The sequence below is a fragment of the Rhododendron vialii genome, chromosome 1a (assembly GCF_030253575.1).
Source record: "Rhododendron vialii isolate Sample 1 chromosome 1a, ASM3025357v1".
Lineage (NCBI taxonomy): Eukaryota > Viridiplantae > Streptophyta > Magnoliopsida > Ericales > Ericaceae > Rhododendron > Rhododendron vialii.
The window spans coordinates 35177840-35322018 of record NC_080557.1 but is presented as its reverse complement, the minus strand read 5'-3'; the positions used below and the strand labels follow the sequence as shown (position 1 = coordinate 35322018).

The window sequence follows — 144179 nt, the reverse complement described above, 5'->3', positions numbered from 1 at the left end:
CTAGATAATCAATACAGTTTGGCTATAGATGGTTAGTTCAAGTTATTATGTTGCTTGCGTGGCATTCAAGGTCGAGTTCGTGATTTTGCAACGTTGGTCTTTCCTTTCAAGAATTACCATCTACGTTTCAACAGTCAAGCACCAGTGGGCAAATTCAAACTTAAAACTACAAAAAGGGATTTTGGAAAGTTACCTTTGTCTAGTTGCTTGAAATGTGGGTCTCGGGATCTCTCAAGACGAGCTTGGAGTCGTACTCTGTCTGCTGTGGCCTGTACGCTGCAAAACCCGACGGCACAAACAAGTGTGGTGTGGGTGGCATGTATCCCTCTGCTGTAAAAGGAGCCTGGGTCAGCCCCTCCGCCTCCGTCACCGCCGTCACTCTCAGCCCGTGCACCCTAACTCCGGCTCTCTCCTCGGCCCCCAACCCTCTCAAAATCTCCTCCTCAATGGCTCCCTCCCTTTCGGCCCTCGCTGCAGCCTCTGAAGCTGCTATCACTCTCTCACACTCCTCCCGGGCCTCTAAAACAGCAGCCCCAATTGTGGGGTTGTCCTCTAATAGTTGAGCAAGTTGCTCGTCGCTCAGAAGCTCGGCAACATCTTGTTTTGTGATCGGCCTGTGACCCGACGATGTGGCCGCCGGCTGGAAGAGTACATCCTCCTCTCTGTACGCGAAGGGGATCCCCGTACTCTCTACATCCTCGGATGCCACACCCTTGCCTCTCGCCGGATCCCTCGGCGGAGACCCACTCGGCCCCGTGCCATCACCACCAGCACCACTGCTACCGGCATCTCCAAAGCCGCTACCAATCACCACCGAGCCTTCCACAGCCATCCTCGGGTCCAAGGGCCGAACAACAGACCATGTCGTCTCAGTCCCCTCCGTCGCGCGATGATTTGACTCCGTCGCGCAATGATCGCCTTCGCCACCAACCTCCTTTTCACGGCCTTGATCTTCATCGCCGCCGCTTGTGGTCACTGCACCAGTATCTACGGCCCTCTCCGCCTGCGCTTGATCTCCTGTGTCGACCTCCATGGGTCCTCCCTCGTCCACCGGACGATCAACCCCTTCTTCTCCATCGCCACCATTGTTGTGATCCGCCATGGGTGCGTGTTTGCGCGTGGGTTTATCAGTTTTGGTGAAGAAATCAAAGGATTTGAGTTGGGGTTTGGAGAGTTTGAGAGTGGTGAGGAGTTGTGAGATTTCGAAATCACCGGGAACTGTTTCTGTAACGTCCCCAGGAAGTTTGAAAGCGTGGAACAGGTTGGGCCGGGTCTGGGCTCTTTCCAGACCAAAGTCCTAACACGGGACCGTCGCGCGACGGAATGGCTCTATCACGCGATGGTTCAAGTGGGCCTTAGGCCCAATCCAGCTTCTGGACAGGCCCAATCATGCTCATCCATCCTTTAAAAGCCTATGGGTCCTCACTTAGGCATCACAACAATTTTGAGGGTTATTGTGAGTTAATGTCTTTTAAACCCAAAGCGCATTTATATCCCCAGCAGTGGTCCGCCCGCGCTAAAATCAGTGACGATCTATCCGTCCAATTTCAAAATCAGCGACGATCCATCTGTCTGATTATCAATCAGCGACGATCCATCCGTTCGATTATCAATCAACGACGATTTATCAGTCCAATTTCAAAATCAGCGACGATCCATCCGTCCGATTATCAATCAGCGACGATCCATCCGTCCGATTATCAATCAACAACGATCTATCCGTCCAATTTCAAAATCAGCGACGATCCATCCGTCCGATTATCAATCAACGATGATCTATCTGTCCAATTCAAAATCAGCGACGATTTATCCGTCCGATTATCAATCAATGATGATCTATCCGTCCAATTTCAAAATCAACGACGATCTATCCGTCCAATTTCAAAATCAGCGACGATCTATCCGTCCGATTATCAATCAACAACGATCCATCCGTCCAATTTCAAAATCAGCGACGATCTATCCGTCCAATTATCAATCACCGACAATCCATCCGTCTGATTATCAAAATCACCGACGATCCATCCGTCCGATTATCAATCAATGACGATTTATCCGTCCGATTATGAATCAGTGACGATCCATCCGTCCGATCTATTTATTCCCCAGGAGAATTACTTCAAACGGTTGATCAGCTCTCTGATCCATCGGTGCACGGTATTTTTATATATTTGTTTGCATTTTCCATTTTATCGGCTTTTGGGTAAATTGGAGGGGTGTCTAGAAATCTTTGACGTTACCCGTACCAGCCAATGGTGCTTCGCGTGCCGTCAAAGAAGGACTACTGCAGACACCCCAATCTGGTTTCCCAATTGATTTACTTTCTTTTCGGTTTCTTATTTCCCCGATGATGAATCAGGTCAAAACAGTATTGAGTGTGAAATGGTTTGAGCTCGAAGTAGGCTAAGGTCCATCTTGAACCCTAAAACCCTAAGTCAGATCCTTGACCACAGGGGTCAACCGTCGCGAGACCCATTGATTCCCTCGCGCGATGCTCTGCTTGCCAGGTGTTGGTCAAAGTCAAACCTTGACTGTTGACCATCACGTGGGTGGGTACAACCGTCTCGCGACGAACCCAGTCCCTCGTGCGATGGTTAACTCTAGTCATTTTCACCTTTTTCCAGCTGGATTTTGTGATGATCAGTGGGGTACTGACCTGGGAACCCCGTTTTCGTGGGCTGAACAGCGTTTGCAGGTGCATGGGTTGCACCACCCTCACAACCACTCCCATCACCTTGTTGGCCACCTCCTCCACCAAGGAGGGCTGGCCAGCCTTGTTGGCTAGTCACTAGGCCAAGTCTTTCATCCACCAAGCACTCTCTCATCTCCTATATATACCCCTTATTGATCATCTTTCAAAGGGTTACCAAAAAAATCAAGAAGGAAGACAACACTACTTTCAAATACACCACCTACTTCCTAACTAAAGTCATCTCCATACACTCATCTACCAAGCCGTACCACCTAGTTCAATCCATTTCCGTAGCATACAAGCAAAGGTATAGCTCATTTACTTTTTACTGTTTTGATCCCTAAGGGGGGCTAGCAGAGTCAAGGCTGGTAATCAATACTAGTTCTGGCTCTAAAGTCAGCAGAGTTACAAGAATCGTATACCAATCCTCCTACGCACGATGGACTCACTCAATCGCGCGATGCTTCTAGCAATCGCGCGACAGTCCTCGCGGGGATAGGATTTTGGCTGATGTCTGTTTAGTTATAGTATAGAAGTTGTGTTAAAGCATGATTAGAATTAACCCCCCAGTTTTGCATGTTAAAAATCCGTGGCTTGGCTTAATTTGTTTAGTTAGTTACTGTGGAATGCCCCTGGGTTGCTCTTGAACATGTCTCAGAGCCCAGGCATGCAAAGCAATTCCTGGAAGTCCAGTCATGACACTCGCGCAATGAATTGACTCCATCGCGCGATGGTCTATCTGTTTCCAGAAGTTGCCCTTACATGGGCAGCTTGGTCCATGGCCATTATTTGATGCCCCCACTGTTTAAGGGCTTGCACTTATCTCCTATCCATCCTGTTTGTAATAATTATTTCCTTTCAGTATATATAATCTGCTTGGTTTGAATCCTGGGTGTGCACTGGTCCTTCCAGAGCCCAAAAGGAGATGAGATTCAACCTGTTTGTAGGGATACAACCATCGCGCGATGGTGTGAGTTAGTCGCGCGACAGTGTACGAGTTGGCTGTTGCTTGTGCCTAATTCATGCCAACGCTCTATTTTGATGCCCGATAATGGTGTTGGGTTTTATGTCGTTTATCTTTCAAGCATGCCATCCATTTATTTTGTCTTTAATCACATCCTGCAAATATGTTACAGCTTTAATCCCCATTAAAACTGTTCCCCCGCCCTAATTGGCTAAAAATTGTTCAATAAAAGAAGAATCGCAAACTTTTCCACAAAATGCTTAAGTAAAGACCAATCTCTGGATTGGGCGAGAGGGGTGCCTTAAAACCCTTCCACTCTCGTAACCTGGCTTCCGAACCCAGATATGGTTATGACGGATTGGTTCTTTAACTTTTTCAAATCAAAATTAGCGCAGCAAGTGCTTCGAAATACGGTTCTTTGGGTGTCGGACCTTCAAAACCCAAGTGGCGACTTTGTATTTTGCAAGCGCTTGATGTCCAGCTAAAAAGCGCTCCCTCAATTTTGGGCTCGCGTTTTTTGGAATCCGAAAATTCCAAAGGGCATGCTGCCCACAGATACATATATTCTTTAGTATATGCATTAAAATACTTAGTTTTATAAGTATTATACCGTCATTTAAAATTTATGAACCACATATATCCATTAGCCTCTTTTCTACTAAGTTTACTCATGAAGTATGGGATTTTTTTTTATCCGGTTTCAAAATATGGTTAATCTACTGTTTTCCTGTTTCTAGTACTTTAATTATGCTTAATTCAATCGCCAGATAAAAGGCAAATTAAAGTACTATTTTACGTTTATTTTTTTTTCAATTTCATTTGACAGGATATTTTCAAGTCCACTATCACTAATATTGCGCGAATTCCTGCTTTCTTTAAAATGCTTGAGATTGAGTGTCACATGACATTGTGTGACTTGGGAATTCAAAAGTAAGCAAATCACAAATTTGAATATCCCATGATTTGTCAAAGTGTACGAATTTTCAATGAAAGAATCACGACGAATATATCATACTAGTTGAATGAGTGTGTACATTGGATGTAAGAAAATCAATTACTTCCCTAAGTCAAATTATTCGCGTATAGAGAGTGTCACACATGCTTTTAGATCACGCTTTCCCTTGGCCACATACAAATAATGTAAAATATGTATATGTATCCATACATTATATAAATAGTGTTGTATTACTACAAATTATAAATGCTCTCATGACGGCCGGCTCTCTCAATCTTTCTCAAAATTGACACTTTTGCACTTCACACACGCACAAACACTTGCACACACTCGGTGAATTTGTGATTTAGACAATATATTGTACTATTGCATGGATGATGCTAGCAGGTTTCCCAAAGTATAAATGGCAAGCCATGTATTACTCTTTAATTCCTACCTTTATCAGCTTTTGTTTGGTAGTATATAGTTGTGTTAATGCTTGAATTACCAGTGAGATTTACAAATAACATTTTTTTTTAAAATTTAATAGTGACAAGATATTGTTAAGTTTCTATGATTGGTCTAATTGAATATGCATCTGTTGAAACTATCGCTGGTTTGTTGGAGAAGATCATATGATACAATAAGGGCCGGCATAATGTGAGGGTTTAAAGCGAAATTTTAAAGTGGGCCCCTTTCACTATTACAAGAAAAATTACTTTTGGTGATAAAACAATTTCATCGCTAAAGAATCAAATTTGGTATTGTATACTTATAGTTGGTTGTATCTTATATATAGCATTGTGTTGTGTGTGCGTGTATGGAGAAAAAATGTGAGAGAGGTGAGAGTTGTTGGTTTAATTTAATTTTTCACATTAATATATTTGATTAGAGTTGTCAACTGAAATATTATTTACCACATAAAAGTGCCATTCATGGTGGGCAAGTTATTATTGTTGGAAATATCTGAGATTAGTTAGTTGATAACTAATTTGACTTAGTCTGCTACTTTTCCTCCTAAAAATTAGAATACTATCGGTACTGCCTATATCTAAAGGTTTTATCAGTTGGCAAAAAACAGAGATATACTTGGCTTCCTATTTATTCTCCATGTTATTAGCATGAACGTGGAGTTCATAACAAACTCTGATAGATATCTAATCTTTATAAATAAGTTATTGATTTTCCTTCAAAACTACTACACTCCTGGAAAAACTACTTCTCCACTCAGTTTTGGTTTACACGGTAAACAATAAAATTCTTCCCTTCTCTTCTTCCAATCAGTGTACTCTTTCACAAATATAAAAGCTTCTCCTATTTCTTTTACTTCATACATTCATGGATTATTTTGAGTGTCGGGAAACTACATGGTTCGTGAGTTCAATTCGCTGCACCAAAGAAAACTTGAAGGTCGTTGTATTTTGGGGACATAACTTGTAGTTGGTTGTATCTTATATATAGCATTGTGTTTTATGTGTGTGTATGGAGAAAAGGTGTGAGAGAGGTGAGAGCAAATAGGGAGTGAAGAGGGAACCCTCGGGGTTTCTCCCAACTCTATTATGTGTGCATGTATGATTGAGATTGAGTGCTTTCTAATTTTGCTTCTGGATGGTGAATGAACAGTGTTTTGTGCTTGAATGAAGGACACCGACAATGTCACGATTGAAATTTCAAGTGCCATGACATTGCTCATGTCGTGGTAATCTCTTCTACCTTTCATGTAGTGTACGTAGGACCTAAAAGAAAAACTCCACTTGTCATGCCGGCCGGCATGGTGATGTCATATAGAAAACTACTCCGTATTAATTGCTCCTCCTTTTATGTTCGATGTCATGCAAGTGTGTGACTTCCACACCAATGTGTGATAGAGAAGCACTACATAATCACTCAATATCCATATAGTTTGTGTCATGACAACATTGTTGTCCCCTCTTGCATTAGGAAACATCCTTGTATCTCCTGTTGTGGATATAGTTTGTTTGGGCCTAGGAGGTTGCATTTATTTTTAAAGCACCGTAGCGTAGCACCCTAGCTTTTGGTCTTTTTGGCACTGACCAACCAATTTAGGGCTAAGTTTATCTTGTCTTAAATATCTAGAGAAGTGCTTGTCTACAATATTTGGCTAAAGATAATATTGTGCATAGTGCCCGTTTGATTCAACATCTTATTTGTTTATGTAACTAAAATTTGGTTGAATCTAAATTCAATTGTGTCAAGATTCAATAAATGCTTAACTCTCATCACACTAGCAATTGTTTAATTGAACGACTCTAGCAACGTTATATGAAATTTTGTTACATAGTACGTTATTATTTTTTACTTGGGGATACTTTTTTAAGAGGCCACCTATCATCCCAAGTGTTATTAGTGATAAATATTCATCAATGCCAATTCAAATAAAATATAAATGTAAAATTTTAAATTAGAAACAACATGTTGTGTTGAAGAGAGAAATTACATCACGTTTGGATGACAAGTAAGGCCATTGAGATGGAGAATATGAAGAAATGGCAAATAAGTGAACTAGAGTATTAATTACTAGAAAAAATCTAGGTAATACAGCCCATTTGGTTTTTGTTGATCTCTTGCCAATACTTGGGTCTCGGGTAGTCTTAGGTTTTTAATTATTCCTTCGGTTGCCCTTGTTCCTTTTAATCTTTGTACTCCCTCCGTCCCTTTTTTAGAGTCCAGTATTCCATTTTGGGCTGTCCCTTAATAAGTGTCCATTTTGTAAAGTTAGTGGGTAAAAGTTGGTGTATTGTCTATTTTATCCCTAAAAGTAGATTTCTTTTTAAAAAGTAAGTGAGTAAAAGTGTAATGATGATGGGTAAGTAGGGAAAGTGGAGGAAAAAGTTGATGTGAAAGGTATAATGATGATGTCTTTTTAATAAGTTGGAATTACGAAATAGGACACTTAAAAAGGGACGGAGGGAGTACTTTTTTAGAGATTAATAAAATTTCTTTTGCTTATCAAAAAAAAAAAAAAAACGAAAGAAAAAATCCAGGTATCCAAGAGCCTTTTATAAAAAGGAGAGTTTTGGTGTGCTGTCTTTCAATTTTGGACCAATATATCCTTTAATTTAGCCCATTTTATGGATTGCCCGGGGCATGCAAATCCCATTTTTCTCGATTAAGTCCCCTGTGTGTTGTTGGGCACAGGGTCTGTCCGGGAGTAGTTCCGTCATTTTGCTCCTGCCTGCATCCGTGTGCAGTTGTCGCCATTTAGTGTTCCCACAGGATTCGTGATGAATTTGGTGCATCAATTTTCGTCTGGCTTCTTTATTACATGTTGTACTCATCTCCCCTCACAACACCTTTCTCTCGCCTCCCTCTTTCCCCTTTTTCTGTTCACTCCCTCTCTGCCCCTTCGGTCCACCACCACTGCACCACACCACCACACCACACCGCCTCTCTTTTCCATCAACGACATCACCATCAGGTCTCTCTCTCTTCCACCGTTTTGCTTTTTTTTTTTTGGGGTGGGTTTTTCTTTCCAGGTTCCGTCGATTTGTTGATGTTTTTGTTCACCCATTTGCTTGGTGCATTGCCACCGTTTCAGTGGATCTTTATTATTTGTTTTGGTTTGGCCGGTGTGTGTAATCTATGTATGTCAAGCTATGTTGGGGTTTTGGGTTTCACCTGTGCATTGCTTCATCCGTCAATATATCGAAATATGATCACCCCAAGCGTAGGGTAAATACGTCATTTGAAGTATAATAATCTGGAAGACCGGGATCGTACCCAAGGGAATAATTAATATGGCTTGGATGTATTTGTAGATGTAAGCAAGGTTTTCGGCCTTTAGATAGCCAACTTTGTTTTACTTTATGCGGTGGAAATTAAAAGGCTAAATTAAATGGCAAATTAACTAGAATAAAAGGCAGGTTAGGTCTAGGAGATCCTAACACTCACGACTCAAGTCAAATCACTCTTCTCATCCTATACCTTGGTTCGATTACCAAGCTAGCTCTAGAATTCATTTGGCAAACACCTCGAGCGATAGAGCTCCAAGCATCATGTGTGGCAAGTAGGGTTGCTTTTACCTACACATGATCAAGGAGGTTAACACCTTAGCAATTTGACAAACAAATCCGAACTACACATCAATTTTCGAACCAAAGATTCAAATTTTATGATGAGAAAAACAAATTTAACTCAAGTCATGAGGTGCTAATCACCTAAGACCTAACCTTGAAAAACTACTCACTCATATCTAGAGAGATAAAAGCAAGCAAAAATCTAGCTAACATATTGAATCAACAAAACTTGAAATAAACTAGAGATTATGATAGATCGAAAGCGTAGCTACAACTTTAATGAAGGTGAAAATAGCAAAACAAAATTACTTGAGGTACAAAATTGAAGTTTAAGTGCTGAAAAATGAAGAACACTAAGAACAATTCAAAAAGTGATTCAAAATCTATCTTAGATCTAGATAATGCAATACAATCTACTTCTTTTAGATTTGGTGACATCACACCATTTATACAAGCCCTATTCGCGTACGGAATATTCCCAAAGATGCTCTAAAAATCCTCTCTGAAGGCCTTCGGTACTGATACCTAAGAAAATGTGGTACTGGTACCAAATCTCTTAGCTGCTGTCGCAAACCATGTTGTACCGATACCAAGGATGGTAGGGTACCAGTACCGAACCTCTTAGGGGCTTCATTCTTGATTCTCTCGATACTGATAGATGATCTTTGGTGGTACCGGTACCGAACCCTTTATGTCCAGCACTTGACTCTTGATCCTTGTCTTCCCTTTTGTGAGCCGTCGGGTCACCTCCGGGTCTTTGATTCTTTGTTTTTTTATCATTTTTGAGTCCTTGAATGTCTTTAATACAGGCTTAACAACTCCTTTATTGAGTGATTTCCTACAAAAATAAGACTAAAGTACCCTACGTGCAAAAGTAAGTTAAAACAACTAAATTAACGACATAATTAAAATAAACTAAAGACTTAGCGCACCCTATTTGGCAATATCGGGTGCTTATCATGCATGTGAACCTATGTTAGGATTTTGAGTTTGGCCATCGATTTGTTAGTCATTTGCTCATAAGAGTTGTGGGTTTTGGGTTTGGTCGTCGATTTGCTGATTAGTGTGTTTAACATTGATTATTTCACTTTTGGTCTTCTGCTCATAATGGTGGTATGTCCGAACGCACTGAGAAGACCCCATCTTTTTGGCCATAATATATAAATTTAGAGTTGGTATGGTTAATTGGAAAGTCGGAATGAAGTTTGAGGTTCAGCAGATATAACAATGGTCTATGAGTTCTTTTTTTTTCCCCGCCAAAAACCGAACATAAAGACATGTGCGTTGGTGTTGAATGGTGTTGGAGCCCAGTTTAGGTAATTGATGAGCAATAATAACATTAAGATTTGTTTAGATGCCATTTGGCTTTGTGGATTCTGGTTTAGGTTGGTGCGCATCTGGTTATGTCATTTCCCTTGCCTGTTTGTCTATATATGTTTATTATATCGTAAATTTGACTATGGGTACAATATAGATGGCCAAGGTCTTACTTTTCTCGTTAATGATTGTCTTTGTCTTGATGCTAGAATGGTTGTGCATGCACTGTTTGTTCGATGGAACATAATTAGGCACGATTCTAATGGGTCCGCAAGGGCAGGAGTTTACTATTTGGAAACTGCTCAAGGCAACAGGGTGGTTTGTGCTATTGCTATTCCTTATGAGGGAAACCGCATGACATATAGGCCTTTCGACAGTTTCCTTGAGGATTACAGCGCTATGTTACCTTCAGGCCGTGCTTTGGAATGAAATTTTAGATTCTAGTTGGTTGCAAGGTTGGATGGCATTGTATATTATTCTTTCCTCTAGTACAGTGAAGAAGATGCATGTACAACTCCTCTTGTTTTATCCAAAGATTTGTGAAATCTGCATTCTATTTATTTTTCACTTTTTAGATGCAAGTTCTTTTGGGTGTTCCTTTGTTACTGCCATTGGTTTGTTGGATATTATTATATCTTTGGGACTGGTTGTGTAGGTATCGGTAGCTATTGGCATTTTACTTGTGTCGATCTTGCTGATATTGCTCAGGTTTGGCCTTTGGTTGTTCTCTATGCCAGATATCTTGGGTTCGCTTTTGTTGCCTAATTTGTCATAATCTTGGTATTACTTGCAGCGATTGCCACTAGAACCGCCCCAATGTATATTATATCAAAACACTGGATTTTAGTTGCTTCTGCGCTTTTTCAAGACCAACACCTTTTGCTGATTTTCAAGACTTTCTTGCATTTTCTTTGTTTCCTGCAGTTCATGAGGCTAGGTAACAATTCCTTCATTGCCTCCTTACTTTGTTTCTTCCTCCACTTTCAATAGTCATTATTCATGGTTTTTGTCTGCCTATAGCTTGGTCATCTAGTTTCAATTGGGAAAAATGGATTTCCAGATCTACTTGTTGCCCTAGAACGGGTAATCCTATAAACCACAAATTCTTGCAGCAATTTATGAATAGTTTCTTTATACATGCAAATCTATTGCATTCGTATCTGTAAATGTTCTATGCACGCTCAGTTACAAAACCAATTTTTGCGAATGAATTAGTTAATCATAAAAAAGCATACATACAATTTATTCGAACTCCTTTTGTGAATCCATTCAATATAGTTTTCGTCTATCTTGAGAAATTAATCTTATTCTTTCCCATGCCCTTCATTTTTCTTCATAAATTTTGGCCAACCCAAATCTTGCCCTAACGTGAGTTTTCTCGAAATTAGTGGTTTTAATTCATATTCTATTTTTTTTACCTATAAATTACTCATGATTCATACATTAGTAGTTTGCTACTGAATTGAATAAAATTTTCAATACAGATGTAACCTCGTTTTGTACTCCGTCGTTCCATTTTGTTTACATGTCAAAACAAATTTGATAGGTGCATTTTGGAAAACAAGTTGCATGCAGAAATGGTTGTCAATGTTCCATTCAAATGCTGGGCTCCTATGCATAACTCATGGCCAGATTCCGAGACACCAACTCTCTTCCGTTTAGAAACTACTAACGGCCAACACATAATTGCTGCAATGGCAATCCGCACTCAAGGAGATCAATTCGTTTACCAGCAACGCGATGGTTTTGTACGACAATATCGAAATATACTACGATTGGGCCATGTTTATGTGTGGAATTCTAGCTTTGAGTTGCATGGATGGTTAGACAATATCATCTACCATTCATTTGTCCGGCACAACACTGAAGGTGTCATAAGATTAACAGATATTATTTGATTTAGTACATCACAATATTAAGTATATAACCATCCACTTTTTCGACAATTGCTTTCATTAAAAATTTTGCATTTTTACTTCACATTAACTCCTGCAAAATTAAATCATATGTACCAACAACTGCTGGCATGTGAAGAAAATTTCACTCTTTGGCGTTACTAAGGTCTAATGTTCTCCTTTCCTTGCTACTTTTCCTTAGATTCTATTTTACTCACATCTTCACAAAGTATTATTTTTGCCATTTTCCTCTTACCATCAGAGGTTGCCGCGCTTGCTCCGTCAATACTTCAGTGCTGATGGCCTAAGCACTTGGATTTTGCTAAAGCATGGTTCACAAGCTTGGCCAGTAGAAGTTGTTAACCACGAGTTTCGTAATGGTTGGGACATTTTTCGTTCAGCACATGGTCTTGGAATAAACTATAAGCTTATTTTAGCTTGTGAGCGTAGATGGATTTTTAACACTATCATGTTTGATAGACATGATAAGGAACTTGTCTTTGAATGGTCTCATCCAAATGATTACTGGCAAGATATGCATCTTGCTGCAGGTAAATGTGGCTGCCTTTTAAGTAGTAACAATTAAACATCAAGAAATATTTTCCTTCTGCTTTCATTTAACCATTCTACGCATCACAATATAACATTAATGCCTCTCAATTGTTGGTTGCTTTATTATAGTTAATTTAGAGACTGCTTGTTTGCCTTCTACAATCATGGCTCAACCAACTGTGCTGAAATTTGGTTATTTCCTTCTGCGGCCTATGGAACTAAAGAATGTATAGCAATCTATTCTCTATATTAAGATTTATCTTCTTCAATTCCTCTTTAATTTGGAAGACACATCAACTTATAGCCAGTAATGTTATGCAAAAATTTGAAACTCAACTTCAACATACTTTCAGTGTACTTCTACTTTAAGAAATGGTGATTAAAATGGCTAATCGTACCTAGGCTATACCAATCCAAGACCTCCAGCTAGTGCCATGCCATTTAACAAGTTCGTAGCTACCCTTGATCTGGAACCTTTTGATTACTTAGTGACTACCATGCTACCAACAACACACTTTACAGTCATTGTCTTCCATGCACACAATGATAGTGAAAGGCTTTAGAAAGGCAAATAACTACTTTCCTTGATGTGGTGAAGATATACTCTCAGCTTCCATTCCTCTTGTTCAAAAGCTGATTACTAACTCCATAGTTCTTGAAAAACAGAACTTCTGCATTCCTCTTATTGAAAAGCAGAATTGTTACAACTTTGATGTTATATGAGTAGATTTCGCATGGTGTTATTTTTCTTTCTTTCATCTATCCTTTTTGCAAATTTGCTGGTCCTAAGAATCTTTTTAATTCAAAATCAAACCTCCTTTTCCATTTTTTCCAAATATGCCTATTACACAAACCAAATTGTGAATTCAACTCATGCTCAATAAAAATTCAGTTCCAAGAAAAATACACTATAGAAAATAAGCTCGTGATTGATCAGAATCAAAGTTAAACTCTCCATACGTACTTCAGTTTCCATTCTCAAATAGTAAATGCTACATTTTTTCAATACAAAGTAGTAACTGAATCACTAAACCAACGATGAAGATCATAAAGTTGAATCTCCATCAGCTGTTACTATTTCACTGCATTTATGTCTTCTTGATTTCTGGTCTGCTGTTGCAACCCAAAAAAAAAAACAACCACCTCAGCCTTGAAAACGTCAAAACAATTCCTACAACGAGCAAAAAATACCCTCTTCAATGGGCATGATCCTCGTGCCTAGCACGAGGCCGGACCTAGTACCATAGAAATGTAACGCATTTTTGGTATATGTTCAGCATTTTTTTATTAGTTACACAGAAGTGTCACATTACTGACCACCCAAATGGTTGTCCTGATTTCTCAAAATACGATTAGGATTTTTAACAAAACCTTAATTTTATCATGTTTTACATCAACAATATAATTGTTTCCTCTTATCTTCATGGTTAATTTGTTGTGATTGGAAATTTCTCACAAACAATTTCTAAGAAATTCCAAAGTTACGCAGAAAACTTAGTAGTTAAAGACAATGTTTGGTTATTGAACATTGTCGGCATATAATGAAAATAAATATTAGAAAAGTGTGATCCATTATTAAAACATTGAACATGTTTTTCTGGCCTCAGAATCTGGCTCTAGTTATTCTTCCTCGTACATTTTGAAATTCTCAATACGTATATCAAAATGAAATTGTCACAATGGTTGATGTGGTTAGGTTTTTTAAATCATTGGTACGACTCACGGTATACATGTTTTGACTACTCATAGCATACATTACTTCGTAAGATATCATATCAAAAGATTTTGCGACAAAAATCTAGGTCAAATGACTTAAAATGTGATACTCTCAGTCCAATCTTATATCGTACGTACTTAATTCATTTTGTGGAGTTTAGAACTTTCTAATTTTGTTAGTGTCAATATTCATCTTTCTTTTTTCGGTCCTACTAACGGGTGCTAGTATGCATCCCTTAAGAAAATAATAAAATATTTTCTCTCCTACTTCGTATTAATGTTTCACTCGAGTAAGTATGTGACCTTATTTCTGCAGACTCATCAATCCTTTGCAGACCATGTCTCTCTTTTCATTTGAATGACAATTTTGACCTTTCTCTCTCCTCAATCCCCATTTGAGAAAAGAACTCTGTCCCTCCATTCTCTCTCATCTTTGTCATCTGTTACCAATCTCTTTCAAAAACCCAACCCACACGACCCTCACCTTACCAATTTTATAACCACGGTGACCACCAATTAGAACCAGCCATACGAAATGGCCAATCTCGTGGTCATAATGAGAGAATTTTCCGGCAAGTTGTGGAGCAGGGATGAGGCTCTACTTTTGAATATGTGGGTAAGCAACAAGTAGTCACCGACTCACAGGGACACCCACAAGCCAAACTAAATACAAAAAATTGATTACAAATTTGCGCTTCTCTATGTTTTCAAAAATTGATTAGATGCCAAATGGCCCTATCGTAGAGATTCGTTCGGTACTCTACATAGTTTATCTCAAAACAATATTCCTTTGAGTTAATGTTTCTTTTTCTGTTATCGGCTAGAATGTTTCTTTTGAAGCAGTTAAATTGAATTTTGTGGATCCAACTTTTAGATATGTTTGTTTTCTAGCGTATAATGGTGTTTTTGTGTTTTAAAAGATTTAATATATATATATATATATATATATATATAAGGGGGCGGAAGCACAGACACAGTAGGGGAACATGGGTATTATCAGAGTAGGGGAGAGATACAGAGTGGGAGGTGATCCTAAAGGAGGAGGTGACTGAGATATTTATAGAAAAAGTGACTGAAGAAATCAATCAGTTAATCAACAATAGTAAAAGCAAAAGTTGAAGTTGAATGATACGTTTAATTGAAAAGGAATCAATTATGAATAGTTAAATCCGTGGGTGAATAGTACCATGAACAGTAATGAATAGTAATTCGGATGAATAGTGCAATTATATGATAGCTCTATAGTTGAGTATAGAATAACTTAATACGAACAAAAGTAAGCAAAAGTAAGAACAAAAGTAATTACTGGAACTGTAATTCAATTGCTGAATTAAAACAGTACATGAATGGTTTACCGGTTTTACAAAGGAAGCTGGAGTAGATTGATACTCAGCGATTAACTAGGATAGAAGAGTATATTCAGAACTCTAATAACTTTGTAGAAGAGTATCTAAAATATCTCTGAGTTAACTCTTGAGAGCAAGTATGCAATTAACTCTGTAATTGCCTCTAATTCTCTGCCCTTACTCTTGGATCTTTTTATAGACTAAGGTCCTGAGTATTACAAATAATTCAATCACGTGACTTTTCCCCTTTCGGTGGAGAAATAATGACTAAAGTGACTGACTAGTCCTGCTTTCGGTGCAGGTGGGACCAAAAGTAGAAATAATTGGTGACTGTTGCTGCTTTCGGTGCAGGCGGCCAAAAGCAATAATTGACTGCTGACTGTTGGGCCAAAAGTGATAATTGGTTGTTGACTAGGACTCTATCATGTTGTCCAAATTCTGCAATTCTTCACTTGGAAGATTATCCCAATAATCTTGCCCGTTGTCTTCATTCATTTCTAGGCAATCCGGGCTGGATGCTTGGTCATCTTCGGATAGGGGATTCATGTTATGATCCCAGTAGAACTTGTAGTCTTTGACTAAGTTTTGGAATTTTGTATAAAAAATAAATGGCACGTCTTGAAGAGGATCAGTGGACTTGATTTTTTGAACAAGATCTTCACAAATTAAGTGATACTTTCCTTCTTGGAAATAATCCTCATTTCCAAGATTACTTGCAAATGACTTTGCCCTGTGATGTCTAATATGTGCTCTAATGGGTGCAGAACAAGGCCATGGGCATTCATCTTCAATAAGATCAATAGGTGTATGTATTCTGCTAAAGGGCCAATTAGTAGAGAGATACATGATATGTTGTTTGTGCTAGTATCACATTCCCTGTGTTTGTCCATTCGGGCATTTTACTAGAGATTAGAACCTGGCATTTCATTGCCCTATGTTTATTGAAAACATTGTTGACACATATGGCTAACTTTCTAGTGACTCGGTCAGTTTGGTCTGGATCGGTAAAAATGAGTTGCTTAAGAAAACCATGGTCTAATAGGGTCATTGGGCTGATTTGAATGTTTTGGCCTTTGTATGGAAGGACAAGGTCTTGGAAGTGTTGCATATGGATGCAGGCTTGGGGAATGCTGAATATTAACTGGCAAGGACAATCATACCTTTCTAAAGGTATTTCTAAACATAGAGGATTAGTTTTTGAGCAGGTGACTCGGTCTTGGTTTTCATTATAGTGAGTTTCCCAAGTAATTGATAACCCTGGGGTTGGTTGACTGGCTAGGTTAGCAAGAGTTGTGAATAGAAATTCTTGAAAATGGTGACCATCTTGTCTGGCTAGATGTTGAATGTGGCTGGCTACATCTAATGGTAGTGACTTGGGGAGTAGGGATAGGGATTGAGGTAAAGCTAGGGTTTTGAAAGCTTTTTCTTGAAAAGTTTCAAATACACTTACGCTTTCACCATCATCCAGTAGGGATGACTGCACATGTACACCTTTACTACCATCCAGTGGGGATGATAGTTTTTTCACTTCTTTTACCAGTGGGATAAAAGAGGTCTTTTTGGCTTCAAGTGACTGATTCTTCAATGCAGTGATTTCTGCTTTAAGCTGATTATTTTCAGTTGACTGCTGGTAATACCTGCAGTTTAAATCAAAGTATTTGCAAGCCATTGATTCACAATGCTTACAAGAAGGGAGGTTAGTAGATGAACTAGTGCTGACTAAAGATGGGTTAATTGAAACTCCACCAAGAGAACTAGGGAAAACAACTCCACTAGTTTGCTGATTAAAATAAATACTTAAACAATTTAAGCTGTCTAATAATCTACGGTGATCCCCTCTCGTATTCCAGAGATTATCCAGAAGACATTGTTGGGTTTTATCCATGCTTTCTAAGTAATTTAGCTTCCTAAATTTTGTGCTGGCTCCTTCAGGGAAAACTGGCAGAAGGATTTTTCCAAAGGGAATTGTTTTCTGTTGACTTTGAGCCATCTGTAAAATAATCAAATGAATCATTAGTAGGATAAATAGAGCAATTTTGCAATTGACTTAATTTATTTTTGTCTGGTGTTGATAAAAATTCAAAAGTGACTAGTTGATCGCAAGACATGATGTTGTTACTAGTGACTGTGAATGGATAGAGTAAATAAATGAAGGGCATTCCTAAAATTACCTTGTCAGTTAAATTTTTGACTAAAACAAAAGAGGTTTTGAAATCAATTTTATTTTGGCAAATATTTACTTCAGGCAATTTGTATTTAATTATCATTTTACTTCCATTTGCAGAACTTAATCGTTCAGTTGTTTCTTGATAATATTTAACAGGTATCAAACTTTCCTGAATACAATTTAAATCTGCTCCTGTATCGATGAGAGCAGTAACCTGTGTTTTATAATCACCTATTGTCAATTTAATACGGGCATGCCATTTCTGTATGTTTATTTGATTGATTATACTTAATCTGTGACTATTATGGTTACTGTTGGGTTGGTCAATATCTTGATCACTGTTTGGGTGGTCAATATCTTTTTCTTGGCTGGGATTTTGAGTATCATCTTCGAAGGTTTCTTCAGAAGATGAACTGTCTTTCTTTTTTCTGAGGAATTTGTTAGTCAATGCTAATTTGGGAAGTTGGTTTTTAATCTTCGTAATTTCTATTTTAATAAAATTTATTACATACTCTAAATCATGTAAAGTGACTTCTTTATTGATTTTATTAAAACGTTCTATAGTAGCATTGAGGCTTACTGTTGGTTTATTGTACTGGGGTTGTTTCCCTTGTTGTAACAAGAGTTGTTTTAGTTTTTTAATATATTGTTGTTTTAATTCTGGATCATCTATTCGGCTGATTAGATCAATCAATAATTCTTCTTCTGGTAATTCTTTAGTAAGTACATTTAATTTCTTACAACAATTATCAGTACAACCAATTTTAATTTGATCTTCATTTGAACTTTCACTAAGGGAATGGTAATCAGAGGATGTAGTAATATCTTCTTCATCATCAGAATTGTTTAGATTTGCAATTCTGAAAATCTCCAAGATATGCTGTTTATCAGTATCAGATATATTTAGTTGACTGATTTTGGCTTGGACTTTACATTCAGTTTTGTAATGTCCCTTTTTACCACAGTTATAACACGTAATGTTTCTCTTGTCATCGTGTTTCTTTTTATTCTTTTGATTTTTGGGTTTTTCGTAATATTTTTCTTTGGATAATTTGGGTTTACTATTTTTTGAGTATCGATAATTCTTACTATTGTAGGTTGGTTTAGTATGGTGTTTGGGTTTCCTTCGTGATGGTGCTACAGGTGGTAGACCATACTGTTCACAAAAGTTTCCTAACTCATACTTGGCTTTATTTTTATCTTTCTGGGCTTGTTTACTAATTTTCATGTCAATGCACATTCTTAGACCTTCTTTTTGAATGGTACTAATAATGTTACCATACGTTAATTTATCATATTCAATGACTCATGTTGGTTGACTAAGAACATCCTAATTTTGTGAGCAAATAAATTAGGAAGTCCATTAATAAACTTTTCTTTCCAAAATGATTTTGTACAATCATCTCTGAGCATGACTCTAGATGTAAAAATATCTTTGTACCACCTAAAATCACTTAATGTTGGACAATGCAAATTGCTTAGTTGATCATGTATCCTAGAAGTAATGTTACTGGGTTGTCCAATAAAATGTTTAATGATGGTATAAATTAAAGTATTGACTCCATCTGGTGTTCCCATTCCAATTTCATTGTCAAAAATTGGGAGACCATTTTCATCTAATTGGACAGCATGTTTAACCTCTTCTCGTGACTCATGGGTGAAATATTTATCCCACCTTGCTTTTAACATTCCAGTGAAACCAGAAGTTAGCAGATCAACTATTTGTAGTTGATTAAGATCTGTATTTCCTAAGTAGCTGTTAGCAGCCATTGACATGTGATTTAATTTTTCTAATATTTGGTGTTCACTCAAGCCATCAATATTCCATTCATATAATTTATTAGAAGAAACAAAAAATTGATTGGATAGATTATTTTCTTCATATTGTAAATCAGGAGGGGTTGGTCTAGAATACCAATTTTTGGTAGGAGTGGTAGGGTTGGTTGAGGGATTGATAAGACGGTTAATTCCTTGACTGGAGAATTGGTTTTGGAGTTGTGTGATTTCTTCATCAGAAGAAGTTTGTTCTTTTTGACTAGAAGTACTTGTGTCACAATTTTTTGTGATCGTAGAAACTTGAGGTGATTCTTGTTCAGATTTAATGGTTAATTTTGTTAGTATGTCATCAATCATTTGAATATTTTGATTTTGATTCTGGTTGATGTTAATTTTTTCTCTTTCCTGGAAGACGTATAAGGGGTGCCCCCTTTTGGTATCAGAGCCAAGTAGGAAATTGTTGAAGGATTAAACACTGAGTAAATTGTAAGTTGATTTGTTCCTCCTGATCTTTCATTTAGTTATTTATTCCTGCTGAATTTTCAATTAGTAGATTAATTCTAGTTATCTTCGGTCGAGCACCTTGTACTGACCACCCACTTTAAACCACCCTGTAGTAATCTGTAAAAGTCCCCGTGAGTAAGTCCCAGGTGGGCAGTTAGGGGTTGGGAAAAAACTTAGGGTATGCGTTCAGTAGGCTATGGGTATGTGTTTAGTAGGGTATGTCTTTATCAGGATAATTTAGGATTAAAACACTAAAAGAGAAGACTTTAGGAGTAAATTACTAAAAGAAGAATCCCTAGGAATAAACACAATGAACAAATTATTTAAGTGTAGTTCTTCAGCCAGTTCTTCAATGGTTAATTTATCTGATTTGTCGGACATAGTCAACCAAAAGGAACATGAATATCAGGATCTAGATACATGATTAACTAATTGGAATATTCCCAAAATCCCAGTAAAAGAAGCTTACGAATTTAGCTCACAAGATAGTAAACCTAGTTACTCTACACAGTCAATTCTACTTGTTTTACATAAAAATTTTGAAATTAATTTTGATAAATTATACAAAGAATTTAAGTCAAAGAAGAATAAACAAAAAAGAAAAGACTATGCTAAAAAATACTCACAACCTAGACAAGCAAAAATAATTACTCAATGGGAAGATTTCATGACAGATACAAAAACTGAAATCTACTTTTTTAATTACTTAGAAAATTTTTATAAAAAAGTCAATACTATTACAAAAACAAGATGGAGAAAATCAGATAACACCATTACAAACTCTAGTCATCCTCCCTTAGAACCCATTATTATTGATTACAAAAATACATCTATTACTGCATCTCCATTCAAATTACCCAGTGAAAGAATAGAATGCAAACAAATTGTTGAACAAATTAATTACACCAATCAATGTCTAAAAATCATAGGTAACTAATTAGATAAAATGGAAATAAAAATTGATGAAAGATCTTTTTGCAGTTTCCCATCCTCTAGTAAACAAATAGAAGCACCCCTTATACGTCTTCCAGAAAAGAGAGAAAAAATTAACATCAACCAGAATCAGAATCAAAATATTCAAATGATTGATGACATACTAACAAAATTAACCATTAAATCTGAACAAAAATCACCTCAAGTTTCTACGATCACAAAAAATTGTGACACAAGTACTTCTAGTCAAATAGAACAAATTTCTTCTGATGAAGAAATCACACAACTACAAAAACAATTCTCTGGTCAAGGAATTAACCGTCTTATCAATCCCTCAACAAACCCTACCACTCTTACCAAAAATTGGTATTCCAGACCAACCCCTCCTCACCTACAATATGAAGAAAATAATTTGGCCAATCAATTTTCTGTTTCTTCTAATAAGTTATATGAATGGAATATTGATGGCTTGAGTGAACACCAAATACTAGAAAAATTAAACCACATGTCAATGGCAGCTAATAGTTACTTAAGTAATACGGACCTTAATCAACCACAAATAGTTGAATTATTAACTTCTGGTTTCACTGGAATGTTAAAAGCATGGTGAGATAAGTATCTCACCTGTGAGTCACGAGATGAAGTTAAACATGCTATTCAATTAGATGAAAATGGTCTCCCAATTTTTGACAATGAAATTGGAATGGGAACACCAGATGGAGTCAATACTTTAATTTATACCATCATTAAACATTTTATTGGACAACCCAGTAACATTACTTCTAGGATACATGATCAACTAAGCAATTTGCATTGTCCAACATTAAGTGATTTTAGGTGGTACAAAGATGTTTTTACATCTAGAGTCATGCTCAGAGATGATTGTACAAAATCATTTTGGAAAGAAAAGTTTATTAATGGACTTCCTAATTTATTTGCTCACAAAATTAGGGATGTTCTTAATCAACCAACAGGAGTCATTGAATATGATAAATTAACGTATGGTGACATTATTAGTACCATTCAAAAAGAAGGTCTAAGAATGTGCATTGACATGAAAATTAGTAAACAAATCCAGAAAGATAAAAATAAAGCCAAGTATGAGTTAGGAAACTTTTGTGAACAGTATGGTCTACCACCTGTAGCACCATCACGAAGGAAACCCAAACACCATACTAAACCAACCTACAATAGTAAGAATTATCGATACTCAAAAAATAGTAAACCCAAATTATCCAAAGAAAAATATTACGAAAAATCCAAAAATCAAAAGAATAAAAAGAAAGACAGTTCATCTTCTAAAGAAAACTTCGAAGATGATAATCAAGACCAAAATCCTAGCCAAAATCGAGATATTGACAACCCAAATAGTGATCAAGATATTGACCATCCAAACATTAACCAAAATAGTCACAGATTAAATATAATCAATCAAATAAACATACAGAAATGGCATGCCCGTATTAAATTAATAATAGGCGATTATAAATTACAGGTCACTGCTCTCATTGATACAGGAGCAGATTTAAATTGTATTCAAGAAAGCATGGTACCTGTTAAATATTTTCAAGAAACAACTGAAAGATTAAGTTCTGCAAATGGAAGTAAAATGATAATTAAATACAAATTACCCGAAGTAAATATTTGCCAAAATAAAATTAGTTTCAAAACCTCTTTTGTTTTAGTCAAAAATTTAACTGACAAGGTAATTTTAGGAATGTCCTTCATTTATTTACTCTATCCATTCACAGTCACTAGTAACAACATTATGTCTTGCGATCAACTAGTCACTTTTGAATTTTTATCAACACTAGACAAAAATGAATTAAGTCAATTGCAAAATTGCTCTATTTATCCTACTAATGATTCATTTGATTATTTTACAGATGGCTCAAAGTCAACAGAAAACAATTCCCTTTGGAAAAATCCTTCTGCCAGTATTCCCTGAAGGAGCCAGCACAAAATTTAGGAAGCTAAATTACTTAGAAAGCATGGATGAAACCCAACAATGTCTTCTGGATAATCTCTGGAATACGAGAGGGGATCACCGTAGATTATTAGACAGCTTAAATTGTTTAAGTATTTATTTTAATCAGCAAACTAGTGGAGTTGTTTTCCCTAGTTCACTTGGTGGAGTTTCAATTAACCCATCTTTAGTCAGCACTAGTTCATCTACTAACCTCCCTTCTTGTAAGCATTGTGAATCAATGGCTTGCAAATACTTTGATTTAAACTGCAGGTATTACCAGCAGTCAACTGAAAATAATTAGCTTAAAGCAGAAATCACTGCATTGAAGAATCAGTCACTTGAAGCCAAAAAGACCTCTTTTATCCCACTGGTAAAAGAAGTGAAAAAACTATCATCCCCACTGGATGGTAGTAAAGGTGTACATGTGCAGTCATCCCTACTGGATGATGGTGAAAGCGTAAGTGTATTTGAAACTTTTCAAGAAAAAGCTTTCAAAACCCTAGCTTTACCTCAATCTCTATCCCTACTCCCCAAGTCACTACCATTAGATGTAGCCAGCCACATTCAACATCTAGCCAGACAAGATGGTCACCATTTTCAAGAATTTCTATTCACAACTCTTGCTAACCTAGCCAGTCAACCAACCCCAGGGTTATCAATTACTTGGGAAACTCACTATAATGAAAACCAAGACCGAGTCACCTGCTCAAAAACTAATCCTCTATGTTTAGAAATACCTTTAGAAAGGTATGATTGTCCTTGCCAGTTAATATTCAGCATTCCCCAAGCCTGCATCCATATGCAACACTTCCAAGACCTTGTCCTTCCATACAAAGGCCAAAACATTCAAATCAGCCCAATGACCCTATTAGACCATGGTTTTCTTAAGCAACTCATTTTTACCGATCCAGACCAAACTGACCGAATCACTAGAAAGTTAGCCATATGTGTCAACAATGTTTTCAATAAACATAGGGCAATGAAATGCCAGGTTCTAATCTCTAGTAAAATGCCCGAATGGACAAACACAGGGAATGTGATACTAGCACAACATATCATGTATCTCTCTACTAATTGGCCCTTTAGCAGAATACATACACCTATTGATCTTATTGAAGATGAATGCCCATGGCCTTGTTCTGCACCCATTAGAGCACAGATCAGACATCACAGGGCAAAGTCAATTGCAAGTAATCTTGGAAATGAGGATTATTTCCAAGAAGGAAAGTGTCACTTAATTTGTGAAGATCTTATTCAAAAAATCAAGTCCACTGATCCTCTTCAAGACGTGCCATTTATTTTTTATACAAAATTCCAAAACTTAGTCAAAGACTACAAGTTCTACTGGGATCATAACATGAATCCCTTATCCGAAGATGACCAAGCATCCAGCCCGGATTGCTTAGAAATGAATGAAGACAACGGGCAAGATTATTGAGATAATCTTCCAAGTGAAGAATTGCAGAATTTGGACAACATGATGGAGTCCTAGTCAACAACCAATTATCACTTTTGGCCCAACAGTCACCAGTCAATTATTGCTTTTGGCCGCCTGCACCGAAAGCAGCAACAGTCATCAATTATTTCTACTTTCGGTCTATTTCTACTTTTGGTCCTACCAGCACCGAAAGCAGAGCCAGCTATCTACTTTAGTCATCATTTCTCCACCGAAAGGGAAAAAGTCACGAGATTGAATTATTTGTAATACTCAAGACCTTAGTCTATAAAAGGATCCAAGAGTAATGTAGTAAGCAAGGCAGAGAATTAGAGACAATTACAGAGTTAATTGCATACTTGCTCTCAAGAGTTAACTCAGAGATATTTTAGATACTCTTCTACAAAGTTATTAGAGTTCTGAATATACTCTTCTATCCCAGTTAATCGCTGAGTATCAATCTACTCCAGCTTCCTTTGTAAAACCGGTAAACCATTCATGTACTGTTTTAATTCAGCAATTGAATTACAGTTCCAGTAATTACTTCTGTTCTTACTTTTGCTCAACTTTTGCTTACTTTTGTTCGTATTAAGTTATTCTATACTCAACTATAGAGCTATCATATAATTGCACTATTCATCCGAATTACTATTCATTACTGTTCATGGTACTATTCACCCACGGATTTAACTATTCATAATTGATTCCTTTTTAATTAAACGTATCATTCAACTTCAACTTTTGCTTTTACTATTGTTGATTAACTGATTGATTTCTTCAGTCACTTTTCTATAAATATCTCAGTCACCTCCTCCATTTGGATCACCTCCCACTCTGTATCTCTCCCCTACTCTGATAATACCCATGTTCTCCTACTGTGTCTGTGCTTCCGCCCCGTTTTGGTATATATATATATATAGTTTGCATTCTTGGTAAACTTATGGAGTAAGTCTGAAACTTATTTTAATATTTTTTATTTTTAATAATTTTTTGTTTTAACTTTTCATCGTAATTTTTGGAATTAATCGTTCGTCTAGACAAGATGAATTGAAAATGTATAAAAATATAGTTTGATATTGTAAAAATTCAAATAAAACAACTGTTTGATACTACTTTTTTGTTTTTAGTAATTTTTTTTATTTTTGTCATAATTTTGTAATTTTTAGATTCTTCTCATTAAGATGGATGAGTAATTTAAAAAATATAACGTGAATTTAACAAAAATTATAAAAAAAAAGAAGAACAAAACACTCAAAATAAATAAAAAAATAAGTTTACAAAGAATGAGAGATGTTGGCTGGAGAATCGGAGGTGAACGGGCGAAAGAGAAGAAGATTAAAAGAGTTGACTCGGTGCTGACTCGTGTATGGAGAAGAAGAGATGGGTTTTATCACAGAGAAAAATGAGCAAGTGAGACAAGAGTACGCCAGTGAAATAAGAGTCATAAGACATGTGCATTGACACCTACACATAATGAAAATGATACACCCATCGAGGCTCTCCCACCGCACCGCCCACCGCACGCATGCACGCCTGGCCCATTCCAGCCACTGGACGGCCGATTCGAGCCGTCCAAAAATTCAAAAAAAAAAACTGAGTGGGCTTGCGCGAAAATCAACGGCATCCGACTTGTATAGGTGCTCGATTCGAACTTCTATTTTTAACGTCTTAGATCATTTGATTTTTGGAAATTCGGATCGAGGACCTACATACGTCGGATGCCGTTGATTCTCGCGTAGGCCCACTCGGTTTTTTTTATAGAATTTTTGGACGGCTCGGATCGGCTGTCCGGTGACCGGAGTGGACCCGGTGGGCGGTGCGGTGGGGGAGCCGCGATTGGTGTACCATCTTCCTACACATAAAGGCTACAATGGACCTATACTAAACGGGTACCATGGTGCACCGTTTAGCTTTTGCGTACTACTCTCTTCGTTCGGATTTAATAATTTTTTTTAGAGTTCGTGTTATTTTTCAATCGATTATATCTTTCAATTTATAATATTTTATGTAATTTCGAAAACATTGTATTATAGAACTAATCGAGATTTATCAAACAAGATCTATATTCGATATGAAATTCATTAGGAATTCAAAGATATAATCCGTTTTTTAGCCGGTTAGAATATAATTAGAAACAATTCATACGGATAGAGTATTTTTTAAACTTTACTCATTCTACAGCAACTTTTTACGCAATATCCTTTAACTTACGTAGAAATTCATTTAACTTGCGTAGAATTTCTTACCTCACATTCGCGACAAAACTAAGAATTTCTTAGGTTTTTTGGCAGATCTCAACCAATAGCTCGGTGACGATATTGTGGATCATGACCTATTCAAAAGTTAAAATGACCTAATAAATATTCTCGAGAAGATTGTGATAAATACTTCTTATTCAGATTTTCCGTTTGACCAAAAAAAAAATACTTCTTATTCTGTCAGTTTTTACTAGTATTTTTTTTTTCTTTTTTCATTTCACTGGGTGACGAATGATGTCATTTTAGTGGTACAAATGGGTGGAAAATAAAAATGCCATTTGAACATGTCTTTCTTTTTATCAGGATGTCCAGTCAGCTTGACAAAATATATTTATTTGTAAAGAAGTTTGAATACAGGTGTGATATATTTTTAAACTCGGATTAGTAAAAAAGTACTGATTAGAGATATCACAAATGAGAAGAACTAGTTGCCCTCCATTATTTTTGTATTAATTGTCCATATTGAAATTTTTTGTCGTTGCTGTCTTTTTTGTATTCATGACTTCTATATGCTCCTAAATATTGTTGTATATTACTCAATTAACTTTTAGCATCCATTTTTCAAATTAAAAGAATTGATATTCACATTCCTTTTTTTGTTATCCACACTTCCTTTTTTGTTTTTTAGTGTTGAAAGTATATGTATTTTTTTAGTGTGGATAACAAAAAAGGGAGTATGAATATCAATTCAAATTAATAAATAGTATATCAGTTTTCATGGTAGATTAGTAAGTTAAATTGCAGGCTCATATTAAAGATATGGAACTAAATCTAAGAAGAAACAACATCTATTTCCATGACTGTTATGCTATTAAAGAATTTGCAAGTATAAAGGTATGGAATAAAAAATAGTTTTTAATTATTTTGAGCAATAAATTTAATAAGATAAGAGATACTATACGCATAAATAAAATATTACAAAATAAATGTATGCACGAAATGTACATACAATCAAAAAAGTCCAAGGAAATTTTTTGGGAATTGATTTTGGCACTCCCCAAATTGATAACCACTCTCCCTCGTAGAATGCCAAAATCAATCGGGAGAGCGGTTATTAATTTGAGAAGTGTCAAAATCACTCCCTAATTTTTTATACAGTTGTTAGTTGGAACCAAGAAATCGTACAATTTGCACCAAATTAGGCCCACTTTGAAGTAGGGGTGGGTGCACGTTGGGCTTCGATACGGGCCGGATTAGATTACATACGAGTAATGAGAAGTACTTTATGTGTGAAGCTCATGCAATTGGTAAATGTGCTTAATCTGATATTTCCGAATACAACCACATTTTACGTTCCGCTAAGATTCTTATTATTCTTAAGTACTTATTTTTCGTTTTACGAGATAGATTATTTTTTTACAATACATCATTTTTAATTCAAAAAAAAAGTACTTATTTGAAAAATAAGTACTTATTTTAGTTAATGGAAAACAGAGAATTTTTTCTACTTTTCAAGTCCATCCAATTAATAACTCCGTTTTTTTTTATTTTACTTTAAGGCTCCGTTTGCATCGAAGTAAAATTATTTACATGTAGAAGGATTTCTGTGAAAAAGAAAGTTTCCGTTTCTATTTTACGGTGTTTGGTTGGTAATTGAAAAAAATTCTTGGCAACAAAACATTTGTATGGTGTTCAATATCAACTAAGTTAACCTTCAGGCATGATCTTGTTTTCAATTATCAACCAAACAATTTACTTGCAATTTAGGCATCCAAACGCTGGAAAATGAGTATTTTCTACGGTCAAACAAATAGGGCCTAAGAGTTAAAGATGCCAGAGGTCCATAAAGTATCTACATTTTTTTTTTGTCGCGTCAGTCCCAATGTACAAAATTTGTCATTTTTATTGTCTTTAAGTATTTGATTTTGGGAATTGATTTCTACACTCCCTTTTTTGATATCCACACTTCTTTTGTCTTTTAGCAAAAAAAAAAAAAATACATACACTTTCAACACTAAAATCCAAAAAAATGAGTATAGTTATGAAAAAATAGAGTGTAGAAATCAATTCCCTTGATTTTTATCTATGCATTCTAATTGCCACCGTACCGTCCAAATGATAGATTGTCATTAAGAACAAATGGCACATTACATAATTTAATACTCAACTAAAGGGTAATTATGGAAAGAAAGTGGAAGTCGTGTATCTTTGTGACTTGTAGTGATTTATAATTCAATGAAACAGTAATAAACAATCCCTGATATTAAGCTAATTACAATTTTTAGTACTTTATAGTTGTACATGAGCGAAGCATTTAAATAGTCCATACCCTTTCTATTTCTACGTACCCATCCCATGAATTTTTTTTTTCATTTTTTACCGGAAAAGAATTCGAAATTTTATTAACTTGCATGGTGAAAGGCCTGAGAATCTTCAAGGGCTAGGTTGGACAGCCAGCGGGGTAAATTAATTTCCCCGGCCTCCAAACTTTCCTTCCTATCTACTAAGAACTGCAGGGAATGTTTTGCCACAACATTGGCAACGTACCCTATTGCAATCACACCTTACAAAGGAAAAAATGCCAGATGAAAATTGAGACAGATCGAAGATGGATCCAATACAAAATATATAATCGAGTCGCGGTCAGCATAAGTCTTATCCCAGTTGATTGCTTGAACTACTTGTTTTGTGTCACCTTCCGTGATAATTTGTGAGAGATTCCCTTCCAAATTAAAGCCGTTGCCAATGCGAACTGAAAGCCCATGACTTCGATAAGACGTGGGGAAAATGATCTTGGGATTGGAGGGCACCACGTGGTGCCTGAGCAGCGCATCTGGGCCGTCCATTTAGGTTTTGGATGGCTTGGATTTCCATTCCTTTATTTCAATCTGGACAGTCCAACACATTTTTGGACGGCCTGGATGCACAGCACCCAAAAATTTATCATGGATTGATTGCAAGGCAAGCCCAACCATGCCCATGCCGCCAGTCCCATACTGCTAGTTAAGAGCACCATCGGCATTAATCTTGATAATCCCAATTGGAGGGGGCTGCCACCAATTGGGAATTTTTTGTTCTCTCTTTTTCCATTGCTAAAGGACACAAAGGAAATTTTTTGCAAAGATAGAGTAGGGAAGCACGATCCTTTTTTTTTTTTTTTTGGTAATGCAGAGTATCACAAGCTAGGGCTGCCCAGTGAATCAATCGTACCGCCGAATCTGACCAATCCGTCCAAATCGATCCGTCCGTGAACCAAACCAAGGTATGTGACGGATGAATGCAGATGGAAAAAATAATAATCCACTGCGAGTAGATTGGATCACCCCAATCTGCCCAAAGTAAAAAATTAAAAAAAATGTGAGAAAGTTAAGCTCTTCACAATAAACTATTAGCCCCACCAAAATAATACTGGTAAATTCAACAGTACTCCATACACCATGCTACTTGTTATTGACATTGAAATTTCAACATTATGTCAATACAAAAAATTAATGGCTAGTCTTGGAGCAATACAGAGTGGTATGATGTTTTATTACTTTTTAAATTTTTAGTATTTATAAAAAATAAATTACAAGCTTAAATCTGTTCAAACCACATCCAAACTGATCTGACCGAACAACGCTCACGGACCGGTGGTGGATGAGGTAAGTATGAATGTGTGTGTTTTGCTCTATGATTTTTGGATTTCAAAGATCGAGCTTTAATTTTTAGAGCAGATATGAACGTGCTTTATTTGAAAAAATGTTACTTGAGTAATGTAACTAACATTTTTACAGATGCAAAATTTTGGAAGCTTTTTAGATTTTTTCGAAGTACTCAGGTTGTTTCAAATCCGCCCAAACCGACCAAGCCGAGCCACCTAAATTGCAAACCAAACCGCCTAGGAACCGAACCAATCCACCCAAAATCGTACAGCAATTAGGCCAGTTTGTGCTCACCTCGGACTATTTCCTACGGCCCCTCCCTTAGTCGTTTCATAAGCTTACGCGTGGGGGTGAGATTGCCCCAAGAGTTGTTGGCAAGAAGAATCAAACCTGAAATCTTCAGAAGGAACAAACCCCTAAATCTCAAGCCAATACCACTTGGCCAACCCCTTTGGGTTGGGGATGCACGATCTTACCGGCCCGAATAGATTCAATTCGAGTTGTCCATATTGAGATGAACAACCGGATGCCGTTCAACACCCCGCTCAACAAGGTGCTTGGCAGCATCCCGGGTCCCCGGCCCGAAGGATGATATCCACAATCAATTTATAATCAACCAACTCGAGAAATGAACCTGATACCCTATATCTACGGTCAATTTCTCAGATACGAGCTTCTACTTGACAAAAGTTGACAGATTCGATGCCTCCAAAAGCCAATCGAAACTGCTTAATTAATTCAGACGACTTTATAGTAGTGTTCATAAATCAACGTGGTTTTTTATTAGCTACAGGAATATATGCAACGACCTTTAGAATGAAATGAATGCCCCATGCAAAAGATCCTCTTGGCTTTTTCAGTCGGAGCTAGCCCTTCACGAAGAAGAGAATTATATTTTTTATCGGGAATGTTTTAAGCACCACAACTTTAACGGCCTTCTGGGCCGTTATCCCCACCTCTGAGGTGTTATTAACATATTTGGGGTCAGCCCATACCGAGTGTTGCTCCGATATTAATTGGGTTCTTCTCAAATGGGTGGTGGATTTGGGCCCTAAAGATTAGTCGAGGTAAGCTGGTTCGGACACCTGAAAGTTATTAGGGGAAAAAACACCACGAGATTAGAATTTAACGAACTTAATTTGACAAGATTTCTTTAATATTCAGGTACAAGATCTTGTAGTATTTTCCTTGTAGGTCATACAAGATCTTTTACCTGGAAACACAGGAAATTTTTAGGTCATACAAGAGAGAAAAGATACAAGTCTGCCTTTTATGACCTATATTTTGAACATATAGCTCAATCTATAGTATTCTGGATGTTACATACAATTACTGGACCATATCACACTCATTATTTGGTCATTGATGTCATGATTCATAGCTCAATCTATAGTATGAAAGAGCTTTGTATAAACGGCATTTTGGAATATGGGATAAGAAGAGAGCACTCTGTCACGCTAGATTAGTCCTTTTCATATTTGTTGTGGTTATGAGTGCTTAATTATGAGCAACTTTGATCATCTTTCCTTTCAAAAGACATGAACTTTAACAAAAACAGTTGCTAACATTAAATTGAATCTTAAAGTCACTGGAGTGTGCTAAAACATTACTCGAAAAGAACTAATTATGATCTCGGGCAACATTCATGCCTCTCGTAATTTGAAGACCAGTTTTTATTTTTCCTTTTTCTCTCTAATACAGTATCTAATTTCACGTTTCTGCCTGTTGTCATTCTTATATTTTGGAGGTCGATCTCCCTTATGTTTTCTGAAAGCCTTTTGCTAACCTGAAATACTAACATGTAGAAAACAACCACCTAAATTTCCCTTGTATTTCCTGGAACAAGCAGACTTTCCAGAAATCTGAGCCGACTACCTTTTTTAATGCAATGCACGTACTCTATATCAGCTTACGCGCACATCGGACTTTCATTGTCTTCATAGACTTTCACATAACATTGCATGCTACTCAAAAGTTGGAAAACCTTTCCTAATGTACACCAATATCCAAAATAAAAGCAGCCTTTTACTCCGTGATCACTTGCAAGCTTGGGGATCGAATTAAGGAGGGAAAAGGGGTTAATTAGGAATATTTATAACTACGCTAATGCTTTGGTGATCATGTCTGAGTACCACATTTTAAGTACAATTTTATGTGTCGATCACCACTGTATTGGTAGAATATGCCTCATTTATTATGTAGTGAAGTACATTCTACCAATACAATAATGACACCTCACACGATACGCAAAATGTGATACTCCAACATGGTCAACGTAGCATTGCTCTTATATCTATACATCAACATGACAAACAGGAAGTGCAACAAAAGGGACTTGACCCACAACCCCCTCCTTACTCAACCGAATCAAAACATCACATTTCACGTAAATCCCGTAACGCCCTGTAGTTATACCAGCAGCCTTCCACCTGATTTTCCCCAGCAAAACCAAACTCAACCCAACCACCCCGTACTCCTCATCCATCCCCAACCCATACGCCACCTCCGGAGCCACCGGCACCGCCCCGCCGCCACCGCCACAAACACCGCACCCGCCGCCCACAGCGCCACCCAGTACGGGTGCCATCTCCACCCTGGTATGCTTCTCGTGGAACAGGGGCGGCAAGGCCACCGGCTGCGTGATCATTTGGTTATGGTACGACACGTAGGCCGAGAGGCGGTCGTAGAGGATCGAGACGCGGTGGTTTGGGTTTGTGGTGATGATGGTGAATTGCATGGCGGCGGATACGGACGGTGGCGGGGCGGAGGTGTTGGTGGTGAGGTTGAGGACGGTGACGGAGGCGACGGTGAAGTAGGGTTTATGTGGGCGGTAGACTAGGTATAGTGTGAGGAGGGTGATGCCGGCTAGGAGGAGGAAGACGGCCAGGCAACAGCAGAGGGCGCGGCGGGGTTGTTTGGCGGCGTAGCGGTAATCGGTGGGGGGTTGGGTGGAGAGTTGGGTTGGGGATTTGGTGGGGGGTTGGGTTGCGGGTTTGGTGGGGGGTTTGTGGTTGCAGCTGCAGCTGGCCTGGCAGTTGCAGTTGTCGTGGATCATGTTGGTGGTATGTGAGAGTGACGGTGGTGGTGAGGTTCCTCCGGGTTTGGGTTCTTCTGCCATAGAGCAAGATTTTGAAGGGGGGGGTGGGGGGTGCGTGTGTGTGTGTGGCTAGAGAATAAGAAAAAGGAGCCGAATAAGAGCAAAATGTAAGGGACAGATGTGACGAAAGAGGGAGGAAAGTGGAAGTCGGAATATGTGACGAAATTAATGTTATGAATTTCCTTTATAAAATCAGAGAGAAAAAATCCCTTTAATGTTATTATTATAGTACTACAAAAATAGTTTCCAACAAAATGGTCTAAAAATTGTATTGTGTTGGGAGAGAAACTTATTCACGGCTTACGGGATTGGCCCTAGATCCACCAGGCGACCGCCTAGAGTCTCCTCTTTTGGTCCAAATAATTGAGCTTCCAAATAATTTATTATATTAAATATTTTCTAAGTGAATCAATTTACAACAATAATATTGTGTCATGGTGGTAAGCAGCTTGCTCAAGGAGCTTGGGATTGTGAGTTTGATTCCTGTCTCTTTCAGTTTTTTAACGCAAATTTTGATTCCGGTAAAAAACGGGGTTGGAAACGAAGTTTTAGGGTGTCAAACTCACGACCTGAGAATTCTAAAGAGAGTATAAACACTTTGCCACTAAACTACAAGACTAATTTGCTTCTTTTATCGAACAAATAATACTGTAATTATACTAAAAAATGAGAGGCCTCATTTTTATCTTACCTAGGTCCTCGTAAATTTTAGGGCCGGACCTGAGGGATCAGTCATAAACAAGTTTTGCAGCAGTAACCAATCGCAACCGTCCAAAAGTGTTCTGGACGGTCCGGATTTTATTTTATTTTATTTTCCGAAAAAGTTTCATTAACATCCGAACCATCCAAAACACTTTAGGGCGGTCGCGATTGACTCCGTACACAATTTTTTCTCGTGTTAAACTTTAAAACTAGTTAGCAGTAACCTATAAGCATTTTCAACCCATATCTATCTATTTCTTCAAAAGGTAACCTATAAGTAACCATGTTTCATTTTAATTCTTTGAACTAGAGATTGGAATTTGAGCAGCCAAATAGACTCCAACCATGTTTCATTTTAATTCTTCGAAATAGAGATTGGACTTTTGAGTCGCCAAATTAATATAACGCAAAAGTAAACTTTTTTTAATTTTCTTTTCAAATTGAGCCAGCAGTTGTTTATTGACCTTGATGCAACGGATTTACTGTCTTACCGTGTTCATATATTATTTGAGTCTCCAAAATATGAGAACTTTCATGGGTGGAGTATTTAATTAACTTTTGCGCTCAGTTTTTCAAATTTTTGTTGAAAAGTTCACTTAGAACTTCTAAATGCGGTGGAAAATGTTTGTTCGATTTATTTGATTGTGTTATTTATCTAAAGATTATGATTGATAATTGCCCCCTTCCCTCAATTTTTCGAGTTCGCCACTCTCAACAGCACCATTAAAGTTTTCAAAAAGGAACATGCAGCTAGGTATATCATGGGTCGAACTCTTATGCTCAAGATCGTGTGTCTAGTAGACTGGGTTGAATATGCTCCAAGTTTATGTGCCTAGCAGACTCACTCTTCATAGACAAACTTGGGATTTGCAAGCCTGTGTAATCCTCATAGACAAACTTGGGATTTGCAAGCCTGTGTAATTTGGGATTACCGTTACAACAACAATATCATAAGCTTGCCAGGTCGGAAAAGAGAAATCAGAGTTTGCCAAATGAAAATTGTTGTTCTCCATTCATTGAAATTGAAAACTCTGCCTAAAGCTTTCTACCGGATGACAAAGATGCTAGCAATCGAACGTCAAAAAAGACATTTGGTTTGTTTTCTCTCTCATTGTCTACGAGGCAGTGATCCTACACAACCCCACGCAGAACCACATCGTTGGAATCTGCCGAAAGCTGAAGAAAGGATTTCCAAAACAAAAGCTAGATTGAGAGTACCCTCTTTCACAAAGAGGTAGTATCCCAAATCAAGAAAATGCTTCTCACTTCTTGTCCTAAAATGAAGCTCGCCCAAATATACCACTCCTCACTCTGCTTCAGACAATCCTAGAGGTTTGAGTCAATTAAGGCAGCAGGACAATGGTAATGAAGGTCGAAATCTGCTAAGGATTGTGTAACAACTCACCTGCCAAATTAACTAGCCCCGCCAAATTAACTAGCCCTGAAAATGGATGGAGCTTAAGCCAATTAAGGCCAGGAGAGCATTGCCAGCATAAGGGACGAGACGAGAGGTGTACACCAAAGGCAGACCGATCGACCCAACCCAGAATCCAACTCGAGCTTCTTGACCAAAAAACCAGGAGAATAAAAACAAAAAAGGAAAAAGCCCACGACATAAACAAAGATTACATATGCTGATACAAACCATTTGGGTTTGGGGTCTGCAGACTGCAGAGCACCTCCAATGAACTACAAACGTATAAAATTAAAATAAGTACAATAACTTTCCTAACTAAGTGCACTAGGCTTAGTTCTCACACAACTAGTGAAACATGACAAACACACTACCTACCTCCTAACTGAATGCTAGACAAACATCCAGTACAACCCTATAACCTATGTCAAAACTTCCACTCCAAATGTCAGCACTTAACCACAATACACTCATTTTCTATTAACAACTAATGTTAGTGTACAACATATACATACCATACCCAGGGAAGATTTTGGCCATGTCTCATGGAATGAAGCAGTCAAGAATCAACAAAAACACGGGGGTGAGAGTCAGTGGATCAGGATTCAGGGTGTGGACTGTTCGTTTTGCACTTGACGAACAAACTGTCCTTTCACTCGTGGACGCTGTTCCGCAAGTCTTTTCCTGCTCTGGTACCGAACCTGCACACGGATATTCCCATTAACAAGTAGAACATCTCACTGCAGAAGTCGGCGTGTAATTTGGTGCTTATAAGGAAAAACAGAATCTACAGGAGGACCTGATGAACGGGCTTCAGGCCCTCCAATCACCTTGCTCACCCTCAAAACTTGGATGAAGTTGTGATTGCAGTTCTAAGCTGGCCAACTTCATTGATAGGGAGCAATTGACACTAAATAAAAGTGTTAGGCGTTGGACACGGCTCATCAGACACACCTCAACATGGGTAGCTCAAACATACCTCTAACAAGTTCTTTTTTTCCTTTTAATTTACGAAATTTCTTTCAAATATTGGACGAATTGAAATGTTTGGATATGCTCAAGAAATGCATATCCCATACACATGCAAGAAAGTTGAAACACATATGAGTTTTGACACTAGTTTGAAGAAAACTTTGGAGTGGCTGTAAGATAACACTAATTATACTTACACATCCTTCCTACAGGCATTCTAGTTTTAGCACCCTTAAATAGTATTTTAACAGAAAAAAATAAAATAAAGATATCTATTCTATCTTTTAAGGGAGAGCACCCTTTTGGTATGGACTCAAATTTGAGGCTGGCTCATATTTACACTACACCGAAACTGTCCTTCAACCGTCACAGTATTTCCATTGCAACATGTATTTCCCTCCGATCTCATGGTTCCTGATGTTCTCTATTGCACGAGCATTGCGTGAGCATAACCGCTAATAAACATAAAAGATGGGATAGTTTTCTCGTTACATTGCAAACACATGAAATGCGCATTTACTTGCTATCATGACCATGTCCCATGTCTCCATAAGAATGGCCATGGTGGATTGACACTAGTCAGCATGGTGGACCGACCAAAGGCTTTCATGCTTCTGGTTGGGGTAAACTTTGTAAGTAAGCTAATTCTTTTTTGTTTTTCCACAGCTTCATTCTTAATATATATGATTTTCTCTTTGCTTTGCAAAACCTCAGTCCCTTGCATTCAATGATGATACAATGAAGATGTGGATAGTGATTACAAGGATGATTTTGCTACACTCACATACCTTTTTGTCATAGCAACGATCTTTTCGTTTCAATCTGAATTTTAATAGAGCTGCTTCCCTTTGACTGGGGCAATGAGAATCTTTCCTTCCTAACCCAGTATCAATCACAATCTCAGATACCCTCGTTCTGACAAATGAAGCGGGTTGAATGGCATCACCATCACATCCATCGCACTTATTTTCAGAAGCACCACTCTCAAGCTTGTTACCATCACTACAGTCACATAAAGTACTAATACAACTCAGTCCAGGGGTGGCAGAACCATCTCTCAGCACAGATTCGAAATTGTTATCCTCCTCTCGTACAGTATTCCCAGTAGAATGGTTAGTAGTTTTCTCATATGGAATGTTACATTGGTCTGAATTATGAATTTCAGAACTGGAATGAGCTGAGGAACTCATCAGGAAGGGGGACTGCTCGCACTGGTCTTTGGCATTCCACAATGGAGGGAAATCTGACTGTGTGTACATGATAGGTGGAAATATCTGACCATAACCAGAAAAGAAGCTGTCAAATTTTACTCCAGGGACAGGAACATGCCCAAGCTGATGACCTACGAATGCAGTTTCAGAGTGTCCAGATTGACCAGAGAACAGGCTGGACATATTATTCTCCTGACTATCTGATACAGCACCATGTGGTTGGATACCAACTTTGTTCTGGGCGAAATGATTTAGTTCCTTGTAAAAACTAGATGCAGCCTCCTTCAGTTCAGAGCAATCACTGGGTGATGCTGGAAGAAGTGGTCTTGATGCCTTACCGTCATTATACCTGCAGCCATTAATTACACATCGTATAAGATATTATCTAATCCAAATTATTTAACTACAAGGCATAAAATTGCAATCAACGTCTGTTACATTGATCACTGTTTTAATTTATGAAAAGAAGAAACTATAAACAACTTACACATGATATAACCAACTAGCCTATGAATCCTATTTAAGAGGTCGTAGGTTCAAACCTCAAGGGATAGACCAAAGGTTAATGTTCCCTCCTCACTCCCCCTCGAGGCTACCCCAAGTGTCTAGGTCCAGTCAGAACACGCATACATACACCCAAATTTTTTTTGCATAAGCTATTTGCAGTCAAAAATTCTCCCCGTGACTTCCATTCATAGTCCATTGCCGAAAGAAGAGGAAAAAAAACCCAGAAATACTGAGATGCTTATATCTCTCCTCCAATCTTATTGGTAGTTGGTAGCATAACTTAACTAAGATTTTAACTATTGGGAAACTTCTTCGCTCAAAGTTGTTAGATATTATGATTTTAGCTATTGGGACACTTCTTAGCTCATGGTAGTTAGATATTAAGATTTTAGCTATTGGGAAACTTCTTAGCTCATGGGAGTTAGATATTCTCAAAATATTTTTGCTACCATATATCTTCATCAAATTCAAGCAAGCTTTATTTACTGTAAAACAAATGAATAAAGTTACAAAAAAGAAAATCATTTAGCTGTTTAGGCTAACAAAATAAATACTACGGTAAATCTCAAGTATGATTCTGTAAGGACCTTCTGGTTTGTACATACGAACAACAGTTTCAAATTCAAAAACCAACGAGCATTAAGAGGACTAGGGTTTATTCTTTGCTAACAGACTTTATATTGTGTTTCAGAGCTTCATATTTTCTCTTTTAAATAGGCATAAAACAAGAATAAAGGTGAACATACGACAACTGGCCAGTGCTCTACCACAACCAAAGCAAGAACTACACCACCTCAATTGCACCAGAAAAAATGCCAATACTAACAAAGCTACCAGCCACAAGTTATAGAGTTTTTCTTTTTGCAAGACAAAGTTGTCGATAAGTCTTCACTAGAGATGCCATTTAGCAAGCAAAGTCGATATCAAAAATTAGAAAATCCTCGTTATAAATAGAAGGCTATGAGACAACTTAAACTGGTTTCTTGTACTAAGGAAGCATTCTGAAATGCGTGACACCATAACCACATGTGGCCTTACTATTATTCGCTTCATTAGCATGTATTTTCAAAGAGATTAGGTTGGAAGCAGCAACTCACCATGAAAAGGCAGAGGCGTTAGAGTGGTTTAAAGTATGCCCTTCGTCGGTAGCTTCAGTTTTTGGGTAACTTTGATGAAATCTCCTTAAAGAAAGTTCCAAATCGGGAGCAAAACTGAACCTGCTCGTATTGTCATTGGCACTCAAGTTTCCATAAGTGTTCTCTGGGTGCTGTTCAAATTTGCCAATCAAGTCTAGGGCTCCAATTGAAGGTTCACTCATATTGGTAGCAAGGAAATGAACCTCAATGTTCTTACTAGCATGTCCTTCATTACTTTCTGGGTCAAAGTCTGCATCCCCAGTCATGGCTCTACCACAAACAAGGTCGTCCATGGACACAGTTGAACTATAGGGTTCGTTGCAGGAAGCACTTTCCAGTTCCATTCCAATTGATTTTCCTGTAACAAGTAGCTGGTCAAATACTCTATTTGATATTAAAAAAAAAAGAAGAGGAGAACAAAGTCTACTGCAATGGGAGGAACAAGAGGGACTATGGCATACTTCCGATTCCAGTCTTGGGTATAAGTGATTTCTCATCCAAAAGCATACGGTCTTCATGCTCTTCTGTATTGAACCTTTTATAGCTACTCCCCCATTTAAGATGCGATAAACCCTGCATATTTTGCATGTTTGCACTCTTGGCTTCCAAGCAAGGCGTACAAGAGCTCTGCACAAGAGGTGGCAAAAAATGCAGTTTCTATGATAGACTTCACTCATGAAGCCAACCTAAACTGGAAATATTTTTCCTTGCGGTATGAGTGGCTTCACACACACAACCCATCATAGCTCCTTTAAAGTACATACACATTACACACAAAACTTTTTCCTCTCATGGTAATTGTGCTATCTTTTAGCCAAATGAAATGAATAACTACATTAAATACCGTCCCTGACTTATTGCGTTGAACTGAGATAAACACTCCCAAGATCTCAACACAACAGAACTCAAGAATATGCCTAGAAACATAAATGGAAAGGTATTGCCGTTCATGTTTACTGGGTTGCTTTCAAGATGAAACCAAACTTACTTGTGCATCACTGCCTTTCTTGCCACAGTCCTTTTTTGGTGTAGAATCGAGAGAATCACTTGAGTGATTGCTCGCTGTGCTGTTTTCAGAAGTGACTTTGACTTTCTCTTGTTCAGACACAGCATTTACAGGAACATACCCTTTGGTCTGCTGCCATTTTTTCTAATAGAACAAGAGAACAGGTTTCAATTACACGCAAAAGCAGTAAATGTGATTGTGAGAGAGGAGGGGGAGGGGGGAGGGGAGTGTAAACTGAAGCATACAATTTGCCGTCTCCAAACATGCTGCCAAAGGTTCCTTAGTTCATTCTTCCTCAGAGGTTTAATAAGAAAGTCAGCAGCACCTTTTAACATGCATTTCAACACAACACTGACTGAATCCTGGGAGGACATCACTGCATCATCATCAGAAGGAATGTCAAGTTGTTTCAGCAGAATATGAAAACAACAAGTGAACCCACAAAAATCTTGTCAGAATGGCATACTTATCACAGGAATATTTTTGCAAGCGTCATGCTCTGTGATCAAGGTAAGAAGTGCATATCCAGATATCGATGGCAACTCCACTTCAGTTAATATAAGATCAATGTTGTTTGGTCCCTCCTTTAGTGTCTCCCAAGCCTTTAAGCCATCAGGAACAGCATCAACTGCTCAAGCAAACAAGGAAATTGTCTTCAGTTTCAGATTGACCCCACAAAGGAGAACGAGAACAGGAAACAAAAAGCGATACAAAAATTAATAAAGTACAAAGTTTCAATTCTTTGTTCCAAGTGCTTTTGTTAGTCACACAAGATACCTGGGATCGAATTGTGCTGTGATGAGGGTCTCACGGATCTATGGGTAATAGTGGCCATAAATCATGGCAAAATGCAAAATGTTCAAATACAAGGCCCAGGGCTACCATTGAGAAATCAAATCAAGGATATAAAGAAGCATAGCTTGGAAACTCTTTCATTTTGTAGAAAGCAATGAAACTATGTCGAAACAAAATTGCCTGATGACCACAGCTAAAAAATGGGCACTACATCGGCCATGCGCCATTTGTGCATGGCAAGTAAAATCTAAATTCTTACATAGGGGAAAAAAATTCCACTCAAGCATCAAGATCACTGTTGAGCGAGCAACAGCGGCTTCGTCACAGTATCCCCAATATCCCAGGGCTGCAAAGCTAAGGAAGGTTTGGCTGATTTACATGCCAAATTTTTAGTCAAACTAGCAAGTGCAGTGGTAGCACAACGCCACCATGTAACTTCCTGTGCAGTTGATTGTGTTCAAACCACACTAACTAAAACTAATACTCCTGACTTTTGCTGAGCAAAAAAAGAAAAAAGAGGTCAAAATAAAAGGCATTTGTTCAACATGTGCTTGTGGAGACATCCTCGGACATTAATTATTGGAAGATAGAAAAGTAATTAGAGAACATAAAACCATCAACCAAAGAATCAAATTAGGGGAGTCAACGCGGAATGGGAATTCATTTAGTAAAAGATTCAATAAAATTGATTTATCTTTGTACCATAGATATTACCATTGTCTGTCCCACTCCGCAAAACTCCAAACAACAGATTGGTTGTATCTGGACAATTATGAACAGGAATGGTTATTTTTCTGATCAATCTGGGACTATACTCCAATAACACATAGGATTCTTGAATCTCTGTCCTAGAAAGATTAGGGACGTTGGATAAGTGGATTCCTCAAATACAAGTTAGGTATAAGCGGTTCTCGTGAAACTAGAGTGGATGATGGATTATTGTTGGGATCCTTGTACAATAGCGACTCTTGAGATGAAAGGTTTCACATCACTCATATCAAAATGTGACTTCAAATCCCTCTGAGATAAAGCATGCAAACTCAATGTGGGAATCCATAGGTAAGTTATCAAATCTTCAGATCAGCAATTCCCATCAAATAATGATGAGAAATTTCTTTACTTGCAATTCACATTTATGAAAATTGAGCCTTATGAAAAGGTTTTTTTTTTTCATATACTAGAAGAAATCTCGGCGCTATCCTAACCCAACTCAACCCATTAAACTTATCAACAATCAGCTGAATCTGCCATCTCATTGCACTTGAGTGCAAGTGCACCTATGCAACAGCTAGGCCATCGAAGAAAACAAAATTCAATTAAAACAAAACAAAAAGGAGACAAAAAGGAAGTTATAAAAAAAAAAAGCACAACATAGAAGTGGAAGTCCAATCCTCCAGAACTAATCAGAACACCATTACATGAAGATGTACTTCACAAATAGCAACCCAAAGAACAACTTGTACAAAACCGAAGATAACAACCGAAAAGAATGTCAGGAACAGGTAAAACGTAAAGATGAGAGAGAGAGAGAGAGAGAGAGAGAGAGAGAGAGAGTGAGTTCCGACCTCTGTAACTGCATTTCCGAAGAAGAGCGGCGATAATCTGGCGGGTGGAATCGTCAGATTCGACCAACAAAACCCTCAGAAACCTCCGAGGAAGCACTAATGATGAACTCTCCTTCTCTCTCTCCTCCTCCACCTTCATCCCTCCTCCAATGCTCTCTCCACCTTCACCCATTTTCCATAACCCACAATCGTCCAGAAACCCACACAGCACACAAACGCGGCAGACGAATCAAGCAAACCCTAATCCGGTAATCTCAACAGGTTTCAGAGCACATGTAACAGCAGCATCAAACCCCCCTCCCAAACTTTCTGCTAAATATACTAGTAGTATCTTGTGAGGACAGCTATATCTTGGTGGAGGAGAATTACACGATCCAGATGATTGTAGGAGTATTTGATACCAGCAGCAAAAACCGCCTCAGTTGAGGAAGTCTGTTTCCGTTCCCAGCCGCAGAAAACGAGAGAAAATATCTCCAATAGTTCGAATGATTCTCTCTCTCTCTCTCTCTCTCTCTCAAAGTCTCTGCAGATAGTAAATAAATATACCGCTGATCAAAAGGTAGGAAGCCATTGGCTGGTCGTGGAGCCGAGGTGGCGCAACTCTCCTTCACGCATTTGGATTTTGTTTTCCTGGCATCGTGTGGTTGTGGTGGGTTGAGTCCACGCTGTGGGGTCGGAGGGAAGGACGCGTTGGCGGTTTCCCCACTAACTCTTCGAGATCTCATGGTCAGTAGGCTGACACGTGGAGGATCGCTTTCAGAGTCTTTTGATTAGCGGCTTTGAACCAAAGTGTCCTTTTCTTAGACTACACAAATCCGACGCTCCAACAAAAAAAAACGTATAAACACATAGATGCGCCGCTTCAAAATGAGAACAAACCCTCCAAAGGAAGACAAAACCCCCGAAGGAGAACAAACCCTTTAAAAAGAGGACATTTGAGCATCCGCACCAAGCTGGTTAAACCAGATCTTGTCGCTATTATAGCGAGAAAGTCATCCAAAACCAGTGAGCATCAGCCTCGCTGACAACTCGGGAAAAACTAAAGTAGCTACAGTTCCTCATTTATGTAAACGAGCACATGTTCATTCGGTAAGTATTACTTTATTATTATTCCGTAGCATCTCAACTTGCAGCCTGTTTGGTTGTACGTATACTACATGAAACATGAATAAAGAAGAATAAAGAATCAATATTTTAATGGGATAATTTTAATATAGAGAGCCTGATGTAATAGATATTTTAAAAATGAGTAACTAAAGTAATAAAGTAGCTTTTTAAGGTGTAATTTGATCCAAAATTTAAAGAGGCTTATGCGGATGCCTTTATTAAAACAAAGAACAAAATAAAGAAACACTCCCGAGACATCTACCGCCACTCCTTCGCAACCACATTGATAGACTCATAACCACCACCTCTGTTTCACAAAATAGGATAACATCGTTGGAAGGTGATCGCCCAACATACGCAGTAGACGGCGTCAGGTCACATCGTTAGTTTTGTATCAAATTTTTTTGAATCATTGGTTCGTCTGGACGAGAAGAATCGCGAAAAGGTAAAAAATTAAGACTTTCATCATCAAAATATTTAATTTGGGAATTATCCAATATAAAGCCCAAAAATACCTAGGGATGACAATCTTGACCGAATCAATAGGTACCTGAACCAAAAACGATATTTTTTCCCGAACCATTGTCGCTTGAAGGTGGCCAACTGCCCGACTAGTGACTTATAGAACATTGGGCTACATATTTTTTGTGTTCGCGAGTCTACTCAAAACCAAGATTCAACTAATTTGGGCTCGGATTGCCGAGCAAAAAAAAAAAAAATTTTAATTTGGGCTCGGATTGTTGATGAAACAAGTTCAATATTTGGATTGAAGCTCATTAATTTAAAGAGTTGAGTTCGAACAAGCCTTGCCAAATTGAGCCACAAGCATCTTGGAAGTGTCTCAGGATGGTACACCCGTAGTATTTTTAAGCAGAAAATCCTCCTTCTTCTTCTTTTTTCAAAATGACTGTATCCAAAGCAATACAAAAGCAATTAAAAGGCAAAAGTCTAGAAACTCTTCGGGAGAATTTTGTGCTATCACGCGATTGAAATTGCACAGCAAAAAGGTACATATATTTCTCTTCCGGAAAAGTTTTGCGTGTATTGAAATTGCAAAAAACAAAAGATTTGACCTCGTGTTTGTAGCATTAAAGGGCTAAAGTCACAATGTAACGCCCCGCCATTTTTTAGAAATAAACTCCAAAATATATTGTATTTCAAACACTTCTACGCCCCTATTCTCACCATAAATAAATTACATCACCAAAATAAATTAAAACTGCCAATTAAATAATCCTCTAAATACTCCAAAATTATCAACTCTTCCAAGGCTCTCCAAATAATCCTTACATGCTCCGATTCAACTTCCACTAATCCCGCTCCGCATCTAAAAAAGAAATTATCCGAGAAGTATACGATACAACAGAATAACAAAGCTAATATTCAAGTGAAATCAATAAACGATAATCATCAACCAAGTCGAAGTAACAATCACAAGGGACCCCATACCACGGAATCCTCAGTACATGATCAATGACCCTCCCTCAATACCTTTCTCACCAAGCCACCCTCAACCCATCCTGGATATTGGACAAATTATTGGCAGGGCCGGCTTATAGGATAGGCGAGAGAAGCAACCGCTTCTGGCCCCCGAATTTTGGTTGAAAATTGAGGCCCCACTATAATGTAACTTACATATTAATACCACGTGTGTGGTACCCGTCCGACACCCAAAAACTACTCCGGCGGAGCTATCAAAGTGGCTGGTTAGGGCCATGGCCACCCCTAGGGCCGACTTATAGGATAGGCAAGAGAAGCGACCGCTTCCGGCCCCCAAATTTTGGTTCAAAATTGAGGCCCCACTATAATGTAACTTACATATTAATATTAGAATGTTTTCAAATAAAAACATAATTGTGTCTTATTTTTTTCAAAAACTCTTGCAACCATATCTTTTTACATTTATATTGTCATAATTGTATCCTTTTAGCTTGATTTTTTTGTTATCTTTATACTTTTTTCATTTTTGTAAGAAATTCATGAATATGTAAGGGGCTTAATATAGGGAATTCACTTCAGGCCTCCAAAATAAATGAGTCGGCCCTAGCTATTGGTGAGTTTACTTGATCCCTGTACTAAATAGTTCTATAGTACTCAGCAACAACATCACAATCAATACCAATTATTCCACTTTCCAACAATATCTACAAGATTAAACAAATATCACGAGATAATCAAATAAGTACAAAAAGAAGAGTGAATAAAAAATTCCGGAAGTGGAAAGTATATTGTATACTCCTCGGATTATCTCAAATATACCTAGCCGTTACGTCTACGAATCAATGCCTTAAAACATTTTTCCACCTTCCGACTAAATACACCACTAGTCCACCAATTAATCCAAAACATCACTAGTTTATAAACTCTCAAGCTTTTTTATCTTCTCTCTCTAAGTTAACAATTGGAATGAGAAGTGAGGTGTGGTGAAATGGTGAAGGTTGGTATGGTATTTATAGGCATGAACTCCTCTCTCTCTCTTCCTCTCTCAATCGGCTATTCCCTCTCTCTTGTTCATTTAATTTCCTAGATTCATGGGATTTGGAAGTACATATAACTTAATGAAAAATTTATAAGAATCTATGGGAGAATCCTAGGGTTTAATGGCTAGTTCTTAGAGTTTTTATGCATGGATATCAAAATACAAGATTCATGTGAGAATCCAACTCTCCCATGATTTCCCTCTCATTCTCGGCACATACATACTAGCACACACTAGGTTTATTCTTTCTTAGTCTTAGATTGTAAAAACAAGAATCATATAGTACAACTAAATCTATGGCTATGTAATCATCAAGAAGTACAAGGAAGATTTATGAGCAAAATCTTGCAAATCAAAACTCTCCCCTTCTTTTTCTCTCTCTCGGCTCTATTCTCTCTCTCTCTTGCATCGATTTCCATATCTTAGGGGATTCTTAGTACATAAAAATCCTAGGGTTTTATTGCTATAGTTTCAGGATTTTAAGTCTAGAAGATCAAGAGTACAAAATTTGCAAAATCTACTCCTATCTCTCTTTCTCTCCGTATCTCTACATATATATACACATATCATAACTAGATTTCCTAGGATCATAGCTAGATTTGTAAGATTTCCTTAGGATTTTATAGACTTGAAGAATAAGAAAGAAGATCATGGAAGTACAAGCTCTCTTAGGTTTTAAATGAGGAGAAGGTAAATCTTTGCTAGGCTTCTAGGATTAATAGATGCGTGCATGTGTATATATAATTATACAATAGGATTTTAGTATTTTCATTTTAGTAACCAATCAATTCGTTTATAAAAAGAAAACAAAATTGACATTTAAAAAGACTTCTAATAAAATATTTAATTTTATAAAAAAAATATTGGTCAAAAATTCGGATCATTACACTCAACTTGATTTTCCTCGTTTCTCTCCATTGTTGTGCCAATCCATGCATCTTCTTCTGCATGTAAAACTATCACCACCATCACTTGAAACTTGAAAGCTCCCACCCTCTCACCAACACTCCCAGATGATTTCGGGTCACACATTTTTATGGGTTCCTTATAAAAATCAGCTCAAGTAGATATTGATAAGAGTTTTTTCAGAAACCCGAGCTGAGCTACACAAACATCACGTGTGCAAGATTTGTGTAAAAGAATCTTGCCCTCTGAAACATGTCAACCACCTCACACTCGTTGGACTTTCGAAGGTTTCTCTTGTATTTCGAACCATTTCACAGCCCTTCATCACCTAATTTGGTGATCTTTTCGAAACTTTTAGTTCCACGTAAGTCGTAACATGTTCTTTAGCCTAAACTAGCGTTCAACCCATTTTATGCACGGGCAAAACTAACCCATTCTAGCGTTGTGCCCGTTCGAACCTACTTTTATTAATTGTCCCGTGCATCAAACGGGCACAACTCTTGAACGGGTTTATTTTGCCCGTGCATAAAACAGGTTGAACGCTAGTTTATTAAAAAATATAATGGTAGCATGTGAACATTAAACACAATTACTTTACAATGAGGGAAATCATAATAGATGAGTGAAAATAGCATAAGCAGCATTATGAGACGGAATGTGAATAATTCAATTGATAAAAAATTTTAAGTTCTGTTGTTGTCAGTAGGTAATTATAAAATGAAGACTAACAAATTTTGGTGGAAGGTGCGGTGGAAGCAAGAGGCTAACAAATTTTAACCATGAGCTAAAACATCAGTAGCAGTGCACATTTCGTTTCCTTTTTTGCTTTTAAGTGGACAATTTGTGCCATCCATGGGAGTATGGAAGTCAAGAAGTGGAAGTGAACGTGTGGCATGAGAGTTGAGAGTATGGAGTATGTACGTGGGAGTCGGGACTCACTTTTGTCATATTTGCATTGATTTTACATGCTCACATGACATTCTATGACATATCAACTTGCATCATCATTCATGTATTGTCTCAATCGAACGTCAAATGTAAGCCTCTTTCAAAAATTCAAGCTCTTCAAAATTCAAATTATTAAATTTCAAGTCTCTTCCAAAACTCAAGCCACTTTCAAAAAAAATTCAAGCTCCCCCTCAAAATTCAAGCTATTCAATCTCAAGTCTTTTTCAAAATTCAAGTTTCTTTCAAAATTCAAAGTCTTCAAAATTCAAGTTAATCAAATTCAAATTTCTTCCAAAATTCAAGCTTTTCAAAATTCAAGTCTTAAATTCAAGTCTCTATCAAATTCAAGCTATTCAATTCCAGTCTCTTTCAAAATTCAAGCTCTTCAAGTTCAAGCCACTTTCAAAAATTCAAAGCTCTTCAAAATTCAAGTCTCAAATTTAATTCTCGTTCAAAATTCAAGCTATTCAATTCAAGTCTCTTTCAAAATTCAAGTTATTCAAATTCAAGTTAAAACTATTCCAAAATTCAATTCAAAATTCATGAAAATTAAAGCTTTTCATTTTTCAAAAAAAAAATCAAGTCTCTTCGCCGTCTAAGTATTAAAATCTGTCAAAATAACCATGCCTTGGTCAAAAGGCGCATTTTTCGTCCTCCAGGACTCGTCGCGATTTTAGTCCTCTGAGACTCGTTTCAATTTTTAGTCCCCTGAGGACTCGTCTCAATTTTTAGTCCCCTAAGAACTCACCTCAATTTAAGTTCCCCGAGGACTCATCTCAATTTTAAGTCCCCCGATGACTCATCTCAATTTTTAGTCCCCCGATGACTCGTCTCAATTTTAGTCCCCCGATGACTTGTATCAAGAAATTTCATGGCACTCAAGCACTCAATCTTCTCAAGTTTACTACTTAATTTGTCCTTCGGGACTCTCTTTGCTTGCATTGTCCTAACTGAACTACGTTGGTCTGATCCCTACAATGGGGTACGTTGGCAGCTCCATGAGCGTGACCACCTTTATTGCATTCTTGCATTTAACTGCCAGTTCCAGAACACCTTCTTAAAAAATAAGTACTTATTTCATATTTTCAAACTCAAAAATAATGTAAACGAAAAATAAAATTTTAATTTTTTTTGCACCGTATTAAAGATCTCATTGAGATCTCTTAAACAAGATCCATATTGCATAGTTTTAGATTTCAATAAGCCCATTATTTTTTAGCTTAAAATTGCCTTCTTAAAAAATAAGTACTTATTCGGCTTTCTGGAACGGAGAGCGATAGATTGGGATGTCTAATCTTTAACGTCACTTATACCAAGCAATGGTACCTAAGTTCCGTTAAAGAGAGACTACTGTAGATACCTCAATTTGGGCCTCCGAATAATCTTTAAATTCCCTGATGATGAAATAAGGAAAAATATATCTTCAAGGCTTTGATTGTTGTTCCTTTGTCACTCCTTCTCTAAACCTCAAGAAAACCCCTTCCCAAACATATAAGGTGGCCCCCGGTTCAATTGCAAAGAGAAAAATGCGTTTGTTTAGTCAAAAATAACTTTTTCAATGACACACTGACGGTAAAATGGGCACACATTTCAATGTATAATATAAAATGTCTTTGAGTGAAACCAATTGGGTTAGAAAGAGGACTCGACAAGTTTTCCAACGCTTCAAACCACGCCCAAATTTGAGTTCGGGAGTGTCCGGGGCGCCCTGCGAAGTTCAGTGTGCTGAGTTGTCCCGAAAAACTGTGTGGCATTTCAAAACGGGGCGCGGCATTTTAGAAACACAGCACGACATTTTTCTTTATGTCGCGCAGTGTTTCGGGGAAAAGTTCTGACAGTTGCAAAAAGCTGTCGGCCACGCCTACAGGTGCAGAAAATAAACTTTATTCGGCCTAGAAGCCACCTCCCCTCTTTGTATTGATCATCCTTGGCCCTCTTGCCTATAAATACATCCCTCTCAAGTTGAAAAGTACCCCTTCAATTCCAAATAAAGTTACTCTGCCATTTTATAGACTCTCACTCTCTCTAAAAATATCTCAATTTTCTTCTCTTAGGTTCAGTAAACTACTGACTTAGAAAGACTTCCACCTCAAAACATCCAAACAACCTCACATCCTTCAATCCCCATTCAAGCATTTCAAGTCCAAATCAACTTCCATTCCTCCATCTTCAGGCACATCCAAGATTCGATCAAAAGGTATAAACAAATTTCTTGGGTTAAACCATGTTTAGCTTTGAGGGGAACCGATCAAGGCTCTTCTCGGTCTTTCTATACTGAGTTTGGGTCTCAAACGAGCTTTATATTCAAAAAGTACAAAAAAATAATTTCTGCACTGGATACGCTATATCATGCGGTATTTTACAACACCGCACGACGTAGTGTATTATACAGTGCATTATTTTGTTTCTTGTACATACTCCTTCTTATGTTATTTTGTTTAATCTGTTTATTGCTTTTTTGTGCAGGTACATTCCATAGTCAAGTTTCATGTTAAAAATTATTTTTTTATTTTATTAAATCTTATAACATTTCAAAGAGCTTTTTAACATTGCTTTACATGAGGAGATGAACAAAAGGGTCTCGTAAATCATTTTTCAGAGATTCGGAAAATCTAAAAAACTATTTTGCGGGCCTATGGTTTGTTTTGTTATGTAAAAGCGAACTGATGCTGGAATGTGTAGACAGGTGCATCGCACGGTGTTTTAGTTACACCGTGCGACATATCCGAGTCCTTGTGCGGTGTTTCACATGATATTGGCGGACTACTGTAATGCTGTTATTTCATTTTCTGTACATTGCTCATCCATTTCATACTGTACAGTTCGCACCACAAGCACGCCAATATGTTATATTTAATCCAGTGTGCCTTTCCCGTACATATTTTAAAGTTAAGTTTTTGCAAATGATATTAAATCCCCCATTTAAAATGCTTAGTAGAGACCGGTTTTTACTGGGCGAGTGGGGTGTTTTTTCAACAAAACCTTTCCCGCTCGTAACGTGGCTCCCGGATCCAAAATCTTGACGTTTTAGCTAGACCAAAGCCCTTTTTTCCCTCAAACAAATTCTCGATTTTTCGGATCATCCATCTCAAAAATCCGGGTGGTGACTCTCGAGCGCACTGGTGGGGGAGCCCACATTCCCCTTTTGAGTAATACAGAAATGATGAGGATTAAAGAAGAGGAAAAGTGAGGAGCTGCCTTGTTGAGGATTAATTAAAGAATGGAAAAAGTGGTGAGAAGTTGCATGAGAGGAGATTAAATAGTAGAAGAGAAAAGTGGTGAATGTGGGGTTTTTTTAGTGGGCAGGTGTTTTAGGAGGGAAGGAGGGAGGGGTGAATGTGGGAGTGCTTTTTTTTTTTTGTAACGGGTAGGTGTTTTAGGAGGAAAGGAGGGAGGGGTGAATGGGAAAAGTGGTGAACGTGGGATTTTTGTTTGTAAGAGGGAGGGGTGAACGTGGTTTTTTTTCTTTTTCTTTTGGGAACGTGCGGTTTTTTGTTTTTAAAGAAAATGGAAAATATAGGAAATAAGGATTGGGGTTTTAGAGCCTATTGAGAGCTCAACTACATTCTCTTAGGATATTGATAGATAGATAGATTATATTTTGGTAAAATTACATGGAAACCCTTCATCTATACGTTTTGAACGCGAAGACCCCCAAATGCTGAAAATCACTCATTCAAACCCCCTCATCTATATGAAATAAAAAATTAGCTAACTCTGTTAATGGAATAAGGGAAAATTATATGTGTAGGATTGTTTTTTTCAAATTTAAGAAAATATGAGTTTGTTGATCAACTGTCGAAAGAAAATTAATAGCTCAATCAAAATTCTAAAATCATTTTCATTAAAATATTGTGTGCGAACCAATTAAAAGAGGAGTGTTGCTACAGGGACCGAATTGGGGGACCGAATTCGGACCGACGGCCGCCGGCGGGCCGTCTCCGGCCACCGGACGGCCGATCCGAGCCGTCCAAAAATTCTAAAAAAAAAAACCGAGGGGCCCCACGCGGGAATCAACGTCATCCGAGGTGTGTAGGGTGCTTGATCGGAGCACCCCTTTTCGTGTGTATATGTATATTATACATATACACACGAAAAGGGGTGCTCCGATCAAGCACCCTACACACCTCGGATGACGTTGATTCCCGCGTGGGGCCCCTCGGTTTTTTTTTTTAGAATTTTTGGACGGCTCGGATCGGCCGTACGGTGGCCGGAGACGGCCCGCCGGCGGCCGTCGGTCCGAATTCGGTCCCCCAATTCGGTCCCTGTAGCATTTTTGTTAAAAGAGGCAAATATTGCCCAAATATTTTCCCGATAGCCACGTTCTAGACGTATGTATGACTCAAGGACACAATTGAGACACATGTGGACATGATAGTGTTATGCCTTGTTTGAATGGTATTTTGAAGAAAAAAAATCCAACTTAAAACACACTCATTACCCTTACTTCTAATCATTACTTTCATTTTTTTTCCATTCTCCGATCATTATTCTCTCTCTCTCTCTCTCTCTCTCTCTCTCTCTCTCTTCACTTATTACCCATATCTCCAATTATTACTTTAATCTCTCTCTCCGCTCATTACCCAAAAACCAAACTCAAACATTTTCAAAACACCATCCAAACAAGACATTAATAACTCTCAAGGGAAAAGATACTGGTACCAATTTTCTAGTTTCAAAAATATATCTATCCATGTGTGGGATCTGCATTAGGTTCCACATAGATCATCTGAGCCTTTTTTATTATTTACAAGATATTGTTTAAATCTTACGTGTAAAAAGTCAACTTACTCCAATATCGATAATTGCTCAAATTCAATCATTGAAATATAGGTGATCCAAAATCCGTATCCATAGTTAAACTTAGAGTGTCTCCAATGGTATAACCAAAACCAAAAATGTTTGAAAAGTTTGCAATGTTGATAAAAAAAAAAATGGCTCACAATGGTATAACCAAATGTAGCAATCATTTAATCAATAACCAAATTTTTATTTTCAGATAACCAAACTAGAAATATTTTCAGAGTTTTTAAATATCCATCCTCAAACCTCATCCCACGTAAGTATTCATCCAAGTAATTTTGAATTGTTATGATATCATCCTTTCATATGGTGAATTACCTATCTTATCCTTTTAATAAGATATATGTGTGTATATTGCCTTCCTAATTTAGTTGGAATAAACCATTTCCTAATTTAGTGGGATAAATCACAATAATTAGAGGAGATAATTACAAAAGAAGATTTCAAAATTTAAAATTTTCATAATAATAAAAAAAACTCCTTTATTTTTCTCTGATTTAAATTCAAAAATTATATTTTTCATATTTTCGAAATATGAAAAATATGGTTTTCACTATAAGACCAATTTAAACCATATGCTTTTTCATATTTTCATAAACTAATTTTAATTCGAAAACCAATTTAAACCATATGTTTTTCATACTTTGAGAATATGTCATGAAATCGATTCATATTTTCACTATATGAACGTAACGATACGTCATGATTTCATGATTGATTAACCATGAATCTGCAAAAAAAATTCTGAGATATGGATTAACTATGAATTTGCAAAAAAACATGATCAATTTCAGCCAAAAAACATGATCAACCTTGATATTTCATGGTGTATCACATTCACCATAAGAACGTGATGAATCGATCATATTTTCATTGGTAATTCTGCAAATTCATGACATATTTCGAAAATATGAATCGATTCATATTTCATGAAATCATGATTTTACGCTCTTATGGTGATGATAAAAATACACCATGATAATACAGATACACCATGAAATATCTACATCGAAAATTATTTATTTAGAATACCAACTACATGATTTCGAATACCCATTTTAGATTGAAGATATACACCATGATTTAATCGAAAAAAGTAATACAATTAAAATAAATAAATATATCATTATTTAATCTAAAAAATAATTTAAGAATATGAATCAATTTTTGAAATGATTTACCCATTTCAGAATACACCATCAGTATTTGCTTCTGTTCTACGGGCATCAGGATGAGTGGCGGAACTCGATGGTGGGTAGTGACTCAATTCCGAAAAAAGATGGAGGGGTTTCGACGTCCCCGCTTTGAAACGGCAACGGAGGACGGCGACGACGGGATGGCGATGGAGGACGGCAAGTGCGAGATGGGCGGTGTTAGGCTGATGGGAAATCTCGGCAAAAGCTTTTATACGGCAATGGAGGATTGAATCATGTATATCTCGGAAATTTGAGATCATGATTTCTAGGATTTGAAAACTAATATGGAAATCCAAAATATAATATTACTTAGAGCATCCGCAATGGGAATAATCAAAATCAATAATCAAAATGTGACACGTCAGCATTTGATTCTCCATTTAGTTCATAATCAAACTTAACAAATTTTACCTCCACATTGGTTATTTTTGCATCCCTATAAAAAAAACCCCCATAATATGCAATGCACCTATGTCTAATTACAAACGAGTTCTAATCATGCACCCGACCACACCAAATTATTCTTCTAGATGAGACGATTCTAATGTGGGGTGTTTTTTAGTTTTTTAGTTTTGAATTTGGTTATTGGGTTTGATTATTGAGTTTTGGTTATTGGTAAAAGTTGTTAAGTTTGGTTATGGAATTGGTGGAATTTGGTTATTTGCTAAAAGACTTGTAACTTTGCTTATTACAATGTGAGGTGTTTTTTTAACATTGTTGTTAAATTTGCTTATCCATACCAATTTGTTTATTACAATTTGGATGCTCTTAGTTTAAATCAATGTTTACCCGAGATTTATGGCATTTCAGTTTGGGTAATTACTATTTTTACGGGAGGACTTGGGAGTTAAGTTTAGGTCTCAAAATTCAATGCCATATAAACATTCCATTTCGGCTTAACTAGGGGCAAATTTGTGTTTCTAAAAAATATGGGATGATATCATAACCATTCAAAATGACCTGGATGGATAATTACATGCAATGAGGTTTAAGGATGATTATTTAAGTCTCCTAATATTTTCTCTTTGTATAACCAAATTGAATGAGAACAACACTCTCTCTTTTTTTCCTTCTTCTCTCTCCTCTCATCACTGTCAATAGACCCACCCACTTATACTGTATTTATTTTCAACTCTCTCTCTCTCTCTCTCTCTCTCTCTCTCTCATATATATATATATATATATATATATATATATATATACTAAAAAAGGATTTTTAATTATGAACTAAAAATGATTATTGTGGGACTTCACATTATTAATCTTAACAACCCCATAAATGAATAGTCAAAAGATGAAGAGACAAATTTTGATTATCCTTAAAAAAATTGATTATTCAATTTTAATTATGCAATTGCTAGTATATATATATATATATTGAATTCCGTTATGCCATTACTATTGGAGATACCCTCCATCCTCATAATTTGAATTGCAAGAGTTCCTTATGAGGGCGAAGCTGTAAAAGTGTGGATTAGTCATGAGGTCATGAATTTATAAAAAAGGATGTATCCCTCTGTGCCAAAAAACCTTTCATTATTTCAGTTCCATGAAAAAATTGTTTATATTTACTAATTTCTAATATTTTTTTATAAACAATATAAATCTTATTTGATAGATTTAAATTAATTTTATTAAATAAAAATTTAAAAATTACATGAACATTATGAATAAAAATATAAATAATTAAAAAATAACAGGCAATTTCAAAATTGTCCAATATTATGGGAAGGGGGAGTACGTATTTTTCAGCCCTAAATAAGTTGTGGTCATCAATCACACTGAGAGTGAGAGAGGCAGCGCGAACCGTAGCTCCCTCCCCCAGCTATCGGCGGCTCCGGCAACGAACGACAAGAGCAGGTACCTCTCTCTCTCTCCCCTCCAAATAAGGGCCCTTCGTTTTAGCACTGTTTTGGGGGGCCGAAAGCGGTGGCTTCCATGGCTTCTGCTCAGGGCCGGCCCTGATTTTACATGTGGTTGAGCATGACTAATTGTGGACTGTCACTCCACTCTTTTTGTTTGTAATAGTAACTAGTGGATCCGTTTTTGTTTCAGGATAACTGGAACTACTTGGTGTGGTTTGGGGGGGTTTAAAGCGTCACAGAACTGCAAAATGGCGTATGTCATATGCCTTTCAATATTTATTTCGATTTCGATATTGTTCGGTTACTAAACAGTAAACCCACTCTTTGTACAATCTTATATACCCAAGACAAAATCATGTCCGTAGTGTGAGTTTTACCTCGGATATGTTGTTTCCTCCTTACATTGATGTGTTCCCATGTAAGTGTCAACGAGCCAAAACTTGGTGGTTCTTAACTTAAGTCACTAGCCTAAATCTGTCACAAGTATCAACCCTATATCACATGAATCTTGTTGATCTGGATTGTGACATTTTGTAATACCCAGAAACTGGTCTACTAGGCTATATGACGACCAAAAAAGTCTATCAGTCTAATGTCTCTAGAAGACTCCCTTAAGAAATAATCCTATGATTCTAGAGACTGCAGAAAAGGATGAAGTGGGTAGTTTGGTTGACGTGTTGGAGTTGGATTACAATCCTGCAACGCATAGATAACTTAGTAGGTATGAGTCATATTACAATCAATGTAATTAACTTTTCTATTTAAGGGGCGCGTATTGGTGCCTTGACTTGGGGCCATCGCTTGTGCTGTGTATGGTGAGTACGTGTGGTGTTACACATTTCCCCCCACCCAAATTCAAGATTTCCAAGTCATGAATTGGCCCTTAGATGGTGGGCTCTGGGCCTTTCTGAGTCCCCCGCCTAGTCTCATGATAGCCCTATCACTGATTGGCCCACATGAGGTCCATATAGTCAAAAGGCTGTCACACACTTGGACTTGATTTGATACCACTTTCACAAGCCCGGGTCTTGTAAAATGTTTACTGGTAGCCCAATCGACCGAGAAATTTTGTGCTCAAGTACGAGCTCTTCACACGCTGACGTAGGATAGTGGCACCCTTGTAGTTGTAGCCTCTCATTCGCAAATGTAGTGAGTCATTTGAGTCTGGTAACACTTTCCTGATCAGTTTGTGTGGTGTTACACATTTCCCCCCACCCAAATTCAAGATTTTCGAGTCATGAATTGGCCCTTAGATGGTGGGCTCTGGGCCTTTCTGAGTCCCCCGCCTAGTCTCATGATGCCCCTATCACTGATTGGCCCACATGAGGTCCATATAGTCGAAAGACTGTCACACACTTGGACTTGATTTGATACCACTTTCACAGGCCCGGGTCTTGTAAAATGTTTACCGGTAGCCCAATCGACCGAGAAATTTTGTGCTCAAGTACGAGCTCTTCACACGCTGACGTAGGACAGTGGCACCCTTGTAGTTGTAGCCTGCATTCACAAATGTAGTGAGTCATTTGAGTCTGGTAACACTTTCCTGATCAGGCGTGTCACTATTGTTATGGACTTATGGTGCTCTGTAAGGCAAGGAAAGCACCAAAGTATGTACTTCCTTATAAGGAGTGGCAATGGGCTTATAGGGCTGTATGCCTAATTGCCTATGCTATTGCTGTTTTGATTGTACTGTGCTAACTTCACCATTTTTTACTCGGTTACTAGGGGGCGTGTAACATGGGATGAGGCTAATATTGGGGAGATTGAAGCAAATAAACCTGTGAGGCAGAAAATCACTGAACCCAAGACACCATATCACCACCCAAATAGTGTGGATGATGATGATGGTATGTTGACTGATTTCTTCTCGGTGAATGCTTTTGTAAAATGCAGTTTTGGGACTTTTACTCAATTACAGTAGCTGAGTAGCAATTAGTCCTTGTTAACTCACTACCGTTGTCATGTCCTTTAAAAATAGCTGTGTCATCTTGTCCGTGACGTGTTGTCGCTACAGATACACTTGCATTTATGCTGTTGATTCAGATGGCAGTGGTGCGATGTGGTTTGCATTACAAGGAAATTATGTGAAATGAATTGAGAGGATCATGGTTAACAATCTTCAAAGGTGATTTTGTTGTTATTTGAAAGTAAAGTTCCAAGGATCCTGGTGATGGTCATAATTGCTAAAAAGAACAATCAATATAAAGAGCGGGTGCGACATGGAGACATTGTCAATTGGTGTACCGAGTCCCAGACACCTTCTTTCATGTAGATATGGATCTAGTTAAAGAAACCAAAAAGCTCATGGGCTTCTCTACTTGTCAAGTACCATATATTATGGTGACAAAAAGAGAGAATATGCTGTTTTTATCGAGAATGACTCTTCCCTCATTGTTCCCTCTCCATTCTAGCCTACCCACAGGCACAGCGATGACAACAGGAAAAAGTGGAGGGGTTATTGTGTAACAATTGAGGTGGCTTGTCAGCTTTCATTTAATTCCCAAGCCCATGCTTGGGAATTCACAAAACAAATCTGCCATATGTTCTTGTACTTGTATAATTATCCATCCGCTAGGTATCCAAGTTCAGCTACACGTAAAAATAAAGGGAACGAAAGGGAAAAAATTACTACCCTGGCTGTATACGTCTATGACAAATCTAGATATGTTGTGAGGCAAAGACATGATATTAATGCATTACTATAACTTTACATAAAAACAGAATAGTAAACATGGATGGTTTTTAGTTGGTTGAATAGATGGGGATAAGACTTCTACTGTGATGAGTTGTGCCATGATGTACTTCAGAAATATATGTTTCAGTGGGATGGGGGTTGGTGGATGGATTGTCATGTTGAAGTTAGTAAAGAAAGAAATATTGGGTGTGGACTATGCTATAGCTTCAAGACTAAAATATACTGATTACTGTTAGCTGAACTTCATTTTTATGTAGGATCTCTTTCTCCTATAAGAGGTAGTTTTGAGGATTGCATTGATTCCATGCATGCAGAAGCAATATCTTCTGCTTTGAATGGTGTATCTTCCTCTAGCGGGCAAAACTCCCAGCAATCTGGTGGCTGGACATCATCTGATGACGAAGCAGATCTTACGGATCAAGATGGTCAAGGTTCTTATTGTAACCCTCTCTCTTGTAGTTTTGCACTTTCCTTGTCCTTTGACCAACCCATACTACCCATAAGGTTGTGATTGGTTCTGTGGAGGGATGTATAGACCGGAAGGGAAAGATAAAGTGAGATGGCTAAATGTATTCTTTGGTTTTCCTACTAACCATTCCTTGATAAATCCCTCCACAGATCCATGGTTTTAACCTAGCGTAAGCAGGAAATTAGTTAAAGTTTCTTTCCAGTTTTGTGATTGACTATAGTTTTTTCCTTAAGGAATTTCAATCCACTCTTTTTTTAATAATCATTTTACTTGATTACGATCTTCTTAATAGAATTCCTTCGCACTATTTTTTCCCTCTTATATAGCCTTTGAAGTGCTACGGTCATGGATTCATTCCTGGGAAGACATCATTTTTTTTTTTTCAAAATTTAGGAGATAATTAAAGGAGATATGTCGCTTTTCTGTTATTTTTGTCTTTTTGGAAGAGGGAATGCTGTGAAAAACTCTTGGAAATAGCATCCCAATTTTGACATATGGGTGCTGATTTCGGTTATGCACATCCATTTTGTCGCATTCTCAAACTGATGGGGTTGGTATGAGGTTTAGGGACCTCAAACTGCTAATGATTCTTCTATCAATCATCCATGTATACAGCAAAGTCTTGTGCACTTATCTCATGCGATTCAAAGGATCTCAATACCATGTGTCGGCACCGGGGAATCTTACTATAACGATCATCTAGTACTAGGAGAAATAAAGATTGTAAAATGGAGTGCATTAGCTGAAGTGCTTGGGCGATTTCAACCTTGTTAGTAGAATTTCTTCACACCATTTGCCATTCCTGTTTCTTCTGTCCAGATTCAGTGAACACCTTTTTTCTGCTAATACCTTTCTTTCAGAGAGGTCGCGCTGTTACAAATTCTTGGAAATGGCCCTAATTTGATGGATGGTGGTTTTTGTCTCACATTTTGGTCTGTTCGTCAAACAGGTAAGAATGGCACAAGGTTTAGGGAGCTCAGGCGAGCTCATTACGATGAATTCCGAAAAGTGAAACAACTCCGGCGAGAAGGTTCCTCGCTCGAAGATGCATCTTCGGATGAGGATGATGTGAAAAACAATGGGAAGATCAACTCGCCATCGTCATTAACAGCTGGTGTGAAAGTTACAGAAGTCGAGGCCATTGAAAATGTTTCTCATCCTCTGCCTAATGGAAGTTAGAATCGGATGTCCAAGTCCAAACAATATACTACGAAAGAAATTGTTGGTTTTATGCCATTCATTCAATTTCGTTCAGTCTGTATCTTCCTGATGCAATTTCCCTTGTAAACTGACATTTCATTCTATGTGTGGATCTACATACAGTCGTGTACTGAATTCCTCATATGCACAGGGAAAATTGGGTCCTCTTGTTTGTGTTTTTATCCCCCTTGGTGCTGCCTTGAATCAAAATTTAGGTAGTCAATACTCTCTCTCACACACACACACAATAGGGAAATTGATTCAATCGGAGCCAACTGCAGATGCTAACTGCAGTATGGTGAGTGTGGAGGCCGTAATAATCTCCATGCCAAGTAAAAATTTCACTTTATTAGACTAATCTTCTTTGTTGAAAATCCTTCCACATAGAAGGAACGTAAAGATCTTTTCCTTCTGGAAGCTGTTAATGCCACGGGGCATTTTGTTGCTGCCGTGGTACATTAATTACAGGTAATGGTAAAACAGAAAATGCGGTGGCTGGCTACCGCGCGCCGTGTGGGCTCACTTCGGGTCCCGCACGGATGATCTGAGCCGTTCAATAATTTTAAAAAAAAAACGGAGTGGGCATCAAGAAACATCAGCTCGATCCGATATGTATAGGTGCTCAGATCAAGCTTCTCATCTTTCTTTACACTAGAAAACCAATCTTTCCATTTTTTCCAATTTTTCAAAGATGAGAAGCTTGATCCGTGTACATACACAAATCAGATTTAGTTGATATTTTTTTTAATTATTGAACGATTTGGATCATCCGTGCGGAGCTCGAAGTGGGCCCCACATGACATGTGGTGGCTGTAGCGCTGCTCTAAAATGGCTCGAATGTCCTCCCTAGTCCCTAGCAATTAAAATTGCTTGGCTTCTCCCTTGTCATTTACCTTTCCAAAAATGCCTCAAAACATATCTTTTCCATTACTGATATAACTGTTTTTTATCAAATTTCTAAGGACCAAATCTAATTTGATTCTTCACTATCACAAGATCCCAATCAAAATTCTTTCTTCTACAAAAAAGAAAAAAAGAAAAAAAGAGACTCTTTAAACACTACCATCGGCATCAACAAAAAAGAAAACTCTAACTTCTAAATACAATAATCCTCGCCTCACTCCTTTTCTTTATCACATTGAAATTACTTTGGTTTTTGTTACATGCCTTAGGTCATAATAGTAAAACATGTCCCAAAAATTATGGGACAAATGAGTTTAACACAACTTTTTTTATCTGTCTGGGGGGGACAAATGATAATCAGATTTATTAATTATCTGACGCTTCATGAAATGCATTTTTTATTGTAGACGAAAAATATTTGTTTTGATTTGAATGGTTGTGGTAACGTCTTCCTAATGGACAATGAAAGCGTAACTTAAATTAGTGTTTAGTAATTTTTTTAGTGACTTAGTAGCGTAGGAGTAGCTTCTTCTCTTTTTTTTTGCCTTTTGATCATAGTAGTTAAAAATGGAGAAACCATTATGCCCAGATAGAGATTTGGGAAGTTCTTCGTAATTCAAAAAAAAAAATTTATCATATCAACTGGATTTATAAAGGAAGGATTTTGGGTGGGGTTCTATGATAGTGGGATTTTATGACGAGGATATGTGCAATACTGCAATGTACACGGAAAACACATTTACTGATTATCTGACGCTTCATGGAATGCATTTTTAATTGTAGACGAAAATATTTATTTTGTTTTTGAATGGTTGTGGTAATGTCTTACTAATGGACCATGAAAGCGTAACTTAAATTAGTGTTTAGTAATTTTTTTAGTGACTTAGTAGCATAGGAGGAGTTGTTTTATTTCCTCCTTTTGATCATAGGAGTTAAAATGGAGAAACCATTATGCCGAAGTAGAGATTTGGGAAGTTTTTCCTAATTCATATTCCCTCCGTCCCTAAATAAGTGGTCGGCGCGCAAAACTAGACTTTACCAAACATGCACATTTTTTATTAAAAAAATTAATTTTTTTTGACAATCTAATAGAACTCATTGCTATCTATTGATTTGTGAAAAAAAAATAACTTTTTTAACGAAACAAATGCAACTTTTTGAAAGCCTAGTTTTGCGCACAGAACACTTATTTAGGGACGGAGGAAGTATTTTTTATTTTATTTTATCATATCAACTGGATTTATAAAGAAAGGATTTTGTGGGGGGTTCTATGATAGTGGAATCTTATGTCGAGGATTTGTGCAATACTACTATGTACACGGAAAGTTGCTAAGGGGCATTTTAGGAAAACTAAATGACAAAGGCGAAGTCAAAACAATTTTGATTGCTAGGGAGGACAATGGAGCCATTTAACTATGCCTATAATTAAAGTGCCATGGCAGCAACAAAATGCTCCGTCGAATTAACACCTTCCTTTCGGTTTATTTATCTTTTTGATCCTTAAAGTATTAGCAAATAGCTAATTTCGTTCTCAATCTAAATATTTGTCCAATTTCGTCCCTAACGTTTAAAATGTGTGTCAATTTGGTCCCCACCCTTAACGTCGTCACTCTTGTCCGTTAAAATAGAGGGTATCAGTGGTATTTCACCTCAAAACACTACAACAGATGAAAAAAAAATCCAAAAAAAAAAACCACATTTTTACTCCCATTTCTGCTCTCCTCCTCTACCCGCCGCCGCTCCTCTCACCGTCACCTCCACAACCACATCCATCACCACCACCAGCAGCCGCGGCGCAGCCCACCTCCACCCTCTCAATCAATTACTCCCCACGACGGCGCCACCCCTTTCCAATCTACCTCATCTCCATCACTTATAACAAGAACACTACTGACCCAAACCCAATACTGATCGCAATCAAATCCACTGCCAAAACCCAATTAACCATCAACAACGGCACAATCACCACCACTCCGCTGCCGCCGCCATGGCCGAACCCGACTACGGCGACCCAAACTCCAACTTTCTCTCTCTGACAGCTCTCAACTGGTCACCCATGGAACATCCACTCCCCCTCCAACCCAAATAAAACCCACCTCCCCAAACCTATGGACTTTACCCAATCCCTCTTCCATGCATACCAATTGTTGACGAACTAGTTTTTTCTGGTCCGAAAAGAAGTAGTTCGGAAATTCACTTTGACTAGTGGGTATTGTGCATCTCATTGAGACGATCGTTTTCGTCACTGGAAAAGCCCGTACGCACTGTTTGAAGGGAGCGTGTGGCTGCGGAGTTGCTGGGTTTGTAACAGCCGGACAAGTGACAACCACTGCTTGCAACCACCGGCCCACAAAACCTCTAGCTGCCACGAGCCGGTGACACAAACAGCCAAACTGCCTCCCCGTCGCTCCAGGCGTTCACTGACTTCATCTCCCTTGAAACCCCAAAGTTCTGCTCCAAGATCTTGAAAGTAAATATCTTGTACAATTTCTGGTAATTAGCCCTATATGTATGAGAGGGAGAGAGAATGGGTTTAACGATGAGAGAGAGAGAGAGAGAGAGAGACAAAAAGCTACTATCCATTTGATATTTTTTGGTTTTTTTTTTTCATTTTGTTGTAGTGTTTGGGTGAAATACCACTAATGCCCTCAATTTTAACGGACAAGACGGATGGCATTAGGGGCGGGGGACCAAATTGACACATTTTAAACATGAGGGACGAAATTGGACAAATGTTTAAGTTGAAGACGAAATTAGACAAATGTTCGCACCTTGTAAAGGGCTTGAGATGGTCCTGATGATTTTTCCAGGAAGCTGCTGTTCGCACCTTGTAAAGGGCTTGAGATCCATCGTTACTCAAACTTCCATGCCTTCTGTAAAATCTTCTATAATGTCCATGCCTACTGTAAACTCTCCTATAAAATGTCTGGAGCTGAGCTCTCGGGCAATTCAAGATGTGACACCCTTACAGCACGGAATTGAATTGGGTTACTTTTTGGCAAATTTCCATCCAGTCAATGCACTTACATATAGCAGTTTTCTGCAGTCCATAAGATTTCCCGAGAATGTGGAAACAAATTGGACTAGGGGATAGAAATGTACGTCAAAAGTTGAATTCACTATCAGATTGATGTATGTCATAGTGGATACAAAGCTATTAGAAGCAACTGAATGTGTTGTAGCAAGAAAATTGCAAATTGTTATTAAACAACTTGCTCAAGAACAGATGGCTAACCTGTCACTATATAAGAACTTTAAAAGTTTTCAAAGAATGCAATGATTCTTCTTCAGTGAAATGAAAACAAAAAGGAAATACTGCTAGGATGAACCAGCAAAAACCCTCCAAAACCCGAAATCCTGTGAATTGTGTTTAGGGATCAAGAAACATAAAGGTGACTTTTACTTGCTTTCTGTAATTTACCCTCTGCTGCCAACCAAACATATCAGCACGCTTTTCTCGGACACCACAAACCTACAAAATGTACACAAGAAAGTGTGAACTCAACGGACAAGTCCAAGGAAAGTTCAGTATTCTGGAAAGGTGAATGACTCCAACACTCAGTTATTGTACAAATACCCTCCTTTTTGTCCTTGTTTATACCAATTACGAAGGTACCCATAAAAACTTGGCAAAGAGTGATTCAAGAATTTCTATGTGAATGCAAAGTACTGTAATTTCACATAATAAGGGAAAAACGGCAAAAAAAATTTACAAAATGGGAGTACAAAAATCATTCGCTTTTTGGAAAGCTTTATAACAATGTAATTGTAATCCTTCAAATCAAGAATCCTCCCAAACGCGAGCATGTAAACCCTAGTACTGGCGTTTCATGGAGGTTTATGAAAATTCTCAAACTCAATTTGGTTTGCGAAAGGAAAAGGAAGAGGAATATCATCCAACAAATTGACCAACAATTAGATCCTTCAACTTTTCATTTATCATGAAATTTGAGTGGCTTGTTCTCAGTGAAGTTCAAAAAAAAAAGGGTAGTGATAATGCATAAAAGTCTTGTACATTGCACATGGTACAAGCCTTTTGTGCACTAGAGTTTTGGCACCAACAAAAACAGTTTCGGCATTATCATTTCCCACAAAAAAAAAGAGTTAACAAGATCTCAAATCATCTTTTGAATTGGCACCACGTTGACATATGAAATTCAGCTTTAGTCTAACTGGAAATCAATGTGATAAGAAGACAGTGACATGAAGACCAAGAAAAGAAATAAGAAAAAAAAAATAAAGCAGCAAAACATTAGGCAATCTGGGTTCCAATAACTGTTGTTGGAATGAAAATCTAACTGTTACTGTCAGAGGGAATACCATACCCAAGTTCCCAACCCAACACAAATTTCCACTACTTCAACAAGGTGTTCTTCAGGTATACAGTCCATGGAGTCATAAAGCTCGGCTGTGGTAATGCATACACATCCTTCATTTTCTCATAGATACTTGGAATCGCTGCTGGAAATATCTCCAACATATCGTCCATCGCCGCCCACTGAAGAGTTTTATCACTTCCCTTCTAGAGAGATTGAAAAGATGATTCACAAAAAGGCCACATAAGAGCATCTCCAATGAGAAGCTATTTTTCTTGCCCCAGTCATTATTTGGCAAACGTTCACAAAATATGCAGTCCAATTGTATGTCATTGTGCTTGCCAAAGAATTTTGGCCTAGGAAATGGCTTTGGCAAAGCCATTTGTTGCCGCATCACTATTTTGCATTGACTTTGTGATCCAAATCGCTAGGTGAAGTATTAGAGATCCAATGGTTGTGATGTCTTGTGCCCAAAAATATAGCACCATTGGAGCATTTTTTTTCAAAATTTTAGTTAAATGACACTGTAGCATGCGAAAAAATAGATTTGGTCGTGAAAAAATGGCTCAAACCATTGGAGGTACTCTAACGCATTAAACAACATAAATTTTTTAAAAGGTTACCCGTTTGTCGGGATGATGCCTTGCACACCGAATAAGCCAATAGATTCCTCCAGAGTGTGTGGAGTGGATTAATGCCGCCGGTATATTTGTGACTTTGATGGAACATCACTTGATTCAATGGGTGAGATCTTTCCACAAGTTTGTTACTATCTTATGCCAATCCAACATACTTGGCATGGAAAATTGAGGTTGATCTAGCAAAGTATTTTGAAACGTCTTCAAATCTTGGAGGGAGAATTTTTATGCATTATTCATAAAGTCATCCATCCCCCTCCACTTGAGCTCGGCAAATTAAAATGCTCAGAAGCCTAAATTGAAAGATTCTATGCATTTTTATTTGCTCAGCCCTATTGTTTAAGCTACTGAGCATTTTTACTTGCCAGGCCCCACTATTTTACAAGTGGAGGGAGAGCGATGACTTTATGAATAATGTAGAAAAATTCTCCCTCCAAGATTTGAAGACATTTCAAAATACATTGCTAGATCAACCTCAATTTTCCATGCCAAGTATGCAGGATTGGCATAAGATAGTAACAAACTTAGGGAAAAATCACCCCCATTGAATCAAGTGATGTTCCATCAGAGTCATGAATATACCGGCGGCATAAATCCACTCTACACACACTCTGGAGGAATCTACTGCCTTATTCGGTGTGCAAGGCATCATCCCGACAAATGGGTAACCTTCTAAAGTTTTTATGTTGTTTAATGTGTTAAAGTATCTCTAATGGTTTGAGCCATTTCATGGCCAAATCTATTTTTTGGCATGCTATAGTTCCGCTTAACTACAATTTGGAAAAAAAAAATGCTCCAATAATGCTAAACCTATTTTTTGGCATAAGACATCACAACCATTGGATCTCTTATACTTCTAGAGGAGATTTGGATCACAAAGTCATTCAAATGAATTTCAATGCAAAATAGTAACCTGTGATCTGCTTTTTGGGCTTTGTCTTAGATACTTCAAAATATATATGGATGAAAGTCATAATTTTTCACTTTTCCGATTCGTCTTGACGAATCAATAATCCACAAAAGTTAGGCGCAAAAATGACAAACGGAAAAAAAAAAAATTGAATAAGGACAACAAGAAAAAACTCAAAAATCTTAGCGGAACTTAGCCTCATTAAGAACTTTTATTGTATATTAATGCTAGACCTTGGAGTTTAAAGTCACGACCTCTCCTAACGACTAATATTAACATTCAAAACTTAATTATCTAAATACCTTACCATTAAGAGTAAACGAAATGACCTAAATACCCTTACTTTAAATTATTAGTTTTGTGTAATGACTGATAACATGAAACCTCGTTAGGGAGATAGATTTAATTTAAAAGGCTAGTAAAAGCTCACCTAGGCCAAAAGACCAAAGTACCATAGTCTATAATCAAATTACTAGATTAGTCTTGAAACTTACTAAATTACTATAACACCCTTATATTTTATCTTATTTGCCTTATTATCCCCGAATTAGGTTAGTATACCATGTTATCCTTATAATTAGCCGATTTACCAACTTACCCTTACCCATGGTCAAATTATTATATTACCATTAGGTTTTGATTAAAGATTACATAAAACCCTCAATGTGACAAATTACTAAAATACCCCTATGGTCTACAAATACAACATTTCAATGCCCAAGTTATTAAAAGACACATAACAAACTTATGTGTCAAAACATAATGACCCAAAAGTCACAAGGACAAATCCAAACACTATACATGCTACTTGAACGTTCTTATCAATTGTTGTTCTCATGATTTGGTTACATCTTGGTTTTGAAGTTTATTTTGAAGATATATTGTGGATTGTTATATTGTGGTTTACGATGAGAGAACAATAGATGTTGCTTAAGTTAAAGGAAATTTGATTCAGCAAAGGAGGTTGTGAGATGTGATATTGTTGTGATGCCATGGTTAGCGCTAGGGTTACTAAATGGGCCCTGTGATTTCAAGGTTACCATTTGGGCCTTGGTGGATCATTTGGTTACCTGAATGGGCCAAGTTTGAATTGTGGAGATGGGGTACGACCGTGATAGACGGTAACGTCATGGGCAACTCTAGATGATGATCGTCCCCTTTTTATGGTCTTAAGCGAGACCATTTAGGTAAATAACTTACGTGTGTTCACCTAGGACCCTAGTGCAGGACAAGCAATTGTCCAAGTTGGTCCAAGTAACTCCAAAGTTTCAATGTAATTATTTGTCATGTATGATTACTAGTTACTACATGAACTTACAACTGAGGGGTAGTCAAAACTCCCCAAAACATATGGCTTGAAAGATGCAAAACATGCAGCACAATCATAAATCATCAGAACAGCTGTTTCGATATAATAATTCACCAGCGAAAAAACTCTTCATGGACTTACCAAATCCCCGTCCAGATTTTGAACCACAAATGTCACACTGCCAAGCATCCTGAACAGAAAAAGGACACACCCCTATTTCCTAGTGAGAAATGCCAAAACAAGGATGGAAGGAGAAGAATTCACACAAGGGAGATACACCACAAACTCAGTGATATCCATTGATCCTTCTACTACCATTGTTATTCGCCAATGTCTTTACCACACAAATAATATCAATGGATGTTTTTTTATTTTTCAATGAATAGGTTTCCAAATGTCTAGAGAACATAAAGGGGCAAGCATTGCCTTGTTGAAAACATGGCACAAGGCATTGGTAATTTAGCATTACCTACAACTATCGCAAATCATTTTGTTTTAGGATAGATAAAACTTAAATGCTAGTGTAGCAGATAGCCCTATACACGTGTAATGATATAACTATGAAAAACTTATTATAAATACACCAATAAAGAAATATGCATATCATTAGTTATACATGTGAAGTATGATTTATTATGCATCCAAATCACAAATTGGAAAAAAAGAAACTGACCATGTTAGCCTGGGGAAAAACACCTAGTGAATGATGCCCAACATTATCATAGTGTGACAGGCAACATCTTTTCTTTGCATGCCGAGAGTAATACTCTGTAACAAACTTCCTCCAACAGGCAATAGCATTGGCCTGTTAAGTTAAACATGTCATAGAAGAGTCACAACAAACCCACTTCAGTGAGAGACAAAATCTGAACGTAACTATCCAAGATTGAGTATGATTATAAACAAGACAAGACAATCATGAACTGGTCTTCTGGTATAAAGTGTGAAAACAAAACAACAAGAAAGTAAGATCTGCTAGACGGAGTCCAAAAGAAATCAACTCACAGGAGGGTGTTGCCGCTTGTGGTATTCATACAAGTACTGCATGAGCCGACGTGAACAAACGCTGTTATCATAGGGCCGTTTCATGGAAGACATAGGTTGCATTCCCTGTTGTTAAAGCTGTTGTCTCAACTGCAGCTGTTGTTGTTGCTGCTGCTGCTGTTGCAGTAGGTGGGCTCGCTGCATTGGTGGCATAGACTGCAGAAACTGTTGCTGCTGGTGCCGCAGCCTCTACTGCTGAATCAAAGCTTGAAAATGATTGTGGTTTTGCAATTGAGGATTGTGGTTTTGCAGCTGCATGGAGTCCTGTCTCTGCAGCAGATATTGGAAAACCTGCTGTTGCATGACATCTTCCTGCTTGATATCCAATCGTGGTTTTTTCTGCGTTATTGGGATCCTGACTGAAAAAGACCCAGAGTGGAAAAGTGGGACACCGGGAAGTGAAACCTGGCCCATTCGTGATGTGGGCAAGGATGTAGCACTGGGATTCCCTTGCTGCGGTTGTGGAATCTGTTGGGAGTTTGGATCGTGATTGGAGCTCTGCTGCACTACAGAGGACCCGTCCATGACCGATGAGCCTGAAGTTATATTATTGGATGAAAACGACAAGGGTGATGCTGGAAGGCGCATGTAAGATTCTCCATTGATGCTGGCACTTCTATGCAGGTGGGGACCACCTGAAAGGCCTGAGTTGGCGTCAGTAACCAATGAACTCGCCCCAACACTTGGCCACGAGCTCACCACACTGTTCAAGATCGTATTACTCGCGTCTCCAGAAACGGGCACCAGATTCGAACGTCCAGCTCCTGGAATTGAATTCGATGAGTTCCCAAGAGATGAGCTCAAGTGAGAAGTTCCCAGAGTCTGAGAATTTCCATCTCCTTGGAAGAAGATTCCCAAACTAGCAGAACAATGTGATAACCCTCCGGCCACCCGGGAAGGCGCCATAGGTGGCACCGCCACCTGGCGATCAGATTCTAAATAGCTCTCCAAAGCCAGCCCTTACAGCTATATTATTCTAACAAAAGGATCAAATTTCTCTATGCAGACAGCAATTTAACCTCAAAGAGGGATCCCAAAAACTACAGCTGCCAAATCCCTAACCATGCAATACCCTATCGTTACCCTCCTCTTCCAACCAAATAAAGAGTCAACTTATCCTGAGAGAAACTATTATCTGATCATCACAGTACACCAACAAAATCAGAAGTTCTTTAGGGATCAGACATTTTTTGTTTGACTATTTTAAGTCATCTGTTGGAAATTTGACAGCAATTAATGACAAACTGGAAAACACAACAAACAGAAACCTCAGGGTTCATACCTGAAAACCCTGTGGTTCGCCAAGGTTCAAGGTTTAAGCATGTTCAACCAAATTAGCAGTAAAGAACTTTCAAGCGCGTCTTGATACATGACGTATCCTCCGGATCAAATATTCCTCCAAACCAGCACCTGCTTCAACTATTCTCGTGTGAGGCATTACCTCCACCTTTAAAATCTCCTCCAAAACACTTCTCATTCTAACCATTTCATCCACCTCGCAAATCCTCGGGATAATTTCCATCCAAGTATCAACATGAGGAGATTCCCCAAGGTTCAACATTGTCCCCAACAACCCACAAGCTTCCTCAACCTTACCCACATTACAGAAACCCTTGATCATGGCATGAAACACCGAAAAATGTGGAGAAAACCCCTTGGACGTCATTTCCTTGACATAATTCTCTGCCTCATCATACAAACCCTGCCTACACAACCCAGCAACCAAACTCCTATACGAAACCAGATTTGGCAAGCACCCATTCGAGGGCATATCCTCTAAAACCTTACAAGCATCGAGAGCACGACCTTCCCTACAAAACCCCACAATAACAGTATTATAATGTACAATATCAGGGTTGCAACCCTTAACCTTCATCCTACAAAGAAGCTTGTACGCCTCCTTAAGCTTCTTCTTCCTGCACAAACTATTCAACAACGTGGTATAACTCAATGTATCCGGCACAAACCCCTTATTCAACATATCCCCCAACAAGTCAACAGCCCTGTTCACTTGACTGTTCCTACACAAACCCTGCATCAAAATCCTGTAACTCTCCACATCCGGCATGACATCTCTCTCAGGCATTTGGTTGAACAGGGAGTAAGCAACACTCAAATCCCCGTTCAAACAGAATGCCCTCATCAAGATATTATAAGATTTTGCGTTGGGTGTTACGCAGTAGCGATCCTGAGCGGACTTGAAGAGGTCGAAGGCGGGGCGGAGGAGGTGGCGGCGGGAGGCGAGGAGCTGGAGGAGGAGATTGAGGTGTCTGGGGAGGGGCTTGGCGTTGAGGCGGAGGACAGAGGTGTGGAAGGTGGTTAGGGCTTGTTCGGGGAGGTCAAAGCGGGAGTAGATACGAAGGAGGTGGGAGAGGAGGGAGGGGGGAACAGGGTGGTTTTGGGAGTGGAGGAGGGAGAGGAGGTTGTGCATGAGGGAGAAGTGGCGGTGGCGAGCAAGTTTGAGGATGAGGGAGTGGAAGGTGGAGGGTGGGTGGCGGAGGGTGGGGTGGGTGGAGGTGGAGAGGTTGAAAATTTCAAGGGCTAGGAGGGGGTCGTGTTGGGAGGAGATGAGTTTGTGGATTTGGGACGGGGATGGGGGTGGGAGTGGGGTTTGGAGAGGTGGGGATTTCATGGGTTTTGGTGCTGGTAATTATGGTCCCTGTTTTTTGTCGGTTGTTTTTCGTATTGAGAATATTGATGGGGGCTAGAGAGAGTTGGAGATTTGGAGGCGGAGTGGAATGGTGATGACAGTTTCACAGGGAAGAACTAGGTGGGTGGCCTCGGGCTCAGCAAGTCAGCATGAGTATCATGCCCATCGTTTAATGAAATTGGTGTAATAAAAATCTGCATGAAAGAGATCCAAGTTAAAACTATGGTGAAATAGTTATGGCTTACACATCCCTTGACTATTTCCTAATAGTTCTGAAATTCTCGATCCCAACACCAGGAAAAGGTAAACAGTACTGATCAAGAATGCATAGAATTGTTCCAACAAAAGGCCAGTTCACAAATTAGTAATTTAGTTCACATAAACGAGAGCACCATTGGAGTAAATATCTTAACTGACCATAAAGAAGGCAGGAATAAGATGGGGGGAAACCGAAGCCTGGGTAGAAAAATACTTCAAATTCTCTTCTACTTGTTTGTCTTTTATGAGTATAGCGACTTCCTCAATGCCATTGCACACCTCAAAATCCTATATATTATTGCCAAAAAATTAAATATGCAGGTAGCAAAAGAATTTAATATGCAGGCATTGTAGATAGCAAAATAAATAAGTACATACATTTTCGCATTTCTGAATCCAAACATCTGAAGGACTACTTACATTTTAAGGGCATTTCTACAAGTTAGTTTCATAAATAATAGCTCTACACTGAATCTTAAGACCTTATATTCTGAAAAGGAAGACCGTAGCTTAAGAACTTTATTCAGAACTAATTCGTCTCAGAACTTGTATGGATGCCTCATTTAGTGGTAATGGAAACTTTAAACAGAGAGATGGGACAATGTCTACCATTTGGTTGGCAGATGAATCGAGCATTATTGAGATTAAAGCATCCAGACACGCGTCTTGCTCAAATACTCCTCGTGTGGATAAGATATTCATCAATACCTGCAACATATGAAACCATGTCAAATCTGACATTCCTAATGTGACATGAGAAGAAAACTTCAACAGCAAAGTGTTGAAACTAAGGGAAAGAAAAGATTAATTTCCAAATTAGTACCAGATGTATGCAAAAAGTAGCCATCGAAGAAGTAAGAAATATTTTTTTGTTGGAAATGGCTAGAAGCAGGCGGCAAGCAAAAGCTGCATGACACAATCAGTTGAATGGAGAAACTCAACCAAAGAAGATTATTTTCCATGTTTACATGATTCACAATGATATCCTACAGAGAACTACTTTGCATGGTGGCTACCAGATGTATCCCTGAAATCTTACTCATGTCGAACAACTATCCTGCGTTAAGGGGGCTCAACATTCGACAGGCTTGTGATAACTATGTCACAGCTCATATAAAATGTGATTTCTGGAGAAGAACCAAAACATATTCACATAGCTAAATTAGGGCCAAGCAATGTGGGGCTTATACATTGAATACAGAAATGATGGCTTCTGGCTTCTTGTTTGCACCATTTGATAGGAATGCAACACATTGCCAACCATTACCGAATTAGAAGCCTTCCTTTCCATCGAGTCCTTGAGCAATCTATCATCTTCAGCAGTAAAATGTATAGTTCTACTTCTCTCACATTTGATAAACAGTATGTCCAAAACATTACTTTTTAAGGGGAGGGATGAGGGAAGGAGGAAGAAAGATAAGGGAAGCCGACCCAGTTGTAAACAAGAAACGTGCCTAGTTCGACATTCTTCTTACAATATCCGAACTGATAAATGATTATAAAACAATAGAGACAACAAATAGGGTAACCTAAGAATCTCCATACATATACGTACATATATGTATGCATATTGTTTGTGATGGGGTACACAAGAGGTTAACCTATGTAAAAGTATACCTGGATTGCCTTGTGTTGATGAGCCAGCAGCGTGCTTTCTGTGCAGCAAACAACATCCTTCCAAGACTCGAAGTTGCAACTTCAGAATCAGTTGAAGGTGTAACTATCCTAATGGGTTCTTTGCCAAATATATGATCCAAATTTGCTACCCTCTGCTCCTCTAGCTCTTTTAACGAATGCCGAAACTGTACCGGCACAACTGATAGATACCAAAACACCATGACATCAGCCACGTCCCAATGTCAAACCAAATTGACAAAGTATTTGCACTTCAACAACAGAAACCGTTAAATTACCAATTCTCAAAGGTAAATTACCAATTCTCAACCTTTGACGGCTGACATATAAGCATAGCAGCTATCTTTCAAAACTTCTAAATTTCATCAATCTGAAAACAACACTCAGTTTTGTTGCTGAGAAAACATAGGAAAGCAAAAAAACTTATACCCAGTATTTTCTGACTTTGATTTTCTTTGAGGAGCAAAATGAACAATGATAATCTAATCCAATCATTTTTTTACTTATTTTCACTACTCAGCGAAAGTCAATATGATTGGATCTAATCAAATCATCTTGGCTTGTCTACACTGCAAAATGACAATTTTTCAAATATTGAACCAAATCAACCATAATATTAGATAGTTTCTCTTTTCTGGTATCATAAGTTTCAGTTTCTCTTTTCTGGTATCATAAGTTTGATCTCGGCAACCAAACAATGACGACAGCAAGCAAGCTGTAGCCTGTAACACATCATAAACATGTATTTTCATGATCATCTATCCAAATCACATAGATGCAAACATCAGGAACGAATAAAAAAAATCAGGATCTAGTAAGTAAAACAAATTCACCATCCTGGCTTAGCAACAGAGCAAAACGTCTCCTTTTCCAGGAAATAAAACCAAATTTGCAATCAAGCCGTAACAAATAATTAACAAATACAGAACTAAACATATCGTACCTCCATTCAATTCCAATCACCACAAACTCACTTAGATGCAAACACCGGGCTCTAGTACGTAAACACAAACAAATAGAAAAAGTTTTACCCCCTTGCTTAGCAATAGGGAAAAATGTTGTCTTTTTCAGAAATTAAACCTAGAATGGATAGTTTATCTATTCTGGTGTTTAAAGTTCCTCCTCTCTCTTTTTCTCGACAAACAAACAAGAAACGGCGGCAATCAAGCCACAACAACTAATTACCATACACAGAACAGAACAGAACAGATTGTTTACACATTCGATTAGAATCTGTACAAACTCTTCTAGACGTAAACATCGGGCTCTAGTATATAAACACAAACAAATGGTACCATCTTGGCTGAGGAACAAAGCAAAATGTCAACCCCAAGGAGTTGGCCTAGTGGTCTGACATAGAGGTTTGCTCCCTCCTAAGATCTCACGTTCGAAACCTCTTAGGTGCTATCAACTCCTTTGAGGCTAATTAGAAAGGTTTTTTATGGTATATTTTTCACAAAGAAAGCAAAATTATATCAGGTCAAAAAGAATTACATTACATAAAGTTTAAGGGCAAGAAACAGAAGGGTGTGCCTATTTACCTGAGAATCACACAGAGACGAACCCAATCCAACTCCCAACACTTTCCTTCATGACATGGAGGAACTTTCAAAACTGAAATCAAAATGGAACCCAAAAAAATCAGTTGAGAGCAGAATTTTTAGAAACCGAATTTAAAAACCTGCGATGGTCGCTATCTACAAACATCAATTTGGCTAGGGCAATAGAAAATAGACGAGGAACTAAAAAAAAAAATTTCAAACACGAAAAGTAAGAGTAAGGGAGCCTGAAGAACCCAAACCTGAGGAGAAACCTAGCTTCCATTCGATTCGTCGAAAAAAACCCAACGTCGATGTTGATGTTCGTCGATTTGAAATCTATTTCTTCGAAACGATATTCATCGAGTTGTTAGGATTTGATTCCTTCGCTGAAAGGTAGAAGGAAAAACAAAATTTTGTGATCACAGGAAAGAAGAAACTCTAACCCTCATTCAATTCACTGGCATATTTTGGTGAAAAGGTGCGGTAGATGGAGGGAGGAGAATATGGGGAGAGGATCCGAGTCCAAACGAAGAAGGGGGGGGGCGGGTTGGCAATGGTGCTGGCATGCGAAAACGGTGCCGTTTTGGGGCAAGTAGGTCGTTCCCATTTGTAGGAGTATAATGTAGTAGGAAGAAAAATTAACCTATTTATTTAGGGCATAGCTATTTACAACTACAAATTTTCTATGCATAGTCTGTTTTAAATTTAACTTACAAATCTTATAATAATTTCCTAAATGCAACCTAACAAATATCCATAAACTTTCAAAAATATCTTCCCTTCCTACCAACCATCTCCTCCCCATCCCCCTTCTCTGTGTCACTGTTCTCTCTTCTCCACCACCATCCACCCCCACCACCACCACCACCACCACCACCACCCAATACCAGCACATGTACACAACCAACAGCCAATCACCACCACACCCATCAACGCCACACCACTGGCCCATCACCACCACACCCAATAACGCCACACCACGTCACCACCACCACCTCCATAATTGCCACACCACCACCAGTTGCGTCCCACCATCTCCAACACCACCTTCTTCAAAAAAAAAAAATTCGACATGTTCGGATACACATTTCTGAAAATTTTTAAAAATTTCGGATTTTAAAACTTGAAAATGTTTACAAAATTCATATTCTAATATCTGAACCCTTTATAACGCATCTTGAAGATACATGATGTCTTTTTTCCTGTTAAAAATGCAGATTCCAAATGCATAAATGCTTCGTATAATGCATTTCTCTAATGCGCGATTAACAACATCATGGTGGGAGGGGAGGAAAATGGTGACTATGGTGGAACCGGTGGGAGGGAGGGAGGGAGGAAGATGGGTGGGTTGTGTTTAGTAATCTTAAGGGTATTTTTGTCCATTTTTTTAAAGGGCATTTTTGTTCGAAAGTGATTTATTTTAAAACGGTTACATATAGAAAATTTGTAGTTGCAAATAGCTCGACTCTTTATTTATTAGGAATGTTTTGGAGAACTTATCTTGACCCTTTGATCAAAGAAATCCTAGTCATCCTTGAAGAGATGGAAGGCTTCATCGGTGCATGAGTCTCGTTTGTGATACGTGTAGGAGTATTATTTTTCAATGGGAGGCCTCATTTTGGAGAGTTTCTAGGGGCCTCCAAAAACTCTAGACCGGCCCTACATATGTTTACATGTTCCTCAATGAGATACTTCCTCCATCCCAAATTCTTGATTCTCTACGGTTTTATATGTAATTTTTAATGGCCCATATCTCTCAATGTATATTGTTTAAAATATGCAATATGAATCTTGTTTGATAGATTTCAATTATTTCTATAAAACAATGTTTTCAAAAACATAAAAAATAATACACATTGAAAGATATAAGCAATTGAAAATTGCACGTAAAACCGTATAGGACTAAGAATCTGGGACGGAGGGAGTATAACATAACAGACCACATATATCAATGGTTAATTAGAATAAAAGGGACAATTCAAAATAGTTGTGAAACATATGTTGCCCCTAGAATGAGCAAATTATAGTAATGAACCTTGCTTAATCAAACTAATCAGAAGCTACATTTTAAGCTTGGAAGAGGATCGTAAGAGAAATACTATCAACAACAACAATGCATCTTCAACTGTTTAACTATTTTTTTTTTTTTTTTGGCCTGTACATACGTATATACATAGATCGTTAACTTAAAATCCAGAAACAAATTAAACGTGGGAAGGTGTAATCAAACAAGTTATTGATAAAACATTAAGCATTCAAATTTTATTGATAAAACATGTTTTTTTTTTTTGGGGTAAATAAAAACGTAGGCTGTCTAGCCGTCTATGGCCAGCTTTTATTAATTATAAACCTCTTAATGAAGTTCTAATGTGGATAAGATATCCAATCCCTAATAAAAAGGATTTATTCGATAGACTGGATAAAGCAATTATTTTTTCTAAATTTGATCTAAAATCAAGTTACTGGCAAATTCAAATAAAAGAATCTGATCATTACAAAACGGCTTTTACTGTTCCTTTTGGACATTATGAATGGAATGTAATGACGTTTGGTCTGAAAAATGCACCTTCAGAATTTCAAAATATTATGAATAATATTTTTTATCCTTATGCTGAATTTGCTATTTGTTATATAGATGATATTCTAATTTTTTCTCAGAACATAGACAGACCAGCATATTAAACATCTTAGAATTTTTAAAGATGTTATTAAAAAGAATGGTTTGGTGGTTTCTACTGCCAAGATGAAATTGTTTCAGACTAATGTTAGATTTTTAGGACATAATATCCACCAAGGGAAAATTATCCCTATAGATAGGAGCATAGAATTTGCTTCTAAATTTTTGGATGAAATAAGAGATAAAACCCAATTGCAAAGGTTTCTTGGAAGTCTTAACTATATAGGGAGACTACTATAAGGAATTAGCCCAGGATTCGGCTCCCTTATATGAAAGACTCTTAGGAAGAACCCTCCTCCTTGGACAGAGCGTCATACTAAGGCTGTCCAAAAGATAAAATTAAAGGCAAAACAGCTGCCTTGCTTAGCAATTGCAAATCCTGAATGGAGAAAAATTGTTGAAACAGATGCTTCTAATGTTGGTTATGGAGGCATTTTGAAGCAATACAATCCAAATACTTTGAAGGAGGAATTGATTAGATTCACTTCTGGACTTTTTAAGAATGCTCAAGCTAATTATAGCACAATAAAGAAAGAAATTCTTTTCTATTGTTAAATGCATAAACAAATTTCAAGATGATGTACTGAATCAACACTTTCTTCTTAAAGTAGACTGTAGTGCAGTCAAGCAGGTTTTAAAACAAGATATTAAAAACCTTGCTCCAAAACAAATATTTGCTAGATGGCAGTCTGAATTGTCCGCATTTGATTTTGATATAGAATATATTAAAGGAGAAAATAATTCTCTCCCTGATTTTCTTACTCGTGAATTTCTGCAGGGATAAATGCAACTAATTAGAAAATTAGATATTTTAGCTTCATAAAATGGTTCTTAGCAGAATTTAAATTATTCCTCAAGGAATCAGATATTATAAAAATCGGATAAGATATCTAAATAGTATTACTGATATGTCAATTCATATTTATAGGATAAATTTGGCCTATCATAGATGGCGAATTGCCGAATTGGAAGGGCAATTAAGGATCCTAGCAGCCTAATGGCACACGAGGATAGTAAAATGGTCCTTAGGAGAATTATTTTTCAGCAATGGCTGAAATTACAGAGAAATGTTTTCCAAACAGACTTTGAAATGACTATTCTCAAACGTCCACACAAAAAATGTAATTTAATAAGATATATACATGCTAGAGAAGCATCGCCATTATAAAGAAAATGGAACAGATGATGATCAGGATTGAGAAATTAAGTTCCTTCAGTTATCAATTCGGTGTCTTCAGAATAAACTAAATATTTTGGTTGGTGCTTAATTTTGCAGCATGAATTGACCTTCTGATCAAGGACGTGGATGGAGAAATAATCCTCGGGGAAAGGGTAAACCAAGAGTCACCTAAGCTGATGTTGAAGCCTACTTGAAGGCTCAAAAAATCCAATTTCCTTCTCTCTAGGATGCAGCCTTAGCATCATCATCACTTTCAATCAAGGAAGTGGTCCAATCTGAAGAAATTTTCAAAACATCAGAAACAACTGAGACAATTATGATCCTGGAATCATAGGATGAACAACGGAAAGATGATCACTGGGAAATTAAGTCCTGGTATATGGATATAATGAGTCATCTAGTCCCCGAAGGAAAATACAAATCATTCTATGAAGTAATGCTTATACAATCTGGTTCAGTGGAAATTGCCTACACTTTTGACAGCAAAATCGGCCAGAAAAATGGACCAATAAGTTATAGCAAAGTCATAATTAAGATGGTTTTGCTAGCTCAAAAGTGGGGAATTCACCTACAAAGATCAAAATCTTTGTCAATCAAGACTGAAAATGAGATTTCAGTAATCCAGTATAATTACTGGGACTATATTGAAGCTTTGACAAAAGCTTTTTATTATCAAAATCAAAAGAGAAAACACTCATGGTTTTTCAAGTTATGTCCAAATCTTATTGGACAAAATGATTTTTCAAATTGGTTTATTGTCTGGTGGTCTAAATTTGGACCATGTGCAGATTATCTTCCTCAAGAATTACAGAAGGAAGTAGAGACCTTCATACAACTTTAGTCTCAATCAAGGGGGCAAAATATTCCAGAAGGAAAATCCTTCCTTCAAGCTATGGCAAATTTTGGAATTCCATGGATTTGGAGATGAGATATTCAAATTGGAACCAACAATTTAGGACTACCAATACTCCAAAGAATTTTCTAGTACAAGTGGTGGAATTCCGTTCAAATAGAAGAAATGGTTTCAACAATCAAGTTGAAAAATCAAAAATTGAAACAGCAATTGCAGCAGAGGAAAAAACCTTCAATCAAAAATCCTCTTTTGGAAATTTCTGCTCAAATAAAGGCAAAAACTCCATCTTTGTCAAATGATGAAATTGTGATCAAAACAATGGATTTTATGAAAGATCAATTTTTGCAATCTGTTCATCAAACTGCCGATGATGTATCGATGACATCAGCAATAAGTAATGAAGGAGACAACAATCCTTTTACTTGTCTAGCAGGAGAATCTCAAGACCCCTATGAAGACGAAAGTAATACATCAACTGAACCCACTCTGGGAGATCTCGGGATAACATGACAAAGATAATGACTACACAGCTGGTCTCCAGAAAAGAGAAAGAAAAGAATCAGAATCAATGACTTAATAATACAGCCAAAATAACTTTCGGCCAACTACTCCACCAATAAAGGGTTGTATAGTAGCACCAATTATGGGAAGCACAGTACACTCAATAATCAGCATGTGACGATGGAGCCCCTTGTGTACCCGGCATTATCCTAATAAATTTGAGTGTAATTTTAGTAAAATTTCATTTGTATTTCATTTGAGTTTAGTCCTTGAGTCTTTTATAAATAGGTCTGAGTCTGTAAAAAAGGGAACTCAGGTTTTGGATTACCCTCCTAAAAATCCTCTGAGTTAACTCCTTTCCTGTCCTCCTCTCCTCCCTGTAATATTGGCTCTGGCTTTTCTTGTAATAAAAGGTCAGTCTTCTCTTTAAACGATCCTTCTCTTCTTCTTCTTTTTTGGTTGGTTTCTCAAAAAAAATAAAAAATTTCAATCCGATAAAACATGTTATTGATAAAACATTATGTCCGAATTCTTTAGTAGACCATTTCCTGGGAGGCCTTGTTTATAAACAATCTCGTCTATTTTCTTTCTCCGGTTAGACATTAAAAATCAAACTCGATTTCTTCCTTAGCATGCCAATTTGCCAAATGAAGCCAAGTTACTGCTTGGCCATGACTCTAGGAAGATTATGCCCTCTCTTTTTTGGGGAAGAGTTGTATTGGAGTTTTAGAGACTCAGAATTGAGGAATGTGACTCTTTTTTTTTCTCCTTATCACACCAAAAAGGTATTCCTATATAGGCAAAAAGTAGAGGGGCGACGGTAGTGTTAGGATATGACAGAAAACTTTTGTTCCTGCGTCGAATTACTTACTACTACTAAAATGGATGCTAGAACACTTGTGGTTCATTTTTACATTAAAAAGGATTATGTCTTTTAACATTTGTCTGAAAATATGCAGCGTGTCCAAGTTCCTTTTCCAACTGGTAGAAATATGGGGAGATGGAAAAGCGAAGTTGAAAGTGAAAAGAATTGATCCGGATTCGTCTACTGTGAAGGTGAGCAAACGAAATCATCTCATTCGGCTTCAATCTACAAACAATTGCCTCTTGTGTAACGTAAGGTCAAACGAGAACAAGTAGGTATACATGGTTGCACTGGTCAAGCAGCCGCAGTGGTGGGATGGTAACTTGATGCAGTAACATCAGGTCGTGAGGACTCTCTTTTTCGAAGGCCCTGGTTAGCTGACCCGCAGCCACTGGGATACTCTTCTCTGTTAATCTTTCCATTCTGTCGTTTGTTGCCCAATAATATACTGGCTTACAAAATGAGAAATGACTTCGTAAAATAGACGTAAATTTACGCTCCTGTTCAACCGAGTCCAACAAAGGTTGTGGGCATCAAAGTAAGCCATAAATTAGAAATGAATTGGCTGCAAGTCAAACAAACACGAGGAAAATAAACGAGAAAGTTTGGGCAACGTTTCTTGCTGATGTACCAAAGAATGGTAAGAATGAAATGACTGCTGATGTAGCTTTATGCCGTTCAGCGATTTTACACCCTGTGGAGTCTCTAGTGTATCTACTTGTAATGAGCAACGAAACCCCCCTTCTCTCGTTTTGGGATGAGAGGTGCTTTTATACTACTACTACTATTTGAATTTTGGAACTTTAGTTGTAACTGGACGTGACCAAGAAACCACCGGGTTTCGCTTGTTGAGCCGAAAGTATCCAACTTACTGTCAATTTATCTAGTAAACTACTAGAGGGTTATGTAGCCCATGCCGAATTAATCCTATTCTGGGCCGGATAAATGAACCTCATTTTAAGTGACCCTCATAATTATTAATGAAGTGGGAAATCACCCGAGCAATACCCACAACGAAAATTGTTGATGACAATCACTGCAAATGACGTACACAACAACAGGAATTTCCACTTAAAACAGATTGATTCAGGATTGGTGAGCAAAACGAAACAAAAGATGCTGATCAATAAACTAGAGAATTTTAACAGCTCATCACCATGAACATAACACAAATGAATAGCTCCATCAGAAAAGCAAGAAACTCCTTTGCATCCCATACTATCTCCCCTCAGCTAGTTCACTGCCCTGATCAAGTTCATTTGGCAGAGAGCTGATGTTCACAAAAACCCTGGCGTGAATATACCATCGCGCTAAAAACACAAGATTATACCGGCTAGTGAGTTCCGTAGACCAAACCAAACTTCATTCTTATCACATCTACAAACATCAAACCAATTAACATTTACCAATTCACTGGCGAGTTCCAAACATCAAACCAAACTAACATTTTAAATACGGCTACAAATGAGTCAAAAGCATACAATAGTCCCTCTTGTTGCTCAACTTTAGACAACTTCGAGGATTCAATCCACAGGGGCTGAACCTTTAGACGGCAATGCAAGTACGGTTAATTCTGGTTAGTATGCATCTCGTCTTTGTCCCGCTTAGGGTCTATTTTACGTTTAAGATTGCCTACAAGGAAAAAACTTTGGAGCAACTAAGAAGACAGCTATTTGACTTTACGAAAAAGATTAATCCATATTAGAACTGAACATATAGTTCATTGAAATTGATTTATCTCCACTATTTTAGCCTTGGGATTACTAAAATCAGCAAGAATGCTGAGTACATATAAGCAGAGAGAACATATTGGGAAGAGTCGACAACGAATAAAACCACAAGTTCCCTCAATTCATGTCTCTAAGAGCCGAAGATTGGAAGATGGCAGAGATGACAACGCACCTTTGTTACAACCTAGATGACTACTCCCGAAGTCCAGATTTCGGGCATACATTCAACATGTCTAGTTGGTCATGTACCCTACTGTATGTTAACACAGTCAGGTTAGATAACTATGTCGCAGAACTTTCCTTTTACGCATAAAATGCATTCTACTAGTTCATAAACACCATCTTACCCTATAAAAGAACATTACGAAAATAGCTGATAAAAAAAAATAACATTACGAAAATATGAAATTACTAGTGTCCTAGAGCCATGAGAATTGGATGAATAGAATACTTAGACATGTGCCTGAGTCCATGTTTTCTTTACATAGCTTCCCAATGAGGTTGTCTCGCTGAATGTGCAGGGCTCATAATCTATAAACCCACTTTCTGATGGAGGGTTATCTTGCTTCAGTCAAGAACAAAAATCGTAGAAAATGGCCAATGAGACTAATTACCAGGATATAAAAATGCTCAAGTTAATACATGTGGAACATTGTGATTGTTGGAAAAACTCGTGTATGTACGCAAGCTCGCATCTTCAGCTAATCACTCCATAGTCGATTGATATGTGCTTGTAGGATGCTTTGGATCATTGCTCCACAGTAAATAAACCAGACAAAAAACTTTGAAAACACCCACCGAGGGCATATAATGTTTCTTCTTCATATGGCAGAAAGTAAAGGTAATTCATACGTGCAACAGGGCAACACAAGGATATCAGCTAAACCAGAGCAGAGTTTTGAGATCGCTTACGTCTCAAACATGTCAACAGCACAAATGCCCCAACAAAGAAACTGATAATTTCACCATGGCATATGATATACTATAGCACTAACATCATGTATGATGATCGGAAATAATACATTTGAATATCTAGATAATATAAACTTGTACCTAGAATAGCCTCTAATCTGATACTCAGGATGGGAAGTTGACAAATACTAATATAGATCTGACAAGTTCCCGAAAATGACACTTGAAAACATGAAACGAAAAATATGAGACGTGCCAATGATATACCTTGTCATCTACCTTTTCACCCTTCAGCAAAATAAGCATGCCACAAGAAGCTAACTTTTTATCATTGCAAGAAACTCCATACAGATGATACTGAGCAATGGAAAACACAATTCAAGGCTCAATCTTCTGCTCAACTTCTCTAATTAGCATTTTTTTTTTTGGATAGACAACTTCTCTAATTAGCATTGTCCTACCCAAAAACTCCTGCAGGCAAGAGAATCAATGAGAGATGTGAACATATGTACTGAAAATAAAAATGAAGTACAATGTGGGGAACATATATACTCAACTGTTCCACTCAAAGATGCTGCAGCCTTACTTTCGGCTGGTGAGGAGAAGGAAAGAAATCCATAACACCGGTTCTTTCCATCTTTACGATCATATAATACTTTCGCACTATTTACTGTCCCAAATTTGCTAAAATGGCTCTTCAAATCTTCAGGTTTTGCGCGCCATGCAAGGTTGCCAACATAGATTCTGTAGGGGGCTTCATATATTTGACTGTTCTTTTGATAGAATGGCTTCATGGCCTTAAACTTTACTCGCATTTCACGCTCACCGACATCCTTCATAGCAAGCATATCGTCTCGAATAAAAAACATAACAAGAAACCAAGGGAAATGGCACTAATTTAATCATAGAGAGTTGGATTGGGGAATATTTAGCACACATACAGAACCATCTAGAGCAGCAATTGCATCTTTGGCTTCGCCTATTGAGCTCATTGTCACAGTCCCACATCCTCGGCTGATACCCGTCTCTGCATTTCGTGAAATCTACATACCCGTCAAATAAAAATCAGGATTAGAAATAGTCCAAAACTCAAATTGTAAGTGTTATGACGGAAATAGAAAACAAGCAAAGATGGCAGAAGAACAGAGAGTGTTGACTTTGTTCAGTTTAAAGCCTCCACGGGCAATCAATAGCAGAGAAACTTCACCATGAAAAAAGTAGAATACAAGTAGCCATCAATTTTGCCATTCAATGACTAAAACACTAAAGTGACTAAACCCCATAAAAGCAAATATATAGGAAAAAACCCAATGCCAATAGTAACTTCCTAACATATAAAAACACTAGAGCCCTGAAAAATTAAAATGGATTATCCTAACATCCGCCTAAAGGGTATAGGATAATAGTTAAAAAGTACATTGATATCCGAAAAAGATGTATTGATATTTGTGAAAGTGTATTAATATCTGTGAGATATGCATTGATATCCAAACTTGTTTGGAATTATGTGCATATTATCCTACGCCTTATGGGCAGAGGTTTTTTTTCAAAAAAAAAAAAAAAAGGCGGAGGTTAGCAAAACCGAATTAAATTATCGAAAATACCCAATGTTAATAGGTATTCCTCATACAGGTAGTGAAACCTTGGTCACCTAATCAGAAGGATTACAGGACCCCTCTGCTCCCGCTCTCAATTCCCACCCTGCCATCGCGCTCCCAGTCCTTTTTCTTGTGAATTTTAGTGGGTTGGGATGCTTTCCCTCTTTCAAGCTCCTCCCCATGCCCCATCTCTACATATCCTTCCATACTCTCATTTTGTGGGCCCATACCAAACCTACAATCCGTCAGTTTACTGAACACGCAGAAAACTACATGTCTGCGAAAGACCAGTTTGATTAAATATCGATAGATAGCTAAACAAGTTGCATTTTGCACGGTAAAATGAATGGCAAGTAAACGAAGAGTGTGAAAAAAACGGAGAGAAGGCCGCACTACCTCAACTGACTGAACGGTTCCATGGGGCTTGAACAAATCTTCAAGCTCTGCCGTCCCAAAGCTTCTGGGAAGATTGCACACATCTAGTTCACATGGTTTCAACAGAGTATTATTATCGGGAACCGAACCATCGTCGCGGCTGTCGTCATCTCCAATTGGGTCTGCCGCTGCAAATGGTTCTTGTTCATCGACAAGTGGTTCTTGCTGATCGACAAGTGCAAGAGTTGAGAAAGAAGTGGACCTGGACTTGTTTGGGAGAGTATACCAAATGAGAGAAGAAGAAGAAGAAAATGGTCTGGAGGAGTGAGATTTGGATAAGGAGTGAGAGGGGGAGAGGAAGCAGGAGAGGATTGGGCGGTGAGAAGAAGGCGGCAAAGAGGACGAAAGGGAGGAAAGAGAAGAAGACGGCGGTGGTGTAAAAGAAAGGGTGGCCATTGTCCAGAGATTGGACTCGGGTGCAATGGTAGTAGCTGCCGCAGACACTATAACCACCATATCCACATCCAGATAGATCCACAGCAGCGTCCCTCTCGGTCCAACCCGGATAATTATCTGCGGGTTAAACTTAGGCTCCGTTTAGAACCTACGGAAAGGAAAAAAGACAGAAGAAAAATGAGAGAAAACAGGAGGAAAACACTTTAAATATTTATTTTCTTCTCTCTTTCTCTTTCTTTCCTTTCCTTGAGTTTCAAACTTTTGAAACTTAAGAAAAATAAAGATTCTTTCCTTTCCTTGAGTTTCAAACTTTTGAAACTTAAGAAAAATAAAGATAAAAAAGGAAAATTAAAAAATTTCCCCTTCTATATTAGGTTGGAAGAGAAAAAGATAAGAAAATAAAATTTCAAATTTAGTGAATAATAAATTTCCTCTCTCATTTTCTTTTCTTTTCTTTTCTTTTCTTTTCATAAGGTTCCAAATAGGGCCTAAGAGACGAACTCCCCTTTACTCGAAAAATTATACAGTGCCCTTGGGCCTGCGGCCACACATTGACCCAAACTCTTTTTTCACCACGTATTTGTATAGTTCTCACCATAGATTTGAACATCCCCGCACAAAGTTCGTGAAGACCACACAAATGTGAAGTAGAAAAGAGTTTGGGACAGCCCTGACCATGGGAGAGCTCGCATCCAGTGTAGCAATGGTCCAGTCTTGTCCAGTGCCAATTGTGGGCCCTTTTCGAGCCCAAAACACTGATCGAAATCGTTCACTTTCTAGATCTCGTCAAGAACATTGTCCACATCAAAAATTACGTTTGTCAGATATTGTTTGATATCATTTCAAAATGCATTAAGTTTCAGAAAAATGTGTTCAGGGGTTAGAATCTAGTGTTGCACATCTTTTTCTTTTACAAGATTAATGTGTTTCGAGATGATATTAAACAATATCCAATCAACATGATTTTTTACGGAGCCAATATTCTCAACAAGATCTAGAAAGTTAACGATACTGATCATTGTTTTGGACCCGAAAGAACCCACATTGGCCAAGACTGGACAGGATTGGACCATTGCCACGTGGTGCTTGGAACACCTTCCCAACTTTATGCATGGGCAAGAAAGGAACTATGTGCCCTAACTTTATGTATGGGCAAGGAAGAACGATGTGCCTTGGTAAATCTCCCAATACTAGGTCACTAAATATATTTAAGATGGAAAAATAATTTTCACGCTTTCCTTATTCTTTTTAAACCACCTCTCCTTTTGTTTGTTTGTATTCTTTTTTATTTTATTCACGTGAAATTATCAAATTATCACTTGTGTGTAAAAAGTGAATGTAGAAGAGAAATAAGTTTGTACTTTCTTGAAGATTTACACATCTCATAACTTATTTCATTTTTCCTTACTTTTTCAGCCCCATCTTGGGTTGTGTTTTTGGAGTATACTTGTAGCATCAGGCCCAAAATTGACCTTGTGGTTGGGAGTTTTTGACAATTAGATCTTGAGTAATGCACAAATAACTGAATAAGCACTACGAATTGCTTTATCTTGCTTGAAAGTGAATGAGTTTCTTTTTGCATTACAATTTGGCTCTCCTACTAATTTCTTTTTTTTAAGGATATTTGTGGAACAAGGGAAAAAATTGGTGTGGACTAGCATGAGAGACACCATTTGCATTAAGAAAGGGGTCATAGTACGATACACACCTACTTACCATATGCACCCGTATAATCAAACTATTGAGAGACATAACAAAACCATTAATAGTATCTCCACTCCTTACTCAAATTTGAGTAAAAATCACCTAAAACACCACTCCACTCCTTACTCAAACTCATACCAAATTTGAGTTAATTTCTCCCCAAATTTGTTTTGAACCAAATCCTTACTCAAATTTTGAAGGTTATTTTCTCCTCATCAAATTTACAACTATGCCATTAATGAAACTTTTACTCAAATTTATGCCTAGATTTGCATTTGCCCATTAGATTGCTTCACACCAAATCAAGTTTTTACCCAAACTTTACTCAACTTTGGGTAAAAAATTGAGTAATGAGTGGAGATGCTCTAAGAGAGATATAACAATTGAAAGAAGTGTGTAGGGACCCGTAAATATCAGAAATTATTAAAAATGATTCAATGAATGAAAGGAAAAGAGGAAAATGTTGGGTTTATTTGAATTTGAGGCTTATGTGTTAAGATTATAAGATGAGGGGATGTGTGTGTGGTTTATAAAAATGCTAGTATATATATATATATATCGGGGCGGTTCCGGAGGACACTTAAAAAAACCCTTAAAAAAACACTCCAAATCTTAATCTCTTAGTTCCCGATCAAATTTTGATGATCCGAGCCGCTCAATGTGTTCAGAACGTGATTTTAAGGGTGGTTGCGAGAAACTGGCAAAAAAACTAACCGGGAAGGGCTTGATTTGAGCAGTTTTTTATTGGACCGTTCAATAAAGTTCAATAAAAAAACTATTCGGATGAAGCCCTTCCCGGTCTTTTTTTTTTGCTGATTTCTCGCGGGCACCCTTAAAATCACGTTCTGATCACATTGAGCGGCTTGAATCATCAAAATTCGATTGGAAACTATTAAGTGTTTTTTTAAGGGTTTTTTTAAGTGTCCCCGGAACCGCCCCGATATATATATATCGGGGCGGTTCCAGGGACACCTAAAAAAACACCTCATAGTTTCTGATCAAATTTTTATGATCCAAGTCACTCAATGTGATCAGAACGTGATTTTAAGGATACCAGTGAGAAATCGGCAAAAAAAATGACGGGAAAGGCTTGATCCGAACAGTTTCGAACAGTTTTTTATTGAACGGTTCAAATAAAAACTGCTCAAATCAAGTCTTTCCCGGTCATTTTTTTTGCTAATTTCTCGCGAGCACCCTTAAAATCACATTCTGCACACATTGAACGGTTCGGATCATAATAATTTGATCGGAAACTATGAGATTGAGATTTGGGGTGTTTTTTTAGGTGTTTTTTTGGGTGTCCCTTGAACCGTCCCGTATATATACATATATATATATGTATACATTTATATATATATATATATATGTATGTGTGTGTGTGAGAATAACATTCCCTCTCCCCCCCCCCCCCCCCCCCCCCCCAACTTCTCAAACTCACGATGCTTTCACTCTCTCTCTTGAAAACTTCACTCAAGGCTCGAAACCCACAATGTTCAACCTTCATTCCACGCTCTAGACATGATTATAAGCTCGGGGTTCATTGGTTGAAGCTCATAAAGAAATATCCTTGGAGGAATTCAAATTTCAAGTTCTAGGGCTCGATCGATTGGGCTTGGATCTTCATTTTTGTTCATTGAGGTAGGGGATTTCTTGCTCTCTTTATGCGTATATGAGTTGATTCTGCACTTAGATCGTGCCTTGATTCGTTGTTGTTGTTGGGGTTTTACCTTTCGAAGTCTTAAAATCCGTTGAAAAATTCTGCGGTAAGGGTACCCCAAAAAGGGGTATGGATACCCTAACCTTCTTTGGACAGCAACCATCTATGTATCGATACCCCTTTGTTTCCTGGACAGTTTTGACATGCTTTGCTCTTTTCATGCTCGTTTGAATCCCAATCACTTCTAGCACTCTCTAAATACCTTTGAATCACTTTTAGACTTGCTTGTTGGTATCTTTAATGGTTCATTGATCTTTCAAATCCCTTTGGCCCTCGTTGGAAGATAAGAACATGTTGAATTTAATGAACTTGGTTGAATTTAATGAACTTGGTATCCGTTGGTCGTTCTTGCTTTAGATTGATTTAGAGAACATATTTGGCATGTTGACATGATCGTATTAGAGTTGATATATGTTGAACTTGAGCTTATTAAAGATTGAGAAATGGTTACATGAATGAATACAAAGGAACGATACGAAGAAAGTCACGGATCCACCGTAAGGTGTGATGTCGAAAATGGGATGCACGGGGTCCTGAATGCCTGGAAGTGCATAAAAAAGTCACGGATCCACCATAAGGTGTGATGCCGGAAGGAATATGGGATGCACGGGGTCCCGAATGCCCGGAAATGAGATCCAAACACATAATGAATATGGTGAACTTTGGAGGTCATTACGCTACTTGTAGTTGAACAGAGTTGGCTTTCACGGCACATGTCCTTATTATCAATCATATGGAAATCTTGTTATTGCTTATATTCCTCTCGGTGCATGGATCATCTCATCTACTTATAGCTTAAGCATAGTAATCTCTATTGGGCTAGTGTAGCTCAACCTATCATTATTTTCAGGTACATTGCAAGGGCATTGATTTTGGAGTGCATGAAGTGCTTGTTTGACATCATATCTTTTGAAAGCCGATATCGAGGAGTTGTTCTAGCATCTTTTGTATACTCCCTTTTGAAAAGATGCAATTGTAACTTCATTTGAACTCTTTTGACTTGAAAAATCATGTAATCGCTAATCTTATCGTCTTTTGACTAATTCTGAAAATTTGGCCGAGGTGTCTATATTGTAACGCCTTTTAAACTTGATATTTTTCTCTCGGAAGAATTAGGGGAAACATTTTGGGATATTATAATGTATTATTGCGTTAGACTTTTATTAGAAATGCTATTATTATTATGTTGAAAATTTGGGGCGTGACAACTTAGTATCAGAGCTTAGGTTTAGAATATCTTGAGACCGTGGGGAGATTTAATCTCATGGATTCTAAAATCATTGCATATTTTCATATGACTTGTGTGTGCTTGTATGACTTGGCATTCATGGAGCTATGTAGTATTATATTTAACTTATCGTAAAGTGGCGTAGAGTTGTTAACCCGTGTTGGGGAGTTGGAGGCTTTGACCTCATAGTGTATTGTTGTGGTTAATAGCTCCCTTTTCTTATATCAATGTACTAAGATGCTTGCGAGACGCAGTAATAGGCGGGGTGGAGTCGAAAATAGGGGTGTCCGAGGCCGTGGCCGCGGTCGTGGCGATGCAGAACCATTAGAATACGAGGTTAGCCAGCATGGGGAAGCGAAAATTGGGGGCCGGACCGAATTCGAGGGCGTGAAATGTTCAGAATCTTCTTGCTAAGGATATTGTTGCGGCACTTGCAGTCGCTAATCTTTTGCAACCTTCTCCTAGGGATAATGCAGACAGTCGGGCCTTGGTGGCCATGCGAGAATTCTGTTGTCTGAATCCACATTTGTTTGATGGGGCAAGTAGTGACCCTCTCGTGGTTGACCATTGGTTGGCGTAAATCCGTAAGAACTTCACCGCTCTTAAGAATACCGAAGATGACCCGCGGGTGAGTATCATGGCCGTTCAACTTGTCAGAGAGGCCCGTGAGTGGTGGGAGTCTATTTTGGAGGGTAGGAAGTAGGGGTGTGCAAAAAACCCGTGACCCGACAAACCCTACCCGAAGGGTCTCGGGCGGGGCCGAACATGTGGTTCGGTTGGCTACGGGTTCATTTTTTTGTAAAACATCAATTTTCAATTCGGGGCTCGGGGCGCTGTTTTTCTTACTCGACCCGACTCGACCAAAACCGACTAATTTATATAGATTACTTTGGTTTTGGTCGGACCCAAACCGACCCGACTCAACCAAAAAAATCGGGCATGCGGACGGTTATTCCCACTCGTTCGGTTCGGGTTCGGGGCCAAAAAAAATTTGATACCCAACATGTCGGGTCGGGTTCGGGGCCGAACCCGACCCCTACACACCCATAGTAGGAAGGACGCGAAGAGGTTAGCTAGGACCGTGGCTCAGGCAAATGAGCTCGATATTGAAAATTTGACGTGGGCCGAATTTGAGGATCTATTCGCGAATCAGTATTTTTCAGACTCTTCCCGTGAGCAGCTAAGGGATCAAATTGAGAAACTTGAGCAGGGTAATATGACCGTTTCCGAATATGCATTGAGGTTTCAATTATTGTCACGTTTTGCTCCCGAGTTGGTAGCACTGGAGGACAGGAATTGTCGACTTTTGAGAAAGGGTTGCATGAATCTATCAAGATGCTGGTAGTGGCCCAGCACATGGGGAGATATTCCGAGATCGTTGAGTGTGCAATGAGCGTCGAAGTACCGAGGGAAGCGCCGAGAAATAAGGGGATTTGGGAACCTAGGCAAACTGCTATCACCGGAAGTTCTTCTTCGGGAACTTTTGGGAGTCAAGGGAGGAAGCGACAAAGAGAACCGTCTTCGAAAACTCAAGGTCCATCGATTGTTAGGGCATCAACCATCTTTTCTGGGGTTCGAAGAGCTCACTCTAGGCCAGCGGCTATGTGTCACCGTTCTGGTCAGCCAAGCCAATTCCATGTAGATTGCCAGACAAAAGCGTATTATGTGTGTGGTGAGTTTACCCATCTTGCTAAGAATTGTCCTCGGAAAGTAGTAGGTGCGCGTAGTAGTTCAAGTTCTTTGCAGCAACAGGGGTCAGGGCTTGGGTTTGGCCAGCAATCATTCAGGGCTAACCAGAGACAACAGAAACCATATTTCCGTCAAACCACTACCATTCAGGACTCTCAGATTGAAAGGGGCGCGAGTTCTTCTACTCCTACTCAGGCATCAGGGCAGAGGGGAGGATTTGTCCAAAGTCAAACTACCCGAGGAAGAGCATTTGCTATCATTTCCACTGTTCAGCCACCTTAGACCACTTCTTAGGCTCCAGAGGCTTCGGTTGTGAGGGGTACATTTCTCTTGTTTAATTCATTTGCAAAAGTACTCTTTGATTCTGGAGCATCTCATTAATTATTGCTTCATCGTTTGTATGTGGTTTGGAGTTGGAAATCAAAAATCTTAGCACACCGTTGTATATCGAGACACCCTTAAGGGGTAGAATGCCTTTGGATTGTATTTGTTGAGACTGTGAGCTTCTTATTCATGATCGCCGCTTCACCTTTGACTTTATTGTGCTGGGAATGTTGGGCTTTGATCTTATTCTGGGAATAGATGGGTTATCTATGTTTCATGCCACCATCGATTGTTTCAAGCGTCGAGTTCGTATTTTTCTACCCGAGGGAGTTTGTTTTGAGTTCTTTGAGGAATGTCGGGAATCATTGGAGTTGTATCTGTGTGGGTCTCGAGAGCGGGAATCCATTTATTCTTTGTTGGCAAGTTTAACTCTGGATGAGGATGTGTCTGCTCGTGGCGAGTTGCCCCTTGTTGTTCGCAATTTTTCGGATGTGTTTCCAGAGGAGTTACCCGGTCTACCTCCCGAGAGAGAGGTCGAGTTTACCATTGAGTTACTTCCCGGTACCGCTCCAATCTCAGTACCTCCTTATCGTTTCGCTCCCGCCGAACTTAGGGAATAAAAGGTCCAGTTGCAAGAATTGGAAATTTTGGGATTTATTCGTCTGAGCACATCTCCGTCGAGAGCACCGGCACTTTTTGTGCAAAAGAATGATGGCTCACTTCGTTTGTGTATCGATTACCGTAAGCTCAACCGTGTCACTATTAAGAATAAGTATCTCATGCCTAGAATCGACGACTTGTTTGATCAACTTCGGGGTGCGACTTGTTTCTTTAAAATCGATTTGAGGTCCAGTTATCATCAGTTAAGGGTTCGGAGAGAAGATATTCCAAAAATCGCTTTTCATACGCGCTATGGTCATTTTGAGTTCGTCGTTATGCCTTTTGGGTTGGCGAATGCGCCGGCTACTTTCATGGACTTGATGAACCGTATCTTTTGTGCCTACCTTGACCGCTTCATGGTTGTTTTTGTAGATGATATTCTCATATACTCACCTTCGGAGGAGAAACACCAATCTCATCTCACTATCGTTCTTGAACTCTTGAGAGAGCACCACTTGTACAGTAAGCTTAGTAAGTGTGAGTTTTGGTTATCTGAGGTCAAATTCTTGGGTCATGTGGTTTCGAATGGTGGAGTGTCCGTTGATCCGAGGAAGATAGAGTCCGTTATGGATTGGTAGTGACCAAAGAATGTGTTCGAGATTCGTAGCTTTTTGGATTTGGCAGGGTACTATCGTCGTTTTGTCTAAGACTTTTCGCGCCTAGCAGCACCTATGACTAGGTTGACACGGAAGGGGACATGTTTCGTTTGGAGCTACGCATGTGAGACAGCTTTTGAGGAGTTAAAGAAGTGATTGACTACCGCACCGGTTTTGATTGTACTCGAATGTGGAGTTGGCTATCCTGTATATTGTGATGCTTTGAAAGAGGGACTTGGGAGCGTTTGGAGCTACGCATGACTTAGAACTTGCGGCCATTGTATTTGCATTGAAGAGTTGGCGTCATTACCTGTACGGTGAGAGGTTCGAGGTCTTTTCCGATCACAAGAGTTTGAAGTACCTATTCTCCCAAAAAGAACTTAACTTACGATGACGTTGGATGGAACACTTGGAGGACTACAACTTTGATTTGCAATATCACCCGGGGAAAGCGAATGTAGTGGCCGATGCGCTAAGTAGAAAATCGATGCTCCTCGCGAGTCTAGTGGTTCACGAGTGAAAAATTATGAACGATTTAGGCTTTTATGCCATGCACTTTGAGGAAGTCCGGGATGGGGTTACCTTATACAATTGACCATTCAATCTTCTTTATCGAATCGAGTCATTGAAGCACAACAACACGACGAGGAAGCGAAGGAATTTTGTACCAGATTCCTTAGTGGGAATGCTCAAGAAAGGTGGATGATTTATGTCGATCGAGGCTTACGTTATCAAGGGAAGTTGTTTGTACCCATTTCGTGTCAGGAAGAAATTTTGTGAGAGTTCCATCATTCGTCGTTAGCCGTTCATCCGAGAGGGACAAAAATGTATCATGACTTGCGTAAACAATTTCGATGGTCCGAAATAAAGAGGAATGTCATTATTTTCGTATCTAAATGTCTCACGTGCCAACAAATGAAATTCGAACATCAATGACACGCGGGATAGTTACAACCGTTACCAGTGGCCGAGTGGAAATGGGAGAACGTGACCATGGATTTTGTTACAGGTTTACGGAAGTCGTCAAGGGGACACGATGCTATGTGGATGAATGTGGACCGTTTGACCAAAACAGCTCATTTCTTACCTATTCAAGTCACCGATTCAATTGACATGCTTAGCCGATTATACATTCGAGAGATTTATCTATCTCCATGGAATTCCCGTTTCTATCGTATCCGGCCGAGATTCGAGGTTTACTGCGCGCTTTTGGCAGAGTTTGCAGGCCGCTCTTGGCACCAACCTTTTATTTAGCACCGCTTATCACCCTCAAAAGGATGGGCAATCCGAGCGAACGATTCAGATTTTAAAGAAAAATGCTTCAGGATTGTGTCATGGATTTGCGGGGTTGTTGGGAGGATCACCTGTCGTTAGTTGAATTCGCGTACAACAATAGCTACCAATCTAGTATCGAAATGGCATCGTATGAGGCTTTATATGAGAGGCCGTGTAGATCACCCGTGTGTTGGACCAAATTAGGCGAGGCTACACTAGTAGGGCCGGATATGATCAAAGAGACCTCCTAGAGCATGAGAGCGATTCGCCAACACCTTTTGGAAGCTCAAGAAAGAATGACCGAACAAGTCAAAGTAATTCGCCAAAGATTGTTGACTGCGTAAAGTAGACAAAAGAATTATGCTGATCGTCGTCGCGGACCACTATCGTTTAAAGAAGGGGATAACGTTTTTCTTAAAGTATCACCGCGTCGGGATTTGTCTCATTTTGGAAAAAAAGGGAAGCTTTCACCACGTTATATGGGGCCGTTCGACAGCATTGAAAAGATCGGGGATATAGTGTATCGCTTGGCTTTGCCACCGAAGCTTTCGCGAGTGCACGACGTGTTTCATGTGTCCATGTGAAGGAAATACCAGCTGCATCCATCTCGTATCTTAGAATGGTCCGAACTCGAACTAGAAGTCGAAGCATCTTATGGGTAAGAACCAATACGTATTCTAGATTTGCGCGATCAAGTGTTAAGGGAGAAGACGATATCGTTAGTGCGAGTCTTGTGGAGTAACAAAGGTTAAGAAGAATCGACTTGGGAACGAGAAGATGAGGTTAGGGAGAAGTATTCGCATTTGTTTCCGACATAGAAAATCAATGTGAGTGTTTAAATTTGAGCTATAAAGTTATTACCGGTGTGCTTAATAATTGTTGCTATGGCATGAAGCATATTTATGTGATGCATATTCTTGTTGACATATGGTTATGAATTTTGAGGACAAAATTTTCTTAGAAGGGAAGGATGTACAGACCCGTAAATCTCAGAAATTATTAAAAATGATTCAATAAATGAAAGGATAAGAGGAAAATGTTGGATTTATTTGAATTTGAGGCTAATGTGTTAAGATTATAAGATGAGGGGGTGTGTGTGTGGTTTATAAAAATGCTAGTATATATATGTGTGTGAGAATAACATCCCCCCCTCTCAAACTCATGCCTCTCTCTCTCTCACTCAATCACTCTCTTGAAAATTTCACTCAAGGCTCAAAACCCACAATGTTCAACCTTCATTCCACACTCTAGACGTGATTATAAGCTCGGGGTTCATTGGTTGAAGCTTGAAAAGAAGTATCATTGAAGGAATTCAAATTTCAAGTTCTAAGGCTCGATCGATTGGGCTTGGATCTTCGTTTTTGTTCATTGAGGTAGGAATTTCTTGCTCTCTTTATGCGTATATGAGTTGATTGTGCACTTAGATCGTGTCTTGATTCGTTGTTGTTGTTGTTGGGGTTTTACCTTTCGAAGTCTGAAAAGTCACTAAAAAATTCCGCGGTATGGATACCGCAACCTTCTCTGGACAGCAGCAGTCCAGGTATCGATACCTCATTTTGGGGTATCGATACCCCCTTGTTTCCTGTACAGTTTTGACATGCTTTGCTCTTTTCATGCTTGTTTGAATTTCGATCACTTCTAACACTCTCTAAACACCTTTGAATCACTTCTAGACTTGCTTGTTGGTATCTCTAATGGTTCATTGATCTCTCGAATCCCTTTGGCCCTTGTTGGAAAATAAAAACATGTTGAATTTAATGAACTTGGTATCCGTTGGTCGTTCTTGCTTTAGATTGATTTAGAGAACATATTTGGCATGTTGACATGATCGTATTAGAGTTGATATATGTTTAACTTGAATTTATTAAAGATTGAGAAATGGTTACATGAATGAATACAAAGGAACAATACAAAGAAAGCCACGGATCCACCGTAAGGTGTGATGCCGGAAATGAGATGCACCGGGTCCCGAATGCCAGGAATGCACAAGAAAGTCACGGATCCAACATAAGGTGTGATGCTGGAATGAATATGGGACGCACGGGGTCCTGAATGCCCGAAAATGAGATCCAAAACACATAACTTAACGAATATGGTGAACTTTGGAGGTCATTAAGCTGCTTGTAGTTGAACAGAGTTGGCTTTCACGGTTCATGTCCTTATTATCAATCGTATAGAAATCTTGTTATTGCTTATGTTCCTCTCGGTTTAAGTTGCTTGTAGTTGAACAGAGTTGGCTTTCACGGTTCATGTCCTTATTATCAATCGTATAGAAATCTTGTTATTGCTTATGTTCCTCTCGGTGCATTGATCATCTCATCTGCTTATAGCTTGAGCATAGTAATCTCTATTGGGCTAGTGTAGCTCAACCTATCATCATTCAGGTATACCGCAAGGGCATTGATTTTGGAGTGCATGGAGTACTTATTTGACATCATATCTTTTGAAAGCCGATATCGAGGAGTTGTTCTAACATCTTTTGTATACTCCTTTTTGAAAAGATGCAATTATAATTTCATTTGAACTCTTTTGACTTGGAAAATCATGTAATCGCTAAACTTATCGTCTTTTGACAAATTCTGGAAATTTGGCCGATGTGCCTATATTGTAACTTCTTTTAAACTTGATATTTTTCTCTCGGACGAATTAGGGGAAACATTTTGGGATATTATGATGTATTATTGCGTTAGACTTTTATTGGAAATGCTATTATTATTATATTGAAAATCCAAGGCGTGACAAAGTGTTTGGTTATGTCTCTTAATGGTTTTGTTACGTCTCTTAATTGTTTGGTTACGACTTTCAATGATTTGGTTACACTTCCTAATGGTTTAATTATACGGGTGCACATGGTATGTGGCATGTACTGTAGCATTTTCATTAAGAAAATAAGGGCTACTAACGGTCCGGTTCGGTTCGGATTTTTAGGAATCCGAGGACCGAACCGCTAGTCACGGTTTTTACAAAATGAAATCTGTGTCCGGACCAAAAGTCCTACGGTCCGGTTCCAATCCGATCCGTGACTCGCGGATCGGTTACAGTTTTGTCCACGAATTTTAGCAAAAATAAATCTTAAGCATATATCCCACAATAAAAGAGAAGAATGTGACATTCAGAATTAAGTTTAACACCACAAGAAAGTACTTGTTACATAAATCACAAAAGGCTTACTTTAGAAATTAAATTCAAAAGAATCTAAAACATTAGTAGGATTGTCTCATTATAGTACATTACATAACATAAAAGAACCGGAAAAAAAACGAACTACTGAAACTCAACTAAAGTTACCCGTAATTTAAACGAAAAAATTACGATTTACTCCTTATATTTTATGTTCATCTGCACTATATCCCATTATTAAGAAAAAAAATACTAAAATTGGTGAAAAAAAGTATTAACATTACCGACAATTTATTATATAAATACACACACACATATATATTATTTATATAAAATAAATATCTAATGATTCGGTTCGGTTAATTCACGGTTTCGTAATGAAAATCCGTGGATCGAACCGCGAGTCACGGTTTTAATTTTTCAATTCGTGTCCGGATCATTAATTCATGGACAAAATCGAAAAGGTACGGATCGATTCGATCCGAACTGATTTCACGATTCACCGGATTTTTTTTGAGCAGCCCTAGAAAATAGCCATTGAAAAAAAACAAAAAAATTAGACCTTGAACGGTATTTTTTCCCCCCCCAAACGGTCATAATACTCTCCCTCTCCCCGTCACTCTCATCGTCAAATGACTCAAACCCCTCCATGTCTATTCCACGTTCGAGCTCACCCACTATCTCTCACCGGCGATCTCACCCCTCCGATCAAACCCAATCTTTGTCGAACCCCCTCCCCCCCTCTCCAAACGATGCGAAACCCTCGTTCCAAACCGTGAGAAACCCTCGTTCCACAATCGACCCGTCAGTCCATGAAATTGGTAGGTATACAACCAGGTATACATCATAGAATAACCGGAATTTCTTTCTTTTGTTTGATTGGACTGAGATATCAGAGAAATAGATGTGTAGACGTGTAGAAAGTTTTTACTATGATTTTTTGGTTTAGTACCATAGAGAAATGAAGGGGCACCTATAATTATGTTTCCATTTTCCTTTCCTTTTCCCATCATATCAGAGATGAACTCTATATCAGTATATCTTGACTAAAATGAGTTTCTCAGCAATGCAACTGTATTAGGGAATATGTTTTCTATCTTGTTTTTTCTCGTACTGGAAAACAGGAAAGAAGAAATTATTGTCGCAATTGAAAATCAAGGGATTATTACTACTAGATACAGAGAATAAAAAGTATTTCCTATTAAGGTAAGATAAAATACTTAATTACCACTAGGTCCACTTTTTACGAAATACATTTACCATTAATGGAAGTGCCACCCTAAGACATCCTAGGGTTTTAGGGTACCCTAAAACCTAAGGGTTCCTTAGGGTTTTAGGATACCATAGAATTTTAGGGTACCATAGGGTTTTAGGATGCCCTAGGATTTTAGGGTTTAGGATACCCTAGGTTTAAGTTTAGGCGTTTTTATAGAGTCTAGGGTTTAGGTTTAAGCACTTTCATAGAGGTTTTAGGGTGCACTTTCCTATCATAGGGTTTTAGCGATTTAGGCACTTTTATAGGGTACCCTAGGGTTTAGGCATTTTCATAGGATACCCTATGGTTTAGGCACTTTTATAGGGTACCCTATGGTTTAGGCACTTTCAGGGTTTAGGGTTTTAGGTACTTTCATAGGGTTTTGGTTTTTCATTAATTGGAGGTGACTTGGTGGGAAATACTTTTTATTTTTTGTACCTACTGGTAAAAAGCCCTTGAAACATTGTCGAAAATCTCGTTATGGGTTTGTCTGAACTCAATGAATGAAATGCCAATCTAGATTCTTTACACTTGACATCACTACCCCGGGTATATTGAATTATATCTTCTATTCTTCTTTTACTTAGGAAAAAAGAAAAAAAGAATCGTATCTTCTTTCAGGCTGTACTTACATAGTGGGTTTGTCGAGGGGTTTATAGAGGAAAATGATAAGGCAAAGAAAAAAGAAGAAGAAGAAGAAGAAGGTGTTAAGTGAAGAATTTAAATGTACATGCTTAATACTCTATGATTTGTTTTCTTTTGATTAATCCGTCCATGAATCCATGATCCAAGCACAACCTTAGTATGAGATGGAGTGCAAGAGATCCCTGTGTGTGCTTGACACCTCTAATTGGAGGAGTTGAGGAAGAAACTTGAAGCCGCTAACTTTTATGACATCGTTGCTAAAAAGTCATTAAAGGAATTGTTGCACTATGTGCAGAAGGCTCCCACTGATAGGAAGGGCTGGAAGATGTAGTAGGTACTAGGTAGGCACCCTTACCCCCACGTCTTTTATTTGATTGGTTAAGTTCAAGTTGAAGCCTTTGCTTGTCAGGATTGCGTGATGAAACTAGAGCAATGTGTCATCCTCCTTCCTTCATGTTCATCATTTCACACATCTATTTTCTACTAGTTTTGAAATCACCAAGGTTAATTGTACAGCTACCTTTTCGGAATTGCTAGAGGGATGTGTAGTTCATGTCCACTTACAAGAAGCATAGGAAAGCAGTTCAATCATTTTGGTTGTTTTTTACACGTGACATCCTTTTTGTTTCGGTTGCAGGCTAAATAGTATTGAGGCCATGAACATAATATGGCCAAGGCTTCTAACCCCTCCACACCTCATTCAGCTCATTAGGAACCAGAAAAACCCTTTGACAGCTCTTCAAATCTTCAATGAAGCAAAATCAAAATTCCCCAACTACCGTCATAATGGTCCGGTCTATGCTACTATGATCAACATCCTTGGAAGCTCAGGCCGAATAGCTGAGATGAAAGAAGTGATTGGCCAGATGAAAGATGATTCATGTGAGTGCAGAGATACGGTCTTTGCAAGTGCAATCAAGAGGTATGCAAAAGCTGGGTTGGTGGAGGAAGCCATCTCTCTGTTTAGAAGCCTTCCCCAATTCAACTGTGTAAATTGGACAGAATCTTTCAATACACTTCTGCAAATAATGGTGCAAGAATCTGAGCTAGACACTGCTATTCGCCTTTTCTTAGATAACTCTCATCGTTGGGAAGTGAAGTCTCGGACTCGCTGCTTGAATTTGCTTATATACGCTCTCTGTCAAAGGAACCATTCTGATCTCGCATTGCAAGTTTTCCAGGAAATGAACTACATGTGCTGCATTCCGGATAGAGAAACCTATCGGATTCTGATGAGAGGTTTGTGTGACGACGGGAGGCTAGATGAAGCCACTCATTTGCTGTACTCCATGTTTTGGCGAATATCTCAGAAGGGCAGTGGTGAGGATATTGTAGTTTACAGAACTCTCTTAGATGCTTTATGTGATCATGGACAGGTGCAACAAGCTGTGGATATTCTTGACAAGGTTATAAGGAAAGGCCTCAAGTCCCCTAAGCGATCTCGGAAACAGTTTAATCTTGACTGCTTTAGCGATGTTGAGGTACAAGGGGCTAAGGTTTTGATCCATGAAGCTTTGATCGAAGGTTTGGTTCCAAACTCCGATTGTTACAATGCAATGGGTGTTGATCTTTACACTGAAGGTAAAATTACTGAGGCTAACAAAGTGCTCTATGAAATGAGTGATAAAGGGTTTCGACCATCACTTCCAATATACAAAGCTAAGGTATCTGCTTTGTGCAGTGAACGTAAGATTGATGAAGCAATACAAGTGATTGAAGTGGATATGGCGGAGGGGAATTGTGTTCCCACTGTTGGCATATACAATGCTGTATTAAAAGGACTGTGTTGTGAAAGGAAATCTATTCTAGCTGTTGAGTTTTTCAAGAAGATATCTAGACGAGTTGGCTGTGTCTCTGATGAGGAAACTTACGCGATTCTAGTAGAGGGGCTTTGTAATGAGGGTAGATATGAGGAAGGCAGCCGGATTTTGGAGCGGATGCTAATTAAGTCATATTGGCCAAGTCTTGCTATTTTTAGTACACTTATCAAGGGGCTTTGTCCTCTGGGTAGGCTATATGAAGCAGGTATGTGGTTGGAGGAGATGGTCAGTGATGGGAAGATACCGGAACGCTGTGTCTGGGATTCATTGGTGACTTCTTTCTGCTCCGATACGGTTGTCACTGACTTTATCTCTTCATTTGTTGAGCAACTAAAGTCACCTTCTTGATGGAAAATCGTCTTGAGCGGTAGTTCTCTCTTTTTTTAAGATGATGTGGTCGGTTCTGAAATTTTTGGTTCGAAGTTGTGAAAATGAAGTAGGAGGAATTATTATACAGAATGGAGTAAGGGGAAACTGAACGAAGCCAAACTCTTATCTCTATTTCTTTTCACCTCTAGCCATATAGTGCCGCCCGGCCACAACAAGAAGTGTAACATTTTCCACTGTGTACCATATGAAGCTCTAATCACTGTGAGGTATAACATTTACCGTTAAGAAGTGTAACATTTACTACTGAGAGGCGTAACAATTTTCAAATACAGACGTAACTTTTTTTTTAAAGTAAGAGTGTGTATTGAAGCTTTTCCCATGACTTCAAATCGGCTTGAAGAAAAAAGGGACAAGATATGATTGGAAAAATGAAAATAAATAACATGGATTACATTGCAAGACGTAATTTCATTTGCAAATCGCATTAAAAAAATCATCTAATTCTCTCCTTATTTCCCTCTTTGATCGTTTTTTTTCATCTTTTCATAAAGGACTTGAGGGTGGTTTCGGAATATTTTCAAGATTTGAATCGGGATTGAAAGTTTTTTAGTTTTTTCCAAAAGTTGCAAGAAGATTTTTTCTAGATTTAAAAATGGATAACGTGGATTGCAAAATGGTTCATTATTTCATTATCGAAGAGACTTCATGAATCATAACATTAGAGAGTAATTAATTTGATTTTCTTTGTGCGTACAAAATATATATCAAACTGTACTCTTACGTAAGATATTAATTACATATAAGGCAAGTTCAACGGAAGAAAAATGTACGTAATTATAATATTTGTGTAGCTTTATAAAATACGGAGTACATAGTAAAGGAAAGGGGGATTGCCGAAAGAAAATGTTAGGTCTCTTTCTGTTAAGGTTCTTATTTTTTAAGTACTTATTTTTCGCTTTACGAGACAGTTCATTCTTTCATAATACATCACATTTAATTCAAAAAATAAGTTAAGGTCATCCACAGTGGTATAATCAAAAATGAATAACCAAAAGTTGACACATCAGCTTTTGATTATTCATTTAAGAGGTTGTTAAGCTTAACAATGTTGAGGTTCACAATGGTTACTTCTAGTTCATAATCAAAATAAGGGATTCACTACAATTTCCCCCCCTCCCCCTATTTTCCGCTATTCATTTCTCTCCATTACGTTTCATAAGTTCAAGTATGAGCATTGTTGGTTGATTTTAAAGCACAGTTCGAAGTAGAACAATCAAGTTCTTATTTGAAACACAACCAAGACATCCAAAAAATCATCAAACCCACATAGTCAAGCCATTGGTTTGGATAACATGGGCAGTCCACCATTATCCACTCTATCACCATGCACCAAGTTCAACTCCCCTTGGCGAGATTGTTTTCCAGGATGATGCACACAACCAAATCCGACCATAAGAAAGACAAAAAACCAAAGCAAAAAAAAACCAAAAAGAGAATGAAGGGAAGAATGATGAGTCAATATTGTACTTGAAAAGCAATGAATACTTAAAGATGTTGCATTGATCAAGAGGGAAAAGTGAGAGGCTAAGAAGAGTTTTAATTATTGAAAAATGTTGTTAGTTTTGGTTATTCAAAACTCAAAATCTGATTATTTCTAAGGAAGTTGCGAAGTTTGATTATACCATTGTGAGCACTCTTTTGCACCAACATTGTTAACTTTAACAACAATTAACTTTTGATTATACCACTGTGGATAACCTAAGTACTTATTTGTGTAAGATGAGAGAAAAGTGGAATTTACCAAGAGTGAAAGAACAGCCGTTAAAAAAAAAAAAAAGGATGTATAGCAATAATAGCATCAAAAAGTTGCTGAAATAGTCCGACATCAATCTGAATTGACGAGAAATTGAGTATAAAAACAATTTGTCTAGCAACATTCTTAAAGACCGCCAACTAGACGGTCGTTGGACAAACATTTATTTTAAGACTTTTCTTATTTATTTTTGGATTCTAATTTTTTTTTTTCCGAAAGCAGAAGAACCACAAGCATACAACTATGAGATAAATTATGACAAAAATTGGGAACAACCACCTATTGTGGGGGTTTGGGATAAGGAACTGCACAACAACCTACTGTGTCTGGGGCCCTAGACCATGATGAGCCCATCACAAACCCAATAATTTGATTTAGCTCGTTTATTTGGGATCCGGGGACGCTGTCATGCGTCCCCTGCCAAGCAGCTTGCCAAGCGGCAAAACGGCACCGTTCAATCACATGCAAGGGGCCTGCTATGTTGGACTTTAATTCTTTGTTCACTTGTTCGACATTCTTGAACACTTTTTTTTATTTTTTATTTTTATGAGACTCATTACGGATCCTACAAAGATGATTCAAGTCGCAAAGTATTTTTAAAGTACTTTTCTATGGGTTCCTAAAAAAAATTAGCTTAATCCGATGTCGATAGAGCTGTTTCATTATTCGTAGGATGCCTTAGGAATTCTGAAATAGCCTTTACAAGATATCGAATTGTGCAAATTTTTTTGAAGAACCCATAAAAAATGTTTTTAGAAATAATTTGTAGTTTGAATTATTGTGGGACCATAATGGGCCCCACAAAAATCAAAATAATTATTAATTTCTTGCCCATTAAAACTTGTTTGGTTAAGTTTTATGGGCAAGAAATTAATAGTTTTTTTTTTAAATGTTTTGGAGCCCATTATGATCCTACAATGATTTAAACCTCAAATTATTTTTAAAATATTTTTTACGAGTTTCTGAAAATAATTTGCACAATTCAATATCGGTAAAGACTGTTTCAAAATTCCTAGGATGTTTCAGAATTCTTAGGACACCCTACGAATTCTGAAACAACCTTGCCGACATCGGATTGAGTTAATCTTTTTTAAAAAATCATAAAAATATATTATAAGAATAACTTGCGATTTGAATCATATTTATAGAACCTATAATGGGTCCCACAAAAATCAAAAGTAAATAAAAGTATTCAAAATTGCCGACTAAGCAAACAAGAAATTGATGTCCAACATAACTGGCCCTTGCATGTGACCAAACGGTGCCGTTCTTGCCGCTTGGCAAGCTGCTTGGCAGGGGACGCATGACAGCGTCCCCGGATCCGTTTATTTGTTAGAGCTTGTCGAATCAATTATTCATGTAACAAATTAAGTTAGGATTACATCGATCAATAACCGTGTTAGGATGCACTCTTAAACAAAAACTTGAATCGATTACAACTTGTTTATTTGTAAGGGTTCCAATTTGATAATTTTTATGAAGCGACCTATTCGAATTAAATTTTCGGGGTGCCTAGCATACAACAAGCTAAATTGCACGCTTTATGTTTTCTTCTTGTGTTTTTATGTTTTTTTCCGGGAATTACTTGGGTGTCTCCCTCAGCTTTGCAACATCTCTTTTGGATTTTCTTTGCTGTTCTTCTTATTTTTTGTATGTGAAAGTAGTTAAGGTTCCTAGACAGACAGTTCAAGCTGTCATATCATGGCTTGGGCACCTTTATTAAGTACTCCTTCAGTCTCCTTTTTTTGGCGTAACATAATATTATGAGCATAACTAAAATTCATTACAAGCATAACAGAATTATAACAGGTATAACTAAAAAATATCTAAAAAACCAATCAAGGCATAACCAAATCCAATTAAGGCATAACCAAACCCAACCAAGGCATAACATGTTTGTTATGCCTTGATATGGTTCTATTATGCTTGTAATGAGTTTTGGTTATGCTCATAATGTTATATTATGCCAAAAGTTACGGTATTTACAAAATGACCGGCGACTTTGTAAAATGCATGTGGGTCCAACGACTCCCATCCAAATTGTGGAAACTGTATTCCTAGACTTTTTAAACATTAAATATAGAGTAATGTTAGGAACATAATTTTTAAACACGATTCTATACACAATGGAGTCCAGAACCGTTCGATGTACTTTGACTCATGTACATTGAACATTCTAAATACAATTGTGTTTGGGAATTGTGCTCCTAAATTTTTTTTTAAATGTGTCAGTGTGTTAGGAACCCCAAAGAGTGGGGTACCCCAAAGAGTGTAGCCTCTCTATCTTGTGTGGATTTGGAGTTAGGGGAATAGTGCAATTTTGTTCGTTCACCTTGCTTTAAAAAGGGTTAATATTACCCTATTTCTTATTGGTTGAAATGATATGGATCCCATTACAAAGTGATGTCATGCTTACCATGCAATACACTTTTTAATAAGCATGAAATCACTGGAATCCACATTATTTTAACTAATAAAAAGGAGGGTAATATTCACCCTCTTAAGTGGAGGGTGAACAAAACTCAACTCGTTAGGAGACAGTTGGGTGGCCTCCTTCACACTTCACCAGGGATCCGGGGGCTCTGCTGCCCACCTGGGCGCAGCAGCCCCTACCCACTAACAAAACGTTACCGTTTTGTTGAGGAAAAAAAATCTTTGCAGTCTATTTGCAATTTTATAAAACAGAAACGTGATTATGAGAGTTCTAAAGACAAAATTTGATTATGTCTCTTTAGAATAATATGATTAGAATAATAAGATCTTCACACCCGTATAAACGGATTAAAATTGAAGCATTTAATTTTTTAACTATAATTTTTAATATATAAACGGTCTCAAAAAATTAAGTACTCAAACTTCACTCCGTTTGAATCGGTGCAAAGATCTTGTTATTTTGATCATATTATTCTAAAAGGTCGTAATTAATTTTTATTTTTAGAGCTCTTATATTAAATATATGCTCTTTATTTAGGACCCTGTGGAGCAGAAATGTGATTATGAGAGCTTTATAGACAAAAAATAATTATGACCATTTAGAATAATATGATCAAAATAACAAGATCTTTGCACCGATTCAAACGGAGTGAAAATTTGAGCACTTAATTTTTTGAGACAGTTTATATATTAAAAAATATAGTTAAAAAATTAAGTGCTTCAATTTTTAATCCGTTTGAACGGGTGTGAAGATCTAATTATTTTGATCATATTATTCTAAAGAGACATAATCAAATTTTGTCTTTAGAGCTCTCATAATCACGTTTCTGTTTTATAAGATTGCAAACGGGTAAACAAGATTTTTTTTCCTCAACAAAACGTTACCGTTTTGTTAGTGGGTAGGGGCTGCTGCGCCCAGGCTGGCAGCAGAGCCCCCGGGTCCCTTCACCAGAAGTCTTACTCCTACCCAACGCCCTTGGCGGTTATTTCCACCTCTCTCTCTCTCTCCTCTGTTTTCTCCGCCCCTCCTCCTTCCCCTCCCTCGTTATTAATCCCTCCCTCAGATCAAAAAAACAAAAAATCCCTCCCCCCACCCTCCTCTCTCTCTCTCTCTCTCTCTCGCGCGCGCGCCCATGGCTTCCGCCACCAAAATCATCCAACCCCCATCTTTCAATTTCACCCCCAATCCCACCGCAACCAGATCTCCCATCATATCCCTCTTCGATCCCCTCAAAACCCACCACCACCACCACAAACTCCGCCTCAACAAACCCAGTTCAGCTCGCCGATCCACCCCAATCGCCGCCGTCTCCAATGCCGTCAAGGTAAAGAAGCCCCAAAACACCGCCAGTCTCCCAAATCCGGTAATACCCATTTCACTTCCTTAACCCAAATCCAATTTTTTTCAATTTGATTCTTAATCTGGGACATGGGTTTTTTTTTTTTTTTGGGTAGTGATTTTTACACTTTTTAAAATTTTATAAATGCACTCCGTTTTTTTGTGAAACTTTTATGCGTTATTTTTTTTTGGCAACTTTTATGTGTAATTTATTTTACTTACGTGGATAAGTCATTGCAATCCTTGGTGTCCAACAAGGAAATTCCAAGTAAGTGCGAGTCGGTTGACTACGTCTCTGCCTTTTGTACACACCGCCCGTCGCTCCAAACCGATTGAATGGTCTGGTGAAGTGTTGGGATTGCGGTGACGTGGGTGGTTTGCTGCCGGCGACCAAGTCCACTGAACCTTTATCATTTAGAGGTAGGAGAAGTTGTAAGAAGGTTTCCGTAGGTGAAGAAGGTAAAAGCTCGTTTGATTCTGATTTCCGGTACAAATAAACTATAATAAAAAAAAGAGTGTGGAAATCATTTCATTTTTTTTTTTGATAAGTAAAATTATTTGGGACATGGGTTTGTATTATGGGGTTTTTACATGTGGCTCCTGTTTTGGACCCGTTCTTCCAGCGCACTCCAAAAGAAAAAAAAAAACGAAAATGCACCGTTAATGATTTCTGGAATATTTTCTCATAATTGCTCCTATAAAAGTGTCTAAACCACTAGAACCTTATATTATAATAGAAAAGTGCACCCTAAAACCCTATGAAAGGGCCTGAATCTTGTGAAAGTGCCTAAAACCTAAACCCTATGAAAATGTCTAAACCACTAATAGGGTTTAGTGAATTTTAATAGTATTTGAAAGGTAAAAGGGTAATTTTATCATGAGGTTGTACTTGAGTAATTAAAAACTGAGTTCATCTTTAATGGGAATTAAGTGCATTGTTTCTATCCTTAGAGGTAATTTGATGTGGTTTTATCTTTGTAGCTGATTACGAAAGAAGAGGGTTTGGAGCTGTACGAGGACATGATTCTCGGACGATACTTCGAAGACATGTGTGCCCAGATGTACTACAGGGGCAAGATGTTCGGGTTCGTCCACCTCTACAACGGCCAGGAAGCCGTGTCCACTGGATTCATCAAGCTGTTGAAGCAGCAAGACTCCGTTGTTTCCACGTACAGGGATCACGTCCACGCCCTGAGCAAGGGCGTGCCAGCGCGCGCCGTCATGAGTGAGCTTTTCGGCCGGACCACCGGCTGCTGCCGCGGCCAGGGCGGCTCCATGCACATGTTCTCCAAGGAGCACAACCTCCTCGGCGGGTTCGCCTTCATCGGTGAAGGGATCCCGGTTGCCACTGGGGCCGCGTTCACGAGCAAGTACAGGAGGGAGGTCCTGAAGGAGGCCGATTGCGATCACGTGACTGTGGCGTTTTTCGGGGACGGGACTGCGAATAATGGGCAATTCTTTGAGTGTTTGAACATGGCTGCTTTGTGGAAGCTGCCTATTGTGTTTGTTGTGGAGAATAATTTGTGGGCCATTGGAATGTCCCATTTGAGGGCTACTTCTGTTCCAGAGATTTGGAAGAAGGGTCCGGCTTTTGGGATGCCGGGTGTTCATGTGGATGGGATGGATGTGTTGAAGGTGAGAGAGGTGGCTATGGAGGCCATTACTAGGGCTAGGAGAGGTGAAGGCCCAACTCTAGTCGAATGTGAAACTTATAGGTTCAGAGGACACTCTTTGGCTGATCCCGATGAGCTCCGTGACCCTTGTGAGCATTTTCTAACTTCTCTTATCTTCTTTTGCATAACCTTTTTTGCAATGTCATGGTTCTTACTTACTCGATTTGATGATGCTAATTTATATGTGCTAGTTTCGGCATTATGACTGTGTTAAACTCTTGACATGATGAATCTTTAATTAGTTTAGAAATCCCTTTGGCTGAATAATTTTGTGCTCTTTGAAGTTCAATGTTGTGCAGTGTTCGGTTGATTCCGTTGGTTTATGCGATTACCCTTACTTTGATTAGCTAGTCTGTAGTGTCAGCTAGATTAGTTTTGATTTCGTTTGAAACCTTTGACCTGGGAGGAAAACAGCCAATCCATGCTACCTGTTTAGCCTTCTTAAGGAGCAATAAGCTTACCACTCAAAGGAAAAACAGTGTATCTAGGTTGTTTAGATCATGAGCGAATATTTATTCCTCTAGCCAATAGTGACATAGTATAGAGTATAGACACTAACGTCCTTTTGTTTAACATCTCTTATCTGAAAATCAGCCATCTCTACTGAGATTCAGTGAGGAAGCCAGGATTCAGTGTTCGCAAGGGTCACTAGCATACCTATATGAAACTACAACTAATAGCAAAGCGTCTACGTGCATGAATAGGACTACGATTTCTCACCAATTTTCTCTTGAATCAAGAATTCATTGTAGATCCATATCCCATCTAATTTGATTAAGAAAATATTAAAAGGTCCTAAAAGTAAGGTCCTAAAAGTGATGTCATTTCTGTGTTTTAATCTTGCATCAACTTAGTCACGGCTGAGCCAATGGTACACTAGAGAGGGAGAAAGAGAGGCATTTGTGTAGTGTGCCCCCATCCTTATTCGGGAAAGAGACACAAAATAGTGAAAAGAAGGGAGGCAAAGAGAAGAGAGATGCACATGAAATAGCACACCATTTCTAGGTAAGCACAGTGGGCATTTTATTTTACGAAAAATTGTTTGGGACTTGATGTATACCATTTATAGAAGTGTTTGTGAAGGGCTCATAGGTGGCCATGGTCCCTTTGGCCTTAGTGTGGCCAATCCAGTGATCCTGTATATTGTGCCAAGCCTTTGCGTGATTGGGTGAAGCTTTGCATATTGTGGGGTTTCAGGCATGGCATTTTCTTGTCTGCTTCTTTGGGTGGTTAAGTGTATGTTAACCAAACAAACATTATACAATGAGGCTCTGCACACCCCCAAGGGAAAACAAGATAGAAGAGAAAACCATCAAAGCAAACAAAGAAACACAATGAGGCCTAGAAACTCTGACAAGCCAAGAGCTTGGTCAACCACGAAATTTCACAGCGGAGGAAACACAATTTTTTTTCCTTCCCGTTATTGGATCGTTATTTGATAGTTTGCAATGAAGGCTCCTAGCCTTTAAGCACCTTCACATGCTTTGGGGAAGGTCTGAAAACTGCTCCATTTATGTTTCCTAAAACCTCGATGGATTCATCACATTACAGTGCGGCTGTGATTGAAAATTATAATATAACTTTGATACAAATGTGCAATGGAGCTATAGTGATGATTAAATTGTGCTTGTGTATCATTTCCTTGGGTAAGATGATCTGGACATACAGTTTCAGTTTTTCTACTGCCAGCTACAAGAGAACCATCTATAACTCAAATTGCTATATACACCTTTACTTGGTTTCAGTGCTTTGAGTATTCTCTGGATTTGTGAATATGACGTGTAGGACTTCTTGGAACATATGAAACTGTACATGGAACATATGGAAATTGGACAATTTGGAACATCAAATGAAGTGTGGAGCGAGTAATGGAGAAACCTGGTAATGAGATGGATTTGGAAGAGAGAGAAGGGGGGGGGGGGGGGGGGGGGGGGGGGGAGGGGGTTGTTTGATTTGGCCAGTGGTTGTTAGGGCTGCAAACGAAAACGAACTGCTGAATTGGTCCGAACCAAACCGTACTGTACATTTTGGTCTGGATCCGTAGATAAATGGTCCGGACACGGTTTTGAAGGTTCAAGAACAGGTCCATGGATTAACTGAACCAGACCATATATATATATGAGTGTGTGTACATTTATATAGTAAATAAACATTAAACATATAAATATATAGTACATCTTATTTTTATTTTCAAAACTTAAAAACTTTGAGAAGTTTAGTGGAAGCATATGCTGATTAGAATCAGAACAAAGGCTTTAGCTAAAAATCAGAACAGTAGCAGCAATAATTGAGGTCTATCTACATGATTAGTGAGCCAGGAAAAACAAGCAATTGGCTCTTTGAGATTTCGTCAGATAAAGCATTTGGTTTTGTGTTTCATGCCAAAATCTCATCAGCCCACATATTCTCAAGTTTTGGCACAAAGCTGTATATGAGCGAACTAGGGAAAACAAGCAATTGTCTGTTAATCAAGAGCTAACAGAAGTATGGATAAAACTGTGAACCGAATTGGAACTGAACTGTGGTTCGCGGATTGGGTTGGTTCATTCTGTAGGACTTTTACAGACTTTTGATCTGGACATGGTTCTCAATTTCTGTTAAACCGGCACGATCTGGACCATGTGCACCCCTAGTGGTGGTTGGTTTCAAGTGTAGAGGAGAAAACCAATCAATTATCACCGAGTCCTGCGGTGCATGGTGCGGAATTGAGGGGGTAACTCTGAGAGGTGGGCTGCTGTCATGACTAACCTGATAATGGGTGAAGCAAGGGGAGGGAAGATGTAAGGGAGCCCGAGTTACCTGAGGTACAGTACTAAGAGAGAGGATAGTCATCGTGGAAGAGAGAGTAAGAGGACACTGAAAAGTGGATGCCAGGGTGAGGAGTTAGCTCTCTTTGACTAAAGAGGTTATAATGGTTAATATGCATAAGCAAGCGCGGCGTTGTAAGAAATGAAAATGGCATTATCATCACCCATATGGTTCTGCAGACTTGTATTTGGGTTCTGGATATTTCTTGTAGAGCTTTCCACAAAATAGATGAGGCACTTGAGGAGCCCTCTTGCTACATAACTTAGTAGCATGAAGTGGGGGCGGGGGAGAGGAGGCACCTAGAAGCTCCTCAGGTTGGGAGCTCCTAAGGAGTGTATATAGATTATATAAAAATATGTATATATTAAATATCTTTAAATACTGCTGATCAAAAAAAAAAAAAAAATCTTTAAATACTTAACCATTAAGGAAAAGTGATACTTGCTGAAAATTTTTCCGATCTTAAAATGTAATTATTAGAAGTTATATTATTATCAATTTGTAAAACTTCTTGACTAATATATGATTTTCATATTCCTATTTCCACAATGGCATAACTCCCTTAAAAATAAGAGAATAACTACCTTAACGGCCTGATAAGCTCCCATCTTAGTAAGGAGCGAGCTCCCATCAAGCTACCATCTTGGGAGCGCCGATTCAAGCTCCTGTCCAGGGAGCGCACCCATTTTAGAAGGATCCTGCTACTAAGCTACATAATACCTATGAGTAGATTGTTCTGCAAGTATTGTTTCTAGTTTCTTCTACTAGCTAGTAGCTTCCAGAGAACCAAGGATATCTCGACTTGCTATATGGACAACTTTAACAGGTTCGTTTGTTATGTGAGCATTCTTGTTGTCCATTACGATGTGGACATAAGTATATAACTTGAAGTGTCAAATAAACTACCAATTTCTTGAGAGCAGCACTGGGTCAGCTGAGATCTTGTCCCCAGTCCCTACATGTTTACCATGTGACTTGTCATAACATCCTTATTGCTTCATTTAGTTCTGCATGCTTGTTTCTGTTTTTCAAACATTTGTTCTTGGAGTCATAAACTGGATGAGGCTCTTAAGGAGTTCTCTTGTTGCATCTTTCTTGCGTCTTCTTTTAATGTATATTCTTTTACAGCCGAAGCCTTTCTCCTACTCATGTTTTGGTTGATTTTTGGCAGCTGAGAAGGCTCATTATGCCACTAGAGATCCAATCACTGCCTTGAAAAAGTACATGTTTGATAACAATCTGGCAAGCGAAGCAGAGTTAAAAGCCATAGAGAAGAAGATCAATGAGTTGGTTGAGGAAGCAGTTGAGTTTGCCGATAGCAGCCCTCATCCACCTCGCACCCAGCTATTGGAGAATGTTTTTGCGGATCCAAAAGGGTTTGGTATTGGACCTGATGGGAAATACAGATGTGAGGATCCAAAATTCACCCAAGGCACTGCTCATGTTTAAGCATAATTTGGAATTGGTCGTATAATGAGGAATTTATGCAGGCTTTGGATTCATTGTTCTTTTTGTTTCAAAGGTCCGTAGCTAGCAATAACTAGCTTTCAGTTCATAATTTATCAGGTTTCACTTGAAATGAGCAGGATTTGAAATAGGTTGTTTCTTGTAATCAGTCTTTTTGTTGCTTTCCGTTAAAAAAAAAAAAGAAGAGGGTCTTTTTGTTGCTTTTCTTCCTGTGATTTTGTTCATTGGACTGGAAACTCTCCAGTGGAATCTGTGCCTTAAATTTCAGTATTGCTTATAAACGGTTTAAGCTCGACTCTGTATTTGTCCCTCTATTTTTTCTTGCATAAGTGTGAATTGTTTGCATAGCTGACGACGTTGGACCTAGTTATTCTTTTCAGTGAATACTCGGGGTCTACAAATAGTGAATGGGGAATTGATTGTCCTTCGAACCGGGGATTGTCTTTTGAACCGGGGAAAGGCCGGCCGACAAACCCTAGCATTGACCCTAAAAAATTAGACCTGAGTTTCCTCGCTTATTTTCACATTTCCCTTCTCTCCCTCTCCCTCTTTCCCCCTACTTTTTAATCTCCTTCCCTCACTTCTTTCTCAATTCCTTGCTTCTCCCTCCTCCTTCACGGCAATGGCATCTTTCCCTACTGCTGTAACTAAAATCTAACCACGTTTCAATTTTACCACCACCAGTTCAATCAGATATCGTAACAAAGCTCTTTCGATCCCCTTGAAACCACCACCTCTCCTTTCTTCGGTCCAACCCATGAACTCTCCCTTAACGAATCCAAATTAAACTTGTCCGATCGTCAATCCACCACCATCCACCATCGTTCCCATCCCTGATGAGACGCTCAAATCCGCCGCATGCCCTTCTCCAAATCGGTAATGACCATTAACTTATTCGACACTATTCATAGGCGCTCTACATACAGCCTATGGTATTCACATGAACACCCACAATATTTTTGGCTAAGAAAACATAGAGCTTCGCATGTTTTTTGCTATTCAATTATCACTATTGAGAAGTGTTTTTCAACTCCTCTAGTCTAGACTCTAGTAGCTCACTCCATCCGAGTGGTGGCTCCACAAATTTATAATAAGGTGTTTAGAAATTACCTTAACTCTATTAGCTGATGTATTAACCAATAATATATGTGCATAAATTAATTTATTAGTATAAATTGTGTGGACAAAAAAACATAACCTCTATTCTAAAAAAATTAAGTACGAGGCAAAATGAGAATTTAAAAATATATACTCCGTACTATATTTTGTAACAATATTTCAATCTTTTTATGTTGTCGTATTGCGTGCGTAGACAGTGTTTCAAGAATGGAGGGAGTTAAATTTTACAGTTCTCCTAAATGAGTACTCATATTTTGTGTCAATGATTAACGGGTGTATTAATTTACTCAAACCATTTTGAAAGAAATTGTAGTGAGTATGTTGGGGCCAACCTTTTTGAAAATATGTTTTTCGTTAGGATAAAATGATGAAATTTTCTATCGTAGTCTTAAATTTGAAGGAATCTTATTCAAGTTAACGGGGTTTTGCATGCAATGCAGTTCAATTTTTTTAAAGCTTTGTCTTTAACTCTATAAGCTAACTTGACAAAAAATAATAGAGTATAGTTACTATCACGTAATACGAATGCGAAATTAACACATAGACCATCAACAATAGTCAATAGAGATGGAGAAAGAACGAAGAGCATAAAACTACTAGATTCTTCTTTTTCTCTTTCTTTTTTTTTTTTCCATTAGGATTGTGAGCTTTATTTGAGATATCGTGTTAGGTGTTCAAATATAAATTACCTGGATTGAAGGGCTATAATTGAGTTGTGATTGATGGGCTTTTTGGGTTTTATCTTGGATATTTCAAAAAATATTTTCATAAACGTCACTTTTTCGATTCATTTTGACGAGACGAATCAATAATCAACAAAAATTAAGCGCAAAACTAACAAAAGCAAAAAAAAAAATTTAAATAAGGACATAATAAAAAAAAATCCAAAAATCTTAATGGAACTTAGCCAAGTCTCGTTATTATCTAATGCAGGCCCAACTTTAATGTGTTTGTAGCCCTAGTTGAGGCACAGGACCCTCTGATTTGGCCCACTACAACCCTTCTTTCTTGGTGGCTTAATTTGGATTCAATTTTTCTCTTTCAAGTCCTTCAATTTTTCTCTTTTATAGCTAGGAACTTAATTTAACTGTCATGATGTATCATTTAAAGTGAAATTGATACCATACCACCATGAGGGGTCATGCTAACCTTACCCCCATGTGACCATATACTAAAATTGGACAGCACCCCTCTGCAAGACTATAAGTCGGGGTTCATGGGCAAAGGCTGACCATATGAGTGCTCAAAAACTTTTATTTTTCCCTTCTTTTTCTTTCTAATTTTTAAAAGAAATTATGTAAATACTAATCACACCCATTACCATTTAAGGTGCCAAAGTCATACTTTGACAATTCTTTTGGCCAAATTCAAATCCACGCATTGTCATTTCTCCCACGTCATTTAAGCTATTTGATTTGTATTGATAAATGAGATGAATTTAATTTAATAGTTTTGATGTGAGACTATTAATATTAAAGACTCCTCCCACATCAATTTTCTTGGGCTGCAGATTAAATGCATTTGCACAGAAAATACCCAAAATAGTTGCATCTGAAGAACAAAGACATGGGTTCATCTGAAATGTGATATATAGATGCAGGAATGCAAGCAAATAAGATGAACCATTAGTGCTTTACTAAAATCAAATCTTCTATAGTAGATGAACCAGGCTCCATTTGTGCCTCACTAGGAATAGATTTTCTAGAAGATGAACTAGGAGGGCTTTAGACAAGCAAAAGTTTGGGCAAGATCATGCATGATTCTGTTAAGATGATTAGCATGTATAATGGCATTATCAGGAGAAGGAACTACATAGTTAAAAACATGCTTGTTTCTTGAAAGCCAAATACACACAAGACACGGGATTTTTTTTTTGAGAGGATTGATTCTGCATCGATTAACGTCGGAACCAAAATGATGCCAGCAACCCAACCAAAAGGGAATGGATAAAAAAAGGAGTTTGAGATAAAAATAACTAAATCAAAACCAAACCAAACCAAATTGAAACTTGCTAGTCGCCGAATAACTATTTTTTGTTCTTTCACGTAGGTTCCAAACATGACAGGCCGTATAATAATTTTTCCCATCTTTCCAAGCGTAAAGAATTCAATTCTTTCAAGAAATTTGATCATATTGTTATTTGTTTAAGAAAGCAGTACTACGTACGCATACAGATGTCCGTTTAAAAAAGTAGTGCTATGCCCTATCGCAGACTCCTGATCCCCGATGATCTTCTAGCTTGATGGTCAAAGACTATATTCTCTCACAAACGCCTATCGAACAACTTCCCTTTTAAACCAAATAACTACTGGAGCTAGTGCACTGGCATTTGTGCTTTGTCATGTGCCTTTGGCTGTCCATCTTTGTTTTCTCTCTTTCGCAGCTTTACCAACCGATTGCGGAAATTTATGTCCCTAACGTGATATCCTGGCAAATGATTTAGTATGTCTACTTGTTAGTCTATTTTTTTAGTATGAAATCAATACATTAACATATATATGACATTTTTTTAATGGGAAATACTACAATAAACACCATTTATTTGGGTGTGTATCATATGCATCCCCAAAATGTTATAAATTATAGAAAAAATGTTACGAATCGTATTGCTAAAAAGTTACGAATCGTATAAAGGTAACGATATACACTAAAATGTTATGAATCATAATGAAAATATTACGAATTGTATTGCTGAAAAGTTATGAATTCTAGAACAAAAGTTATAAAACAAGCTAAAATGTTATGAATGAACCATAAAATAGGTGCATATGGTACACCTTTTTAAGGGGTGTGTATTGTAGACTTTCCCTTTTTTAATAACCGTGTGTCTAGGCTAGCTTATGTACAATTCGGCTGATTTTGGGGCCTTAAAGTTAAAGAATGGACAAATTTGAAATGTTTGGCCTCTGTGAGATTTGAACATGTGACCTCTGATTTCGCAAATTTACGGTTCTTAATTAATCCGTTATTTCACAGCACAAGTCAGGCTAATACCTTATGGGTTGAATAATTTGATACAAATCACGGATGTTGTTTGACACCTGACAACATGCATCGCAAGATTTAGGATTTATTGCTTGTTTGAAATCTAGTTCTATCAATTTTTATGGTTCAGTCCAATAGTCCATTCAAGTTTTTCCCCAACTTTAATTTGGGTGCTTGTTAGTGAACAGTATGATTGATCTCATAGGAGTATGAATTAATCGAGGCATACAAAAACTGATGAGTATTAAAAAAAAACACAATTAAGGACTTTATCTCTCAAGACACGGTATGTCCTTTTGATTGCCAATTATGGAAAAATTTGACTTTTTGACATTGACAATAATTAACCATAAATTATACGTCCTTGGAACTTAATTAATTAACCGGCCATCTCTCAAAATAGTTAAACTATAAAATTTAAAATCAGTCAACAACATTATTTATTTCTTTTTGGAATCTAACCAACCGTTATACATAGATCTTTAGTCTTCTATTCTTCCCTAATTTAACAAGCACCAGAATTACTTACTCGAGCTCAAACAATTTCAACTCTTGATCAAATTTCTCCAGTCTTTTGCATTTGAAGACTTGCAAAATCTCAAGTACTAGTAGTACTGATCCATTCGAAGGTTAAAATGGTGATCAAGCTTTTGGATCAGGATCCAAATTGGAGATCGAATTACAAGAGTTTTGATTCTTTGATAGCGTAACACGGAGGATTTCATCCACACTTCTGTGCTACAAAATCCTTACGCTTTTAGAAAATGCTTTTCATCCCTTTTTTTTTTGAACGGCGAAGCAAAAATTTTATTGATAAGAAAAAGGATTACAAAACAAGCTCTTGTTGGCAAGAAGCCAACAAAAAGAACCCCTAATGCTTTTCATCTTTTTAAGTTTTTCTGTCCCCCCAAATATTATTCCTCTAAAGTTTTCTTATGTGTCTAGGAAGGTTAATTAAGAAAGTTAAAATTTGACTTTAAATAAAAGGTACAGCTTAGAATTTACTAATGTTATGGCCAAAAAATTAAGTGGTCACTCAAAAAGGTTAATTAAGCAAGTTTGACTTTGGAAGTAATTATGTAGAGACTTTAGTACAATAATACTAAATGTTTCATCCAAAAATTAATTGGCTACTCATGCTCAAAGTTTAAGAGCATCTCTCTCTTTCTCTCTCTCTCTCTCTCTGACATACTTCAACCTCTTAAAACTTTTTTTTTTTTTTTTTTAATCTAATTTGAAGAGCCAAGTAAGGATTTTATACTTCCGAGTTCCGACCCACTCTTCAAGCAACTCCACTGTATTTGAAGACTTTACCTCAATCTTCAAAATTGAAGATTGAGAATGATTTTCCAAAATACCATAAATATTGGATCCAATCCACCTCTTCTTCCTTATCATTTAAGGAAAAAATAAATACTAAATGCATTTCCAGCGAAACAAGCGAAGACCTAACAATCTTTTACTTGTATTCATATCCGCCGACCCTATCTCTCTCTTCCTTTCTATCAACCCTAGCCACCACAACTCCTCTTTTCCGTTTTCCTCCCCCCCCGGGTTTCATACCCGTGTGCGGCAGCGGGAGGGGAAGGCCATGGTACTATTCCGACTCACTTGCTTTGTTTTTCTTTTTTTCTTCCCAGATCAACGACTTGTTGTCTGATCTGTGTGAGTTTTGTCTCTCGTTTTACGAAAGTTGTTAGTTTTGTCTTTGAACGAAATTTGTCTACAGATCGGATTCTCAAAATCGAGGTTGCTTCACAACGATATCTGTGTTTCAGTGTTCTATCCCTACACGATGTCTTTGGCGGGGCAACTTTTGGCGACTTGGCAGATCTGTAGTTCTTGGGAGTTCATTGGTGCGTTCATTCTTGGTTGAAGTGCATCTGATCGTCTGGGTATTTTGTATCTTTATCTTTAATTTTACACTTTTTCTCTGTTGAGACTTTTAATTAGATGTTAGACAGTTTAAAAGTGTCGCTTTCGCGTCAGGTCATGCTTGGGTTAGGATGAAAGATATCGATTGCTTTGTGAATTACTCGTTTTTATTTGTTAGATAATTAGTTTGGTTTTGTCCAAGTTCTTTGTAAGGTCCTCCATTTTGTAAGTGCCGTTGGGCGTTTATCAATACAATCTTTTCACTTTTGACAAAAAAAAAGAAGTAATAAAGTTTAAAGAGTGGATTTTAGTGCTCAATATTAAAACAACGTTAAGGAATCCTTAATATGCCACATAGGCCAACAAATGGCACATTCAATGTCGAATTTTGAGGAGTACTGGGTTGGATATACTCTTGAGTACCATACTTTAAATTTCAAATTATTCTATAAAAATGTTTTGGTATTTGAAGTGAGATCAACTAGAGTACACTATTAACATAGCAAAATACTAAGAAATACTCTTTCTGTTCCTAAGTGATAGTTTACTATGGAAAGATGAGTCAATTTCAGATAAACAAATAAAGTACTTTCTTACATAATTTTTTAAGTTTATTGAAAGCAAATTAGAACTAGCTAGTTGAGATCTTTAATTTCGTATCCAGGAATTTAAAAAATTATGCAATCAAAATTGCAAGTCATTTTATAATAAATTATCATTTAGGAACAAAACGAAGTATAACAATTACAAATATTTGATCCGTTAAGAGGGCATAACAAAATCTTATGCTACAAAATGTATTAAGGGTGACTTATTTTTTTGCATTTGTTTGTTTTGCGATTTATTGATTCGTCTCGACGAGAGGAATTAGAAAAGCAAAATTTTTTTGAACAGAGACAAAAAAAAAAAATTACTGTTTCACTTTTAAAGCCAAATGAGGCCTAAATTATACTTCTTATACTAATTTTTAAAGTATCTTTTGCTGGATGGATTATGTTTTTGGACAAGTCTAGCGACACAACATATGATACCAAATTTCATACCCTATAGACACAAGTATGGTGGATTTCATAGCAATAGCCAACATTTGTGTGGAGCCTAACACACTTGCGTCTATGAAGTAAAATATGCGGTGCCAAAAAGATACGGTGTTAGCAGCACTGCTCATGTTTTACTCCATGAAGAAGACAGCCCAGGTTTGACCGATCTATGCGACAGTCCCAAAGCCCCGTTGTATGCTAGCGACAGTCATGATTCGGTTCCACTGTGTGTTTTTTCGTTTTACTCTTAACTGCCTACTTTACTGCCTACCTGGTGGATCCAATTATCTCTCTCTCTCTCTCTCTCTCTCTCTCTCTCTCTCTCTCTCCGTTATCCCATTTGACCACTACCATCGCCGCTTACCGCGCTTCGATTCCTCTTACTAAAATCCACTCAAGTCGTCCACCTTACTTCTTCTTCTTCTTCTTCTTTATTTTTATTTTTTATGACTCAAGTTGCCGGGTGGTGTACTATGTACTACGTGTGTAACACGGTATTGTGCAATCTCGACAATTTAAAAATATTTTGAATGATCCAAATTTTAAAAACACTTCTCTGAAAAAGAGTTGAATTGAAGTTTGGACAGCATTATACACTTGCTAGAGAGTCTAGTCTTACAATCCATGAGTAGGCAAAGATCGATTAAAATGAAGATCAAATTTAAAATACATTGATCTCATAAGAGTTGATAATACTTAAACTGCGTTCTCTTGAACTTAACTTAAATCTACGAATTTTGTTTTTTTTTCGCATTTGTTAGATTATTGATTTGTCTCGATAAGAGGAATCAGAAAAGTATTTTTTTTTAAACTTTTACACAAGTATTTGTAAAATTAATTTTTTTTTACTTTTTCAATTCCTCTCGTTGAGACGAATAAATAACTCACAAAAATTTGGCGCAAAACTAAAAAATTTAAATAAAGATAAATTTTTTAGAATTAAGTTAAATTCAAGAGAACGCAACTTTAATTGAAAAATTTTAAACTTGAAATGTCCGTAGAAAACAAAACCCTGAATCAAAATGTAAGCAGCACGCGCCAGGCCACCCTGGGGTAATAGAATATAGAGTAGTACAGTAAGTGTTTTTTTCTTGCTCTATAAATTAATCATTCTCCGTACTTGTTAGCAGTTGTTACTGGTATTTATACGATTTAAAATTAGAATGACAGGATTCCAAAAGGTCTGGAGATTCCCCAATGGCTAAAAACTGGGAGCCCCAAAATTACTTTCTTAAAAATTTCTGTGGTAGGTAGTACCATAAAATTTACCGATTCTTTTTCATTTTTATGCATGCTACTAAACATTTTAGAAGGCTGTGCCCAGAAAGTTTTGACCACCGACCCCAATCATCGGCACTTTTTTCGTTAAGGCAATTGCTGGTAGAGAGGAAGTTTAACAAATTTATCTTCTTCTTCCTTTTTCCATTTTATAGAGGAACGAAATATTCGAACCGTTTATCTAGTAATCCTTGCATTCGAAAGCACCTACGCAAAACATCGCATTTATAGTTGCGTCGTAAAATTGTTCAACTTGGATGGCAGAAGTTTAAAATCATATGCACCATTAGTTTTAGAAAAAAATGAAAAATACTAATTGAGTATTTAATGTCTATAACAATGTCCCATCAATTTGAGTTTTTGTGCATGTTCTTTCACTAGCACGACCTATTAGATATATAGTTTGACTCTCCATTACAAACTCGGGATAAAATGAAATTTTGTGGAGTTTGGATAGATGTACGATGAGCATGTTTGAATATGCCAGAATTGCAATCCCGAATTCCTGGTACGAGGAAAACACTAGGACTACCTATTCCCAACATTGTTGTGTAAGACTAAAGGTGAGATTGGATTAGTGGGGAGACTAATTTTTCTCTTAATACTTCAGGTGAGGGATTGTCCAATACCACTTAAAGGAGTGATATTAGTTAATTTGGATGTTTCCTTAAACTCCCATGCACACAGACAGGGTTCGATACCCGTAAGCACTCATCCTCTCCCCAAGTCCCATAGTAAATAGAGTAAGATTAACAAAGGACCAAAAAAAAAAAAATCTAATGGTCAAAATGATTTTTCATTCCATCCAAATCAAACATAATACAAACTAATCAAACATAATACAAACTAATCATGAACTATGTACAATCTCATGTTTCACCCAACGACCCACTCATCTCAATTACTATATATCATCATCATTAATCATATCTAATCAAGCTTTTAAAAAAATAATTCGAAATCAATTGTAGAAAATTGAGCATAGCTGAACAAAACCCAAGCGACAACTAGACAAGGAGGGAGGGTGGAAGGGAGTCAATCAGGAGATTATTCAGTGCCCTTGGGGTACCACTACATGGTGATCGAGACTTCTTTTTCACCACATTTTGAGACGGCTATACATTTGTCTTGGGTCCTATATTCAATGTGTGGTTAAAAAAAAAAAAAAAAAAGTCCTGCGGCTCCACTTAGCGGTGCCCGCCCGGAATTGAATTACATTTCCAGTCAAAGGAACTAGGAGAAATGAGAAACCCTAGATTAGAAATGGTAATTGAATGAGAACAGACAGGCAATGGGATGAAATGAAAGGGGTCGAGTACAGCGAAGCAGTGTTTGGATCCACAGACCCACACACCCTGACACCACCCACGATGCATCGGGTCTATTATAGTAGAAAGTGCTGATAAAGTCATTAAAAGGTCGGTCTCCATTTTTTCCATTGGACGCTCTTGCCCTGCCCTTTGTCGTGGGTGCCCACTCCACCAGCCTTTTTTTTTTTTGTCATCTCTTTTGGAGTATTTATTACTCCTAGCTATCAATGTAAGCTTTTTTTAGATCAATTTAGTGCTAAGCAAAAAAGAAAGAGATTATTAATTTAGTAATTGAAAATCACTCCTTTGTTAGAGTTTGTTAAGGATTTTAATCACTTCCAAAAACAGGTATTGGCTGATGCGCTTCCGAAATTCATTTATGTAGAAAGAAAAGTTTGTCATATTTTTGATTATCCGTTTTTGATTATGCCACTACGGATAAACGTATTTGAAACTTATATTAATGGATAGCCAATCAAGGTAATGTTTGGCGTGATTGATGTTCTCATTAAACTCTTAAAAACAAACTTATTTCAATAATTGAAGTAGTTCTAAAAGAGAAAAAAATGATGTTATAAAGGTCCTTTTATTGATAGTCCACCACCAATTAGTCAAAAAAAAAATGAAAAAAAAAATACACACATATCAATACATTTTTTATACTTTTCAATACGCTTTCACATAGTTTCACGCATTTTAGTACAATTTCTCAACTTTAATGACGATCCAGTAGGCTATTTTATAAACATTTTCTAATATTCTAAACGTGAGTCAAGTTCATCAAATGTGCTGTAGAAAATCCAAATACAATTAACTTTATTTGGAACCTGTAGAAGAGAAGAAAAAATTAAAAATTTTCTCCTCTTGTTTGTATTCCTATAGAAAGAGGAGTGAAAATAACAGAATGAATTCAATTTTTCTACTGCTTTCTCTCCAATTTTATCTTTACTTTCTCTGAGGAGTAATTATTTTTTCATCCTTTCTTCTCCTTTCCACGAGTTCCATACTATTTATTTCCCCTCTCCTTTCTTCTCCCTCTCTTTCTCCTTCACCCCTCCATCTTCTCTCTCTCTCTCTCTCTCTCAATCCTTGTATAAAGTTGTGTGCATTTGTGTTAATAAAAAATCCTTTTGTTAGGGTCTTCTCAAACTGCTTTTCTCTGCCATAAACAGTAATGATTTTCTCGTTACGGGTATCGTTGTCGAGGAATCTAAGACGTGCTAATGTAAAAGTGACGGTTATACAAACCACGAGTCATCAACAAACACTAGTACAACAATATACAGAAGAAGAAGAAGAGCACGAGTCCTCCTCCATAACATTTAGCTAACCCTTGTTAATTCCTTTCGCTTGATTCCTTCCTATACGCGCACACACACCCATCGTTCGAATCCCTATATTTGCTCGATTTGGGGGCTGGGTTTTTGCTTTTTCTGTTCTGGGTTTTCACTCGTTTCCGATTTTTTCGTCTATTTTTCAAATGTCTCAACAAAGGCCGTTTCAAATGATGGGTGGTGATTTCAGCGACACAACTTATACCAAAATATTTGTGGGAGGATTGGCTTGGGAGACTCAGAGGGATGCAATGAGGCGGTATTTTGAGCAGTTTGGAGAGATCCAAGAGGCTGTTGTGATCACAGACAAGAATACTGGCAGATCCAAGGGTTATGGTTTTGTAAGTCCAATTTTTCCTCCAATTTGCAAAACTATGTAATTAGCCTTTTTGTTTTTTGGTTCAACGTTCAGATTCGAGTCAACTTATGCTCACTCCAACTGATACCTTTCCGGTCCAATCAAAGATAGACCATCACGCTGCGACTAGGAAGTTTACAAGAAATTACTTTTGTGTAGCCTGAGCTCAAAAATCGAACCTTTGTCAATTGTAATAAGCCTTTTTGTTGATAGAAGGTGGGTTTTTGAAATCTTAATTTGTTGATTTGGTAGGTTACGTTTAGGGATCCAGATGCAGCAACGAGAGCTTGTCAAAACCCATCTCCTGTTATAGATGGAAGGAGGGCAAATTGCAACCTTGCATCACTCGGTGCCCAAAAGACTCGGCCACCTACCCAACATGGTCTGTATTTCTCCAATATTCATTTTTCTGCAACAAATCATGATAACATTTGACATACTGACATGAATGTGCCTTATGAATAAGGCCGGATAAACAAATTAAACTATCCGAGTTCGAGCTTGTGTTCGCTTATTAAAAGCTTGTTCGATTGATTTGTTACATAAAAAAACCGCACTTGACCATATATATTTTTTTTTGTTGAAATTTGTTAAGCTTTCAAACCAAGCTCGAATAAATTACTACTCAGCTTGTTCGACTCATGATGTTTCAAAATTCAAGCTACTCGAGGTCGGCTCGATTAAGGCTTGTCTGAGATAAGCTCACCTCATAAACAAATCAAAGCTTAATCATATTTTTAAACTCCGTTAAGTTTTCAAGTTAAGCTTAAACAATAAGTTGGTCAGCTCGTTGGCTCGTTTATCAGCCATATTCTGGATTGATATTAGAAGGATCTGCATTTGTTTTGGAAATGAATATTCTCTGTGATGATTTCTTCCAAAGATGTTCCAATGGATAATGTACCTTGGATCTTTGTAGTTTTTCACGTTATATTCTTTTCGGATATCCATATTTATATAACACGAAGTACAAAAATACAACTCCGGAAACAGCTATATCCGGATACATTCGATGCACATGGGTCCTTTAAACCAACTGCATTTCCATCTCTGTTTAAACCTCAACAGATATTCCTAAATTATAATCAACTGGTTAATCATTTACTACCAATCTTGGTTTTGGGTCTACAGTCATAGCTGCATAGCCTGCATTGTAATATCAAACTAATCATTAACAGACTTTAAAAATTTGCAGGCACCGGGAGGTTTAGACCAGCTCCAGGACTGATGGCTCCTCCTGCTTATCATGGCTCTTCATCGACTTATGTCCATCAACCCACAAATCAATACACATTCCCTTATTCTGGTTATGGGTGAGCAAGAATACATGGGAAAATTCATATAATTAGTTCCTTTTTCAGCATATTATCCCTATTAAACTGATGTTGGTTTTGTGTTGTGTCTGCAAATTTGTAGGTACCCTGGATATTCACAAGACACCATGTATCCTGCGGTATGTGTTGTGCATAGTAATCAATTTCACTTAAAATTTGTTATTAGTTATGGAATCTAATTGGTTGGCATTTTTGCAGAATTATTATGGTACATATGCAGGTCAACAATTCTCACCTTACTACACTGGGAGCGCAACAAGCCCAGTTGGGATTTACCCCAATTTCTACCCTTTCTATGCTAATTATGCACAGAATAGCCAGGCTCATGGTTTTGGAGTTAATCAGTATCCCCAGATGTTACAATACCCGTATTTGCCTCGGCAATATAGTCCCACAGGCATCCTATCACTTCCTTCCTCAACAGCATCCGCAACTCCTACAACAGGAACAGGTTTTAATTGTAGATTTCGATCCCATCAATTCTGAATTGTTTCCCTTTAACGTAAACGTTCAGGAAACCTAATTCATCTCCGTTGGAGAATGACAGATTCGACACCAATGGAAAACAGAATACGGAATCCCGTAAGAGTTACAACAGCATCAGCACCAGGAGGCGGAGGAGGAGGAGGAGGAGTGGGAGCAGCGGCTGATGCTTCTCAAGCCAACAGAAGTGTTTCTGAACAGAGCTCATCGACTTAATCTGTACTTTGAAATGAATCATATCACAAGGCTAACGACATTGAGGAAAATCGTGCAACGTTGGTTCAAAAGAAACTAAAGATTCAGCATCAGATAATGGCTTACTAACTACCTTGGTCGGTTCATTCTCCATTCATGCTCAACATTACAGTCATTCTGGCATCATCATAATACAGTAGGGGAGTCTTGGTAGTTATTTAGAGTAGGTTGAAAAAAAAAATTACATTGATTCATGTATTGGCATAAGGTTGTTTTTGGATTTACCCTTATGTGCTAATTAATCAGATGATAGTTGTGTCTCGGGAGCAGAGAGCATCCGATGGCACACTTTTGTTCATATTAGCAGCAGTTGGTGGTAGGTTCAAGATTGGTTTTGTATCTTTGAACCCCACAAGATTGGTTTATTTTGGTCAAGAAGAAAAAGGGCAAGCTTGGGTAGCTTGGCCGCCGTTGACTTGGAATTTGTTTGTTCACTATTCATGAATGCTACTCTTATTTTTAAGATTAGATCAGTTTAGAGGAACATCATGGTGTCTTTCTTATCCTCTTTTCTTTTGCTGTTTCTTCTTTTCTCTGTGTGTACATTTCCTTTTACTTTACCCAATCATTATCTTTTCTCCTGATATTACTCGTTTGGACTCACTATGTCCTGTTTGACGATTCGAGCTGTTCTTTTGTAGGCATTAATATGTTTGTCATCCATGGAACAAATGAGGTCAATTGGGCTATTTGCTCGAGTCTTGGTCGAATCATATTTTTTTCTATGGAGAAACAAACGGTCATAGTTTAGCCATCTATTTCTCTTGTTATAGAAATGCTTTTCAGATGAATACTTATGTCTAGTTGATCTGATTCTTTGGTAAATGGTAAACACAATGAGGCCAACAAAAATAAACGATTCATAATCAGCAAATCGGACTGCAATGGGTTCTGTTCTATTTTGCGTTCCATGAGGAACCACACGAATGTCTTTCACCGTTTCATGTGAAAAGACTCTCCCTCCTTTTACCCATCATCTTTCACTTTCAAAGGGGCATAGACTTGTTATCTTATGCTTTCTTTCCCGTTATTCCAAGGGATTCATCGAGTGTCTTTTGGAATCCAATCCGAGAATGGGTTAATCTGGCCATTAAAAAGAGAGAGAGATTAGCATAATGGGGTGCCTGTTTTGTACTTTTCAGTTCCAAAGTCGAGCATGCGGGTGTGCACATATACATGAACGACTGGCAGTGGCATCACATCATATGCTTAAGAGATTCTTGAGAAAAAAGTTTCTGCTAAAGAAAATGGGTGGAAGTACGAATCCAAGGCGATTGTAAAAGGTGACTGGTGGCACGTATCAAACCCATCTACATCTCAGTTACTATTGCATGAGATATAGTATACCTCAAGAGAAAAAAGAATCCAAAGATCACCACCAACAAAAGAGACGCTTTTTAGCTTTCAAAGCCTCCCTTTGTTTGCATCCTGAGATGATGAGTATTACTATTACCCATTAGCTGAATCTTACCACCCTTTGTTTGCATCCACATGGAATGAATTCATAAAAAAAGGAGTGTCTTATTAGAGAATCAGGGATGTTGAATTAAAAGTTCTTACATGATGCCACATACTTGCCTCTTTTTTTCTTTTTTTTTTTCGTTCGACGGTCATGGATGTTCGAGTCAATTTACGTGCATCTTGACTAATTCTCTCCCTGATCCGGTCAAAGGCAGACCATCTACGCGGGATTAGGAAATTCACAAGAAATTACTTTATTGCGTCGTGACCTTATGAATCAAACCTTGGTCAATTGTGTGAGAAGCAAATTCACCGACCAACTGGACTAATACGGAGACTTTGCTACGTGCTAGTAGAGTGTACCACAATTGATGTCACATCATCCGAATAAATTAAAAACGTCAATTTTTTTTTAGGAAAGACAAAAACATCGAGTGATGCTACAGGTACCGACCCCGTCGGTACCGAAATCGTAGGGACGGCTGCGCCGGGCCGTCTCCGGCTACCGGACGGCCGATCCGAGCCGTCCAAAAATTCTAAAAAAAAAAAACGAGGGGGCTTTCGCGGGAATCAACGGCATCCGAGGTGTGTAAAGTGCTTGATCCGAGCACCATTTTTTCGTGTATATATGTATATTCCGCGTTGATTTTCGCATAAGCCCCCTCGTTTTTTTTTTATAGAATTTTTGGACGGCTCGGATCGACCGTCCGGTGGCCGGAGACGGCCCGGCGCGGCCGTCCCTATGATTTCGGTACCGACAGGTTCGGTACCAATATCATTTCTGAAAAACATCATACATTAGGTACTAGTGAGTCAGTGGAGGTCTGAAGAGTTAAAGACTTGATCAATATTACATTATTACCCCTGGGTTACAAGATTTTGATTGTAGTTGCAAGCTTGCAAGCTAGACCACAACTACCTTCGTCTCTCCGCCACTTTCCACTGTTGCAATCACCCACCTCCTTACCATCACGATTGCACAATCAGTAGTTACCGTCATCACCAGTACCAACCATAGCCACCACGATCTCTTCAGTACCACCAAGACCACCGTCCTACAACCACCACCATTGTTACAACCCTATCACTGCACCGCCGCCATCTCTCACTGCTACCACCAGCGCTTCAACCATCTCCATCTCTTTATCTATCCATCATATTCTACCGTTATAGTGAACAACCTCTTTACCACTCGCTACCATCACATTAGCACCACCCTCTATCCAGTGGCGACTCTATGTGTAAAAACTTTATATCTATCTCAAAACCAATTGACAATGAGTAGAGAGATCCCAAATGTTATTAAGTGATCACCTCATCCACTCCCAAGCAATGTAGGATTCTATTTCCTTAACATCCCTTCTTACGTACAGCCGCATTTGAGGTCTGTTACGTGTAGCCACTTTTTGGGTCCTATCATCGTGCAGGCTTTTTGTTGGTCTGTCATCGTGGGGTGTGGATTGATAATTTTTAAAATGTGGGGTGAAACGGGCCTTGCTCTGATACCATATAGAAATTTTATATCTATCTCAAAATCAATTGACAAGGAATTCCAAAGCATGTGGTCATAAACGTCAATACTTTGCCAATTGCAAGACCGAAAAAAATATAACATAATAATGGCAATTATACTTCCAACAAAAATCACATTTAAAACTCGACAAGTGTTTTAACTTGTACACAAAAGATATCAAAATGCATATACTAATAATCTTTCTTATAAGTTATCGACCAAAAAAAAAAAGAAGCTACAAGAACTTCTACAATTGCATTTGATGCGATTTCATATTTTGAAATCGTTGCATGATAGTCTCTATGTCAATAGCGTCAAAGTCTATATAATTATTTTTCCAAAAAATCAAATAACCCTTATTCTGTATAGACTTTGCCAAAAATCAAACAATTCATATCAAGCTTGAGTATATACAAATTTCAAAGGGCAAAGCTTATAAAGTTATTCATCGGTGATCGGTCGAATCAAAGACTCAAAGATAACAGAGGTGGTAAACACGTTTTGCTTTTCATTTTGTACAATGTCGCCTGTGGTTTTGTATCGACTATGAAGGGAAAATTATCCTAGGGTCAATCTATTAATTTTTAGAAAATTTCAATATGGTAGTAGTAAAAAAAAAATTCCCATGGGGTCGCCGGACCCCGCAACCTTGGCTATGGCGTTGCCACTGCCTCTATCACCACCATCTTTTCACCACCACCATTGTGATCACCATCCTTCCACCACCATCACCACCTCTGCTACAACCATCATCAAAATCACAACCATCAATCTCTCCACAACAGGCACTGCCACCATCAATACCATCTCTCCACCATATATATACCCTTCTTCGTCCATGACAAACACTTAAACAACTGTTACAAAAATTAAAAGGAGAATAATTCTGAACAATATCATTTTTTTTTTTGTCTTCGTATCAAATCAATTTTAATTCAGCCTCTGACATTTTGATCAAACAACTTCTTCCTTAAACTTTCAATTTTCACCTTTAGTTTGATCAAATAATGTATCACCTTGATTTTTGAAGACATTAATTAAAGAATTTCTAAAATAATTATGTCAAATTGAAAAGATTTCATTAATGAAGACCAAATAATCCAAGCAACGAAATATTTAGTTTAGAACAGACCAGACATCAGTTTAGAGTTAAAGTTCACAAAATTGCGATTACAACCTTGAAATCAAAATAGAAATGAATATAGCAATCTAGCTAGCTAGGTGTAGGGAATCCAAGTCTCGTGATTCTCCTCCTCGGCCACAATACCTTTCTCGTACTGATACTGCTCCTATACAGCTTCGTCAGTGCCTGAAATGAAATGGCAGGACCAAAAATAGCACCATGCCGTGTCATACTCAGGGTTCCGTTCATCTCAATGTTTAGAATCCCATCGACTGTCCTTATCCAGGAGTCCGTCCACTGGACTACTACTCTAAATAACGTTGGGTCCCCTTAGACCGCCTTTCTCCCGAGGGTCCTGATAGGCCGCCCATACTTATCATCACTGCCATTCTTAATTTATTCCAATTGTTGTTATATTAATGTCAACTAGATTTTTCCAACCTCGTAAATCACCCAATGCACCTATTGTTCATTCTATATATAATGTGACACCACAATTCAATCAACAATCAATGACCATTATGAAACATAAATTATACAAGTAAGACGGAAAGTAAACACAAACGGCTCATTTGTTTGAGGTTAAAGCGACTGTGAGAGGATTAGAGGTTCAAATCTTTGGATCGGTGGACTGGGGGTAATGGCATGAAGTGCAAGAAACAGAGCTTTTATGAAACTATTTTATTTTTTAAATTTTGTCATCAATCAACTCATATTAGCGAAAATGTCAAGATTTTGGATTCGGGAGTCACGATATGAATGAGGAATGTTTTGTTGAAAAAACACCCCATTCGCCCGGTAAAAACCAATCTCTACTTAGCATGTTCTAAGGGGAAAACTTTTATATCATTTTGGAGATTAAACTTTGATAAAACTAATACGGGAAAGGGACATGGGATTGAATATATCACTTTGGTGTACTCGTGGTGCTACTGTCCAGTAGATAACAAGTGAATGATGTGCAGAAATGAAATAGCAGTACAACAATAATCTGTTTTGATCATAGCAACGCGGCATGGTGTACCAAGGTACCTCGCACGATATTCTGGTACACCGTGCGGTGTACCTTTTCACTTACAACTCGCTATTATTACTGAAAACCTCGCATGGTATACTTGACTACATCGTACATTGTTCGTCAAAACATCGTATGGTATAACTTCTGGCTTATTTTAGAACAGCTCTGTATTCTTAAAACAAACCAGGGATTCAAAAGGCCTTTGTCCTTTTATTTCTACTGACTTTTTGCAAAAGAGCTTGTAAATCCTTTTTGAAACACTTGATCATTGAAAATGATCTTTAAAATCTTTATGGAGTATTTAGAAGACAAAAGACATGCTTTAAACAAAGCTCCATTCTTAAACACACCTACACGATCTCTCAGAAATATTAGAAGAACTAGAAATGATTGAATTTCATCAGGACTATCAAAATAAAGCGAAATGAATGAGGATCAGCAGAACACCATGCGTTGGATCTACTACATCGTGCAATGTGCTACAACATCGCATGGTGTAGTACTTCCAGTGCAGTCACTGGTTTTTGTTTTGCTTTGCTTTTAAAAACAGTTTTTGAGTCAACACATGATACGAAGAGGTCAAGTGGGACTGCAGAATGCTCCCCTCAGGGCTAAGGCTGAGCTTAGCCCAAGGAAACTTACTTTATACCTTCGGCTTTGAACTTGAATGAGGATTGGTGAGTGTGGGCTGAAAGCTTCGGAATGATGGTGTTCCAAAGCTGGTAGTTTACTAGATTTTGGAAGAAAAGAAGAATAGAATTTCTTGTAGAGAGAGAAAGAATGTCAAAAGAATGTTTGAGTAACTTTCTCAGGACTTGGAGGGGTGTCTTTCAACTGGGGGTGGTGGGTGGTGGTGGATGTGTTATTTATAGGTAAGAGCCAAGTAATATCAATGCAAATGGGGGAGGTGGCTTCTAGGACGGCTAAAAATTATATTCTCTACCAAGCCGTTTTTCAGTTATGGCTCCAACAAGCGTGGCCGACAACTTTCTTAACATGTCAAAACTTTTCCCCAAAATGCTATACAATTTTGAAGGTAATACCGTGCGGTGTTCAGGTCCAGTCCTGGGCTCTTGGGTTCTTTGGGCTCTGGAAATCCACATTCAAGTTTAAGAAGGTATCATTCCTTTATTTCATCATCGGGGAATTTAAAGAACATTTGAGGTCCGGATTGGGGTGTCTACAGACTTATTTATTTTTTTAAATTTGCATGAGCTTTATGTTAAAATTTTCAATATTATTCTCTTTTTTTTTTTGACATAAAAGAGAACTTCATTTATATAAAGCATGATAATACAAGGAAAAGGGAAACAAGAAATATTACAATAGTTTTATCACAAATATGAAAGAAAAAAACAAACTCAGCAATAAACCTCCATAGCCAAAGCTATCATTAGACTCCAGTAAGCAAGTAACTATTCAACAAGCCGCAATAACCCAACCATCCTCTAGTAAGCAAGTAATCATTCAATGAGTCGCAATAACCCAACATCCAATACCAAAGCCTTCTCAAACCAAACCGCAACCAAAAGCTAAACGGAACGTGCCCATTAAACGATGGCCGAAACAGATGAAGAATACGAGACTAGTGCTTGCAATAGAGTGAAATGTGGGTGAGAGTGCCCATGTGCGAAAAAAAACAAAGAAGAAATGACACCACTAAAGGAAGTATATGAGCGAGGTGAAACATAATTAGTGACTAGAACCAACATACCCGGGAGACAGGAGAAAGGACCGATCAGGACGGGAAGGGGAAAACTTCACCGGGGGAACCGATCGAATCCCAACAGAGAACAAGAAAAGGATCGATCGGGACGGGAAGGGGAAAACTTCACCGGGGGGACCGATCGAATCCAACAGAAGATAGGAAAATGACTGATTGGGACGGGAAGGGGAAAACTTCACCGGGGGGACCGATCGGAACCAAATAGAAGATAGGGAAGACTGATCGGGTCACACACTGATAGGCCTTTGATAGTGTAAATAAATGGGCTTATCGATCCCAATTTTGTTACTTTCACGTGCGTAACTTGCTTTATTTAGATGATATTGCACGGAGGTTGTGTTTTTGTGAGTTTCAAGTAAAACATGTAAATAAGGCGTGTTTGAACGCCAAGGATGACTCCCGGAAGCATCCAAAGGGCCTAGGCCATGCGACACCGTCACCGAGTCCCAAAGAGCGTTTAAAGAAGTGTTGAAGAGTGCTCGGGACGTCAAAAGGGCCGTTGGAAGGAAGGAAACAATTCGGAAGTTGTCTGCCAGCGATGTACCGGTACCAAGGATTTGTGGTACCTGTATACCTCGGACAGGCCCGGTCCAAAACTGCTGTGAAACAAGACCTGTATCGGTATTGGGATTTCACGGTACCGGTATAACTTGGAAAAATCTGCGATTTTTTGTACCCGATTGCACTTTGACTTGGGGGTATTTTGGACCTTTGTAACCCATTTTTGAGGGCATATAAATACCCCCCAAACCTCATTTCATTAGGTTATCCTTCATTTTACACTTTCTCTCTCTACCTCTCTTTTCTCCTCTCCTCTCTAGTTCTCCTTCTCTCTTCAAGAGAGCAAGGATTTCAAGGGTTTTGAGGCTTATATCCTTCATTAATGTTGTAAGTACTTTTGTTCTTTACATTAATCTAGCTTTGATTTTTGTTTTTACCCACGTTTTTGTATCTCTATTCATTTTGCCTTGTGTATACACCCATTATGAGTGAGTAGTGATCTAGGCATGGTCATGGGGTGATTTCTACCCCATGATTTTGGTAGTTTAATGGCTTCTCTCATTTCTTGTGCTTAATGTGGTTTGTGAATGGATTAAGTTTATCTTTATGTAACAAAACCTAGGATTGTTAACCTCTTTGATTATATGTAGGCAATGACTTGATCTCTTGTCACATGTAATGCTTGGAGCTATGTCACTCTAGATGTTTGCCAAAATGTCTTAAAGAACTTGTTGAACTCTAATCTTTGGTCTAAACTTAGGGTTGTTAACTTCTTTGATTGTGTGTAGACAAGTCTCCTTGGCACACCCAATGCTTAGAACCATGACACTCTAGGTGTTTGATAAAATGCCTAAATGAGTTCCTTTCCACCTCCAAACCTTGCTGTATGAGTTAAACTTGATTTTCATAGCTAAATTTTCCAAGTGAAATCAAATGACAATGACTCTCACTTGAGTTATCAAAGAGAAGTATTGAACGGCCTAAGTTATGGGCGGAATAAACTCCTAGACCTTACCGCTTTTAATTTCTAGTCAATCTTCATTTTCAATTAAAGTTAGGAGATGGAGAGAATTTTCATCACTCAAAAGTTGGCCGTCTCAAAGCTGAACTAAAGGTTGACGGTCCTAACGCTAAAAATCCTTCGTAAATCAAACCTCCGACCTAGCTCCATTGGCTCCCTGTGGATTCGACTCCGGACTTCCGAATATTACGTTGCAATCGATCTAGCCCTACACTTGGGGCACTCTTTACTATGACACACTTTGGTCGAGCAAGCACACACGGCTACCACGCACACATGCAAAGGTAAGAACCCCAAATCACAACAAAAAACAGAAAATAAAATAGAAGCTGGGGCCCCAAAAATAGACCCAACGACAGTGGGAATACTAAACTCCACATGCAAAAGCAAAAGCATAGTCACAAAGAAACTAAGAAGACTAAGAAGACATCTCTCTGCATCTACTGCACTTTAACTTGATCCAGATGTAGTCATTGATCCACCATCCATCAGAACCGATAGGTGGCAGGGGGCGGCGGCTAGGTCAGCGGCTGCAGCCTATGGCGGCTCGCCGACAATAGAGCGGGCCTGATCAGAAACAAAAGGAGAACGGCGGCCGTACGGCGACGATGACCGGAGAACGAGCCCATACAAATGGCTATTGATGGACGAGAGAGAGAGAGAGAGAGAGAGAGAGAGAGAGAGAGAGAGAGAGAGAGAGAGAGAGAGAGAGAGAGAGAGAGCTGAAAGAGAGGATTTTTTTTATTTATTTTTCTTGAATGAGAGGAATTAAAAAGTACAAGAATGTATATCAAACTTGAAACAAATTTCAGATAAGGCAAACTAATTCAAAAATACTGTTTGTTTCATTAGTGTTGTCTTTGGTGAATTTTTTTTTTCTTAACGGTTTTGGTGAACTTTTTAAGCTTTTGATTATTATTACTTTATATTTTATATTTCTCTAGTTAGCACGCATAAATCTTTTGAAAAATTTAACTTCAAATTGGTAAAATTTTAAAAAAAGAAAGTCAAAATAAATTAGGTCAAACATAATCTTAAAGCCTTGCCTAAAATACGCAACTTGTCAATAGAGTTGTATAGATATGCAGTGGCATAGCGAGAAATCTATGTAAGTGGGGGCACCTTTTAAACACATTTCAACAAAAAAAATTTGTACAAGCAACGTTAAAACGTTTATGCTAAGAATTAAAAAACCTAACATATTTATTACTCCCTCCGTCCCATTTTTAATGTCCAGTATTCTATTTTGGGCTAGTCCTTAATAAGTGTCCATTTTGTAAAGTTAGTTGGTAAAAGTTGATACATTTTCCATTTTGTCCCTAAAAGTAGATTTCATTTTGAAAAGTTAGTGATGAAAAGTGTAATGATGATGTTTCCATAGAGGGTAAGTAGGAAAAGTAGAGGTAAAAGTTGATGGAAAAGGTGTAATGATAATGTTTTCTTAATAAGTTGGAGTTACGAAGCGAGATACTTAAAAATGGACGGAGAGAGTAATAGTAAATTATGTAGAATATAAAAATAATTGAATTGCTTGAATTGCCTCAGTGTATCAAGTCTAAGAGCAATTCACTATACAATGTTTAGCAATATTGCTCCCATTGTTAATAATTGGTAAAGTATAAAATGTATTGCCCAAGGATTAGGCATTTTTGAATTTTAAACATTATGCGTTAGAGAGTTCCAATTATTAATTGACTGCTATTTTTCACATTAGACATTTCATTTCGTCATTGTAATGACAATGTTCAAATATGTGAAACAAAAAGTTGAGAATGAATAATATTCGACATGTCTTGGAAAGATTAAAAGTAAATTTATGAAATACGATTAACTATACAAAATACAAATTATAAATTTTAAAATCTTAAATTTCAAAAAAAAAATTAAATGAAGAATGTGCCCCACTCGTCCCATGCTCCCTCCGCCACTTAAGATAAGACATGAGCGACCGGCATCGACCAAATAAAGGTGCTTAATTTGCTTTGTTACATTTTTCATGAACTGATCAAAAGCTTGACAAGCATGAAATCTTTGGGCCGTAACTTCATGGCTAGATATAGTAGAAAGCCCATAGAAAGATTGAACGTAGAATGAGCCCAATACATGCATATATAGGATTAAATAACTACGCCACCTGAATCCAAATTTTTAAGCGACCATTTTTCTTGTCATTAATTTTTAATTTGTTTTTGATAACCCATTAATTTTTAATTGAGTATTTTTATTTAATATGTCGGACCATTGAGTTTGATTTTTTCCACTTTTCAAGATGAGCAATATTTAGGATATCAAAAAAAATTAAAAAGTGGAAGTATCAAAAAATAAAATAAAATAAAAAGTTGACAAACTAATGGAGTGATTAGTAAGTACTCCTTCCGTTCTAAAAGAGAGTCCGCTCCACAAAATGAGAAATTCAAAAAAATTCAAACCTTTTTTTTTTTTTTTTTGCAATTAGTAGATATTGATTCTTACAATTTGTGAAACTGTACTTTTTAAGTCTTTGTTCTATGGACCAGACCTTTTTTTTTTTTTTGAACGGAGGTTTAGTATCAACAGGCTTGTAGCCCAATGGTTATTTCTTGGTCTTCCCACAAGGGAGGCCATGGTTCGAGCCTCTGCAGAGGTGTTTGAGATCTAAGGCTATGGACAACTTTTGGACCCTCAGCGAACTAACTAACTAATCCCCGCTAACCTCCCGTTGATGTATACAATATATTGGGAAAAAAAAAAAAAAACAGAGGTTAAGTACTTGGGAATTGATTTTACGCTTCTTATATAGCGAATGCATATTTTTTGTGTAGTGAAGTTACTTAAAAGTTCATCTTTTAACGCATGCACTCTGCCACTCTTTATTTGAAGAGATTTAATGTAATTAAAAGGATTGTATTCAACAAATAAGGGGGAGTATAAATGCTTTGGTACTTTAAATTTTTCATGGGAGGTGCTGCCAAGCGGGGTGCTTAGTAGCAGTAACGAGTGGTTGATCTATCGTTCATCTCGGCACGGACGACTCCGATCTAATCCGAGCATACAAAAATCTGATTTGTCTGTTACTTGGATTAAGATCTGAGCCGTCGATTGCTAAGATAAACGGTTAGATCGGCCGCTCAATACCACCGCCAAGCACCTCCGCTTGGCAGCATTCTCCGGTCCTGCAAAATGAGATTCGGCAAAGTAAATTATGTACATTCACCGCTCGAAGTCCGTTCCATGTAATTGTCTGTTTTAAATATTTTCTAAGGGAATGGCAAGAACTTTATTAGGAAATAAAAATATAAGTAGTCCTCCATAGTTTGCAGCTCTACAAGATAATAAATCTAAAATCCAATTTGAATACGAAACACAACGTACGGGTGAAATACACGAATAGATGGCATTGAAGACTTTTTTCGGAACTCTATTTTTTCCTCTGCTGCTCCGCCCCTATTTTTTTTTTCTTTTCAGAACTCTATTTTTTCTGTCTACACAATTACAATTTCACATTATTTGTTGGCATTGAAGACTTTTTGTATCCCACAAGTTGGGTGTTACATGTTTAAGGTTTGGAAGATAGAGTTATGGAGATGCGCTGATACCCAAGATAAACTTTCTTATAACCTACATCTCTCTCTCTCTCTCTCTCTCTCTCTCTCTCTCTCATAAATCTTTATTCTAGGTGAGATTGCAATATTATTGATGTTAATTGGTTTCTCATAAATCTTTATTCTAGGTGAGATTGCAATATTATTGATGTTAATTGGTCTAATACTGGAAATTGGGGAGATGAAAACTACTGCGCGCTTAATGTACGTCATGGAGCTAAACGGCGACTAGGTGATGTTGGAAATGCCCACAGATGACAATTACTTACTTTAACAAAAGGACAAATACATAACATGATTAACATTTAATACTACCTGTAGTGGGCCGAAATATCCGAGGGGTAGACGAGTCCTGATGGGTCGCGCTTGTCTGAGCTCAGCACGTAGTTATCTCAGTTCATCTGTGGATTTACACGTGAGTTGGTATGATGGATGTGACCATTTCCCGAAGGATAAGGAGGTCTTTGTAATCTTCGCCGAACGTGGAATTATCCGAGGGTATGAAGATTTGATCTCATTCGGTAATTTGTTCAAACGTTCGGTGATCATTATGTTCGGATAGAGTTCCTATTGTTCAGTAGATAATGAGTTCAATCGAATTGGTTTAATTCACTCGGGGATAAGTTTGTTCGGATATCGCTTCAGTAGAATCTTCTAGAAGCTTCCACTGATATTTGGGTTGTCATCTCTGATAGTTGAGATGACATCTCTGTATGATGTGATTTCTCTGACACTGACAAACGCGGCTCTGCAACCTACAGAGAAGTGATGTCTAGTAAATACGCTGACATGCGACGTCATCCGAACGTAGCACACCACGTAGGTTGCAAAGCCAGCCTGTGCAGCACTCAACATCTTTGACTATAAATACAAGACCATCCCCTCATGTGAAGGGGTCTAAGAAAAAAGGAAGGGAAAACACCTCCCTCTCTCTCTCTAGCGCTCTCTTTCCATACCTTCTTGCTAAACTTTTCCTTTCTCCACTTACTGACTAGTTCGTCGGAGCTTCTTCCCGGAGAAACACCCCCCTCCTGTTCTGCAGGTATGCAAAGATTTCAACATTCCCACGGATTATAGAAGAATGGCTCAAGAAGGAAAGGCACGGTGAAATCAGCCCCCCACAATTGGCGACTCTGCTGGGGAACAGTTTCAAGAGCGCATTCGTTTGCTCTTCTTAAGTAAACAGTGGAACTGATATTGCTCTAGATCGTGCTCTTTCACTTCTCTTCTTCTATACGGAACAAATGGCACAGCGACTTCCGCTGCCAGGCCTAGAGAACTTCACCCTTGGTTTGGCTGGATTCGGCTCGGTCAATCTTGAACCCAGTCAAACTACTAGGATGGTTCCTCCGGTTTCTCGCCAACTTTCTTTTCCTCAAACCGAATTGGACATCGCCTTGGCGGAGCAAAAACGCCAGGCGGCGGTTATAGCCATGCTCCAACAACGACTAGAGGATCGGGATGATGGTGTGGTTGCTACGCCGAATCACATCCATCATGCCGAACCAAGTCAGCCAAAGAAGCCACGAAAAAGAAGCAGGATGTCCCGAGCAACAAAAACAACCGAGCTTATCCAATCCAAACGGCGCAACGTGTTCAAGCGCCCCGAAACCGAACGTCAAATCCCTATGGCTACGCGCCCCAGGCTTGTGAGTGTCATCTACGCGAAAGCTCAAGGTCGTCGGCTACGAGTTCTACGGCTGGCACCAATAGGGCGGCGTTATCGAGCCAAACGCGCCGCCTCCGACGGCAGGATGTGGAATCGAAGAAAGGGAAGCAGCTCATGAACCTGAATCACCCACCGCGGTATACCCACACTGGGGAATATTAAGGACGATCCGAGCGCTCAAGATCAAATTCCGGACGCCATCATGAGCAACGGCGTTCGGTCCATTCTAAGGATCACCAAGGAGCAATCAGCAGGGAACGCCATGTAAGGCACGATAGTACAATAGTCTTATATGATCAGTACACGGGTTTGCCAACCATATATCGACCCATAGACAAAGACGCCGTTCCGCTCAACGAACACCCATCGGGCTTTAGAGGAGAAGCCCGAAGACATTCGGAAGAACGACGTCATCAACACCAGGGGGAGAGCGAGCGTCCACGACATCGTCACAAAGAGCATACGAGGATCCCCGAACCAGGTGTTTCCACAGTACCTCCTGTCGTTCGATCAAATCCCACTCCCGAAAATAATTCGAAGCTCGAAAAGGCGAAGGCTTCCCCGTTCATTGACTCAATTCAACAAGAAAGGCCGCCCGAGCGATTCACTATGCCGAAACTAAAGCGTTATGAAGCAAAGGAGGACGTAGTCGTGTTCGTTTGCCGCTTTCGGCAAACCATGAGCTTGCACAATTTCTCTGACGTGCTCATGTGTAAGATTTTTCCCCTTACACTGAGTGAGCCAATCATGCTCTGGTACAATCAGTTGAAACTCAAATCAATCACGTGCTTCAACGAGTTAGAATTAGAATTCACGAAACGGTTTGTAACGAGTAACGTCCAGCCGAAGACATTGTCCATGCTTGTGAACATGAAAAGAACGTCTAGAATGCCAATTGCCAACCCGTGGAATGCCCAAAAACTTAGAAAGTTCCACGGATAGCTTCCCTGCCGTTCTTTTCTTTTCACTTTTGCATTTTTCTCGTTTTTTACCGCTTTTATCGGAATGTAGCTTTTTGGGCATGTTGTGTTTTGGGCATGTTGTGAATAACATTGATTTTTCCTTCTTGTTCTTCTCGGCGTCACTTTAGTTGGGCATTCCACCTAGCTCGGGTTCTCGCCTTTGAGGCCCGACCTTTATATCCCATATGCCTTCGTTTGTGCTAATACTCCGTTTGTTCGGGCGAAATTCTCGTAGCCCACGATTATATGTTTGTTCGGGCAAAATTCTCGTAGCCCACGATGGTTTGTTTGTTCAGGCGAAATTCTCGTAGCCCACGATGGTTTGTTTGTTCAGGCGAAATTCTCGTAGCCCACGATTATTTGTTTGTTCGGGCGAAATTCTCGTAGCCCATGATTATTTGTTTGTTTGGGCCAAAATTCTCGTAGCCCACGATTATATGTTTGTTCGGGCGAAATTCTCGTAGCCCACTATGGTTTGTTTGTTCGGAGGAAATTCTCGTAGCCCATGATTATTTGTTTGCTCGGGCCAAAATTCTTGTAGCCCACGATTATATGTTTGTTCGGGCGAAATTCTCGTAGCCCACTATGGTTTATTTGTTCGGAGGAAATTCTCGTAGCCATTGATACAAAGTTTGCTCGGGTGCGCTTCTCGCAGCCTAAGTCTTCTCCTTCGGTTGGACAACTCGCACTTTCGATATTCGCGAATGATGCTTTTTGTTATGTACACATTTGTTTTGCCTTACTGGATTCTCCTTTTCATACAATGACCATCCACTAAGACAGGGGGCTCATACTTGGGTACACATACACATGGATCTAAACCGCACAAACTTGGTTCATACTTGGGCTATCTGAGTTCCTTTACAATAATATGTAGAAAGGAGTTCGGACGAGCAGAGAGACTTGAAATTTTTTGACAAAAATCATTAGTCATCCGTTTTACGTTCGGCGCCATCCTCAAACCTGTTTTAATTACATCCCATGGTTTGGCAAGGCCCCAATTGTTCAGTGCCAACCATATCAAAAATGAAAAAAGAAGAAGGAGAAAGCCATCCAAAACCAAAATAAACTAAGTTCAACTTGTTGTAGGAGCATCTGCAGGGGTTGGTACGGTGGTAGAGTCGGCGACATTAATTGTTGTCTCTTCTGCTTCAGCTTTGGCAGGGGCGAAGGGAGGTACTTCCACCAAAGTCCTCCTTTCGGCGTCAGGCTCAACCCCTGAGTCGTCAAAACCCCTGTTATACCCGAGCATGAAGCTTTCTTTGTGCTGACCCTCCTTTATCTCAGCCTGAACTTCGAGAATTTGATCCGCTACGTTTTCCTCGGCTTGGGCGTACCCCTTGTCATACCCCTTATCATACTGCTCCTGCAGCTCCTTCTCCATCTCCTTCTTCATCTCCTCCCGTCCCAGGGCTCTTCCCTCTGATAGGCCCTCGTCTTTTCCTTCGACCCTGGTACGCTCGGCCGAGTCCTGGAGTCCCTTTATCAGGTCATTCAGATTTGAAATCTGAACTTCCTGGCCTTGGCGCACAAGCTCGGATTGCTCCAAGCTCTTCTTGTAGTCCTCGACAACGCTTTTGTTATGCTCAACCGATTGCTTCAGCAGTTTGGACTTCTTGTCATGCTCGGTGAGATAACACTGGGCACTCATGATGGATTGGGTGGCCTGCAGTCAACCAAAATGAATTCTATCCTGGGAAACTTAGGCGAGCGTACAAAAAATCATTGCAAGTACGAGAAATCTACTTACTCTTCCAACATGAAAGTAATACTCGCTTAAGGCTGCTTTTAGAGACGGGGGGCTTTGTATATCCCTTGGTAAGGCCAGCCCAAA

General features: G+C 38.2%; 9 protein-coding genes and 2 long non-coding RNA genes across 21 annotated transcripts; 7 read left to right on the top strand and 4 right to left on the bottom strand.

Moving 5' to 3' along the window:
• Window positions 1-32084: 32084 nt before the first annotated feature.
• On the bottom strand, window positions 32085-33363 carry LOC131307761 (NDR1/HIN1-like protein 12). The gene has a single exon (XM_058334442.1). The coding sequence runs from the start codon at window positions 33195-33197 to the stop codon at window positions 32373-32375; it is 825 nt and encodes a 274-aa protein (XP_058190425.1). The 5' UTR covers window positions 33198-33363; the 3' UTR covers window positions 32085-32372.
• Window positions 33364-35493: 2130 nt separating this feature from the next.
• LOC131307753 (two-component response regulator-like PRR95) lies at window positions 35494-43015 on the bottom strand. 2 transcript variants are annotated; one of them, XM_058334430.1, is made up of 8 exons: window positions 42485-43015; window positions 40591-40752; window positions 40370-40500; window positions 40107-40253; window positions 39580-39745; window positions 39080-39476; window positions 37053-37824; window positions 35494-35993 (listed from the first exon to the last, which is right to left on the bottom strand). In XM_058334430.1, the coding sequence occupies exons 1-8, from the start codon at window positions 42654-42656 to the stop codon at window positions 35898-35900; spliced, it is 2043 nt and encodes a 680-aa protein (XP_058190413.1). In that variant the 5' UTR covers window positions 42657-43015; the 3' UTR covers window positions 35494-35897. The 2 variants fall into 2 exon arrangements, with proteins under 2 accessions (XP_058190413.1, XP_058190403.1); XM_058334420.1 differs by having other exon boundaries at window positions 40107-40268; window positions 42485-43014.
• A 12623-nt stretch (window positions 43016-55638) lies between these two features.
• Window positions 55639-60317, top strand: LOC131307743 (protein phosphatase inhibitor 2-like). Of its 2 annotated transcripts, none has more exons than XM_058334415.1 (5): window positions 55639-55783; window positions 55979-56041; window positions 57514-57635; window positions 58798-58914; window positions 59902-60317. In XM_058334415.1, exons 2-5 carry the CDS (start codon window positions 56037-56039, stop codon window positions 60129-60131), a joined length of 474 nt encoding a protein of 157 aa, XP_058190398.1. In that variant the 5' UTR covers window positions 55639-55783; window positions 55979-56036; the 3' UTR covers window positions 60132-60317. The 2 variants fall into 2 exon arrangements, with proteins under 2 accessions (XP_058190398.1, XP_058190390.1); XM_058334407.1 differs by having other exon boundaries at window positions 58741-58914.
• A 3831-nt stretch (window positions 60318-64148) lies between these two features.
• On the bottom strand, window positions 64149-75857 carry LOC131307696 (pentatricopeptide repeat-containing protein At4g01400, mitochondrial). Of its 7 annotated transcripts, XM_058334369.1 has the most exons (12): window positions 75617-75857; window positions 75357-75429; window positions 74115-74185; window positions 73798-73996; window positions 72790-72888; window positions 72395-72468; window positions 70555-72116; window positions 69234-70407; window positions 68902-69033; window positions 68370-68418; window positions 65381-65577; window positions 64149-64527 (listed from the first exon to the last, which is right to left on the bottom strand). In XM_058334369.1, the coding sequence occupies exon 7, from the start codon at window positions 71902-71904 to the stop codon at window positions 70624-70626; it is 1281 nt and encodes a 426-aa protein (XP_058190352.1). In that variant the 5' UTR covers window positions 71905-72116; window positions 72395-72468; window positions 72790-72888; window positions 73798-73996; window positions 74115-74185; window positions 75357-75429; window positions 75617-75857; the 3' UTR covers window positions 64149-64527; window positions 65381-65577; window positions 68370-68418; window positions 68902-69033; window positions 69234-70407; window positions 70555-70623. The 7 variants fall into 7 exon arrangements, with proteins under 7 accessions (XP_058190352.1, XP_058190330.1, XP_058190356.1 ...); XM_058334347.1 differs by lacking the exon at window positions 74115-74185; XM_058334373.1 differs by lacking the exon at window positions 74115-74185 and having other exon boundaries at window positions 65381-65574.
• LOC131307738 (uncharacterized) lies at window positions 64534-65922 on the top strand. Its single transcript, XR_009194208.1, has 2 exons — window positions 64534-65045; window positions 65160-65922. It is a non-coding gene; the product is annotated as an uncharacterized LOC131307738 (long non-coding RNA).
• A 4714-nt stretch (window positions 75858-80571) lies between the features above and the next one.
• On the top strand, window positions 80572-82233 carry LOC131307691 (uncharacterized). Its single transcript, XR_009194199.1, has 2 exons — window positions 80572-80980; window positions 81527-82233. It is a non-coding gene; the product is annotated as an uncharacterized LOC131307691 (long non-coding RNA).
• A 1866-nt stretch (window positions 82234-84099) lies between these two features.
• Window positions 84100-86659, bottom strand: LOC131307682 (28 kDa ribonucleoprotein, chloroplastic). 2 transcript variants are annotated; one of them, XM_058334327.1, is made up of 5 exons: window positions 86069-86633; window positions 85016-85117; window positions 84632-84907; window positions 84529-84545; window positions 84100-84492 (listed from the first exon to the last, which is right to left on the bottom strand). In XM_058334327.1, exons 1-5 carry the CDS (start codon window positions 86561-86563, stop codon window positions 84453-84455), a joined length of 930 nt encoding a protein of 309 aa, XP_058190310.1. In that variant the 5' UTR covers window positions 86564-86633; the 3' UTR covers window positions 84100-84452. The 2 variants fall into 2 exon arrangements, with proteins under 2 accessions (XP_058190310.1, XP_058190302.1); XM_058334319.1 differs by having other exon boundaries at window positions 84100-84545; window positions 86069-86659.
• Window positions 86660-92508: 5849 nt separating this feature from the next.
• LOC131331086 (uncharacterized) lies at window positions 92509-93123 on the top strand. Its single transcript, XM_058364917.1, has one exon. It carries the CDS (start codon window positions 92509-92511, stop codon window positions 93121-93123), a length of 615 nt encoding a protein of 204 aa, XP_058220900.1.
• A 6285-nt stretch (window positions 93124-99408) lies between these two features.
• LOC131307668 (pentatricopeptide repeat-containing protein At1g05600-like) lies at window positions 99409-103213 on the top strand. 2 transcript variants are annotated; one of them, XM_058334302.1, is made up of 2 exons: window positions 99409-99653; window positions 101354-103213. In XM_058334302.1, exons 1-2 carry the CDS (start codon window positions 99466-99468, stop codon window positions 102882-102884), a joined length of 1719 nt encoding a protein of 572 aa, XP_058190285.1. In that variant the 5' UTR covers window positions 99409-99465; the 3' UTR covers window positions 102885-103213. The 2 variants fall into 2 exon arrangements, with proteins under 2 accessions (XP_058190285.1, XP_058190292.1); XM_058334309.1 differs by lacking the exon at window positions 99409-99653 and adding an exon at window positions 99666-101057.
• A 4881-nt stretch (window positions 103214-108094) lies between these two features.
• LOC131307660 (pyruvate dehydrogenase E1 component subunit alpha-3, chloroplastic-like) lies at window positions 108095-114694 on the top strand. The gene is made up of 3 exons (XM_058334290.1): window positions 108095-108476; window positions 109433-110213; window positions 114104-114694. Exons 1-3 carry the CDS (start codon window positions 108246-108248, stop codon window positions 114379-114381), a joined length of 1290 nt encoding a protein of 429 aa, XP_058190273.1. The 5' UTR covers window positions 108095-108245; the 3' UTR covers window positions 114382-114694.
• A 10354-nt stretch (window positions 114695-125048) lies between these two features.
• LOC131307652 (uncharacterized) lies at window positions 125049-128254 on the top strand. Its single transcript, XM_058334278.1, has 6 exons — window positions 125049-125681; window positions 125951-126080; window positions 126894-127011; window positions 127115-127151; window positions 127231-127483; window positions 127580-128254. The coding sequence occupies exons 1-6, from the start codon at window positions 125487-125489 to the stop codon at window positions 127729-127731; spliced, it is 885 nt and encodes a 294-aa protein (XP_058190261.1). The 5' UTR covers window positions 125049-125486; the 3' UTR covers window positions 127732-128254.
• Window positions 128255-144179: the final 15925 nt, after the last annotated feature.

What these genes read in the sequence shown, in the direction of transcription:
- LOC131307761 (XM_058334442.1), bottom strand. Translation starts at nt 33,197, where the DNA reads ATGGCAGAAGAACCCAAACCCGGAGGAACCTCACCACCACCGTCACTC.
- LOC131307753 (XM_058334420.1), bottom strand. Translation starts at nt 42,656, where the DNA reads ATGGGTGAAGGTGGAGAGAGCATTGGAGGAGGGATGAAGGTGGAGGAG. An exon ending in AGAAAGGCAGTGATGCACAA is followed by an intron (nt 39,746 to 40,106) that starts GTAAGTTTGGTT and finishes CCTCTTGTGCAG; the next exon opens with AGCTCTTGTACGCCTTGCTT. An exon ending in ATCGTTGCTATGACAAAAAG is followed by an intron (nt 35,994 to 37,052) that starts GTATGTGAGTGT and finishes ATCCGTGTGCAG; the next exon opens with GTTCGGTACCAGAGCAGGAA.
- LOC131307743 (XM_058334407.1), top strand. An exon ending in TAGTGTGGATGATGATGATG is followed by an intron (nt 57,636 to 58,740) that starts GTATGTTGACTG and finishes ATTTTTATGTAG; the next exon opens with GATCTCTTTCTCCTATAAGA. An exon ending in TACGGATCAAGATGGTCAAG is followed by an intron (nt 58,915 to 59,901) that starts GTTCTTATTGTA and finishes TTCGTCAAACAG; the next exon opens with GTAAGAATGGCACAAGGTTT.
- LOC131307696 (XM_058334369.1), bottom strand. Translation starts at nt 71,904, where the DNA reads ATGAAATCCCCACCTCTCCAAACCCCACTCCCACCCCCATCCCCGTCC.
- LOC131307682 (XM_058334319.1), bottom strand. Translation starts at nt 86,563, where the DNA reads ATGGTGGTTATAGTGTCTGCGGCAGCTACTACCATTGCACCCGAGTCC. An exon ending in GAACCGTTCAGTCAGTTGAG is followed by an intron (nt 85,118 to 86,068) that starts GTAGTGCGGCCT and finishes ACGGGTATGTAG; the next exon opens with ATTTCACGAAATGCAGAGAC. An exon ending in TTGCTGCTCTAGATGGTTCT is followed by an intron (nt 84,908 to 85,015) that starts GTATGTGTGCTA and finishes CTTGCTATGAAG; the next exon opens with GATGTCGGTGAGCGTGAAAT.
- LOC131331086 (XM_058364917.1), top strand. Translation starts at nt 92,509, where the DNA reads ATGGGGAGATATTCCGAGATCGTTGAGTGTGCAATGAGCGTCGAAGTA.
- LOC131307668 (XM_058334302.1), top strand. Translation starts at nt 99,466, where the DNA reads ATGTCTATTCCACGTTCGAGCTCACCCACTATCTCTCACCGGCGATCT. An exon ending in ATTGGTAGGTATACAACCAG is followed by an intron (nt 99,654 to 101,353) that starts GTATACATCATA and finishes TTTCGGTTGCAG; the next exon opens with GCTAAATAGTATTGAGGCCA.
- LOC131307660 (XM_058334290.1), top strand. Translation starts at nt 108,246, where the DNA reads ATGGCTTCCGCCACCAAAATCATCCAACCCCCATCTTTCAATTTCACC. An exon ending in CCGCCAGTCTCCCAAATCCG is followed by an intron (nt 108,477 to 109,432) that starts GTAATACCCATT and finishes TTATCTTTGTAG; the next exon opens with CTGATTACGAAAGAAGAGGG. An exon ending in CGATGAGCTCCGTGACCCTT is followed by an intron (nt 110,214 to 114,103) that starts GTGAGCATTTTC and finishes GATTTTTGGCAG; the next exon opens with CTGAGAAGGCTCATTATGCC.
- LOC131307652 (XM_058334278.1), top strand. Translation starts at nt 125,487, where the DNA reads ATGTCTCAACAAAGGCCGTTTCAAATGATGGGTGGTGATTTCAGCGAC. An exon ending in GATCCAAGGGTTATGGTTTT is followed by an intron (nt 125,682 to 125,950) that starts GTAAGTCCAATT and finishes TTGATTTGGTAG; the next exon opens with GTTACGTTTAGGGATCCAGA. An exon ending in AACTCCTACAACAGGAACAG is followed by an intron (nt 127,484 to 127,579) that starts GTTTTAATTGTA and finishes GGAGAATGACAG; the next exon opens with ATTCGACACCAATGGAAAAC.